Genomic DNA, 139705 nt, shown 5'->3' with positions numbered 1-139705 from the left:
TTAGGTAGAAGAAAGGTATGAATTAGAGGAGCATTCCTGGAGAACGGATCTAGAAAGTACAGTTCTTTTGTAAAAGGGAGAAACAAAATGATGAAATTCAGGTATCCCTAGGTGCACTGTGTATCAGAGAGTTAAGAACAGCCATGTCTTCATAATCACCTGATCCTTCCCTCCCTCCTTTGCTGAAGCCTCCTGCAGCAACCTGGCAGTAAGCTGTCAATGCCAAGATACTGTTGAACAGAGGAAGGTTTCCTCCCAGCTGCAGGGATTCTGGCACTCATTCTACAAATTTAAGAAAAATAATAACACAAGGAAGGTGGAAAAAAAAAAAAGCCACTGGATTGCTTTTCATGGGCAGAAGAAAAAAAAAAATAAATAAAAGGATTTGCTTTAGAAAAACAGCCAAACTGGTGGGTGTTGCCTTTTTCTCCGCAGTTCAGTTTCTGGCTTCGCTGCAGTGGCAAAACACTGCATATAAAAAAAAAAAACACAACCCATGGTTCAGTCTGCCACGTGCGCGCGCGCACTCAGAGCTGTATATACGGGTACACACCGCCGAGGCTGCAGCAGAACTGCAGAGAACAGGCACTCTGGAAAACAGATCATATGATCTTCCTTCCCCCTCCTTCTACTCCACCTCTTCCCCCTCCCTCTTAACTCCAACACAAGTTGTAAACAAGCTTGTAGCTAGAATCAGATTGTAACTCCTCCATTCCCTGACTCCAGCAGCATAATCCAGAATTTTTTATTAAAAAGAAAATAAAAAAGTGAACTATCAACTACGTGGGAAAGTAGCAAACTACTGACCTATCCTCATTCCCTTCCATAAAGCTTTCAATGGGAATGATGGGATAACTGGTACAGAGATTAGAAAAAGCAATGCAACGGGGGGGGAAGGGGGGGAATGAAGAGAAACACAACATGGGATGAGGAAACGGAATATATCGGAAGACAAAGATGCAAGCAGCGTGTGGTGCTGCATGCTAACACAAGCATGTATATGTTTAGCCACAAGGAACAGAGACTGCTAGCAAGATGAAAGTGACTTCAGTGCTCAAAGCATCTTGGTTTAAAGCAACTCAAACCACTGAATGAACAGATAAAATGGAGCTGGGGGGTAGAGAAGAGAAAAAAAAAAAGACAGTGCTCCTCAGAGTCTAGGGGAAGAGGGAAGGTCTTTGGACATATAACATTCAAAAGAAGGGAACCCTATCATCCTCTCGCTCCCTGGGCAGAAGGCTGTACTTTTAGCTCCCAAAAGCGAGTTTCTGGCACCCCCAGAGTTCTAAGGTGCAGTGCAGGGAAAGGCAGCAGTAAAAATAAGGGCTGCTCTATCAAAGGAAAAATTATGCCATGTCTCAGCCCACCTTCTTGGCAAGTGGCCTTAAAAGAGAAGGACTTAAATGTGTTTGTTGAAAGGAGAATGGGATAAACGTCAGAAGAGGATCGTGCCTGACAGGCTACAAATACATTTCCCAACCTCTACCAGTGATTAAATAAGGCTACTTAGAAGGCTGAAGCAGTCCAAGAACTGATGCACACTATATGGCAACTGGCAGTCCACGAGTGCACAAGGTTACACTTTGACAGCAGAACTTACAGTCAAGAACAAATTCATCCTTTCCCACCACCACCAGAGAGAGGAAGCTGCTTATATTCACACATGCGCTATAAACCCTAAGGATTAGGCACAAGGATTAGACACACAAACACATTTCAACTTCTTGGACACCAGGTACAATCAGCAAGGACTATCCTAGTGGGCCCCACTTCGCAGCTGTGAGGATGAATCCATAAAAGCAGTCCCCTCTGCAGTGCAACTGTGTATGTAATGTAGTGGTACCCACACACACTGTGTATGTACACACACACAGTTACAAATAGAAAAGCAAAGACGGGGCCCCATATGGGTTGGCCAGGAGGCTGTTCTACAAGACTGCTAGCTAACATAGTAATATTCTCCAGTCACCTAATCCTTTTAATCTCAAAGCATTTTACAGACTATTTAGGCACAGAGCAATCACTCTTCTTCAGAGGCAGCTGCATTTTAATAAGTATCTGTAAACAGTGCATAGCAATGCTTTAGAAAGGCTTTTTTTTGTTTCCTTTTTGCAACATAGCAACCAAAGCAAAAGCAGAAGAGGCACTCAAAATAACAGAAGGGTCTGGACAAGGTGGCATGGCAGTAATTTTCAAAGGACAAAGATCACCTGCATTTGGCTACAATCAGTAAATCTAAAACACTACCCCTTTCTGTTTGTGAATTGCAGAGGGGAAATGGTAAGACAAGACAAGACCATCAACTGGTTTTCAATTTTAAAAGACTACATATAGCTCTAAAAATAAAGTGGGGTCCTCTTGGTGCTGACTCAGAAAAGCAGAAGCCATTCCAAATTCAGAAGAACCAGGGTTTGCTGTCAAACTCATAATGAATTTGTATCTAGAAAGCATCTCTGTGGAACATTTCAGTGGTGACAAAACCCAGTCAGAATAGACAGGCACACAGTTTGTATCCGTCAGTTGCCCGTCCAGAAACAGATTTGGTTTTGGTTTGTGGCTCTTCGGTTTTGTTTATTGTCACTGGAATGAGGGACAAGACCAAGATGCTCAGTTGCAAAGGTATGGTGTAAGCTATTATTGAGTATTAAAGAAACAAGAGTGAAAGACAAGCAAAACAGGACTTACTTGGGGGGCCATCCTTTCCATTTCACCAGGTATTCTACCTTACCCTAAGGGCAGAAAAAGGAAGAAGAAAACAGGTGAACTCCACAACCAGATACAGGCTTCAGCAAGAGATGCAACCGATCAACAGGACTCAGCTCTGTGACTGAATAGCTCATTTCCCATTGCTCTGTTTTCAAAACAAAGCCACTTCCTCATTTACCCACACTTGCTATACCTTTCCCCCCAGAAAACGGGCACACAGGGGGATTTAAACATGCTTGAATTACCATCAGCTCAGGATCATACCTTTGCAGAAGCCTTGCAGACAGAACCCCAAGAGCCAACCACAGAGCAAGACTATAACCATTCCCACTTTTACAGGCAACCCTACAAGAAGTCAGCACGCAGAAACACGAGGGGGAGATGTGTGCCAGGAGCAAGTGTCAGAGGTATTTATTTTTTAAGCAGAGAGAAGAAATACAATCTTTCAGACCCTATGAAGCATCTCTTTGACATGTTCCCTTCCAGGTGCTACATGCTTTACACAAACACCGCTCCATCCATCACAGTCACTCAGCCTTTTGACCCAAGCAGACAGCAGCTCAAAGCTGAAGTTCAGTTACCCATTTATTTGTTCACTCTAAGTACAAGATTTAAAAAGGAAAAAAGTGTAGTGATTGGAGTTCAAGGCCTTCATGAGCAATGCATACACGTATTAAAACCTTTAACATTATCCTGAGGGGCTTGTCGGGCACTTCCCAAAGCACGGCAGAGGCCTCCATGCATGCAGGATGACCGGCTATTGCAGCTGCAGACATCTCTACACGACTGCATAGCAAGCAAAGCACCTGCCCCAGTACTTGAGCCAGAGAACTGATTTTGTTTCCCTCGTGGGGGAAACAGCAGCTTCACAGAGTCACAGACTGGTCTGGGTTGGAAGGGACCTTAAAGCTCATCCATTTCCAACCCTCTGCCACGGGCAGCAACACCTTCCACTAGACCAGGCTGCTCCAAGCCCTGTCCAGTGCTCAAAGCCCCTTCCCCACCTTTGGAGACGCTGCCTTGCAAGGAACTATCCACCCGAGGCCACAACACGCCGCGCACTTGCGGGTTAATGCCGCCCGCGGCCCTCCCGCCGCCCCGTCTCAGCCGTCCCGCATCCCGTCCGCTTCCCGTCGTGTTTACGAGTGTTTCGCGCAGGAACGGCCCTCGGCAGCGGGTGGGGTGACAGCGAGTGTTGGGGTGGCAGAGGCGGGCGGCACGGTGTAGCTCGCCCGCCCGCTTCAAGCGCCCCATCGCGAAGCGCTGAGGGGCTCTGTAGATCAGGCACGCACGTAGCGCTGTGGCACCTCGAAACGGGCAGGAGCTAAGGCCGCCTCGGCAAGGTGGCCGAGGCGTTCCTGGGTAAGGTACGAGAAAATCCGAATGTCGTGTCCGGTCTGCACTGAGCACCAACCTGCCGCACAGAAACGTGCTTGTGCTTCCCAACCGCTGCATTAAACAACTGATTATTATTATCTAAGTCCCCTAAGACATTTTTTTCATCAGAGCAGGGACTTACTCCTTGTATATGTAGCTACCTGTTCTCCCAATAGCGTGATCCACTAGTTCCTCCACTGTCACAGGATTCTGTTTGTATGCAGAGTATGTTACGGGATGAATATTACTGTACAAATGGCAAACATTAAACAAAGGGAAGCCTACAGTAAGACCGAGTTAATGTTAGTTTGAAAGTGTTCACTTGCACACAACATACATACCCAGTCTGTACCTGTGGATGCAGTAGCTGGCAGGGTGCTTATTCGTGCTGCAGCCGTTGAAGATCTCAAAGTTCACTGCTGGGGAATTGTGGCTGCTGGGCTAACCATTAAGCAGAGCTACCAGTTTATAACATAGGTTTGGTTCTGTAGCAGCATAGCATTGTCTGTTCCAAGGTGTTTTTTTTTTTTTTTGTGCTGTGTTGCAAAATAATAAAATGAAAACAAATCTTTGATCTTTTAAACCCTTTTTTATATTATGCCTCTATGTTGTAGAGGGAATAGAGAAAACTAAGATTTACTTTGTTTCTCAAAATCAAGACCTTCAGAATAAAAAAGCAGAGACAAAAGAAGATTAGAACATTTCTCTGAATTGCAACAACCTGTTTGTAATCTCTTTCCTTGCACTTCAATCCAATTACTATGGTGCCGAACCAGAAAATGGAAGAAACTGTGCACCAATGACCACCTTAGGATAAAATAAAAGAAACAAAACCAGGAGTCACAGCAAACTTGCAGATGAATTTGTTACTGATAAATTGTTGCACTTCTTAGCATTGGATATTTGCAACGTGTTATTTAATATATGTCTTTTTAAGGTCAAGAATTTATATATTTCAAAATTAAAGAAACTTTGTTAATGAATACTGAAGGAGTTCTCAAAATGAATCAACCTGCATTTTGATCACAAGTGCAGTACCCTTTTTATAAACAGGAATACAGCAAGAACCCACATGCTCAGTACCATCAGTACAGTTTCTGCACGATTAGTCCCTTCTTTCTTCCTTCTTTTCCGTTTTATCATGCCAGCAACTGACCCAGGTGAAGTCTAAGCAATATTTGCATCAGTTAGGTAGCAGCTTTCCAAGAAGCACTCCCTTTTGCCTGGCAGGATGAGTGATGAAATCTGCCCACAAGATGATACCAGCACACAGCGAAGTTCCATGCAAATCCCACAAGATAACAAAAATACATATTCCTTCTTTGCAGGAGGGGTGTTTCTGTGCAAGTCCACTTTAATCACAGGGGCTTTATTCTCAGGTGCGGTTGTTCCAGCCATAGTGGCCCATGTGAGTCAGGACTGCTCCTACCACAACTCCACTGCTTCCCCCAGTGCCCTCAGCACCACAACAGGCTGCTTGTGTCTTGTTTTACTTTTCAGAAAATGCTGCTGTCTCACCACAGTCTGGTCAGGGTCGTTTTCAGAGGGTTTGTTTGGCTGGGTTACTTTTTGTTTGTTTGGGTTTTTTTCAACATTTTGGACAGTGTTACTTTTTAAAGCTGTTACACCACTGTTGCTGTTCATTCTACTAATGGTTCTAACGTAATCTGAGTAGGCTGGTGGTTTTTTGCATTGACAGTCAAAACCTGAACCCTGAGGTTGAACAGTGAGAACATCTCCCTTCCTCCTACTCATCCCAAATTCTGAATTATCGTTAAGTGAATGTTACTGAGCCATTCGCAGGGACTAGAAATAATTAAGACAATTTAAGCAATCAAGCTTTTTTTCAGATCTTACAGCCTGTTTTAGCAGTACTTTAAAAGCCATTCTGTGATAAAAGACCTTTTCTAAAGTATATCAAGAACTAGATTACAGAAATCTTTATTGGAGTTGTTACAAGTAATTGTACAGTCACACTAATATATAACACTGAACTCAATGTGCAGAAAACCAAAGCAAATATTGAACCTTCCTTAGTACAAATTCAGAGACCCAGATCCAGGAGCCTTTAATCAAAATTCCAATTAACTTCAAAGAGTTTTACTTGAGTAAAAATTGCAAGTAGAATCTGTACAGAAAAAAATTACCATTTTAATTGCTACTAGCCTGATAAAATGATTCAGCTTCCACTTGATGCAAACAGTTACATTAACACTAAAAATTTATTAACATTCATTTATATTCTACAAAGCCCAATCCTGCCACAGGATTTTTCCTTTATATATTTTTTTCTCTCTCCAGAAGACTGCAGCGAAGATCAGCACGGCTTCTGAACAACCCCGCACATCCATGAAGAAATGCTGCTTGATGAAGCTCCAAGAAATGACCTTGCAGCAGGGGTAAGCCTCTGCAGCCTGCGAGAACGGTGCTGCCATGACTCTAATGTTCCAAGGGCTGGCAGCCACAAAGAGCAGTTGAGATGCTGTTTGCGATGTACCACTGACTTGGTGGCTGAACTGTCCTCTCTGCAGTGCTGTATGTTTAATCCTCAGTAGATGGCACTCATCGTGCTGCTTTGCAAGTGCAGGTCCATTTTATACACAGATCATGGTTTTGGCAGGCGTCCTCATAATATGTCACAGAAATAAAAGGCAGCAAACAGGCATGGTCAGTGCTGCCCAGGCCCAGAGAGGAGCCCACTCAGCCCCATGAACTGGCTGGAAGCACAGAAGCACAGGCAGGATATAGGGGTTATCAGCTCAGTTAAGCCCAAAGGCACCAGAAAAAATACCCTGCTGGTATGCCCACATCAATTAGTGCTTTTAATGTTAGTTTCTTAAAATCCATGGAAAGAATGCAGCATCCCCCTGCTGCCAGTTGGCAACTCCTCTTGAGGTTTTGAAACAGCAGCTCTTGAAACAGCAGCCAGTGAAAGATCAGTTTAAAGCTGCGCTTCTGCTGTGTGCCTCTCACCTGCCATTGATCTGCTTCTGGCACAGGGATTTCATGACAGTGCATGGCCAGTGAGCCACAGCCCCAGTGCAAAGTAGTGCTTTGGTAAGTGTGTTGTGTAGGGTTACACAACACACACAAGGAGAACAAATATGGAAGCTCCATTGCCTTAGCCAAAGGAGCTAGTCCTGGAGATTAGAGGAAAGATCATCTGGACCAAGCTTACGTCCCCTGAGAGCTCTGGTTAGGATCTGTCATGAAGAAGAATACCTTCTGTGGGTTCAATATCATTTTGCTTGATCCTTCTTTTTGCCCAGTGTGGGGTTTCCCTGCCTGTTACAAGGCATACCTGACAGTTGTCTACTTCAGCCTTTCATCCTCTTTAGATCAGAGCACCCAGCATTTCTCTTTCATTGTGGATATGTCTTGGGCACAGATCTGAGGTACCTGAAGCACCATCTAAGTGACATGCTAAGCGCTGAATCCCAGGCTGTGATCCTCTGAACACGGCACAGCTAGCACTCGTCCTTTAATATCACCTCCATTTGGTGGGTAGCACCTCTGCGCCTTGGCTCACACCCAGCTGCAACTGGGAACCATGAGGTAGATGTTTCTTCCCAGTCTTTCTTGAAGAGCTTAGTTACTTCCAAGAGCAGGATCAGTGCAGAAAGTAGCAGCTTCTGTTTTCCTTTGAAAATGCCACTGGAAGAGGATGTGTTTTCTTACCTGTTAAGCAATAGTTAAACAGTTATAGCACACACCTAGCAGCACTGGTTATCAAGGTATGGTCCCTCCTTTGTCTTCAGGGCTATGAAATCCTATCTTACGGGAAACTGCCCCAAACACCAGTTTAGTACCTACCTCAAGAGCAAGTGGATTACACATTCACCCACTGAATTTGTCTCACTTAGTGCAAGATGAATTCAGGGTTCACTGGGCTAGGGAATGGGTGTGACATGTCTCACCTTCATGGTCATTTTCCTGAACAGGAGGAGATGTCTGTCTTGATCCCAGTCCCTGACTGTGTTTATATATTATCCAGTGCCCGATTCATGTGAAATATCTAGATGGGTGCTACTGAAGTTGCTGAAACACTCATCTCTGCTTTCCAAGATAAACACTTAGCTGAAGAACAGTCTTCCTTTCCTCTGGGCCACTTTAACTGCTGAGTACTTCTGTGTCACAGCAAGAGTGAAGTGTGCTGGTTTGGTACACAAAGCACACAATTGACATATATTCCTCTACAGGGAGCTGTAGTAGGATTTTCAGTGCTCTGAAGCCTAGGCTTGAAGTGTGGGTGGGCAAGGGAAAATAAGTGCTTTTGTGGTTTGTTTTTTAAAAAAAAACATTTTTGTGGTTTCAATAAGATTGAGTTCTGTTGTTTCAGTTAATTTGGGTTTTGTTGTTTTAGTGAAAGTCTGCCCACCTGTGGACATATGATACGTCTTTGAAAAGCCTTGGCTTCCACATTCCCTAGAGAAACTTCTTCAGCTGTTCACTGCTTAAAATTTCCAAAGACTCCCACTCTCATGTATGATCCTCTTGTGGCACCCCCTGTCTGTAGAGCATCCATCCAGTTTCTTTAAAGGACTATTTGCATGTGAGACAGTGCAAGTGCCCTGTTCCTTCCACTAAGAAGGGGCCAGAGTTGCAGTGCTCACTTTCTTCACACCCAAAACTCTGAAAATTTTGAAAGACTTAAAAATCGGGTATGGGGCCTGAGTCTGTTTCATACTTAAGCTGAGGGTTCAGCATCTGCACAGTCCATGACGTGATTGTCTTTTCAGTTCAGGTATCCTACTTTGGTGCCATAAGCAGGCACCCAGTTTTCACAGCAGGACACGTCTGGGTTATGCTCTTGGGATGCAGAAGCTTGGAGGTGGTCTTCATCCATGTCACAGACATGCCATGTTAAACCGTGTCCTGCCACACCACGCCATGTGGGGTAGAGCAGACAAGGCTGGTGGGAAGAATGCATTTACAGTCCCTCCTGGCTGAGGAGAGCACTTAGCTCAGACCTCCCACTTTCTGGAACAGGGCTCTGCCCATATTGCTGCCATTTACACATATGCCACGCTCTGTGACAGCACCTTATATGATTCTATGCCTCCTTAGATCAGCAGAGGCCAGAAACTCAAATGCAGTCCTGGGAAACATCTCAGTGTCTTGCTCTTTGGGACTGAGAAGGCAGTTGTGACCAGCATGAAGCTTGCACTTTGTGCAGAGCATTCGTTCTCCTTCTCTTTGATGATTTCCTATGGAAAACCCAAGCACCAGGTGGTTTCTTCCTAAGGGAATGTCCTTTAGGCCCTTTAGAGCCATTCCTCATCCTCATGCCTGACCACTGTCATCACCAACCAAATGGAGCCCAGCTTCTGCCTCCTGAAACAAATGGGAGTTTGTGGCTTGTCACACAGGAGGGTCCTGAGGCTACGCAGCGAAAAAGCTGGTGAGTCCCAGGAGGAAGGTGCAGGTTGCACCCTGTCACCTCTCTGCCCTGTGCCTTAGAAGTGACACAGAGAAAGCAGTTACTGTTACTCAACTACTGTTGACTTGTCTTGTGTATTTTAGCTTGGCAGAAAGCTGCTCTGTGACTTCTCCGCAGGGCAGGATTAGTATTATCTGCTGCCTAATGGCTGGGTTGCAAGGATCAACTAAGTAATTTTTGAAGCACTGCGAGAGGGGCAAAATACATTGGAGAGGAAGCCTTTGCAACCACCTTTGCCTGATTTCCCCACGCATAACAGCAGGCGTGTGGACTTCGAACTTGTTCATTAGGTGTTCAGCTTGTTCATTAGGTGGCACTACAGGCCCAGGATTTCACGGGCGAGAGCCGTCTCCAGAGGGCCCCTTTGGGTCTGGTTTGTAGGCTCAGCGCTTCTTTGCCCTATTTGCATATATTTTTCCTGGTGAAACACGCTGTCCTGACAAACCCTGGAAGAACACAGAATCGGTATTGCAAAAGCAAGGCAGCCGCAATCAAGACTTCCGATACAGGCGCCCGGGCCTGAGGTTTCCAGGAACTGCACAGGGCAGCCTGGAGCTGCTTGGATGGGGTAAAACCAGTTCAAAGGACCTGCAGGCTGCACCAAGGCCATGCAAAGGGCAGCGTTGTGGGGTTGCTGCTTTGCCTTCAACAGGGAGACAGCAGAGCCAGTCCTCTCAAAAACCTCATCCCTTCTCCAACTGTGTTCTGTTCCCTGGCAGAGTTCAAGGCCAGGTGGGACAGAGCCTTGGGTGACATGCTTTTGTGTGAAGAGTCCCTGCCTGTGGCAGGGGGGGTGGAACCAGATGATCTTAAGGTCCCTCCAACCCAGACTGTTCTATGATTCTATGATTCTAACTGCCAGCGGAGAGGCCTCAAAGGCTGCTGGCGATCCAGAGGCATGTAGTCTTTGAGAAGAGGGCACCATGACACAGAGCCTGTGCCTCCTACCTCTACTGCCAGGCCAGCAGCAATGTCTGGCTACTGCCCTAGTGTGTGGAGCCTCCTGTGCTTTTGAGTAGAACACACCTGAGGCGTCTTGGGTTGTGCCTCTTCTACTAAAATGTCCTGAACTGAACTGGGGCAGGGAAGGTGCTTGTGTTCTGTTACAGCCCTACCAGCCACCTTCTTCCTCACCTTGATTTCCTTGGCATTTCCTTGGATAAATGTTTATACAAGTTTTCAAAGCCAGGGAGTGTGCGGGGAAGATCCAGGAGTGCTTCCCTTGAACAATTTGGTTTGAGGTGTTTTAAATCCTTCCCCATGCTGCCAGTTATTCCTGGCCTAGCGCAGTCCTGGCAAAAGCCTGGCTCTACCAAGGCGCACCTGACTTGGCTGGCAATTGCCAAGGCTATTCCTGTTCCAGTGCTCTGCCAGAGCTGGGTCTGGGCTCCTCCATCCCAGCTGGCAGCACCAGGTCAGTAACCTTCAGCCTACTCAGTGCCCCTCTGTCTGAAGCTGAAAGATAAATGCCCTTGAAATCTGAAGTAACCACGATAATTTTATTTTGAACAGGAAAATGGACTGTTTTTTCCCCTTATCTAATTGATTAGGAATGCCAAATATTCTTTTCTGTACACTGCACATGCCTCTTATTTATGTAGGAAGCAGCTGGTCTAGGGATTGAGCCAAACACTTCTTTTTAACTAGACAAAATTAAGCTTTCTTTTGGGGCTGGGGGGCGTGGGGTGGTGTCACTGTATTTCATTGTGAGTTGACAGGTAGAATCCATCTCTCTGTTTCTCCCTCTGCGTCCTGACATGTCTCTGGGAAACACTCACCGTGTCCCTGCTTCAAAGAAAACCACAGGTGTCTGAGAGAACAGGGGCAACGAGGGACCACTGGGACACAGTCAGGCCAAGGGGATGGTCACAGCTCAGGAGTTGTGTCTGGGCACCCGAATGACATCAGGAAAAAAGTCTTGGCTTTTGTCTGGGTGGATTTCTGTCCGCTTCTATTTCTGCACATTGCTGAGCAGTACTAGATGCAGCAGTTATTATCTAGAGGATGACATTAGCTCTGCATCGCATGACTCTCTAAGTAATTCCTTTCTGTAATGGGCTTAAAATGGAGCATATGTTCCCGTTTTTCTCGGTAGGCAGTTACGCTTCCCATCTGAAAATATGCAAGCTCATACTGCATTTCAGAAAGTTTTCTTAGGAAGAGACTGAAATTGCAGTGTAGTTAGATTTGTTGCTGAGGAAATCTCTTCATTCAGCCTTATTGATGGATACAGCATTGTCTACTTGCAAAACCCGGCAGAGAGATGGTCCTTGGTACAGTTTGGGTAATTGAACCCCCCTAAAAGATGTAGGACTCTGCAGAGTCACTAGTCGTCGTAACACCTAGCAGTTCATGCAAAGAAAGTGGCCAATCAATATAACTGTTCTGTAGGCTACACATGTAAATTTAAACATGAGGAAAAATAGACAATCAACGTCATAGGTGTCACTGTAAAGTTGTCACTGTGCATGTGCTTTGTCCCAAAGCATCCTGCTGCAGCTCTGCATGACCACAGCCAGTGGTTCTGGGAGTGGGTAGTTTGTTAAAGGAAGATATACAAAAGAAATGGTAATGGAAACACTAAGCAAGGCAACATATTGCATGAGGAATGTAAAAATGTACCTCTAGCAGCACCTCTTTTCACAGGTGAGAGCAGTAATGTCTCATACATTGGTAGATTGTTGAACTAGCAATCTTGCATTCAGTGTAGGGTTGACATCATCTGCAGGAGGTTTATACCTCAGTGGAGAGAGCTGCGATATACCAAATAAACAGGGCAGTGTCTTATATCTCCTTTGAAAAATGTTCATATGACTTTTTACCACTCAGCCATACCTGATGTCACCACCATTGCTTCCCAATTTCTGTGTTACAGATCAGCTTGGGGGGTTTCCTTCACACATCCCAGATGTGTACCTGCCTCCATAACCACAATGGGATCTTGCTGGACTTTGCCATTATAGTTAGCAGAGCAGCCACAAATGGGGTGCAAGAGCGGGGGTTAATAGAGCTAGAGGTGGACTTTCCCAGTCAAAACAGCACTTACGCCTTGTGCCAGGTTGCTATGGGAAGTGGTTGTTCTGATAGTCACCTTAAAAATACCTCAGTCTGGTGAGTTGGCACTGATATGGCTTTCAACGTGCTCACACACGAGGTGTCCCACAATAAGCCAAGCCCACCACTTATCTACACAAGACTCCAAGCTTGAGTCCTGAAGACCATTGAAAATGCTAGCTGTGCAGCATTTCCAAGAGCTGTTTCAAAGCTGAAGTTGTGGATGTCATTAGGGCCAGAAGGACACTCAAAGCTGCCTCAAAGCTGAATATTCAGCAGTAACTGAGCTGCTGAGTGCTGCTGAATGATCTTGTAGGGATGAGGCAGCTGAGAGGCTTGACTTCAGCTGATCTGGCAGGAAACCCTGGGATTTGTTTTATCAGCTAGCCAAACAACGTCCAGTACTTTCTCCCTTAGCAGAGGAGGCCCAGCAACAAACATTGTGCTGGGTAAAAGTTTCCACCAAGTCCTCACCTGCAGAAGGGAGATCTGCCAGCAGTGCTGCTCTCCATCACCAAGACCTGTTCACAGGGGCTCACCTAGGCATAGAGTTAAATATGGTCAACCTGGCTGCTCCCAGAAGGCATGGGGACATATGTACACAGTAATTCAGGCTCAGTGTTTGGTTTTGCCTATTCCAGGTTTTGACTTGTGTTATCAGGAGCTGGTGAATTGCCAAAGGTTTGGCGGCTGATAAAAACAATTGCTATGCCAGATCCAGGGGAAACCCCATGCTCAGGAGCAAGTTGCTAGCCCCAGCAACTCTTTCCTAAATGCTTTAAGGTGCCCAAGGGACATATTCTTTGACAACGCTGTTGGAGGATGACACATGCTCTGCGTGTTGAGCAAGTTGGATTTTGCTGAGGCAGTGGTTCCCATGATCATATTTTAGCACAACTGTAGCCGTTAAATAAATCAAGACAGGAGCTGTGTTTCTGGACTTGCTGCTGCTTGTCATACACTGGCACATTGTTCTCCTGAGGTGGGATTCACTGTGCTTGGTGTTTGCCAGCTAAAAATTAAACACGTTAAATTGAGCTGACTGAAAATGAAGCAGTCAAACACTATCAGCCCTTTTCTCCTTCTCTAGACAAAAGCAGAGTGTTGAGCACTGCCACAGTAGGAATCATCCCAACCTTAAATTAAGCCAGGGAATTGAGTTGCTCTCTGGATATGCCCGTCTCACCCTGTTGACTATCGAAGGAGCTGAAACAGCTGGCTGAGACTGCAGAGACAATGCTGAGATATCTGTTGCAAGGTGAATCCCACTGTTGGCCAGGAAGGTGAACCTCCTGCCTCAGTGAGTGATCAGTTACCACAATACACAGATGGGTTTGGGTATGCAAGGAGAGCACAGCAAGCACAGGGGAAGGACAAACACGTAGCCTTCTGTGGGGCTGTGTGCTGCATCCCAGCTCTGCTCCAGTTTCCTTCCTAATGACCTCCCACTGATCCATCTCCAAAACCTCGTTGACATGGCTAATGTTTGCTCAGAAACCGGCTTTCACTAACCAAGAGGTTCCCCTGGCTGCTGATCTGACTGACCACATACACCCTGTGCAGGGGACAGGTTTATCTTCTGGGCAGGAGAAGGACAGACCAAAACAGTGCCAAGAAGATGTCACCTTCACAAGGCATTTATTATTGCCCAGAATACAAATGCATCACCCAGAGGCAGGACCTGACGTCTGAGCCCAGACAATGCAGGTAGGTGGGACTTTGGATCTGGCTTTTCTGGATTTCCTCAGGAATGTCAGCACGCAAATTCAATCCTTGAAACAAATGAGGATTCGAACAATTGAAGATTTGAACAAATAAGTTTGTTCAACTTAGGGCGTCCATGGACATGTATGTCAAATGCCTACTTAGACCTGCCATCTGCAGGTCATTTCTTCTTTTCTTGTGGCAGGATAAGACTGGCCACTTGTGCATGCTGTGAACCAAGCACTGAGCCTTGTCAGTAACAGAGATGGTGGCAACAGAGATGTGCCACGTCTGTGAGCACCCAGTAACTGGGTCTATCCTGTCCAGAAGCCTGTATCCTCATGTAAGAAAATAGCAATCTGGGGAGACCCATTATACAGCTGAAGTAATGCCATTTTGTGTACTAATACCCACATTTTGATTTAAAAAAGGACAGCTCCTTTCTTTCTTGCGCCTGCTATTTAATCAGAAATCCCAATAATCCTCAGATAGAGCGATACAGATCTGATCAGCCCCCTGAAGACTATTGATTGACACCACCAAAAAATGAGAGGCGTGGTGTCTCAGATGCTAAATTTCTCAGGAAAGAAGTTGGAGTAACCAAAAACAGTTTTACTTGTATTCCCCCACAACACAGGCATTTAAATACAGCCGGTTGAGTGCCAGTGTCACTGGGAAGAGAAATCCTGAAGAAAAGAAAGCTGAGCACAAGCCAAATGGGAACTGAGAAGCCAAGGTATAAGTAGCAGGGGTTCCCCTCATCCCAGCCTGGAAGCCTGGCCAGGAATAACATGAAACCATGCATCCCACGCATGAGGTATATTGTTTTGTTTTTCTGCTTTATTTAACCTGGCAATGTTGCACCATATATGAAATGACCACTGTGATTAGCTTGCATGGATGTCTTCATAGCTTGGGTATGGCTACATGGGGGTGGCTCAGAATGCCTACCTACTTACTTTGAAAAGATCCTATCCTGCAAAGTGGCTAAACCTGGATCATAATGGTGAGTGGCAGAGGCTTGAAGAAGCTCCCTGCAGGAAAGAAGCCAGTGAGTGATGGGTAGCCCAACTGCAGGGCCCTTGCTCCTTGGTGGTGCTGGGAATGCAGGAGATCCACGGCAGCAGGGCTGAGCAGCAGCCCCCAAGTGCTGATGCTACCGTGACGGGAGCCATCCGTGCTGACCGACCCCCACACCACGGGGGAGAAAAACATAAACCAGCCCAGGAGGGCCTTGTTGCGAGAAGGAAGTATTATTTAACGTGCATTGTGTTGGGAAAGGAAAACAAGGGTCCTGGCTTGGGGCCAGATCCATTGGCCTCTTTTTTTTTTCTCTTTACTTTTCTTCTGGGCAATTGTTCTAGCGAGGCCAAGTTTTTTGGTTGTTTTTTTGCTTTGTTTTCTTTGGTGGTTTTGGAGTTGACAATACACGGGGTAATTTCTCAGCGCTCTTCCTGTGTTTTGGCACAGGGGCTGCCCGAGCACTCAGCCGCGCTTCCTGTGGCAGAGACACCACCACCATCACCACTACCACCGCCGGCACCAGCACCAGTGGGTGCATGGGCTGCATTCTTGGGCGAGTGGGGTCTTCTCGCGTGGCCCGTGGTTGAGGGGCAGGAGGGGGAGGCGGGAGCAGGGGGAGTGGGTGAGTCAGTGTGGAAAGGCAGCGCGCATTGCTGCGGGGTGACTCACCAGCCCTTAGGAAGAAAAAAAATGTCATAAAAAAAATTACAGCTGAATTCTTTCGGGGAGGTAAACAAGGTCATGCAGAGCAGTGAGATCCTGTTTACCTGAGACAGGACGTCTTTGCAGAGCCCGTCCTGGAAGCGGGGATTCAGTGTTGACATGACTCAGGGCAGTCAGCACGGGGAGATGGGGCTGGGGGCACCGCTCAGCCTGAGGGTCCTGGCTCCATCATAGCATGGAGGAATCCAACTCTCACCATGGAGCTGGGTGCTCCCCTGTGTAGTGGCTCTCCCTGCAGCTCTGCACAGAGGGAGGGCAGGGGGTGAGGGACCACTGAGCAATGGCTGGCGCTAGAAGCTCACCTCCAGCCCTCACCATGCCGGTGGCCCTGGCAGCTCTGACCCACTGATGCCCACTTGCCTATACCCCATCACAAGCGGGTGCTTTCCCTGCAGCTCCGCAAGGAAGCCCCGGGGGCCACACAGTTAATCAGAGCCCATTCCAGACGCTGACTGAGTGTTTTTTCCTGATAACAAGACGTGTGTGAGTGTACATCGCTCGGGTGAATATCCTGTTGTTGCGACCGGCTGGAGAAGCAGGGGGCAGCCGGGGGGGGGGAAACGATGACGGGACAGCGCACCAGGATTTTACATTCCTGGCATTCCTGCCTTGTCCAGTGACTGCAAAACAGACCAGCAGGGAGGACAATGCACCCACGGGTGGCCACCCTCACCACCAGTGCACCCATGCTTCGCCTCTTTCACTGCCTCCCCAGCGAATCTGGCCACTGCTTCAGGGGTTCAGGACACCGGCTGCAGGATAAAGGTTCTGGGACCTTACTGAGTCCCCATAGAATCATAGAATGGTTTGGGTTGGAAAGGACCCTAAGATCATCCAGTTCCAACCCCTCTGCCATGGGCAGGGACACCTTGCACTAAATCATGTCACCCAAAGCTCTGTCCAACCTGGCCTTGAACACCGCCAGGTATGTCCTGCCCTTGGCCACCCTAGCCACCAGCAAAGACATACTGCAAGTGCTTCACATTCAGGTCTCACAGTCTGGGGTTTCACTGAATGAAAAAGCCCCACTCTCTTCCCCGCTGGTGTGTTGTGCATGGCTAGGACATGGATATACAGTAGAAGTTGCCCTGGTCTGCACAGTTGAGTTTAGCTCTCAATAAGCACGTTTCTCCTCCTCCTCCTTCTGTCGTATTCCCTGACCCATCAGCCAGACTGGGTTGCCCACCGGGTCCAGACAAGTGAAGGATGCTTGGCACTTCCTCTGCTCCCAAGCTGCCGTCAGGAACCAGCACAATGATGGAGGAGCCCATGGGACACCCTACTTCTGATGGCACTGCTTCAGCTCTAGGTGGTGCAAGAAAGCACCCACAGCCCTGCTTCACTCCCAAAGCACAGAGCTCAAGAGTGACCCTGGACTTGCTCCCAGTCCCTCCACCCTTGCAGAGGTGAGCCAGGATCTGCAATCCAGCTATTTCAAGAACTGCAGCAAGAAGAGCTCTTTTCTTTCTTTATTTTCCCTTGACATCACAAACCAAACAGAGACAACCAAATGAGCCCAGCCAGAGCTGCGTCACGATGGTTTTCTCTCACGGTCAAATCAATGTCTTGCACAACCAGGTACTTGGAAAGAAGAAATATTTCTTTCTTTCTTTCTTTCTTTCAAACACACACTGTTCCACCTTCTGAGCTTCCCGCTTCCCCCTTTCACAACCTGGCGGGATTGGGTAACTTTCTCAATGAAACAGGCACACATCATAACCCCACCAACCACTGAAAAGGAGAAGGAGACTCCCTGGCTCCCATCACCAGCTGTGCACATGTGTGTTGGTGGAAGGGGAAGGGACCAGCAGGAAAGAGGACAGTGCCTCTGGTCACATGCAGAACCCTGGTTTTGGGGAATTGAAAGCATGTTATATCTGCAAGATCTCAAAAAACCCAAGGGTGCTTCTGCATTTTAGGAAGCAGCCAGTCAGCCATAGCCCCGAGGTACGCCTGTGGCCTGGCTGGCTTGTGCAGGCTTTCAAGGGAGTCCCAGTAAGAGCCCTACCTGCAGACACCAGGGAGAATACTGGGACATGCTGGGTGTAGGTTCCATGCGTGACTAAGTGTGTAACAGAGACCTCGGCCTCATCCCAGCGCCTGGTAGCAGTAGGCTGAGGAGCTGGAGAGGTTTGGGGTTTGCTTGGTGCTTGTCTGTTGGTGGGGGACGACACAACTTACCACCAACCCACTGTGATTTTGGTAGATTTGTGTATTTCTGTGCTGTACTTCTGGTGAGGGCATCCCTGCAACAGAGGGTATGTGTGGGATTGCAGTGGACACCACGTAAGCTGCCTTTGCTCAGTGTAGAGGGAGGCAGGTCCTCGCTGTCTCAGGGCCTGTCTCTGCAGGGAGGAGCTGCTGTACAGGAGCGCCAATTCTCTTCACAGTGTGGAGGGCCCTTTTACACCCCACTGGAAAGGGACTAAGCCACACTGCAGAAGAGTGCTCAGTACAGGACAAGGCAAAAGGGGCTTCTGCACTTTGAACTCAGCCCCCAGTGCTATGCAGGAGCTCCCTCTGGAGCTCCATTTATTCCTGAACTCCTTAAATTCAACTTCTTTTCAAACAGCCTTTTACACCTGCAACTGAGGAGAGCCTTAGAATTGGGGAAAGATGAGGAGACTTTGGACAACATGTTGATGAGTGCCTTATAAACACATCTGGGTCTGTAGCAGAAGCAGCGTGCAGGTCTGACTTGTGCTGGCAAAGTCCAGCCCAGCCTGAGAGCACTTGGGAAGGGATATGTATGAGTCCCGTGCTGTCCAAAGATCAGGAGCTTAATCCGAGACACAGAGCTCCAGTAGCTCATGGACTTCAGCCCTGCCCAAGGGCTCCCAAACAATCCAGCTCCTTGGGAATGGGAAAACCCCAGCAGGGATCTGCTGGACTCCCGGAGGATTACAGCCTAGATGACTAAACCTGTTAGGTCACTCAAATGATCTGCTTCCTTTTATGGTCAACATCAAGCGTCAGAATCACAGGTTTCCTCTTTCCTTAGAACTGGGCTTTCTCGATACCACGAATCCTTCTTGCAATGCTAAAATTAAATGTCTGAAAGCACATGCAGAGTGTTGCAATCTCGCTGCCCTGATTACTGGCCTGTGTAATGCATGAGCTGAGTTACAAACAATAGAGGTTGGAAATAGCTGGGACTGAGATTTCCTCTTTCAATTGCAGAATTGTTTCCTTGACTGGTGCGTGCATAAGCCAGGTGGCAGATTCTTGCCCCGACCAAGCTTCCTGGCATGCTGGAGGGGGCTTTGGGTGTGGGGTGGAAAAGAGTGAAAGAAAAAGATCCCCAAAAGTGAGTCCTTCCTTTATTGGGCTTAGATTCACCCTCCTACTAGTTCATTCTGTGTCTCAGGAGCTTCTCCTCACAAACTTCTCTTGTCCTATTTCAGATCTGTGTCTGGGAACGATTGGCACCCCATACTAGAGATGGAGACCTGAGATGCAGATGCCTATACCCGTAGCACCTCTGATACTGCCAAATGCTGCCATTGTGACCTCTCCCATCCAGTGACACATACCAGAGGGAGCCTGGGGAGCAGCAGAGCTTGCTGCTCTCCCAGATTCAGGCACTGCAGGCCAGGCTGGATAGAGCCTTCAGCAACCTGCCCTAGTGGAAGGTGTCCCTGCCCATGGCAGGGGGTTGGAACTGGATGAGCTTTAACGTCCCTTCCAACCCAAACCATTCCGTGATTCAATGACTCTATGAAAATGGCTGTTTCTGCCACACTCAACTGTTGTGACCCAAGAAAGGGACCCAGTGTAAGGTGGCTGCCTGTCAAGCTTGTGACACTTTGGCTTTATGGCCATGGGACGCTGCCAGGAGCAATGACATCCTTTCCCATCTGCACCACAGTAGTCACAGCAGCACCCTGCCTCCTCCCACCGTTTGCTGCCTGAGGGCCCTCACTTCTCAGATGCGTGTTCACATGTGCCCAGATTCCCTAGAGGATTTTTTTAATCCAGGTTCATAAATATTCCTGTTTTCCAGCTAGAATAAATATCCTCTGTTGCTGGCTGGCCTTTCTCAGGGACTGGTGGTTTATCAGCCCTTGCTTTTCATCCCCATGCACTGGGGAGCCTCCAAGATCCCAGGGCTTTTCTACAGGGCTTTTATCCACCCAATGTATCCCTCTCTCCAGAAGGAGAGGCTCCTTAACCCAAACCACTCCAACCAGCTAACCTCCTGCTTGGAATAAAACACATAGGGTGAATTTGCTGTCACATATCCCATTTTCCGATGCCTGGGTTAGAGCAGGAGGGAAGGGAATGGGGTTCAGCGCTCTGTTTGGGGGTTGCACCTGGCTCCACATCTGTGTGCCTATTGGGAAACCGGGGCAGGTTTTCTGTCCTGCTCAGTGGCAGCATCTGGTTGCTCCTTCCTGGCCGTGAGCTTTGAAACCATCTACAAAACCTGAGTAAATAAATAAGTACAATAGGTCACAGTGTACCCGGTGGGACGACGCATGGAAAAGGGAAAAGATGTATAACAGGGAAAAACTGCAAACCCTGCTCCTTTCTGTTTCATTTAATGCACTTGAAGGCAGCTGCGCTGGGAAAATGCTTTATTTGATTACTGGGCTGTTCAGCAGAGCCAGGAGAGCCTCATCCCAGCCAAATCTGCACGCAAAGGTCACCCATTTCAGTCCTTTTACAACCAGCTCTGATGAGCAGAACATCCCCATCCCTCCCAGGGGACAAACCTGTGCCACTGCCCATCCACCTTGCCACAGCAGGCGTCAGTCCTGCCATTCGCAGACTGAGAGCCTCACCTGGAGCTGTGCATCCTTCTGGGAGGGAGATGCTGGGGTGCTCCAAAGTGGGGTCTTCTGCAAGCAGGAGCTGTGCTCCCCTTTGCTCTGCCAGCCAGCGCTGCCTCAGACTTTCCAGGGCAAGGCTGTGCTGCAATTGTGGTGTTTTGTCCACAGCCACCAGGTTTATGGGACACCAGGGAGACCCCCCCCTTCCTCCCATTCCCCCCCCCCCCCCCCCCCCCCAGCACACGCATGTTGTTTTTCTTCTTGATTAGCGGAAAAAATTCCTGAACCTGTTGGAGGGAAAGAAGGTTTTTCCCTCTCTCTCCCTTTCTCTCTCCTCACTCAATTAGAGAAATACAAACAATTTCCATTGTCACAGTGAAACACTTTTTCCACCTAAATAACACCTCTTCAGGCTTTAAAGGCACAGGGCCCTTTGCGCAGCACCCCCCCACCCGCCACCCCCGGCATGACAAATGCCCTCCGGGGGCCGCACCAGAGCAGGAGGCAGGTGTCTGTTCCCCATCCTGCTTTACCCAGGCACATGCAGCCATCACAAGGCTTGGGGCATTGCAGGCACCTTGCAGGGCTTTTCCTTGCAGGCATCATTCCAGCATGGGCAGGCTCATAGCAAACCTCCCTGCCCTCCCCTCCGGGAGCATTAACACTGTGGCATGCCCAAATGTCAGCTCTATGAGTGTCCTACCAACCTGCTGACACCCACAGAGCCTGCTGGCAGCTGTGCAATGCCCTCCACGGAGGTGGCCATCCCCAGGACCTCCTGCACACCCGCAAGGCATTTGCACTGCGGAGTGCCTCTTAACAGCCACATTTGTGCAGCCAGAGCACTCATGCAGGTGCATGGTGTGGCTTGTGCGTGACCTCATGTGTGTACACTGGGCAGACAACGTGCTGGACCCTCATGTGGCAACATCCAAAATCACCTAGATCATCTAGAGGGCATCCAGAGCCCTCATTCTATGATTCTATGATTCCATGCATGCCTGAATAGGGTATTTTTTCTGGGAGCTCACCCTGCTCCGTTAATCACAGAATCATTGAATCAAACAGGTTGGAAAAGACCTTTAAAAGTCCAACTGCTACTCCAGGACTCCCAAGTCCACCACTAAACCATGTCTCATCTACAGGGTTCTTGAACACTTCCAGGGATGGTGATTCTACCAGTTCCCCGGGCAGCCTGTTCCAACATCTGAGCACCCTCTTGGGGAAAAATTATCCCTAATATCTAATCTAAACCTTCCCTGGTGCAACTTGAGGCCATTTCCTCTTGTCCTATCACTTGGTACCTGGGAGAAGAGACCAACCCCACCTCTCTCCATCCTCCTTTCAGGTAATTGTAGAGAGCGATAAGGTCCCCCCTGAGCCCTCTCCAGACACCCCCCCCCCCCCAGTTCCCCCAGCCATTCCTCATCACACTTGTGCTCCGGACCCTTCTCCAGCTCCATTGCCCTTCTCTGGACCCACTCCAGCACCTCAATCGCTCTTTTCTTGCGCTGACCTCATCTACTTCTGTGTCTGATGTCCTTGCCCACAGTCAGCTCTGTGCTGCAGGGACCAGCAGTAGCTAACACCATCTCCTCTGCTCTTCCCTCAGTCTGTGCTGAGATTTATGCTGAGCAACAGTTGCTCTTCGTGCAGAAAACACCATGGCAGAGCAGAGCTTGCCTTGCTGACTGCATCAACCAGTGGTGGCCAGGACAGAAGGTCAGGGCATTTGAGGCTTGGGAGTTTCCAGAGCTGCTGGGGGAAGACCTGCAGCAGCTGCTGTTTGCCCAGCATCTCTGCACCATCTCTCCTTTGCTTTTGCAGCGCCTGCAAAAGGAAAACCAAGCCAACAAATATTTCAAAATGAGCACTGGCTGTGAAGCCACTAAGCTCCCCACTGCCGGTCCCCGCCGTGTTTGGGTTGCTGCTTAATTACTTGCAAACAGCTCCTTTTATTGAGTTAGTCATTATAAGGGGGTTGTTTCCCTACGGTCTGCTCTCCTCCCAGCTGTGGAACTAACGCAGTCCATCTTGCCAGAGTCCCCTTTGGTATCTGCCTGGCTTAGGGAGGGATAACGGTAGGTGAGCCCTGCCAGAATGCTGTAGTTTGGTCTCTTCTCCCTCCTGGTTCCTCTGCCAAAAGCCCCACAGGCTCACTGCTGTGACTGGGGCTCTCACATTGCCTGTACTACCTGCAGGGAGGCCCCGGCATCTGGGGCTCGCTCCAGTTCTCACCCTCTCTCTGCTCTTTCGGGGGGGGGGGCTCTGTTGTTCCTTTAACCCTGCAATGAAAGCCAAAACCAACCAAGGCTGCCTGGCTTCCTCACAACGTCTTTTAAGTTGGGAAATTCCCAAGCCTGCAACAAGTTCATTTGGTCACGGATGGATCAAGGCCCGTGGGGGGGCCACACCATTTGGTCACAGGCTGTGTGAAGGCGAGGGGAGAACAGCTGCATGCTCAGGCAAGGGGCGTTTGTTGGGTTTCTTCCTAAGTAGCTTTTAATTCTTCCTATTTTCCTCCCTCTTTGTACCCGGATTTTCCCTTGGCACAGCTGGCTTCTCCACCCCCAGGCACTGGTGCATGGACAGTGAGATGGGGCCACCAGGACTGGGATCCAGCAGGATGGTGATGCTTCCACTGAGCCCTCTCCAGCCGTGTCTGAAGCAGAGGCAGGTTGGTCAGCAGGGCAGGGCATGGCTTACGGCAGGGAGGCACAAGCTGAGCACAGGGAGGAGAATGCCTTTGTGGCCTTCATGCCACATGGCTAGGCTGAAGAAGGCTCTTCCTTCCACACAGCCAAGTGTGAGGTGAGCTTAAGCTCTTTGTATTCCCAAGTGCCAATAAAATAAGCAAACAGTCAAGGGTTTTCTCTGGCCCGCAAGGAAGCTCTTACAAAATGATTTTTCACTTCATTTAGCAATGCAAGAGCTTTAGCATTGTAAACTGACAACGTTTAACAGCCCAAGGCCTGGCTTGAACACATAAGGATTTTCTTTTTGCACCTGGATAGCCCATGAGCTCACTCTCCCATCTGCCTGCTGCTTTCGGGAGCAGTAGGACCCCTCTCTGAATCCTCTCTCTGCTGCCTGGGAGGCTGGGTGCGTTTCCTCCATCGGAAGATGAACCTGCTGTTGAATGACACATCCCAAGGCTGGGCCTGCAGGTAAAGCTGCAGCTGAGCAATTAAACCAGGGACAGCTGCCAAGGCTCCCTGGTGCCTCTAAGATCACCTGTAGCCCTGGTTGAGCCAATCTGAAACCCCTGCATGGAGGAGATGCTGCAGCCCTCCCGGGGCTTATGTGGGGGTTTATTTCCTGTGCTTGGCTTTGTGGGGTCGTTGTCAAACCTCCTGCTCCCGCCTCCCCGCGCCCCACACTGACCTGTGCTGAACGCGCGCCAGTGCGCTGCAAGCAAGCGGCGTTCAAGCACGCTCCAGGCGGACGCCAGGCGCTGTGGAGGTGTGAGCTCCCTTTCAGCACCTCTTCATTTCAAGCTGTTGAAAGCCTGTGGATGGGGTTGCATGCTTCCCTTGGGACTGTCGTGGCTGGGCGGTGTGCTGGTCCCCTGGGATGCCAAGCCCTTCCGCCAGCCCCTCGGTCCAAGATGATGCTTCCTGTGGCTTGTATCCCTCTTTGCACACGTTGCTTCACAGATTCCCTGCTGACAGGCCATCAAGCCAAAGAAGTCTCAAGTCAAACAAATCTTGCTTTTCACTAGATTATCCTAAGAAAATCGGAGCAGGGATGTCATTATTACCCTCGCTGTGATTTTGCCTGTGTGTTCCGTCCTTGGGGGTGGATAGAGCTCACCCCTGCACCAGCTTCCTTTGGAAGATCAAGGAAAACATGCGCTCACCCTAAAATGGGTCACCTGGAGCAAAGCACACACCTGGGAGTGCCAGGCTTGTCCTGCGAGGACAGCCTGGAGCACACCCAGACTCCGAGCTCCCCGGGTTCACCATTCCAGCACAAGTCTCCACTTAGGTCTACGCTCCTCAGAGCTGAGCCATGTATTGGGGATACTGTGTGTGTGCCAGGGGAACCCCAGAATTGAGGCACGGGAAAGCAGCTGCCTTCACTCCCCACAGCCAATGCCAGATATGCGGCACCCTCCGTGCTGGGAGGAAAGGGAAACGAGCCTTTCCGAGCAAGGGAAGAAGCACTGTTGTCTAGACGATGTGACTAAGGAGGGAAGGGGCCGACTGTTTGTACAGCTTTGGGGAGTGTAAACACTGCTGGCTGTCCCAAGCCCTTCAAAGCAGAGGAATCCGGAGATAGGATGAAAGCGCAGGGAGATTCTGTCTGGGTGTCCGAACAGAGCAGTGAAGGAGAAGGGGTCCAATTCAAGACAAAACCCCCAGCGCCTGAGTTGTTTCAAACCAGCCCAAGAGCTGGGTGATGGGCAGGAAGTAGGAGCACAGCACCGCTGGCTTTGGGCTCCCAGGGCTTTCCCAGCTTTGGCTGCTTCTCTCTGCCATCTCTGCAATAAGCATCCTGAAAATGAAACTGGAGGCCCTGGGAATTCCACTCTGTGCCCTGGGGAGCTGGTTTAGCCTCTGCATTTCATTCAGCATGCAAAAGAAAGAAAGAATGTCGTCTGAGAGGTGGTTTCCTTTTTTGTTTCCTTTTTTTTTCTTTTTTTTACAACTTTAAATACAGCACTGAGTATAAATTAATCTTACATTAAAAAAAGGGGGGGGGGAATCAAAATAAAATAAAACCTTACCATCTTTACAAACCAAAGGAAACAGATTTTGGAACAGGAAAACAAAGTGTCTTAAGACTTCAGGGCTTGGGAGTGGAGGAAGGGAGCAACGTGCCGCATCAGCGAGATGCGCTGAGAAGTGCTCTGGGCTTGCAGGAGGCGAGGGCTGGGTGACCTGTAACAGCTCCCAGGTTGTGGCTTCTCCTCCTTGCCCGGGGCTTTGCCTGGGTGTGCGGGAGAAGTGGCTGGAGCAGGAGGGACAAGGGCTGCCACCGGAGCTGTGGGCAGGCAATTCTTCATGTCTAACTGCAGCGCCCAGCACAGCACAATCCAAGACTGGGTTTCTGCGGTAGTGCTGGAAATTCCCATCCCACGTAACATGTCTGCTAACAGTGACTACCAGGTGTGCAGAAATAGCCCTTGTCCCCAGTGTCCTCCTCCCTCCTCTGGAGCAGGCAGTGGCGCAGGAGGGACTCTACAACTGACCCTCCTGCTGTTTTCTGAGTCCTCCTCACTTAGAAGAGCTCGTTTCTCTCTCAGATGGCTGCTGCCAACTGCAAAGACCATCCTCATTTGTTTCTCAATACCTACATAGAGCTGCCCACATCTCGGACAAACTTCCAAGCTAGGTGGGAACATCAAACAGGCAAAAATCCAGAAGGAATTTGAGAAGGAAGATGGGAGATACAGGGACACTGGCAGGGAGAGAGCAGGGGAGGCACGGTGTGCAGGACACCCATGAAGGGGTTAAAAACCTCGGGGGAATGACATGATGCTGCTCTCAGGACCACAGAACAGGCAAGGACAGCTCACTGAGATTAAGTCATGCTTCTAAGTTTGGCTGTTGTTGGTCTCGTTGTGATGCCACTTCGCCTCCTGCAAGGAACTTGTGTTGAGGAGAAGGGGGGGTTGGTGCAGAGGGAGAGAAAAGGGCAATGAGAGATCAGATGATGCCTCTGCCTGTCCCGTCCCAGCCCTCGCAGGCACGTTGCAGTAACAGCACGCTTTCCTGCCAGCCCAGCCAAGCCGCTGCGCGTGCCTCTGAGCTTCCTGCCGCTGGGGAGTAAAATCCGCTGAAGAACATATATATATATTTATATATGGATGTATAAATACACATACACACATACACACGCACGCACACGTATATATATATATATATACACACACACACATGTACACACGCACACATACAGAGTGAATTGAAAAAATACTTTTAAAGTCCGAGCCTGGAAAGTTGAATTCTCAAACAGCATGTGCAAAGATGGGTCCCCTTTTGTCAGGGGCCTGCTGCTGTCCACTCCTTCCCCATGATCCAAACACCTTCCAGTCAGCACCAGGAGCCGGAGGGGAAAGGGAAGGGGGGAATGCTTTTGGCTTCTTTTGTTTTGCTTTGTGGTTCTTTTTGTGTTCTGTTCCCCGAGATGTTGTATATCTTAGTGGTTTTGGTTTTCCTTTTCTTAAAATAAAATATACACACGCACATTAAAAATATATAGATCTGTCCAGGTAGGGTGATAAAGTCCTTAGTGCATTTTCCATCATCGCAATCTGAGATATGCCTGTTTGCAAAATGAAGGTCCAGTGCAAGCGCTGATCTCAGCCAGGCCCCCCAGCCTTACCAGAAACACGAGGGAAAAGGAGAACATTCCCCTTCTGCCCTCTGTCCATGTGTTTTTCTCCTTCCCTTGGAAGAAATTGGACCCACTTTCCTTTTCGCATTTTCTATCCTGTCCTCTGGAGCGGGGAAGGCATTGTCCTGTCCTCATCGCATGTTGTGGCTGTCGGGGTTCATGGGTTTATCTGTACTTTGTTCTTTTCTCATATATATATATATATAGATAGATCTTGTTTGTCCTTGTTTGTGTGTGTAAAACTTTAAAATTATGCTAATAAATGAAAGAAGGGAGAGGCTTTGGTGGGAGAAGGTCCACTGCTGGAACGGGAAGCACCAATTGCCGTCTGAATCAGACGTCGAGGCAGACGGACAAAGAGGAAAAGTGATCACTCCAAGGACCCCATGGGGGCAATACAGCAAATATATTAAATAAACCTGGAAATGAAACAAAAACACGCGTTAAAACATGGAACCCTCTCCCCTCCAACTCCCCTTCTCTCCTGCTTTCTCCTCTGCATATTATTCTGTTGAAGCACCAGATTAGAAGCTCAGGAGGGCTTTTGACCATCTCTATTTTATCTCCTGGACAGCTTGAGCCACAGCTGAGATTTGCCTGGATTTGCAACATGGGAACTTCGGGCTGTCCAGGAGGATTCTGGGATAATCAGAGCCTTGTAGTGTTAAGTGTGAGAATACCAATCCTAAGGCACTGCCTGGCACCCCTAGTCTCCTGAAATACCACATGTGGAAGCCCCTCTGTCCCCCCTCTTGAGGAGGCAAGGGGAAGTGAATGCGAAACAAGTGGCCCAAGCTCATACAAGGATCTGTGGTAGAGCTGGAACTGCTGAGTCATGGGCTAGGGCTTTCCCTGTTAGGCTGTGCTGCCTCTCTGTAAATTCAGCCTCCTCCCTACGGCTGTGCCCTGGCTACTCTATCCCTCTTTTCTGCTCCTTTCGCTCTCTCATAGGGAACCAGGGATTATTCTCCTTTCCCATGTACCAGTGACATTCTTCTATTGACGAAGGAATTACTCCTGTTTACACAAGTCAGGGAGAGAAGAATCAGACCCTGGACTGACGAAGTCCAGATCTCTTGCCAGAGATTCCAGTTCTCCTTTCCCCTGGTATGACCTTTCTTATGCACACAGCCTTCCCGCTAGGAGAGAGAGGAACTAGAAGTGTTGCTGCTTTCCAGTCTTTCTGCCAACACAACTAATGAAATAAAAGGAAAAGGGATCCCCAGAGCAACATTAATTGTCTGCTTTCAACAGAGAATCAATAAAGAAAGGAGAACAGGAGTTGCTCCACAGAAGAGATGAATTACACGGACCCCAAGGGGATTTAGGTGTAGAGAGAAGTCAGCCTTGCAGGCTGCCTGTAAGGGAGGCAGGGGAAGGAGAGGGCAGGGCCTGAGAGCAAGTGTGGCTGCAGCATGATGCTTCCACCTCTCTTCTTTGCAAAGATCCATAAAGCCATAAATAGGATGCACACGTTGGATCCTAGCCTAATCCTCCTCCCTCCTTCAAGCTGGGCTTTATTGTGCCCAGGCCCTGCAGCAGCCCCACGCTGAAAGCAGATAGTGCTGTAGGAGGGCTCTGAGATGCCTGGGCAGAGCTGTGTCCCAGGAGAACATCTCCCCTGACTGGAAAAGCAGCTTGCTGTTACCTGCCTTGTGCTTTCTCTCCCCTGCCAGCACTTCTATGCTATGAGGATTTCTTTCAGCACTTTCTTAGCGTTGACATGCTTGTACTTCTTATGTTTCCTCTTCTGTGCTGGCGGCCGGCGTACTCGCTGCCTCTGTGAGACAGCGGCTGTGGTGAACGACGGTGACAAGCCTGCCAAGACAAGGGGAGAATGTCTGTACAGAGAGGGGCAGGGCTCATGTTGAAATATCTTTCTCCACGAGATATCAATAAAGAGCTCTGCAACAGGAGGGCCACAAGGCCTCCTTCTGTTCTTCTGTCCCTTGTCCTCTGTTCTCTGCAGTCTGCTTCTCACTTTTCCCACAATGCCCTTCCCATCACCCCTCACCTTCCGCTCCTTCCTTTCCTTCAGTTTCAGCCCCTTGCTGGCAGGCACACATCCTGGGAAAGGTCCCTCAGCTGGTATAAACCAGCCCATGGGACTCACTGGAGCTTAGCAGACTGAAACCAGCGGAGGGCTCTTTCCTCTCCCCCCCAGCCTCTTCTCACGCCTCCCTCCACTCTACCCATGCCAGGATCCTTACGTCTCTGTTCACGTGGCACTGGCCGGCTGTTCCTGGGGGGTGGACGGGACACAGCTTCACACCGACACTGCACATGGTCCTCCAAAGGCACAACGACTTTCCTGAAATTTGGCTTCCTCTGGACAAATTCGATCTTGTTCACCTATGTGGGAGAGAGAAGCAAGCAAGACATTTATAAAACTTCAGCTCCCACTCTGGTAAAATAATCAGTGTTGGTGCACTTCACTACTGGCTTTCTTCCGAGAGGGTCAGAAGGCAGTTTATAGAGCACGGTTCAAACTCAGGGGTGGTGTGTATGGGAGCTAATTCTGCACACACCAGCGTAGAGCAGACCTAGACGAGACAAGTTTGGATGTGACTGGTTGTTCTCCCCTGTTCCTAACTATCGCCACTGTTTAAGCTGGATGACTGGTGGATCACCAGACAGACACATGGGACATGCAGAGCACACCAGCTTGTTTCTGACAGATGTGATGGTGGGGACATGGGGGCAACCAGAATTAACTCCCACAGGATCCTACAGGAAGGGCAAAAGGAGAAAAACTCAGGCCCGATGCAAGCAAGCGCAGCTTCACCAGTTCTGCTGAGGCCTGTCTGAATTTGTCTCACGCTCCTTAATAACTTGCAGGGCTGAAGGCCTCGGCTCCGTGTTTCACAGGAAAGGCAGTTCTCTGGAAATTCCCTCGGACTCTCCACCAGTGCTGACTCAGAGGACAGACTTCACTGCTCCACATCCCACCACAGGGCACAAGCTTTCTAGGGGGTTCCTCCCACTGCAGGAGCAGGCGGGGCTGACCCCACTCAGCTTATCTGGTGAGACTGTGGTCCCTGAAGTGCTCCACGAGCTATAAATACTTGCTCTGAGATGGAATTCCTCAAACCCACTGCCCCCAGCAGTATCCCTCAGCCAGCGCAGAAGCAGCCAGGCCTGTTTATCTTTCCTTGAAAGCCCACTCCACACGCTTCAGACCACACGCTGCTCGCTAGACAAACACTTCCAGCCAAACAATAGAGAGACCTCTGTCCTCAAAGAAACCATTTCCAGGTCACTCTTTCAGGCTGCCTTTTGACCTCTCACTTGTTTTTTCCACAAAAACAACTCCTGCTCCCCCCCACATTTTTCCCTCAATCGGCCTGGCTTTTCTGAGAAAGGAATTTCCTGATGAAAAGGGCTGTGTGAATACAACCTCTCTCAGCCAACCTCTGCTGCCTGCCTGCCTGCCTGGGGGAGTCTCTTATGGCTCAGGCAGAGGATTAGTACGGGATGAATATTATTTTTAAACCAGCTGTCTGGGAGGAAACTGTGAGGAGATCACTGGTAGCTGTGAGGAGGGAAGGATCAGAGCAAGAGGTTAACTATCAGGTGTCTGCTTAGTGCTGGAGCGGGTCAGGAGGCAACCGTGGGGCTGAGAAAGAGGAGGAGCTGCTCCAGTGCATGTCTTGGGAAGAAGCTGCAGCAGCAGCAGGGGGATGGAGACTGAACTGCAAAGCCCTCCTCTTTCTGCATCAAAACCAGTTCCCACGAAGAAAGCATCCTGTTTCTTCTGCTCTAACACAGCAGACAAGGCTGCCTCGAGCCCCAGAAATAGCCACTGTGGAGCTGCATCTTGGGACGGTGCCCTGTAGCTCTGCTGTGGTGACAGTCCCCAGCTGCTGGACAGCACCAGCCGTCCCAGTGGCTGGCATGAGGGGATGTCACCCCGCACCAGAGGCTGCAGCGCTGCGTGGCTAATGCAGGAGATGTAACCACAGAAGCGGTGCAAGGGAACAGATATGTGAGCCTGAGACCCACACTGGTTTGGGTTTTGGAGGATAAGGATGGAGGTGAGCTGCGAGAGGAGGGAGCAGCAAGAAGTGTCTCCCTTACCTGGACATGCCGCACACGAATCTGCATGGGGCGACACTGCACATTGCGGTTGTTGCAACACCCGGAGCAGCGCTGCACCTCCACGCAGGGTGGCCACACCACGAAGTTGGCGTTGGTGCTGTCCACCATGTTGCGGGAGATCTCGAAGACCACGGTCCGTGTCTTGCACTCCGCAAGGACAGCCGGCTCTGCTGCTGCCAGAGCATCTGCGGGAGGCCAGAAGAAGTGGGGATGAAACAGGCTTTGTTGCTGTTACCAGCCTGCTGCATCCACCTCTACTAGAAGGAAAAGACCACACATGGCTCTTACACATACACGTTCTCTCTCCCACTCCTCCAGTTCCCTCCCTGGACAGAGCTACACCTTGTGGAGGAGGCCCCAGTAGCTCAGCAGGAGATGACTCTTCCGTAGATAAAATCAGCACCAGCAGGATTTAAAGCAGAGCAGCTTGCAGAGCTCCAGACTCCCTCTCCTGCCCTCCTGGGGTGTAACACCCAGCTCCTACATGAGGCCCAGACCCTCCTTCTTGTCTGCCTACACATCCAGTCGCACTGTAACACCAAACACCACATGTGTATCTCAAGACATGCATCTGCATCCACCTACAGCTGCTCAGGTGAGTGCCCCAACAACCACAAGGTGCACCCCAACTCACCTAGGCTTCGTCGCTCTCGAGACAGGACCATTGGATTTTGACCAGGCCGAGTTGTACTCAGGTTCAGGCTCGAGCTATCTTGCTCTGCAAAGGGAAAGACACGACTTAATAGAACTGGGTAGAGGCAGGGGAAGACAGCAGGCACTTGTGCTCTACTCATCAGACAACATGTAGAGAAGTTAGGTAAGCCACAGCCCCAAGACGTCACACTAGGTGTAAATCCACCAGCAAGGTCACAGCTGTGCTGGGCATGGACACTCTCGGTTTGCACTTAGCTCAGACTGTCCAGCTCAAAGCAAGAAGCCTATCATGAAAGAGGGATCCCAGTCAGGTCTGGGAGAGGAAAACTCCAGCCCAAGTATGCCATGCTCTATGGCAGGGCTTATCTGGTGTCAGAGAGGAGTAGCAGAGGGATTCGGATCAGCTGGCTGAGACGAGGATACAGCAAGGAGGATCAAAGTTTAGATGGGACCAGCTGAAAGGTTGGTGTGTGACACTGGGGTACCTTGCTGGCATGGCTTGGGACTGGGAGAGTTGGGGGGTAAAAGGGGAAGTGAAGGGGATGACGGATGAGAGGTGGGGCGCTTGCTTTTTCTCTCCCAACCCACCACAGCCGCTCTAGGTCAGGGTCACTTTTATGAGAGAAGAACTGAAAAATAAAGTTAAAATTACTTCCCCCCCCCACCACCACTCTAAGGTAAGCTGCAGGATCTGGAGGTAGTTTAGTCAGTGATGGGACAGGAAGACCGATAGCATTCAGGCCAGTCCTGAGCAGTTCCCTCCCACCCCACTGCTTTTTCCCATAGGAAGCGGTGAATAGAGAAATGCCCATAATCCCCATGGAGCACTCCAACACACAGCCCCTCCTGAGCTCCAGACAATGGCTGCACTCAGAGATAGCTCCCACCCAGCCGCAGTTCTTTCCTTCTCTGACCTGCTTTAGCAGCTGAAGGAAGCTGAATGGACGTCAGCATCAAGGGAGCAATTTTCTTAAAGGGAATATGGGGCCAGTGGAAGATCTCTGTTTATCAGATGTGTGCTGGAGCAGACTTCCCATACCTATCATGTCCCATTCCTCTTCCTCAGCCCTTCCCTAGTGCAGCTTCTTATAAGGGGGAGCAGAGACTTTGCTGTCCACTCAGCTCTGAAGCAATTGCTGAAGGATTTGGGATGAGTGCACAGGGGTTGTATTCACAAGGCAGAAATCATGTGCATGAGCACATCTACACATGAGGTGGACAGACAGACACCCTTTAAAGCAGCTGGAGAGGTATGATCAGATCTAGGACACCATTCATCTTGCCCTGAGGCAGACACCCAAAATGAGATCTGATGGATCATACACTAGAAGGGCAGTAGTTCTCTAGGGGCTACGGAGGCTGTCTGGATGACTGGCTTAGATGGGCTTGCATGCTTCTAGGGCAGCCACATTTAAGGGTGATGAACCCCACTCTATACCCATGGGTCTACAGTAGTGTCTAAGGACAGAAGAGCTCATCTGCCTTCTGGAGCTACCTAATCCTGGCTCCCTGTGCAGGCAGTGGAGGACAGCAGCTATGACACACACAGGGTGCCTTGACAGCACAGCGAGAAAGTCCAGCCACTTTGGGATTGTTTTGCTAAGACACTAACTGCACAGAGGGCAAGCAAGTGGTGATGCCCCTTGGTCACTACCTGGGAGCAGATGAAAGCCAAAGGGTGCAACAAAGAGGCAGCTTCACAGCATCATTTATTTTCTGTTTCCCTGACCAGCCTTTCCCATCTGGGACCTGAAGTGAAACCAGTGGCTCAAAGCTCTGCAGCCTTCTCCCAGTCCAAGAAGAGAAGCCCATTTTATTTCTTCCTTCTGATGGTGGTTGGTATCCACAATAGAGACGTATCTGTTCCTTAGACACCGGGACATGACAGACTGCACGCATCTTCTCAGCCGCTCCTTCCCTACTCTGCCTGGCATTTCATCAAACGAGGGTGGGGGCTGCCTTTTGTGCACAAGTTGAGTTGATGAGAGGAGGGAGAGGGGGGAAAACAGCAACAACTGTTGACTTGAAACAAATCTCCTATGGAAAACCAGGTCCCTCCCTCCCTCTTCCAGGTTGTCCTTCTACTACACCCCAGGTCAGCACTGAAGACAGTTGGGGTGGAGGGGACCAGCCTAGGACAATCCAGCACAGCTAATTTTGGAAATTGCCCCATTGTGTGGCTCATGGACGAGGAGGAGGGAACTGGTGAGGGCAGGGAGCGGCCGTGGCTGTGGTGGGGAGCCTCGTTGCCTCTTTCTAAGGCAAACAATAGCTGAATGCAGCTGGTGCCCTCCCCCTTGCTTTCCCCCCCCTGCCCCTCCAGGGCCGTTTTGAAAGGCAGCGGGAATGCTTTTGAGACTGCGCCAGTGGTTGGACTGGCATAGGAAACAAAAGCAGGAAATTCTGTTCCCCCGTAGATAGTGTCTCGGCAAGGATTACAAAGCTCCAAACAGACAAAACACGAGAGAGAAGGAGAGCTGGGGGGGGCCGGGGGCTGACGGGCGGGAGTAGGGTTAGAATAGAAAGGAATTTGCTCTGAAGAGACCGTTTATAAATAAATTCCTGGGCCAGCCCAGCCGCTGCAGCGTGTGCTCCAATTCCCACACGTGCCGACCCCTCTGCGCTGCACTGCTCCTGCCACTCGCTGCACTCAGCCCTGCCCAAGTGACCCAGAGGCACGGCAGACCCCACAACTCTTATCTGTGGGCAGAAGGGGAGCGACGCTACCCTGAATTAGCCCCTTGTGCCATATCTCGCCCATGGACACGTGCTCTGACATGCTTGTCCTAAGAGCTTCTGGGAGCCTATGGCCTTTTGTGGATGCTAACCCTGGACACCCACTCAGCTCTTTGCTCCTCTATCACCCTATTTCTACCTCCCATTTCTCTAACTCCTAAACTGATGCTTGGCTAATTCAAGCTCAGATGCTAGCGCATCTCCCAGGGTGAAAAGTGCTGACCTCGGTTCCTGGCACTCACCATGCCCATCTCCTACTGCTTTTGGAAGCCAGTGTCCCTCGATGGGCCAAGCAGTTAGGAGATCTAGAAGAGCTCCTAGTTGCCTAATTCCCACAGGTTTTTGGGGGTTTTGGGTGTGTAGATAGCCAGGCTCCTGAATGGTTCCTATATTTATAGTGATGTCTGATGAAAACAGACTACCCCCTCCCTCCCCACCAAAGAGTTAAGAAAAAATAGAGGAGTGTTTGGTGAAGAGGAGATTTACCTACGGAGTCTATCTGCAGGGCGCGCTGGAGGTCGCTGATGGAGCGCAATGAGCTGTCACCCAAAATCTCATAAATGTCTTCAGGTATGGGGTCCCCCTGCCAGATGACAAAGAGGAAAGAAGGTGAGAAACAAGCATTAAAGAGGCAACCTGTGAATACTGACTGTGTCATGGAGCAGGAGCTGGGGGAGTCGAAGGAGCATGGGGGAGGCGTGACGGAACCAAAGACATGCCCACATAAAGGCACAAGCCTGAAACCTGAGCAAGAGCAAAAGCCCCTGTCACTGACTCCCACAAAGCGTTTGGGTGACTGACAAAGCCCAGAAATGCCCAGGCTGTGCAGCAGAGCCCCAAACGCTGTGCAAGCAGCCAGCAAGGCTTCCTTCTCCGGTGCTGTATGGCTTCTCCAGGTGGCCTCTCATTCCTGCTGCTTGCAGTAAAGGCGTTTTAACAGACTTCCCTTACATTATCTGATAAAAGCTTCCCAATATTTCCCTCCGTTATGAAACTCCCTAATGGGCTTTGTCAGATATGGGGTGTATGTGCGTGTGCTTGAGCGTGTGTTTTCAAACCACAGTGGCCCAATAATATACACCATTTGCATACTCTTCAGAAAGGAAAAAAACAGATTGGGGTTGGAGGAGAAGACAGACATTTGCAGCTGAGGCTGCTCCGGCATGAGCCTGTTTGAAACCACCAAGGCTGCAGGGAGGACATGAAAGGCTCTTTGAGGTGGTGGGCTGAGGAGCTCATTTGGATGAAGAAACACATGGGAGTCAGGATGTCATTGCGTACCAGTGCCAAAAAAAACCTGAAGTAAGCAGGTTTGCAGACATCGGACGATGGGACAAATTCAGGGTTTGTGCAGGCAGGTGCAACACCATCAATCTCTTGGGAATTTGACTCCGGCACTAGGCTTGTATGGGCCCTAGTGACAGCACTTCTCAAGACTACAAAGGAGCGGTGTGGGAAAGCAAGCACTGATTAAAATGTACTTCCGAAAGGCTAGAAAAAGAGACGAGGAAAGTACTGGCCAAAGTGTTTGCTTAGCTCCTCGCTCTCTTCATTCAGGGCTACTCATGCAGAAAAGCTGCTCTTTCAGCCGGGTGCTGGATGCCATCTGAGCCGCAGCCCTACACATGCCCCTGTAACTGAGAGGAGAATTTGGCCCGTGTGCTTGTGAAACGCAGGGATTTTCATGTGGGGTTTTTATGGGCAGTAAGTGGCATGTGTGTGGTCCTTCTAGTGTACCACTGTTCTCTCCCTGCCTGTGTTCACTGCAGAACATTTCCCTTCCACTTGGAGCCGAGGAAAACCCGCAGGCAGGTGGTTAAACACTGGCTTTTAAACCCTGAGGGCTTTAGCCTAAACCTGCAGCCACTTTTGCATGGTTGCTTGAGCCTGGCAACCTCCCACACGTGCCTGTCTCTTGGCCACCCGCCCTTTGCCTCTACTAATGGGGCAATAGGAGTGTCCTGCTAGCCCACCCGCTGATACTGTGACTTAAACTAGGACATGGTGCCTTGAAGGCTGCTGCAGCCTGAGTCACGGGGCAGACACCTGCTGGGATAGCCACAGAGCAGACAGCACTAGCATCTTAAACCTCCGCAGCGAGATCCACCAGAGAGCTCGAGTCAGAGCAAGCCTCTCTGCCCCGCTCCGTCCCTGTCACTGTCACATCTTGCCACAGATCTGGCTGTCCGCCTGCAGCAAAAAGCAGATTTCACATCCCCAGGCATCACTTCCTCAGTCTCTGAGGGAGAAGGGAGAGGCATCAGTGATGAATGCACAGCGAGAGAGACTTGTATAATTCAGGGATCACTGAATAGCTGCGAAATGAAGATGCCTTCTGACAACTCCTGCTGCGTGAGGAAGAGTGGGACCAACAGCCCAGTGCCAGAGAGGCTCTGCAGCACTTCCCTGCCTTGTGCCACACACGTTTACTGGAAAAGGGATCATTTGCAATTCCCAGGACTTGCAGCCAGAGCTCAGGGTTTTTAATGCCTGCACCTGTCAGCCAAATGCATTTGTGTGCGAATGCTGCTGTGCATGGATGCCCCTGGTCCTTCCTGACACTCAATCCGTGTAGGAAATGGAACTTTATTTTAAACTCCGGCACTCACTGGGGGAGATTACGGCAGGTGCTACGAGACTCGGTGACTCTGGAGGCGAGCTGGGAGGTGTCACCTTGCTCACAGAGCAGGCGGAACAGATAAGAATCGGGGATTGCAAATGCAGGCCCTCAAGAGCCGGATTGCTGAAGGCTGTCTGTAGGAATAAGCTCCACTCCCTGCTCACAGTAGCAGTTTTAGGTGCCAATTTTTTCTTGTTGCAGATACTACCAGCATGGCTGTGGTGTATCACCAGCCCACACAGCTCATCATCCCCAGGCTTTGCGAGGCAGCTCTGCCAGTGACAACCGCAAGTCTGTGAGGCTCCTTCCTTTCCTCTTGTGCTGCAGAACCGTGCCCAAGGCTGGCCTAAGAGGAGCTGCACAGACCTGAGCTGCACGGCTTGTCCTTGTTCCCTTTGGGGTCTCTGATGGGAACAGCCGTGCCGCTGCCCCCCCCCGCCCAGCACTATGACCAGGAGGCTCTGAGATTGTGGGTACCACACACACCCAGGCTTGGGGCATATGGTGGGGATGGCATACAGGGACACAGAGGTCCCTCAGCCACCCATGGGGTGAGAAGGCGGAGGAGCATTGCAGGAGGTGGGATCCCCAACAGACCAGCCCAAGCAGCTGGTGCCTTTCCTGCTTAGCAGCTCCTCTGGAGTTATTTGTCTAACACAGGTTAACAATCTCTCCTTTTTTACTGCACGGCACATCAAAGAAGACTTTTGTCTCAATGGACTCCTGGCTGGCTTTCAAGTGCCCCAAGGCCTGGCCTCATAGTCCCACAAGGCCCTGAATTCCTATAAGAAAGTAAGTTTGTTCTTCCCTCTCTCCCTCCCTCCCTCCCTCCCTCCCTCCCTCCCTCCCTCCCTCCCTCCCTCTGCCTCAATGCAGTGTGGTTTGCTGGCTCTGCACCAAACCACAGGGTCACCCCGCATTCTGCCAGACCCTGGCAGGGATGTCCCCATCCCTTCTCCCAGCTGCTGGTGCTTGGGGAGTGAGACCCACAGCACACAAGGCTGCAGGGGCCCTGCCTATGCTGCACTGTAGCTGGGACACCAGGGCCCCTCGGTGCATTGGCTTTGCCTCCCTCCTCCCAGACATCAGCAGTAAACCAATGCATGTGAAGCAATGCCCTTCAAACAGGAGGCACACACAGACACGTTCTCCCAAAATCAGCCTCCTCCTTTACCCCACCACCCCTGTGCCTCTGGAGCTTTCTGCCAACACATGCTGTTGAGGACCAGGGATGCTGCAGCAGCGATGAGCTGCTGCCAAGGTGGCGCAGGGAGTAAGCAGGGCTGTGCTTGGGTCCTCCCTCCAGCTACTCACAGGCTTGCACAAGCAGACTCAGAGGAGGAGGGAGCAAAGATTGTGCAACTGGCAGGGAAGGTAAGACCTTCAGGGCTCAAAGAAACCAGCCAGGCATACTCCTGAGGTGAGGACTTCTCCAGTCCGCTTTTTCGAAGTGATGTGTCTAACACACCCACCTCTGACTGCACCCAGAAGGACAGAAGGGTAGCAGCAGCACCAGTCTCCTCTGCCCAGTGGAGAAGGACTTTCCCAAGCACCTCCACACTGACCGTGGTAAGGGATCTCGGCAGCAGGGTGATCAGCCAGGCAAAAAACCCCAACCCAAAGAAACAGCATTTTTTAATTCCCTCTGAAGCTGATGTGAGGACCCTGAGGGGAGACTCCACTGCATTCCATGGCAGGACTGGCAGTACCTGCCATCAGCCTGCTGAAGCCCAGAGGCTCTTGCTCCCCTGGCACAGGGCTTACATCCTTCCATCACCACTCTCAGCTACAGGGGCACTCTGACATCGACCGGATAGAGGCATAACCCTCCTCACATAAGCCCCTTCCACATGGGACGGTGCCTTACGTCTTCCTCCCTTAGAAGAATCAAACTTAATGTTTGATCTTGCCCACGATGCTCGAACACAGCCAGGCCTACCCACCCTTTTCCCATTTCAAAGGGGGCTCCGCTGCTCCACCCTGCTCCTCCACACACCCCCAGCACCTCCCCTGCGAGGGCTGGAGGCATTTCCACCTCCAGGGCCCGTTGTCTACCAGCAGCACTGGAGACAGCACAGAAACCACTGCCATTCCCTCCTGCTGCTGTGCATCAGCTGACAGTGAGAGGGAGGCAGGGAGGACTCTCCCGGCTCCTTCCAGGAGCTCACCCCACACATGTCATCCAGCCGGGCTTACACTGCTTTTTCCTTGTCACAGCCTTATGCTAGGAAGAATCGGGAAGTGCCACAGAGCGTTGCACCGGGAAGACGTGATGGGGAGCTGGGCTGAGGTTATAACCAAGCACCCAGCCGCACCCCATTCCTCGGGAATTCCAGAAAGCCCTGCCAGTGGGGCTTCACCCCAGCACAACACACTGGGCTCAGCCCAGCTCTGTAAATGTTGCAAGGCAACTATTAGAGCCCGTGGGGCAAATGCAAATTGGTTTAGCATCCTCACTTCCCAACTGGCAAATACCTTCCCGCTGAGGCTTGTACTCCCTCCGGCTGGAAGAGCTCCAGGGCCCTGCAGCTCCAAAAGGGTGTGATCGAAGAGGGAGAGGGACTCAGGAGGCTCCATCTCTTGGCTCAGGCCGCTGCTGCTTAGGGGGAGCTACTGTTCCCCATGCACCTTCTCCAGCATGGCACTAGAGGAGGTGCAAGCCCTATGCAGAGGATGCCTATGGGTCAGCCTCCCAGTAGAAGTCATGTATGCATCTGGTACAGAGGGTGCAATGCGTTACCTTCAGAGTAGATGTAGGGACTGATTGCAGGCAGAAGCATCTACCCAAGCAGAAACCTTCTCGGTTCTCTGGTTATAAAATGCTGAATATCATGATCCCTCACAAGGAACCTACAGCCAGAATTCCCAAACTATAACCCTACTAGGCTCTCATAGAGCTGTGTAGTCCTTCAATGTAATCATAGCACAGAAAAACAGCCCCCTGGGATCAGGCACTTCCATGTTCACCCTTCCTCAGCACCAACCATAGCTGATGTTTCATGCTGCATGGGAGAAAGAGATCTGAGCCACCCACAGAGGAAATACCATCCACTGCCCAAAACAAACATAACCACTGGGCAGCCCACAGCTCTAACTGCTTCCCTTTGTGGCTTGGGCAAGGGCAAAATGGGCCCATAAGGAGGTGATACGATGCTTCACACCCAATCCCTTCCCTGCCACCCCACAGAGGGCTGCACCCACCCACCCTGCCCGAAAATGAGGAAGGAAGAGAAAGAAATGATGCAAAGGGAGGAAAGTTTTAGTGAAAGGTATTTTCCTGCCCTTGACAACCCCCAAGCTGCAGATCTAACCCATAGTTTCACCACCTTGGGTAGAGCTGTATGATCGGGGCTTTCTGATCCCTCCAAACTGCAAGCAATCGGGCAATGAAATGTGACAGCACAGGACTGGGGGTCTTGGGGCTCCTTTTCATCAACCATGGCTCAGGGTGAGGCTTTGACTTCCACACTGGGAGACCAAAGAGGGTTGGGGTGCACATCCATCAGCCAAATCCACCACCTGGTCCCCACCCTGTGCCCAGCTCCCTCCTGAACAGAGCATGCAGGAGGGCTGCAGGACAAGATGCTGGCGTGACTGTGCAAGCACAGGCAGCAGAGACACCCATCTCCTGCCTCTTTCCATGGCCACAGCTTGACACACGCCTTACGGCGTAACCATGCCACCCGCGAGTCAGTTGTCTGTAGCCACCCCGTCCCCCACCTCGCCCCTTTCTCCATCAGCCCCTCGGCAATGGGTTTCACATGGTGACAACTGGGACTCGGTCCCTGCCTCACAAAACAACCCGAGGAGGTGAGAGGCGCGATGGCAGCGGAGCCACCGGCGGGCACCGTGCCCTGGAGTGACAGCCCCGGGGGAAGCCGCTTGAGGGGCAGGAGGCTCCCCGGCAGCACCCAGGGACCCGGCCTCCCCTTCCCCTCCAGTGTGGGGGGACATGCACGGGGTGGGCGTATTTCCACGTCCTGAGGGGACACCGCTCCTCCTGAGGGGGCAGCGCCGCCGCGGGGCTGGAAACCGGCCCAACGGTCGCTCCCCTCAGGGCCGGCTCTGCCCGCCATTAGCGCGCCCGCGCCCCTCAGCAGCCCTTCCCTCAGCGCGGGGCACGCAGCCGCCGCCCGCCCGGCCTCCGAGTCCCCGCCGCGCAGCTCCGCTCCCCGCCGGGGCTTCACCCCGCCGCACCTGCGGGTCGGGAGGCGCCGCCGCCGCCGGTCTCCCCCCACCCAGCCCCGGCGCTGGCGGCTCGGCAGCACCGCCCGCTGCCCGCGATAGAAACTCACCTCCAGGCGGGCCAGGGGCAGGGAGAGGATGAACGCGAAGACCACGCCGAGATGCATGCCGACTTCAGGCCCCGCCGGCTGCGGGCACATGGACGGGGAGCCCCGGGAGGGAAGCGCTTCCCGCAGAGCCGCCCGGCCTCAGGCATCGAGGGCGCCGCGCGTTCCCATCTCCCCTCCGAGCCGGGCTGCTGCTGGTGGGAGAGTTGCGGGCGCCCTTGGAAGAGGAGGTGGTGGTGCTGGAGGGGGGAGGCAGAAGTGATTCTCGGTGACTCGCCTGCCTCGGTGCTATCTCATAAGCCCGGTGGAAGAGAAATGCAGTCCCTCGAAATGATCCGCATCCAGAGTCCGCGTCCCCCTTGCCGCGAGGGATGCTTCAGTATTGCCTTCTGCTAGGTGGTCCACATGCTGGTTTTCCTCTTGGTTGTCTTGCTTTTTAAAATGTATGTATGTATGTAAAAGATTTTACATGCAGGCAACAATGGCTCAATGTTCTTAGAGAAAAAATACACAAAATACTAATTTAAGAAAAAGAAAAGAAACTTTCCAAAGTTTAGTGCGAAATCCAAAAAAAATTAAATCTTCCTTAAGGTGTCCTTCTCTTAAAATGCTCCTTTTCTTCCTCGCGCACACTTGCTTTTTAGTGAGAAGTTGCTGGCATACATTGAATTTCTTCTCCTTACATTAAAATACTGGCTTGGATGCCTTCTCGTTCAAAGTGTTGGCCGTTCGCTTGGACGTGAGGTTTGCTTTGGGTTTGGAGACAGGTGAGAGCAAATGTTTTCTCCCTGGGTTGCGTGTGTGTGTATGTGCAGGCACTGAGCCTTGACAAGCCTCAGAGCGGAGCTGCTGCTGCCTCCCGTGCTCTGTTGCAACAAGACAAGACAATAAAAAAGGAAAAGAAGCAGAAAAGGTAAAATTGACGGGGAGGCGAGTGAGCCGATGGGTCTTTATTTTAGTGTGCGAGCTGCAAGAGAGACTAAGCTGGCACTCGGGGCTGCTCCTTTTATAAGGAGAGAAGATGGGTGGAGCATAACTTGCCATCCTCCTCTTGGCTGGCTATCAAGGCGAAAATCTAGTGAGGGAGTAGCAGCCCATTGCTGACAAAATAAAAAGTGTGTTAATTTAAATGATAAATTAATTAAAAATGACTAATGTGGCAATAACCCGTGTAATGTGGCTTTAACATCGCGTGAGGAATGGGGACAGAAATTCCTTCCTCCTTAGGAAGAGATAAGAAGAGAGGAGTTCCCGGCATGGTAGTTTGTTATTCTTTTGGCCTCGGATTCTCACTGTTTCAAGGCGAGTGGAGCATTTCTCTCAGCTCCACTTGCCTTCTTCCCTGCCCTGCTGCACCACTACCTCCAGGGAGAGAAATGGCTTTAATACTTTAACATCTCTTTGTGTGCAGGGGGAAAGAAAAGAAAGGGCAGAGAAATTTAAACGTTGCTACAAGACAAGCTGGTGGTGCTCATGGCACTGGGAGGTATTTTGCAGCGTGATTATCTCCACAATATAATAAACGTCTGAAGGGAAATTAAGCAAGCAGATATCTGCTGGAGAGTGGGGGGAGAGAGGTGTGGAGAGGAAGGCTGCTAACAGGTGAGTTCAAGAAACAGTCATATCCTATGGAAAAAAACACCAGTGCGCACGCCCTGTCATGTACGTACAGGTGACCTCTTGGCATGGAGTTGCACACTTGCAAAGCACACTCCCGGCACAACCAGGAGGGGTTTCTGCACCATCTTTGTGCAGGCTCATATCCACCAATACATTCCTGCACCGTCATGCACCACAGGCACTCAGCAGGCGTTTGCTCTGAATCCCAAGCATCTTCCCTGCTTTTTCTATGCTACGCACATGCTTCTAGTCAAGCCGCTCGCATACACAGCTACGTGCAAATTTTGTCTCATTCACACATCCCTGGGCATCCATGTGTTCTCCTTCACTCTCCCCCTCTCTCTTCCTTTCTCACATATATACACCCACTGGCATACCAGTGGCCTCATCTCACAGCATCACACATGCTCCCTTTAGACTACCTAAGTGCCTGTGAGCCTCATGCAGCCAACCCTCTCTAAAGCACACAGTCTCGCACCAGTGCTCTTGTGTGCACTGTCCAAAGTGTATGAGGACCATATGTCCAGGTATGAGGACCAGCTACCATAACCGAGCAGCAGGCAGTGCACCAAATGCTCTTCTGTAGTATGCATCTGACAACACCTCCCAGTTTGGCTAGCTACACCCCTGAGCCTGACTTCAGGGTCACGGATGTGGCTGTTGGTCAGGAGGCACAGGGACACAAGGAGGTCTGGGTGTCCTCCGTAGCTTTCTTAGAATAGCATTGCTCCTCTGCTCCTCCTATCACGGACACAGGCAACTCAAGCACTAAACGAAGGGTAGGGCAGCATGTCAAGGTGCTCTTGGGTTGCAGGGGATCACTGCAATTCACCCTGGCCAAGAAGAAGAGAGCCCAGATTTCCCCGCAGGTGTGGAGTTTGTCAGAGTCATGCTAGCTCCAAAGCCTGGGCCGTATGAGGTGCATGAGTGCAGAGATAAGGAGTGTCCTGGGAGTCCCTCACACTGACCCTGAAGTCAGGCTCTGTCCCAGTTTTAGAGCTCAAGTGGGAAGAAGTGGGAATGCAACACATACCTTTGCTTTTTTCCACCTCCAGAGACCTTAACAGGACTTTATCTTAGATGCTCCAGCCATGCTAGCCCTGTCCCACCCCAAATTCCTCAGGGTGCTTAGAATTCCCCTCATTCTCCATCCTGGCCCGCCAGCAGTGTACCAGCCATTTCACATGATGACAATTTGGCTCCAAACCCTGACTACCCTAATGTCTACCTGGGTGCTGAAACTCCTTCTGAATCAGTAGAAGGTTCCAAAAAAAAAGTTATAAAAGGGCCTGGGTTCATCCCAGCTTGCTCCAGATGGCACCAGCCAAAGGAATGATGTAGCCCTGGGCTCCCTGGCAATCAGTGGGGGGAAAGCTGAGGATTTGGGATGGCCAAACCAGCTTCTGGAAGTCCTTCTGTTTGTGTAGATGGAGTTGAGGGCGGCAAGGTCCTGAATGTCCATGACACCATTACATGTTCAAAGTTCGTAACAGGTAAACGGAGGCTCATGTGCCCTTTGAGGATCTCTGCCCTTGAATAACCTGGCATGGATCTACCACTTTCATGCCACCTTGTTCAAGCTGTGTAGGGTGTCCCCCACACCACAGTGGCTCCCTGGCCAGGACAGAGCAGCCCGTGTGTGGGGAGGTTGATCAAACTCTTCAGCAGGGAGAGATATCACCAGCAGAGAGGAGAAGGAGTCCGCAGTAAGCTAGCAGGGACTGCTGCAGATTTCTTGCTCAAAAGCAGCATGAGCTGCTGCAGGGCCTGGTTTTGGGGATGTTACGTGTGGGTTTATATTTTTTAAATATCCGGCTACGTTACATGCAAAATGAGATAGAAATAGAGTTATTTATTTTCATGTGGATGATGCTGGGCAGTTTTTAGAAGCTTGACATCAGAAACAAAAAGCTAATCCCTGTTGAACCTCCAGACAGCAAGGAAGAGGATGTTTGGAATTTGACTAATCAGCTACCTATGACCCTGCCTGGAAATACAGCAAAATGATATTCAAGCCACTCAGGTTTCAGTTGCTTTTCCTTACTCTCTCTGCTTTTAAGACAGGGACAGACTTTTTCTCTAGTGAGGTCTTTAGACTGACTAAAGGCTGGGCCAGTCTCATTGGCATTGAGTTCAACAGGGGCACGAGCACTTTAAACTGCTGTGCCTTGAGCTGGCTGGGCGCTCCTTGGATTACCTTGCTGTCGTGAAATGACCTTGTCATTTATCCTACGAACCCCTAAATCCAATGGGACAACTCTTACCTTCCCCTTACTGGCCTGTGGGGTGGCTGTGGAGGCCAATGAGGCTATCAGTGTCCCAGATATCACAGGAAAAGAGTTTGAAACTGCCACTGCATATGGTGGGAAGGTATTTCAAGGCTACATGAAGCTGCTGGACCATAACTATATCCTGTTACAGCACAGACTTGACGAGGTCCAGTCACAACTGTGCTAGCTGGCAGTGGCCCCACAGACAAACCACAACAAAAGCAGAGATTTCATAAGAGCCTGCAGGAGGGTTTCTTATTAAAACACTTTAATCACCACTACTGCTTTCTAACCTGCAAACAGCTGAACTCATCTCCTCGGTTATTTTCTTATCACTAGGGAGGAGGGCAACACGTGTCTGAGGACAATAGGCAGTTCCTTGCTGCAAGTCTGCTCTCCCCTCACCTCGTGTCAGTGGAAAAAATGATCTATGGGCCACCATCCACAGCGGTATGATGTGAAGGGTGATATCTTTTTTTACCTATTTTAGTAAGGGGAGGGAATTGTGAAACAGCAGGAAGAAAACAGGACTGGCAATGGAAAGCAAGACTCAGTCTAACCAGCTGAGATGTCTCAGCCTCTCCATGATGAGCCCTAGTTTGAAAAACAATCAATGAAAGAAATTAGGAGGTGTTGACAGCCAGCGTGTAGTCAGACCGCCCACTCGAGGTACCTAACTTAGGTGTTGCTCCCGCTCTGGTCTCTACATTCAGGAGAACAATGAGCAATCCCTAACGCCTACTCTGGGGGGCTGCCGCAGCCGTCAATGGAAGAGAGCAGCCGAGACACCGGAATGAAGAACCTAGAGTAAGTTGTATGCCTAGTTTACGCCAGGAGGCCCGTTCTGTGGGCGCATCGTTTTTATGCCACATCTCCTGTTTGTATGAGGTTTATCCTGACTCGAGCGATCAGAACAGAGTCATCATATACAGCTTACGCGGCACTTTGCACCATTTCCCGCAGAGGCGGCTGCCATGGGAGCTGCCCTAACAACTGAGTTAGGTCTAACAGAGGAAGAAAGGAGAAAGGAGAAGAGAGGCCAAAGGAAGGAGACAGAGACAGTCAAGGAACCTGGTGTTTATATTTGGTGCTGAAGAAAGGCAGAGCCTCGGGGTACCCAGGGCTTGCATAATTCACCTTCTTGCCCCTGGCGATGGCAGGGAAAATGCTTTCCAAGGATGAGTAAAGCCCTCACAGAGCAACTGGCTCCAGGGGAAAGGGAAGGTGTCACCCTGCGAGCAGGTGCTCAGTGGCACCTTGCCAGGCTTCCTCCAGGAACCCCCTCCTCTGCCTGTCTTTCTCTGGTGGAGGGATTCCCCCAGCCCCTCACCACCTCCTTCATCTCACCCGTTCCTGGCAGAAACCTGGCAGAAAGGAGAGGATGGGGAAGGGGAACGAGATGCATGCAGAGGGCAGAGCACAGCACCTGACAACAGCAAAGAGGGAGAGGGCTCGTGCCCACCGCAGCTTGCTGCCCCGTGCTTTGGGGTGAAGGAGAAGGCAAAAGCATTTCACATCTCTGTGGATGTGCAGCTCAAGCAGGATTCAGAGAGAACACAAAGCTGAGGGGACCGATTTCCCAGTGCTTTCCCGTGTCCATGCATGTTCCTATGCCAGGTGGGGAGGAGGGGATGCAGCCTTCCCTGCTCACACCACCATATAGCTCTCCCCCCACAATTCCCAAGTTTAGGGTGAAAGGGAACAATTTCCTTACTCTGGCAACCATCCATTATGTCTATGGATCTGCTCCCCACCCCATTCCCCCTCTCTTTCCTGTTTTGATGAAAGGAAAAAATGTTCTGCTTTCCTTCTTTATTTTTCCAGACTGGTGAATAGCACTCGAAAGGAATTTCTCTCCCTCCCCCCTTCCCCTCTCCCAGTATAACAAATATATACGTGTGTGCGTGTGTGTGTGTGTGTGTGTGTGAACACACCACACACCGCAGGTCATCTGTTGTTTTTCAAGAGGCATAGACTATTTTTGTTTCCAAATTGATCAGGTGGGCAGCGGTCCCCCTTTCCACTGACACCACCCCAAACACCGCTTCCCCTGCCCTCGGCCTCTGCCACTCACCGTCTCCCCATCCTTTGCCCCTGGGTCTGCAGTGAGTGGCGGTGGTGGCAGCAGCAGTGAGAAGGAAGCTTGCTGAGCTGGAGTAAAAATAGCCCCAGCAGTTACTCAGCTCAGAACGTACCATGACTCATGATGTGAAATGAAGATGAGGGTCGAAAACCAAAAGCAAGCAGCTCTCCTCCCCACACACCTGCTATTGCCGCCCACATCGCAGAGCAAAACCCACTCTAAATACTGATCAGCGGGGGTCAGGGCATCGGCCGAGGTGGAAAGCCCCGTGTGCGCTTCCCACAAGAGCTGGTCCTCCCGCCTGCACCCATTCGGTCACACTGACACCAGCAGCAGGTGGATTTGGTGACACTGCGCCCAACCCTCTGCTTACTTACCTCCCGTAAGCCATGAGCCCTGAGCAAAACTGGCCTCCCACTGATACAGCAGGACGCAACACCCTGTGCCACCCATATGCCGGTGCAGACAGCAGCTGGGTTGCAGCAGCATTAATACAGCCGGGCACCCCCTTTTGCCTGCACTCTCCATGGCTTGAGCCTGTGGTGGGGGAGATGGGTGGGTTCATGCCCATAGCCCACCCTGTGTCCTGTCCCCATCCCCAGGAGGGTGGTGTGGAGGACATCCTGCTCCCCAGGGGGAGCATGGAGGGAGGCAGGCCGTTGCTATCTGCTGGGCTGTGTAATAAAGGAGGGAGTTTAAAAATAGACTTTGAGCTGTGCTGCCGGAAAGGCAGTGAGACGTATAGAGCGGGTGTGTATTTATCCTACACGCCCTGTATCTGACACCCCACTGGCATGGGGACCTGCCCCACACAGCAAAGGCACCACTCACTGGTCACGGGTGCTCACCATGGGGCCCTCGTGCCAGTCCTTACCACTGCCTTGGCTGTGGATGGTGGAGGGCAGCAGGTACCAGGGCTGGTCAGAGACCCACCACCACACCCCAAGGCTATCTGGAGCAGTGGGACATACACCTCTCACCCACGCCAGACCAACCCAATCTGCGACTCCTTCACCCCCCATATACCCAGACAAAGTGGCATCTCTCAGGACAAAGCCATTCAATAGATCCCCTGCCCTCTGCCCTCTCCTGAACAATGAGAAATCAAGGAATATTGTCCGAGCTGAATAAAAAGATCTAAATTTAGAGTGTCTGATGTGTTCTTGGTTTCCTGCCATGACTCCCCTCCTCCTCCACGGCCTCTCTTTTCATTGCTCGCTAGCCTTGTGCACAGAAAGGTTTCTGATGGGGTGAGATCACCACTGAGACCCTGTCTCCTCAGCGATGAGACAGAGGGGAATTCCAAGTTTGACTCTGGTCTCTGTTTTTGCAGGGCAGGGAGGAGGAGAACACACCGCTTTTTGCCTCACACACATAGATGTGCAGTGCCGAGAGGCAAACCGAAGGTCAAGAGGGAGGGGACTTTTCTCCCTCTCTCAGTCTCCTCGTGTCCTGGCCCTGACGTGTCCCAAACATTCTGTCCATCTGTTTCCACCTGCTAGTGGCATCCTCACCTCCAGCTCTGCCACAGCAAGTCCTTGGAGCAGCGTTGCCCCTGTGCTGTTCCAGCCCAGAAGCCTTGGCTTGTAGGACCCTCACCATCCTCCCACTTTCCCGGAGTGCTTCTGGCAAGAAGCAAGCAGCTCAGAAAGAGCAAACAGAGGCAGAAACAAGCCTGTCCCAGCTGAAAAAAAGGCCAAGAGGGGAGGGAGAGGAGGGCTGTTATCCAGCAATGTACTCCTGATGGTTAAACAAGGGACTCCCTTGGGTTCGTGTCTGTTAAGGCTGGGTGTCAGGGGAATCTATTCGCTTTCCTTTTTAAACAAAAAAGCCTTCCCATAACCACAGTGAGGAGGGAGCCAGCACCTCTTGACAAACAGGCTTGTCTTAAGTGCATACGTGGGAAACCTTTCTTGCTCCTGGAGAGGAAAAAGAGCCATGACTGTGAATATTGACCACACTGCTCAGTGTCAGTGGAAAGGGGAGTATGGACCAGTAGTATTTTCTGCTCAAAGATAGACACCAGGAGCTGACTCAAGCTTGCCAGCATGTCTGTGGGGTGTCTGGAGACGCAGAGGTCCTTTCCAATAGCGGAATCCAGGCAGATGGGCTGGAGGACTGCCTCAAAAGCAAGGAAAACTCCTCCTGCCCTCCTTCAGCCTTGAACAGTGTCTCCTAAGAGCCTCCTCCGACTTTCCCCATGTTGGTGGCCGAGCTGGTGAGCAGGTGGAGCTTGCCAGCCAGCCAGACTCTCCCGTGCTGCACTCTGTTTCCCTGGCTGCATAATCTGGCAGGGAGGGGGATTATGAGTATTTTTTTTATTATTTTTATTATTACTATTAATCTCCGTTTTGCCAAGAGTTTGGGGGCAGGGTCTTTGTAACTGCTCTCATGTGTGCCAAGGACAGCACACCAAGTGTGCCAGAGCCATGGGTGGGACAGGAGAGGGAAGGAACAGCACCAGGTGCTCACAGTGAGGAGGAAAGCTGCCACAGTCGTGTGAGCAGGCAAAGAAACTGAGCAGTGCTGGGCCCATTGGGGCAGAGGGGAATGCCCCCAATCCTTCCTTCCCTCTTAGCCAGCGTGCATGTCACATGGAGCTCAAGAAACGAAAGGGAGAGCCAGGAGCCATTTGTTGGTGGAGAGTGAGTTTAATGCCCGTTCCCAGCTAGGAGGGATTGGCAGTGCCTAAGACTGGGGAATGGAAAAGTTCAGGTCTCCTGTTCCATGTGCAGTTGCTGCCAGAAAGCATCAGGCTAAGGCATGCAGCAGGGCGGGAAGGGAAAAACCAGCATTAAGGCCACTGGAGATGAGGCCGTATACCATGATCTGGATTGTCACCAGTGTGAGGGAACAGCAAGAACAGAGCTTACTCCACAAGAGGACACCTTGATAGATGGAGTGGGAAGCCAGCACTGAGGAGACACAGAGACAGAAAAAGGGATGCAGAAGTTCCCTAGGGTCACTGGGGAAGCAGTGGCCCATGGCCTTCACCCAAGGATGAGGTGTGAAGCCAGGTCCTGCACAGCCCAAGGACCGGGCTCCTTCATGCGCAGCTCTGGATCTCAGTTCACAGCCAGCAAGCAGCAGCAGCGGTGCTACCCCACACAGGGCACCAGCCCAGCGCCAAGCACGCCTCCAACACAGGTGATCAGCATCGCCAAGGTGACAATGGGGACATATTCCAGTCGCAGCCCTAGACAAGGCACTGTCTGGTTAGGTGCAACACGAGACAGGGCTGGAGACAAAGCTGCAGTGTAGGTCCAAGTTGCATCCTGGAGACAAGGATACCACCAGCTAAGGTCTGGAGTCCATCTAGGACAACCAGTCAGGAGACTGGGACAGCTGGGCACAAGGGCAGGCACAGGTACACCTACAACATAGCTCAGGCCAGAAGCAGGTATCTGGACGTGAGCTTGAATAGAGCCAACGGGCAGAAGGGTTGTGTTCCCAGGTGAGCCTGGCTGAGGATGTTAAGCCGCACTGATGCACTCAGGGCACTGCCAAGCCTCAGCCAACCCCATGGCAAGGCATTCCCAGCTTTTCAGGGAGCGGGGCCTGTAAATCCGTCCCTGGTGAGGCTCACCATCCAGGCAGGATGTTGATTACCTAAACCAGCCAGAGGGAAGAGAGGCTCAAAAGCCAAGACACACCTGAGCAACACGTAGTCAAGCTGAACTATCCTTGCCTGGCCTCATCCTCCTTCTGCTCACTCTCCCTTTCCCTCTGGAATGACAGTGCAAGATACTGCCTCCATCTCTGAAATCCATGCCAAGAAACTTTTATTTTTAAATTCTCAAACAATGACCTAGCAGCTGCTCCAAGGGTTTTTTTCTTTTCCTTGCTAACAGGGTGGAAATTAAATATATATTTAATTAGCTCATTGCTAAATTTCCCTTCCCACCATTCTTCATTAAAGGCAGATGTAAAATGACCCCCGACTCCAATCTCTATTGAAGGGGGTGTGACCCCTCTCCATCGAGCAGAAGTTTCCAGAAAGCCAGTTTCTCCCATCCTGCCTCTTTGCTTTGTCCAATTGTTGGTAGAGGGAGCCAAGAGTTTAAATCCCATTTTGGCTGCCTCTCCATTATCTTGGGCAGAGGGAGGGTTGAGATACCTCAGAGGACGGAAAAGTCCTGATAAAGCAGGGGAGCATGGTACAGATATGCCCTCATGTCTCACAGGCCCTTAGACCCAAATAAGATCCAAGGATGCTTTCTTGCTGTTACAAAACCCCAACCCTATTTTTCTCTTAAATACCAGCTGCCTCAGGTTCTTGAAGTCAAGCACCTTCAGGTCTTTACCTCCTGCACCCAAACACTGGCCCTTCCCCATGCATTGGCCATGTGGCACCTCAGGGACCTTTCGAAGGGTCTGGTAGCTCCTCACAGCCTTGCACTGCCCGGACAGGGCTGCCTGCACCTCTCAAACACACTGCACTGCAGATAGTGCTGCCAGTGCTGGCAGAGGACCATCACCCCTGCGTTAGGATTGTCTAACACAGTGCGTGCATTCATCAGCCTGAGGCATGACAAGGGGATAGAATCTCCTGTTGACACCTCTGATTGAAAACATGCAAACCACCTTGTTTTCTTCATAGTGCCCCTGAAGGGATTCCCCAAAGGCATTATGTTGCTCCTGTCCCCTTTTCTGAGGAAGGGTGCTGGGCTGACTGTCTTGGTCCCTAGGGTCCAGAAGTGAGGAAGGACAACACATCTCCTTTTTTATCGCCACCTTGCCAACCTGCCAAGCTATTTGTGTGGACAGAAGGAGACAGGGTTCATCGCATGCACTCCCTCTACAACCACTGCTCCCTGGTTTGAGAAAGAGCATGTGCTCCGAGGTGCAACAAGACCTTGTCCTTTCCACTGAAGCAGCCAACCAGGGATATTTGAAACATGGATTTTGGTACCTTTGCCACATCTCAATCTTTCTGTCATCCTTCTTCTCATTCTCCCCCCACTCTTCCCAATTATTTATAGCCTGACTCTCTACTTGTCTTAACTAAGCAGAAAAGAATAGCATGGTGGATGCTTCTGGCATGCTCGTGTGCCACAGCAACTTGGACATGCCTCCAAGCCATCAATCTAGGTGGCTGGCTCATTCTTTGAGAGATGTCCTGCAGGATTTTGGAACGAACAGTCACTGGATGCATATGCTGTGAGTTAGACCCCTCTAGACCAACTCAATCTGCTTGGTACAGGTCCAAGACAGGATATGCCAGACGGGCTGTTTTGGACCTGGCAGTTGTTGGCAAGTCTGCGCTTCTGTGCATTGCCAGGGCCCCATGCCGGGTATGCCTCAAAGTTTGGGAGTTGTTTGATTATTGCCTTAATCTTCTGCAGTGTCTGAGCCACAATAGAAGGTCAAATCAGACGTAAAGGCCAGCCCCTGCCACTGCTCCAGAGTGACTGCGAATAGGTCAGACTTATCTCAAGAAAACACAGCTCTGGGAATGGCGTGGCCCCTCTTGTCAACCTGTTTGGACTCTCTTTCTCCTTCCACCCCCCTCCATTGCCACTTGCTCCCAGTGGGACCCTCTGCAGAGCTGCCGTGGCCGCGGGAATCTCAGCAATGCCAGTCACACAAAGCCCTCTCCGGTGACAATAGCTCCTTCCTTCCTTCCTCCATTCCTCTTTCCACCTCTGCAGCTCTCACACGTTCCCATATCTGCTCCCAGGGCTTTCCAGAAGGTCCTGAGCAGAACCCCCCTCCTACTCTCCTCCTCCAGCCTGGCTGGCCCCTGCTGTGCAGGGCAGCCAAGCGGGTGCTTTTGGGGAGGAGGGGTATCCCTGGGATGCGGCTCTGCTTGGGAACAGACGTATTTACATCTCTGTCTGTGACTGAGGGTGTGGTTTCAAAATTGGCGCGATCCGTTTGGAAAAAAGCTTCTGGAGAAAGTGTCTCCCGTGCCTTCTCCCCTCTCCCTCCAGCTGTGTATTCCCTCTTTTCTTTTTTCCCTGGTTTGTGTGTTTTGCTGGGATCATTTTCTGCCGGATCAGGTCCAGCTTGCCACCCTGCCACCTGTTCGCTCATGGAAGATGGAAAAGGCATGGCCATGATGGAGGCACCAGCCCTTTTTGCTGGCATCTGAAGCTTAGACCAGTGAAAACCAGTCCTGAAACACGCATTCCCAATCCCCCTCTCTTTATGCTGGGGAGTATTCCTACAGCTATGCAGGATGTATGTATCTGTGGCTCTGCCTCTATGCAAGGGATGCTCCACACATCTCCAGCAGACCACAGAAGCGTGCGCAGGGAGATTTTTGCCATGTAATTTCTTATATGGAAATGACCCAGATGTTCTCTATAGGCTCATGTGCGTGTCCCTATCTGTGCCTGTGAGATCATCTATGTTTCTTATGCGAGGCAGCCATGCACTATGGCACAGCTTTGCCTTTTTTAACTTGCTCACATGGAGTGTGATGAGCCTGGAGCTGGGAGCCAAACCCACATGAGCTGCTCTGTTCTTTGGGCCTCCGCTAGGAGAAGTGAGGCTGGAAGAAGCAGCAGGGTTGCTGTAACCCACTGTCTTCAGCCCCTCCTTCTCAGGCTGTTTCCCGACACAATTCCTATATAGGACAAGTTTCTGTTGCAATCAACTGTTAGGTTAATGAAACCCTGAATTAACCACCCTTTTCTCCCCCCTCTCCAGGGAAACAGTCCCAGTGGGCAAAGCAAATCCTGGCTATCTGTTCTTTGCTCTGAGGGAGGCACATTCCCAAGGACATGTGTGGGAACTCCAGCTGGAGTGACCTGTGGGTTGAGGGCTGGCTGATACAGACCTTTAAACCCCCCTGCATGTGTTTGTGCAGGGACACTTCCCACCCTCACTGAGGATGGTAGGAAGAGTGGGAGGGAGAGTTGGGATTGTGCAATTGGAAATTGTCTCACCCTACAGACAGCAACCCCGCAGGGCACCAGCAGATAAGAGGGCAGTGACTGCTAAAGGTGTGAGAGCTCTCAGGCACTGAGGCATTGGCAAGGTGTTTGCTGATCCCAGACTGGTTCTCTGGTTTTCTGGAGCGTGACCTGGCTCTGTGGCTTAGGAGAAATTATTGGATTTGGAGGGAGGCTGCTCCCTTCCTTTGGGTGCCTTTCTACCTAGGAACAGAGCCACTCAGACTACTGGCTTAGCCATGGGTGGTGAGCATCTTGTAAGACTTGATGATGATGGACTAATCAGTGTATTTTTCTAATGCAGTGCCTTTCCTCATTCAGGGTTTGCCCTGAGGTTCCTGCTTGACTCCGCATGTTTCCAAAAATTACCAATCTAAAGACTTAAGTTTATTAATACTGTGTATTTATTTGTTTTCTTGCCTCTTCTTCTGAATTGAGGGGTTGCAGTTTAGCTCGTGGTGAGACTAGAAGAATCTTTCCCTCTGCCTTTTATGTTCAAGCTGGCACATTAAAGGAGTAGGCTTCCCCCTCATTTGCACCTTTACTGCATCCCAGGTATGGAGTGATGCTGACCTCCTTCTGCTGATGGACTGGGCTCATCAGGAGCCAGTGGCAGCAAGGTGTTCTCTGGTCGTGTTCTATCTCCAGGCAGGGATGCAGCAATGGGTTCTGAATCATAAAGACCTGTGATTTTTGCTGGGAGGTGGTGCTGGGAAGAAATGACAAACCCAGACTGATGTTTCAGTGGGCAAGCTGGAAGGGGCTGGGGGAGGGAGTGTGAGTTATACAGAACAGATCCTTTAGTCCTGCCTGGCAGTAGCAATAGCAGCAACAATAGTAATATTCATCATCACCACAGTATTCAGATATCAATTTCCATCTTGCAATTTTTGTGTGTGCAGTGACTCATTTATTTTCCCTGGTGAGACAGGGAGGAATTGTTAGCCCATGGCAGATGTGGGGAACCAGGAATCTCAAGCCCTGCAGAGAGGAGCAGTAGTGGGGTTTAGTCAATAAATTGGTCCCTGACTTCTATTTCCATGCCCACAAGACTCTGCATGGTGTCTACTAAAAGATGACTACCCTGTCATGGTACCCCAGCCACAGAGGACTCATGAATCAAAGTAACCATCTCTCTGAAACTATTTGAGATTATATTTTCCCCAGCAAAGCTGTTATGGTGTGTAGGCACATGGGAAGGTATTTACCACCACTGTAAGATCCTGAAAGTCCTGTTACGGGCTTTAATGTTCAGTGCTGAGGCTCTGGCACCTCGCAGTGGGACTAAATCGGCTAAGAAGCGTATCTAACCATGGAGCCACCCGTGTGACGCATGAGCCACCGAGTGCAATGAAAGGCAGGCTCATGGATGAAGCCTTTTTCCCAGGCCAGCCTCCCCCGCTCCCAGCTGTGCTGAGCCGGACCCTCTTTGCAGTGATGGGACGTTGCGTCTGCAGCTCCATGTCATCGCTGGCTATGCCTGCCCGGATTCAATAGCAGTCATTGTCCTGGGGAAAGGTCACTCAAGCCAGGCACGCAGACACCAGCGAGCGTGGAGGCTGCTGCTGGAACATCTGAGCACAAGGAAGGGAAGTGGGGGCAGAGGGGACCAAGGGGATGGAAGGGGCAAGGCTGTTGGAGGAGGTTTGAGTTGCCTTCTCCTTGGAGAAGGTTTGGGGTCTGTACGGAGTGAGGAATAGGCTGATTTCCACAGGCCTTAACAGCTTGCATTTGTGTGGGCAGCACCTGGACCCTTGTTGGGAAACATCTGACACCAGAAAGCTCAAGGCTTTCCCAGGCAATCTGCTTTTCCCATAACTGGCTGCACTTTTCTTCCCGCCTTGAAAGCAGCGCTTGCAGGGCTTTAATGGCTTTAGCACCACACCTACAGCCAACATCACCTAATCTCCTTTTACACGTCTTGGTCCCCAGACAAGTGCTGTGATTTAGTATGTCTGGCCTTGCGCTGGGCGACATAATGAAGGAATGTCCGTTGCACAGGATCCCATTGCCTTCATTGTCCTGACAAGGTGCTATGTTTGCATTGCTGAGGAGTTTTGTGCCTGTTCAGTGAGAGCTTTGCTCCCCAGCCTGTTAGCATTGGGTCATTTTTGTGCTTCTTACTGAAGCACCGCAAAGAAGTGGGGCTGGAGCCATTCTGGCAGTCATTTCCTTTCCCCTCATCTCTTCCCTCTGGAAAACACAGTGGAATTTTAGTAACAAATATTCTTCCAATTTCACGATCAGATGTCTGGGTCATGAGTCCCACCCCGGTTTCTCTAGCACAGCTTCTACCATCCCAGGGTGGGCGTCTGCCTCCACCAATCCTGCCTGCAAAGATATCCATGAAACCACTCAGAAAGTCAAAGCAATTGCCAACATTTTTTCCTCATCTATTCATAGTTCTGCAGGTCTTTAGTCAATGCTCTGGAAGCATATGCCATTGGGTGATCATCTTGCATTTGAACAGCTGCTAATCTCTGCAGATTTGCATTCACTGGGGTTTTTAGCCTCCTCGTTAGTCTCAAGGCATTTGGTTTTGGGGTTTCTATAACAAGTATTCTTTTATTTTCCAAATCAGTTCTCATTATCAGAGGGATCACCCTGGGACAATCATTCTCTGGGGAGAACGGAATGGAGATAAATTAGAGATGCATTTAACTTTAATTCATTTAACATGCCCAGGATGAGCTGGAGGGTGGGCAGGGCAACAGGGGAGAAAGAAAAGTGAGAGCAGTTTGCCCCCAGGTACCTGTTGAGAGAGGCCTGGCTCATTACTTCATGAGACATCCTCATTTAGGAAAGATCACAGACCTGGGTTTTGCCCCAGACCCTGTGGAACCTCGCTGTGCCCCTGGATATGTCTGAAGATCTCCAGGAGGATTCTCCATTTTGGGATCATTCTTCCTAAACTTTCACCTCCCAACGTTCTCCCTGTCCTTCCTATGCAAGTCAGGGGACCAAGAGGGGGGAAGGCAAAGCTACTGTTCCAAACCCTGCCTGCAAAAGGAGGTCCACCAAAGCACGCGGCCAGCAGGAGACCCCAGCAGAGGAGGGTGTGCAGCGCTGCTTGCACAGAGCTGGTAAAGCCTCTGGAGCCCAACTTCCTGAGCCTGCTTGAACCTGCCTTTGCGCTCTGCCAGGCTTCTGTGCATTGGCACCGGCTCCTCTTCAACGAAAAAATAAGGGGACTTTCCCAAGCATCCTCCTTTAGCGGTACCGAAATGAAACGGCTCCAAGAATGGGCTATTCTCAGCTCCAAATACCCCTCTGCCTTCACCAGGCTTGTCTCTGCAAGGAGCTGTGGTGGCTGTTACTAGGGTCGGAGTTCCTCTCTTTGTCCAATTGCTTCTTCAGACTCCAGTCATGATTCCTGGTCAGTTTAATTCCAGATCAGCACAGCAGCTGCAGGCATTTCTAAATTCTCCATCCCTCTGTTACTCTGAGAAGGGTCCTTGCAACCTCCAATGTGAGAAATATTTGTGCTTTCTTTGACTTTGGCTCCACAAAGCTTTTGTTTCCCATCCCTGTGCTGAACAGACACTTTTATTTTGGCTGCTTAATGGCCGGTCCCTCAGAGTTTTGTCTGTGTAGCTCAAATCCCCAAGGTGCTATCAGAAAAGGACAAAAATTAAGCACCATGAAGTATTTTCTTCAATATGTCCAGAATCCTGGTACCCTCTTGCCAAAATGGAGTTGTTCAGAGCCATAGCCATCTGAGATGTCTTAGGGCATCTGAGGCACATGAAGGGGGATGGCAGATCTGCCACGGCACTTACTGGAGACCAAGACCTGTCTGGAGCAACAGCTGGAGGCCGGGCAGGATACACTAGTGCATCTAAAATGAAACTGGATACCAGCATTTGGGCGACTGCATCAAACCGCAGCTGAGTTGCACGTGGGTCCCCAGCCTGAGTGGGACAACCTCAGGATGAACAAAAATCCAAGAGCTGAGTAAACATGGCACTACCAAGCCTTGCAAGCACCCTGTCTTCTCTGTCAAATCCAATCCGGTTCCTGCACTAGCGCTGAATTGAGCTGCTTGTCATTTCTGCAACAAAATAATTTCATCCCCGCTCAGGCTGGCCATCTGTTCACTCTTTGGATTCATGTGATTTTATGCCGTAGCTCTGTAACCTGACGATCAATAGCTTCACCATTGCTGGCAGCTGGTGTACTGCACAGAATCTTTCCCAAGTCTTCTTCTTACATGGATAGGTGAAAGGAGCCTTCAGATTTCACAAGCATTTTGACCACAAGTTTCTTCCTGCTGCCACAAGAATGGAGCACAGGTCTCCGCCATCTCTGCCTCTCTCATATGCAATGTCATAGACTATTTCAGCTTTTCTTGCCTCCCTCAAGGACCTCCCTGCTATAGGGGCATCTAACAGCCCGTGGCTACCTCCTACTATCCTCAGCCAACGAGCTTGACCTGTTCTGCTTCTGCCGGAGCTGTAATTGGCTCTGGTCACCGTGTAAGTGTGCTGCGACTCACTGCAGGGCTGATAAGAGCCTGAGCTTTATTTCTTGGCCTCAGTTACGTGACTGATCAAGGTTGTGGTGAGTTCTATCACTGTCACGTGGCTGGGGCCACCATGCACTGCCTGTGCTGACTACCCAGCTGAGTGTGGGCTGGGACTAGCACAAGATCGTGGTGCCCCAGTACAAGGCAAATGGCTCTCTAGTCCCTGGAAGACCTCTGGCGTGTTTGGTGAGGGCTGCAAAACCCAGAGGCGCTGTGATGGGTGCTCAGGTGAGGGCAGAGGGGCAGATGAGGGGGGAATATGTGCTTAGAGATGCCTGTTGAGCTGTGGGGCAGGGAGCGCTGTGGCCAGGAGGCCCCATGGCACCCGCATGCTGCTGGGGGTAGGGGAGGAGAGGCCCCCTGAGGAACAACAGAACATTGAGCTGTCGTATCTCTCCAGGCGAAGGAAGCGGAAAGGTGATAAGAGCCCTCTCGGATGAGGAATTCCTTCTCACTTTCCCCTTTCTGTTTGCCTTTCATCAGAGATAACGCGAGTCTCAGGCACCTTACCGGGATGCCGAACTGCCAGCACAAGAAGGGACAGCCACAGCCACCTTTGTGTCTGTGCCCATGGACATGCACTTCCATCTGGTGGGCCACTGGAGGAGCCTGGTCACGGCCCCGTCTGCTTTCCCCCCATCTGACCGTGTCCTCGGGTACCCTTGCATGCCATCCCATCGGTTACCACCAGGAGCTGTAACCTGAGGAGCAATTCGGAAAAGGGGTGTGAGATTATGGGCAGTAAAGCCAAGGTTGATAAAGGTGGCAGAGTGTTTGGTTAACATTTCATTGCAGTGCTACCTACCTGGGAGGGAGGGGGGAGCATCTGAACAGCACACTGCCTCCAGCCTTGGCTGCACACATTGTCGGGAGGGTCGGTCCCTCTTGGCTCTCAAAGTCTTTGAGCCTTTCAGCATATTTGTAATTACTGCTGCCCTCCCTCTCCTGGCCCATCCAGCTCTCACAGCCTGCTGCTGGGTCACTGCAAGGCTTTAATGGCTTCCTTTAATGGTGATGGGCCTTTTTCACACTCACTGACCACGGACATGCACCAAAGGAAGGTTGCAGAGTACCTGGAGCAACTCAGAGTACCCAAACCTGTCAGTGTGCCCAGGCTAAAGAGAGCAGGCAAGGACGGATACCTCTGACAGTGACCAGCTGAAGAACCCCAGCCCAGCATTCTGCAGGCTCTGCCTAGCAAGGCCACGTTCTTAATTCTCAGAGGCCTCTGAATGATCAGTCCAATCTCCTTTTCCCCTGCCCTGCATGACACAGTCCAGAAAACCTTGCTTGCCAAGCCTTTTCCCATGTCATTGTGGCTGCGATGCCTCCAGTGACCTACCCCGGCCATGTGGCACAGCGAGGAAGAAGCGCCTTATGGGTTCTCTTGGGAATGGGAAGAAGACAGAAGAGCTGCAAGTGGTCTGACCCAGTGCGGCTCACTCAGCCTGTTGCCATTTTTCTCAAGAGAGGCTCAGCTGCACAGCACTCGGGAATCCCAGAGCATGACTGGGCTTGCTGGTTGCCTCCTCAGCAGATGCGACTGACGAACGGCTTGGCTGGAGATTTGGGCTGCGGTGGTGCCCCAGCTCCACACCTTCCTGCCTGTATCCCCTTGCCAACAGCAGGGAGATGGGCCATTTGCTTTGGCAGTTCAAGAGGAATAACCTGCTGACTTTTCAAGGTGGGCACAGACACCCAAGCCAGGGGCTACCCATTAGTGTGAAGAGGAAAATGAAAGAAAAAAACAAGGAGAAAAGACTGGACAACGGAGCAAGAAGGCCAAAGCACGAAGCTGGTGTTTTATCCTTGGCCTGGACACAAACCCTTTGAGCAGGAGAGAGATCCTTGCTCTATCAGAGGAGGCTCCAGGAATGTCCCATTGGTGCAGGAAAAGACTCCAGCTGGTATTCAGTCCTTTTAGGAAGGGACTCTTGAGCACGCTTTCCAGCGAGATGATGTGGAGATTTCTCTGTCCCCTGCGATCACCAGTCCTCATCAGTCAGTGATGGGAAATGCCCAGTCCCCTGTGGTGCTGCAGCTGACACATGCATGCCAGGATGCTTGGGGGTGGGCTGCTGGTCCTTCAGCCACCCCTGCCTCTGATTCATTCCTGCTGTTTGCTGCCAGTCCTTGCCAAAGGGAAGGCCGAGGAGAGCACAGGAAAAGGGGGTGACTCATCCTCAAAGCCCAGGTGGCTGTCCTAGCGAGGGACACCTGAGGGCTTCCATCACAGCAGGAAAGCAGTAGGAAGGGCAAACATTTCCATAGAAGTTGTGTGGAATAACTCCACAAGGGTTTCCCTCCTGCATTGTGTACCTCCTCATCTGGGAATCTCATCAAGCCTCCGCGGGAGAGTGAGCTCATGGCCAGGGTGGGAAGGCAAATCCACAGGCTTTATCTGCCCTGAAATCCCCTCCAGCCCTTGTTTTGGCTACTTGTGCTGCTGATGGTAGCTGAGTTGCTGTGTGGCATCGGCCCGACCCACTTGTGGTGGGATGAGGAGGTAGGATGGTCTTCAGCAAGCTTGCCTTCAATGGCATCACCTCCCTGCCACAGCACACCTCGGTGCCAACACCTCCAGAGACCAAAAGCTTGGAGGAAAGTGTGAAGACAGACCTCTTGGGAGAGCAGCAAGAAGGGAGGAGGGGGAAGAAGGTACGGATGAAAGCAGTGGGGATGTTGGTGCAGACGAGGGAAGCTGGAGCCAGACAGGGAAAGCTTGGGCTGGGTTTTGGAGTAGGTGAGATGGAGCTGAAACTGCTGCTAAGGATTACTGTCTGTGACCTGCCAATTGAGATAGATCATACAGCAAGATTAGAGGTCATGGAAAGTGTATTACAAGCCCTGCATGGGTTTTATTCACTGGAGACTGTTGGAAAAACAAGCAGGAAGGCAGCACAATGGGTCCCCAGCTACGGACATCTCAGCACACATTTGAAAGACAATGGAGAAAACGATTAACTCCAAGAGTCCTCTATCCTGTCTCCAGTAAGATGCATGTGTTATTTTGCCTGGTTAGGACCTGGGGATCAAACAGACAATGCCAATGACAAAAAAAAAATCTCTTAGAAATTTCTTCAGGGGAAAAAGGGGGTGGGGAGAGGGGAAGACTGACGCAGCACCAGGATTCAGTGCAGCCTAAGCAAGCTGGGCCTTCAGCAGATGTTGGCTTGCAAAGAAAAGCAGGTTTGCGCATGAGCCCGGCCTGTTGCTGTGGGATCCCCCAGTCCTAGATACGGGGTGCTTTGTTTCAAGGATGTGGTCTGGCTCCTGGTTCCCTCAGTCCCTGAGTGCTGATGACCACCCTGCAGAGGTGTTCCGCCTGGCCACAAAGGGCTGCAAACCACGTCTTGGTCTGCAAATACCATGGCTTCATCCTGGCAGAGGGAAAGGCTAGGAATCCAAGTGAGGTGGAGGAGAGGGCACTTAGAGGGAGCAAGGGCCTTGGGCACTCAGAATTGCCCAGCTCCTGCAGAGCCACAGCCATGCTGGCGACTATGTCTCATCTGGCCCCCGTAGATGGGGTGATGGCCAGTGGAGTCAAGCACTGGGAAGCAGCAAGGAGGGTCCTGGGAACCTGCAGCTCCTCTTCTTGCCCTGGCACTTGGCCTTGGCTGAAAGAACAAGGTATGGAGTATCCTTGCTTGAGAGCTTTCCAAAGGTCTCTCCAGGAGGGAAATTTGCAGCCTGTCACCTGTCTTAATTAGATATATTATCTAATTAAATTGCTCTTCCATTGGTATTCCTCTTTCTGTTAACAGATGGTGGCTTCCTTTTGCAGGAACCAGCAAAGCTGTGCATCTCTCCTCATGTTCTGCCACGTCCTCACTCATGACCACATCCCCCAGTCTTTGCATAGCTATCAGCAGTGCACAGGACTGTACTGAGGATTTTAAAGGCCAGACAGCCACATTTGTCTGTCGGAGAACCTGAGGGACCCTGTGGGGCTGTACCACCTTCTCTGCATGATGTCACCTGAGTCCTTCAGCCGTGACTTGTCTGCTAGACAAAGGCAGGGCCAAGAAGCATGGGCATGGCCTTCAGGAATTCCAGTCTCCATGTTGGAAGGGCTTCCCTGCACCTCCCTGGGAAAGCACTGCTGGGGTTCACAGCTGACTTGAGCAGTGTCAAACACACGCTCAGGTGGGTAGTAGAATTGGATGGGGTAATGTGTTTCTAAGGTCCCTCAAAGAAGAGAAAGATGTTCAGGCTGGTCTCTTTCTTCTCCTGCTTCCACGACACCAGCCTGTTTGCTCTTCCAAACCTCCCAAAACCCGTCACTTCATACCCATGGCGTCTGCTGGGTCAAAAGTCTCACCCCTCTGCCACTACACCGCTCCTGCTCAGGCTTGACCCATGTGTATCCTGTTTGCCTGGGCTTGGAAGGTTTCAGTCGATGGTTATCGTGTCAGAACAAAACACAGGGGCAGGGAAAATCAAGCACTGTAGTCAGAGGAAGGTTAGGAGGAACAGTGGAGGTGGGAAAAGGTGTGGGACAACTCGTCCTGGGAACACCAGCTGCAAGCGACCCCCTCACCACTGCTCTCCGTGGAGCCCTGGGAAGGCACTGTCACATCTTGGCTCTGGAGGAGAGGGGATATCCTTAACATTACTTCTTAAGGTATTTTGGCCGAGCATCCGGTCCCCCCTTCCTTTCCCTGAGTTCCTGTCCCCTGCAATGAGTGGTGACCTCAGCTCACTCAATGGGTTGTTGAATTTAGCGATATGAGTCCTCCCCATGGCCCTTCTGGGCCAGTGGGCTACTTGGTTCATTTCCTAAGTCTAGGAATAACCTGTTGTTTCGGAAGATCCTTCCCAATCTTGAAATTAGCCTTGTCAAGAGTGCTATGTTTACTGTTTTACTCATATACCCCCTTCCTCCTCCCACCCCAGCCTGGAAGGATCTCAGCCCCTAATTTAACCACGGGTTGATGGGATGCTGTGAGGTTGAAAAGAACTTAGAGGGTCTCCACTTGAATAGGGCCTCCCTGGAGGAAAACAAAGCTTTACACAGGGTGTGGAGGGTTTGTCACTCCCTACCTTTTCAGCCCTCCCTGGCATACCTCAGCAATCCATCTCTATTGCCTTCTATCCCTGGAGGCACTCTGAGCACCTACTCCCTTCCCAGCATCGTTCCTGAAAAAGCCTCCCCTGATCCAAAACCATCACTGCTCTAACCTCCATTCAGCCCATGCCATTCACGGTCTCCCCCTTTTCTGCCTGCCCTTCCACATTTCGTTTCTCAGCCCTGCTCCTGGCCACATGTGACAGCCCAGCCCTGTTCTGCAGCAAAATGTGCCTCCATCCCTGGCTCCAGCCCGTGTCTGTGTCCTACTCCCTGGGAGCACCTTAGCTTTGTGATTCCCAGACCTGCCCTCAGCAGCCTCATCCCCCTCCTCCACTTGCCCCAGGAAACACTGTTCAATATGAAGAGCAGCAGCGGTGGATCCTGCTTCCAGATCCTCATTTATCTCATGCCGGGCTTCATCCCTCAGTATCCAACACACATCCTTAAACCTTTTGTATTCTGCATAAACATCTTTACACAGATCTTCTAAAGGGCCAGGCGAGAGAGGAAGCAATAGTCTACAAAGAGCATGAAACCTTTGCGTCATGGTCTTACCCACTCGTCCTTCACAGATGCTGAGAAGTCCAGCTGTGCAACACTGCATGAGGCAGGGGGCTGCAGAGGGGGAGCAAACTGAGATATGTGGGGTCTGAAAGTGATGCAAAATGCCAGTGTGTGTCAGTGATAGATGCTGAGCCCAAATTTCTTTCTTTCTGATCCCCAGTTTCCCAGCTGGGTACCACAGAGCTCCCCACAAGCCTGCAGTGTCCTCCCCGTAACTGAAAGCCCACATCTCATCCCATCTGCCACAGCTTTCCCTGCCTTCCTGGGTTGGCAGAGACCTATGGCCATGCCCTGTCTGCCAGGCAGAGCCAGACTCCTGCATTCACGTACAGGGGGTGAATGTGGTCCATTCAGGAGGAAGAGCAGGTGTGGGTGGATTTGGAGCATAAGGAGGCTGAAGAGGACTCACAACCTGGCGGAAACCAGCTGCTAGTGCTGGGGTAGCTCAGAGGAGAGGCAGCAGCACAGTGAAGAGCAAGATGCAGGAGCTGGGGAGGGGCTCCAACAAAGAAGGGGGGTGAAACTGATGAAAAGCATCTGGAGATGTAAGTGAGGTCAGGTAATTCCTCATATAGCAGTTCCTGCGCTGCTCTGGGAACAGACAAACAAGGCTTTCCTTCCTCCCCGCTTCCTCCTCCTCAGCAGCTCTCCTTTTCAGGAGAGGCAGCCAGCCAGACCACTCCTCTGCATCCCTCAGGGTCACTCACCTGGCCCTCACTGTGCTCCACAGCTTCACACCTCCCTGCCCTGCTGTGGACACACAGGTCCTGCAGGGCTATAGTTGGTGGTGCCCTGGGGTGGCACAGAGGGGCCAGGCTGCAGCGTGGGCACAGCCTTGGGCAAAGGTTGCCCAGCACCTGCTGGTCTCGCAGTGCAGAGAGGTTGCGGCTGCTATTTTAGGCTGGGAAAGCACTGAAGAATAGACCTGCAATCTCCCTGCAAATCCGCGATGGGCACTTGACCAGGTGTCAGCTCCAGCTCCAGTGAGCCCGAGTGGCGGTGCTATTTTAGGGATGTATTCTTTCCCTCTGCTGAGGCTATTTTTGGAGGCTGAGTGGGTACCAAAAGGACCCAGATATGTTGCAGATAAGGGACTGATGACATTTTGGTGCAAATGTTCCAGCCACAAAAACTGCTCACGAAGGCAGCCCCGGGGAATAGCAGCACTCCTGGCAGCAGTAGCATCCTGGCTGTGCCGCCCTTGCTGCAGGCAGCAAGGCAGGAGTGCTGTGAGCTTCCCCACAGGAGTGCCACCCTGTATGGCTCCATGGTCCTTACTGCTCTCCCAGGCATCAGCAGTGCCCCGCAGCATCACTGACCCTCACAGGGTGTTCCTGATGGGAGATCCTTACCCTGGCGCTGGAGCCAGCAATGACCGTGGCATGGGGATGGGGTTATTGACCAGGGAGCCCTACATCTGTTGGGGCTGGTACAAGATTTTGCTCCTCAGTCACAGAAGGGCCTGAGGTGTAAGTGCTGCCATGTGTATCACCAAAAAGGAAGGTCTTCATTGCAAGCAGCTGTGGCACACGTCCTTTTCTTGGAATTAGGGACTGGGTGGGGGGAATTTCCTTGGCACAAGTGTGTCAAGGAGAAGGCTACATCCGCTGTCACTGCTTTCCAGTGCTGTGCATGAGGCCAGGGCTTAGCAAGCTCCCTGGACAAGTCTGACTGGGACACCTGCATCCTACAGGGCCAGGAGCTGGGAGACCCGAGGGATTTGCCCCATGCTCAAAGAGTGATTTTCCTGCCCCAGAGCCATGCAGAAGAGCCCTTGGCACTTGGGATGTGGCACTGCTGATCTGCACCCTCAGGAGAGGAAGCACACAGGGGCTTCCTTGGGACCCAGGGTGTGGCACGGACAGGGATGTGGACAGGGGCAGTTCGCACCTCGGCAAGACAGAGGCTTGCAGGCTCCTCCCTGCCTTGGGTAAGGCTGGCAGCCAGGGCCTCTGGCCTTTTCACTCACAGTTTCCATCTGTGCCTGTGGGACAGAGGGCCCGTTGTGTGTGTGGGGCGTGGGGACAGCTCCCGTGGCATCTCGGGGTGGTGGTGGGGACAGCTCTGAGGCAGCGGCGAGGCTGGTGCCTATGCCACCACCATGCACTACTCTGTTCCCACGGCCACCCTCGCTCCGCCATGCCAAAGTTCTCACAGCAGCTGGGGCCAAGACTGAGGACATCCCCCCGGGTCACCCTCTGCAGGGCTTCTCCATGCCAAAACCATCAGTGTTGGCTCACAGATGCCTCTGTGTCCCCCCACACAAAGGTCTCCCTGCAGCCCAGAGCTCAGTGCAGGGGGATTGGGTTGGGAGAGACGTGCCGGGCGGGAGGTAGGTTTGCTGTAAGCTGGGGTTGAGACGATTTGTCTGGGCAGCCTCCAGCACAAACTCGTGTATAAACCCTTCTGAATCTCTGTCTTTGTTCCCCTCAGTGGCGTCAGCGGCTCTTCACTCCCTCCAGGAGATGATTCTGCTTCCGTCGCTGCCGTTTCCTGTGTTTCTCTCTCCCCCTCTGTCCTGTAGAGCCAGGCAACACCAGCACAAAAACAGGATTCGAGCTGCTGGAGAATTACCCTGATAACAATGACCAAGGAGACAGTCCGCTGGATGGGACCCTCCCAGGAGCCAGACCGAGCAGGGCCCCGTCCGGCACACGCCAACCTTTGGCATCCCCTCTTCCCTGTCCTCTGGGGCTGCTGGTACACAGAGGGCACTGCAGGCAGGGGAATGAGCAGCCAGAAAAGGGAGATCTTGGGTGACCTGCCATCTGTCAGCAGGTCCTTCCATCCCCACACTTTGGCCATGGTGCCCTGGCAAAGCAGCTCTCACATCATTCCCATGACAGCTCCTGTGCCCACCACTGGTTGGCAGAGTAGCAGGGACCATGTCATACTCTCCCTTGCCAACCCAGCTCCCTTTACCAGGGAACAGAGTGTTTTCGGGGGCAGCCAAGGCCAGTTTTGATCCAGCTTCATCTGTGAGCACAGCTGAAGGCAGCTCTGGCTTGCAGGCAGGACTGAGGGACATAATGCCTGCAGACATGCTCCTGTGCAGCAGTAGCCCTGGACCTTTGTGTCCATCCCTCCACCCCTCCACACCTCATGCCTGAGCTGGGATTGCTTAGCATCAAAACTGGGGATCTGAAATTTGGACAACCCTCACCCATGGCCCAAAACCATGCCTGGATCTCCTGAAGGAGGTCCCATCCCACTGCCACTGCCACTGCTCCCTGCACATTGGTAGAGACATGGGGGAAAGCATCACCCGCTTTCCTTTGTGCACAGCTGAGACAAGAGGAGAAGGGTCCTGAGCGAGCCTGGCTGCGGGTGCCTGGAGCGAGCAGGGAAGCACATGCACAGACCGATCCGCCGCAGGTCTGGAGGCAGCAGCGTGTGCTGGGAAGGAGCTGCAGAGCCAGAGCACAGCTGGAGCCCGATGAAGACGCATCTGTAGCCTTGCTCCAGCTTGTTGAACAAGCCGGGTCTGTGCACGCAGTGGTGTCTGCGCCGCCTCCCCCTCGCAGGTGCTCACCCACCCCAACCGAGTGCTGCCTGCAAAGGGACCTGCAGCTTGGGAGCAGGAAAAGCTGACTCTGGGCAATAAAACCCACCTGAGTGACATCCCCCCCGCTTACGGCCTGGAAACCGCACTGATGCTCCCCACTGTAACAGGGCATCTGCTTCCCACTGGCGCTGTGGGTGTCTTGAAGGTGGAGTAACACAAGAGATACCCTAGAAGTGGAAGAGCTCAAGGAAGTCCTGCCTGCTGCAACACCCAGCAAGTTTCCAGCCTTACTGATCCCTCCAGACTTAGCCCTTGCTGCTCCAAGGGGTGATGGCCATTGCCCTACCCTGTAGATGCCCAGCAGATGCCCAGGACCTTGAAGCAACTGGTGGGAGTGAGGCCAACCATAGGCATGAGCGTGTCCTGCCAGGGCCAGGGGGTTGTAATCCCCCAGTTACCAGTGGGGCTGCTGATCCATAAATTCCTGGCGAGGGAGGAAAAGCTGACTTTTGGCCAACACAGGAGGTCCGCGACCAACAGAGGCAGGAAATAGCTACGGTGAGCGAATAAATAAGTGGTGCAACTGTGGCTCTGCCTTACATGGTCTTCGTGGGGAGTTTTCCTTTGTTTTTCAGGTTGGCTATTTATACCGTGCAGTGTGAAAATGATGTCAGCAAAGCCTCTGCTCTTCACTGCAAAGAAAACCAGCCCCAAGGACTTTTGCAGGGCCAAGAGCCCTCCTCGAGCAGCAGGACTCAGGCTGCGCACAAGGCTGGTGGACCTGGCAGGAAACCCCAGCTGCCATTCCCAAAGAGTCCCCTCCACTTCCATGCACCCTGCTCTGGGAACCACTGGTCCCAGACTCACCTGGGGTATGGCTCTGCCCTGTAAAAGTCCGTCTTGCCTAAGGTGGACTCATAACCCTCTCACAGAACATCTGCAAACCCTTCCCAGCCTCCCTGTTCTGTCTTTTTTGCCCCCTGTTTCTCTCTCCCATTCTCCATCGCAGCCTTTAAGGGCTTCAGCTTCACCCTGCCCAGCCCTGTGATGTTGTCTCAGGTCTGCCCTGGGGTATAGGGGAAGACTGGGATCCTTCTCCTTGTGGGGCCCTGCTAGGAAAGCCAGGAGGTGTTTTGGAGATCCAAGTTCCCAGCCAGGCTGTCCCACTGCTCGCACGAGGTAGGAAAGCACAGGTTGAGGCCCCAAGAAGAAGGTCCGCTAAACTGAAGCTGAGCCTGATCGGCAGCGGATGGAGGGCAGCAACAGCCGTGATTTGGAGAGGGAGAGGAGGAATACATCCTTCCTTCCCACCGTGTTTGTGCCCTGCTCTTCAGAGCAGCCGTGACAAGCCCACACAACCACTCAGCCAGCGAAGCTTCAGTGCCTGCGGGCAGAGGCGGCCGGTGGCGGGGCGGGAAGGGAAAAGCCAATGCAAGTTCAAGGGCTGCCGGTGTACTTGAGACGAGAAAAGCTCTTGCTGGTGACACATGCATCAGGTGTTTCCAGACGATAACAAAACCTGCCTGAGGTCATCGATATTTAATTAGCAATGGGCTTGGTTAACCATTATCCTGGGAGGGGGGCAGGAGGGAGGGGAGAAGTGCTGAACTGCAGAGAGATTTAACTCTTTGCAGAGAGAGGGGAGGAAGAGGGAATGTTGCCTACAAGGTCCCCACCGGATGGGGGGACCCATCGGACCCCACTGAACTCTTGACATTAGGCTGGCCACGGGTGGAAAAGCTCTGGAGTACGAGCCCCTTGGGTCTCTAAGAGAAAGAGGTGCCTTGCCCCATGGAAGCCAGAATCAGAAGCTCACTGCTCCCGTACCCCAGCAGCCCCAGGGCAGTCTGGTTTCCCTGCCAGAGCCCTCCCCTCCACAGCGGCTTTCTCCTGGATGGCTGAGTCATGGCCCTGCTACCGGCCCAGGTTCACACCTGGATTCCTGCCTGGCCTCCGTCTCCCCCATTTCCTCTGGTGGCTGAGCTCCTGGCACCTGTCCCATGCCCCCACCCCAGTGAGACCCAGCTCTGTGCGCTGGGACAAGGAGGAGGAAGGAGGCATGGGGGGGCCCTCACTTAGGGCTTCCCGCTGGGAGGAAGGCTCAGGTTGAAGAAGGGATGCTGAGGGCTCAGGTGGGGGGATGTATGCATTTGGGTCCTCCAAGCGCACCCTGACACCCCAGTGGACTCCCAAGAGGAGAAGCCCTAAAGGTCCAGCTCTGGGATGCAAGAAGCAGAGCAGCATGCAATGGATGGGGGAAAGATGTGATGCCAAGGAAAAGGAACTGCCTTGGGGGCTGCTGATCTTGTATCCACACTCTCACTCCCCAGCCTTGGCTGGTGCTGGGCAGGAGCTGCATGTGTGCAGAAAAGAATGGGGCCAGGCTGCACATAAGGAGCCGCAATTCATGGAGCTGAAGTGTCCTGGTCTTCATAGATGCTGCATATGGAAGCTGCAGACCCTGAAATAGGGAGGCAGCACTCAACTGCATGGGCTGAAGCACTGCTGTGGCACCCTGACATGGAGCAGGACGGGAGCCAGGTGAAACAGTGCTGAAATCCCAGTAGCACCTCCCTCACTGTGTCCTGTCCTGGTTCCTCATCATCCTGATGCTGCTTCCTGCTACCTCCCCCCTCCCAAATTCCCTCTTGGCTGCCCCAAACCTGACACCCGTAATTACCCCTGAGATCACAGGGACCTGCTGAAAGAGCGAGCACGAGGGCTGGGGAGGATGGAAAATGAAAAGCAGCCGCAGCCCCTGTCCGTGGCCAGGCTCCCCCCACTGCACCAGCAGCCCCTCGGCACCAGGGACACCTGGGGAAGGCATCTGCTGGGAGAGAGGAGCAGGAACCCGCTCAGGAGACAGGCGGGACAGCACAGCACAGCTTCGGATATGGTCATCTGCAGCTCCCGATGAAGGCTCAGCATCCACAGGGTGTCTTCCTGCCTCACAGGGAAGCCCCTCTCAGAGGGGCTGGTATTCACCCACTGTCTCCTTTGCTGGCTGGTGGCTGGGTACCACACTCTGGCACCTCACCCTTATCCCTGCAAGGGCCGGGCGCTGAGGAAGAGGATGGAGGTGTGGGACAGGGAAATAAGCTCCTGCTGGGCACCTTCTCCTCACCAGGAGCTTGCATGCTCCTGCTGTCAGCCCTGGCCACAGTGACATCCATGGGCACAGCCTGCATGCCCTGCATGGGAGCCATCAGGCGTGGTGTGGGTCCTCACCAAGGTCCCGTAGAAGTGGGAGAGGGGATGAAGCCAAGGCAGGAAAGGTGCCACTGTCCCTGTCCTCCTGCATCCCTTGCCCATAAGCCCTGAAAATGGACGTGGGGGTGGCAAAAAAGAGCAAATCCCCCACTTGGGAGCAGAAGAAAGAGCAGTGATGACCCTCCAGGTCTTTGGGCGAAGGAAGAGGCTGCAGCCTCGGGCAGGGCGAAGCAGGGCGGCAGATGCAGGGATTTCATCTGTGAGGAGTGAGGAAATGTCCCGGAGCTGTTTGATCTTATTGTATGGAGGGAAGCGGGAGTGGGCGTCCAGCCTCCCTGGAACCAAACAAACATGAATACCTCCCACAATCAGCAGCTCCTTGCGACCCACTCGCTGGCTGAGGCCCAAGGGGAAAAACGAGCTTTGGTTTCCATCCAGCCCTCAGGCACCATGGCAGACAGGAGCAGAGCACACGGCAGACAGCTCCAGCCACAAAGCTGGGGGAGTTTGTCCATGCAGCGTGATGTGTGCGTGTGGGGACTCTCCCATCGGCAGCGTGCACGGCTTTGTGCATGGCCCGTGTTGGTTTCATGCGGTCTCTGCCACTGGTGGTGCCAATAAAGAAATTAAAATGTATGTATTTGAAACACCCTGTGATGAGGCTGCTGGGTGTGAAGGGACACCTGAGCCCAGTGGACAACCTTGGAGAGGTGTCCCCATGTCCCTTAGGGCACCAGGCCAGATCCGGGCATACACCTTTTCCCACTTCAGTCCTTGGGTTTGAATTTGGTGCCTGGCATCAGGGTGCTTTGGGACTTTGCTGCATCCCGAGTGCCCCTGGCACAGCGTCTGTCCCCACCAGGAAGGGAGGGCAGCCCCAGGCTGTGTTTTGGGGAAGCTGGGAAGCAGCAAGTGATAAATATAATGCTCCCCGCTGTGCCCAACCACAGATGCACATGACTCCCCAGCACCATGCTCCCCAAAACTCACGTGGGCTCCCATAAGCCCTGTGTTCAGCCAGGGAACAGCGCTGCACTGGGATCACTGACACCCAACAGCAGGGAGGCTGCGGTGGCCATGGGGATGGGGAAAATTCTGCTTTGGCTTTGCCTTAGCACAGGGGGCCTGCGCAACTGCAGTGCCGGAGCACAGGGAGGGCCTGACCTCTGCAGGGACCCATCTCCCCACCACATCCATTGCCCCCCGGGTCCTGCAAAGGACTTCTAAGGGTTGGTGGGAAGCCAGAGAGCTGTCAGGTACGAAAGCAGCCCTCAGGCCTGGGGGGGGGGGGGGGGGGGCTGCAAATCAAACGTTTGCCGCGCTCAGCAGAGTGCAGCAGAGCTGCTGCGGCAGAGCAGCCGAAAAGCCGCTGCGCAGCGTGTGAACCCGGCCGCGGGTCCCCCGGGGCACCTTCGTCAGCCCCTCTTCCCCATCAAGCATACTTGAGGCTCCCCGCCTGTCACCGGGATCAAAGGCAGGCGCTGGGGGGAGGCAGGGGTGTCAGCTGGGCCACTTGTGAAGCCGACTGTGGGAGCCAAGACCTCCGACTTGAACCCGCTTTTTTTTAAACACACCCCCCCCCCCCCCGGGCATCCTTACACGCTTCTAACATCTCTGCTCCAGCCTCACAGCTGCGTCTCGTTTCATCTCCAGCAAGGGAAGAGGCAGCGCCGGAGCCAGATGCGCCCCGGGAAGGCTGGAAAAGCTGCTCCCCACCCCAGGAACGCCAGGTCCCAGCCCCTGTGCTGCTGGCAGCTGGGGAGCAGCGGGTGCTGGGGGTGAAACCCGGCCCCGTTTCCATGCCGCAGCCTCCCGGCGCCAGCTGGGATGAGACACATTCCCACGGTGCCCAGTGCTGCTTCAGCAGGGTCAGGGCTGTGCATGTCCTCCCGCGGCCCTCGGGTTGGTCTGAGCATCAGAGGGGAGCGGGATCTTTCCCGGATGGACAGGGATAACATTGGCCATTTTGGAGCAGGGAAGATGTGCTCAAGCAGCACCAACCACAGCACTCAGGGGGCTGCATGGGGTGAGATGACCGCGTCAGGGAGAAAAAGCTCGATATTAAGGGAAGTTGGTTTAAAAATCAGCACAAGCCACCCTAAAAGCAGTTTCTGGGCTCTTGAGAGCTGTTGTACTCATGTGTGACCTGCACCAATTGCTGATTGCTGACTATTGCACTGGGGACTGTCCCCAAGGTAGAGGATGGATGCTCTGCAGGAGCAGCAAGACTGGGGGGGATGATGTGTTGGGAGTGGGAGGCTTTGCCAAAGCCAGCTTGGCATCCGCTGACTTTGTCCCCCACCCACAGAGCTTGATGGGGACCTCCTGAGCCTGGATCCAGGAGCTCCCTAGCAAAGTGCTCACTGGCATTGCAGGACGTCAGAGAGCCCTTGGAGGGTTTGAGAGGGACCACATAGCCCTGGTGGCCTCAACTCAGCAGGGCTTTTCTCCAGGCCAGCCCCACCAGCAAGCTCTTAGGGACAAATGTCCCACAAGCCATCTACAGAGGGAGGAGCGCCACCTCCCGACGTTGGGTGTCTTCTTGTCCCCAGGATTCCAGGATGGAAAAGGGGTAAAAACCACTTTTGTGGGGTTTTCCCGCCCTCCATTGTTTTTATCAGTCAGCAACCATCGCTTCAAGAGTGAACAAACCCAAGTCTGGCAATGGGTTCCAAGCTGAAGCAGTTCCTCCTGCTAGATACATGCTAAGCATCTTAAACAACGACAGCAGCAGTTCAGGATTGCTTCCTTCTGCTTGGGGGCTACTCTGACTGAAAATTCCCTCCACTACCATCACCACCTCAAAACGCACTCACCAGCTCCCAGCCTCCAACAGAGCTCCCACCACAAGGCACAATTTGGTAAATGAGGCACTTGCACAGATTTTCATGAAGGCTGTGCATAGTTTAGCATAGGTGCTCATCCCCAACATATCCCAGTTTATCCTCATAAACCCAGTTCCCTTGGATGATTCCAGCTGGTTTGACTGAGGTGGCAGGAGCGGACAGGGCTGGCTTAGAGCTATGTACTTGCTAGCCAACTAGCACATACATGCTTTAAAACAGCTAAGGCTTACCAGCAGGCAGGAAAACCTCTCTCTTCAGAGCTGCTCATGGAACTGCAGCCTCAAGACGGACACAGGTTTGGGTGGCATGGTTTAGTGTGAGGTGTCCCTGCCCATGGTAGGGGGGTTGGAACTGGATGATCTTAAGGTCCTTTCCAACCCAAACCATCCTGTGAAATTCCACTTTCCTGCTTCAGGGGAATACTAATTTTAAGGCTGCTACCTTTGAAACTCGAAGGGGAATAAAAAGGAAGAAAATCAGCGGGTGAGACCTCTCTTGTTACACTTGGCTGAAACCAGCCAGCAGGTTCATGTGTTAAAGGAGGCTGAGGGGGAGCCAGCCAGCTTGTGCAGTCATCGAGTCTGGTTTCTAGGGAAACAAGGTAAATGTTTTTCCTCCTTCTCACCACCTTTTAACTCTTGAAAGGGCTCTTTTACACATCCCCACAGGAAATAACCCTCTACCATCCACCTTTCCCTATTTCAGTTTGAGCAAATGGCATGAAAACAGGGGTCTGTCTCAGAGCAGCACCGCACTTTCAGTGTGTAGATCCATGGAGTTGTTGCCGTGTCTCCAATTATGGTCAGTGAAGGGCACGCCAAACGCCATTATCTAAATTTACACGAGCCCTCCGTCGGGCCATGCCCAAAGTGCCGGTGATCTCACTGCTGCGGCTGGAGGCAGACAAGCACTGGGGGCAGCCACTGCCTTTCTTGGTATAAGGCCTCAGCCCCAACATCACAACGCTTACTGTCCGGACTGATGCTGTGCATGGAGCTGGTCCCTGCACACAGGCACTGTCTCATCTGCCCTTCACCATCACACTGGGCTGGAACACCAGCCAAAGTGTCTCCCCAGTATTTTGAGCCATGCAGGAATACACCACCAGTAGCACTGGCAGCTCTCCCTCCTCCTTAGAGGGTGGGATGTAGAGTCATCACCCTCCTCCCCTGTCAGGCCAGCCTGTTTCCTCTCACCAGGCAGACTTCCAGGATGGGAAATTAATTTGGGAATACCCAGCTGCTGCAAGGCTGGATGTGTCAGGGAAAGGGATTCTGCAATACCCACCTTACATGAGGCATGCTGCATTTGCAAACAGTGTGCAGGTTACATACCCTCCATCACAGAGAAAGAGGAGGGTTTCCACAGCAACAGCCAGCGCCAGCCACCCACCTAAGATTTAGTGGTTTCAGTTGTGTGAAGGAGTTTCCTTTGTTTCAAAACCTGTTCGATACAAAGGAGCTCTTTAGTCACCCAGCAGAGGATTAACATGAGGAATAAGGCCTCTGAAATGGCAAACACATATAGGGCTCCTGCTGCTTCACTATTTCAACCAAGCAATGAAGTCTTGCTCTGTGCCCCACAATCTCTGCTCTCCAAAACCAGTAATGGCAGCTTCTTCCTTGTTAGAGGAACCCTGCTGATTTGGGTGTTCAGGAATTTGAGCTTTATTTGCTCCTTTGCACCGGGTGCCGGCAGTGAGAGTATCGGACCTGATGCAGCTATGCATAAACCAAGAGACAAAGTTAACTTCTTTAAAATGTTTATTTTCTCGTCCTGAGAGCACACAGGCCACAAGACCCTTGCAGACATTAAGCTGTTTCCTCTTTAGCAATGCGATCTTTCTTGAGTGGTCCCTAAAAAAAAAAAAGAGAATAAACTATGTAAACAGCAGCTTACACCAAAGAGCACATCACACCCCAATCACAACCCTGCCATTTCTTCTCCCCTTGCTGCAAAGCAAATTAAGGCAAAAAAAAAAACCTTCAATGTTGCAGCCCCTTGGAAATCCAAGCCCCATCCCCACAGTTACAGGTTTCAGGTTAAAACTGAACACAGCACAGCCACAGGGCACCATATCCACGACTCTACATGGAGCAGAGACTCTACACATGGCTGGTGCCACCTTGTGGGGAAGTGCGTGTGCAGCCCCCCAGGCACCTGAACCATGCTCTGACCCAGCAAGGGCCTCACACCCAGGACTCCAGACCGGCCTTCTCCAGCAAGCGACAGAGACCACAACCCAGAGCCCACTGTGAGCACCATCCAGAGCTGCTCTCAGAAGAAATGCAGCGCAGACGGACTTCCCACTTGTGTCAGACAGTGTTCAGCGCTTATTCCACACCTCATCACTGGATGATTTGTACTCAAACATGGCAATATCCCTCAGGAACCAAGTACTGCCTTAGGGGAAGCGAGACCCCAATCCAGCCTGTGGTCATAACCAAGTTGGAGGCTGAACCTTCTTCACTGAAGCTACACACTTCATTTCACAGGAATCCCAGACCTGTGGCAGCCCAAGGGTCAGGCTACCAACTGCTATTACCTGACAAGGCAATACACAGTACAAAGCTGCCCAGCTTCAGGAAATGTCCTTACCATGAAAGCCTTCTTCTCCTCAGCTGTCTGGAAGCGGCCATGGCCAAATTTGGAGGTTGTGTCAATGAACTTCAAGTCAATCTTCTCCAGGGCCCGGCGCTTGGTCTGCACAAGCAGGGACTGCGAGAGACACCAGGTGAGTGAATACACAGCAGCACCCTTTCAGCCTGCCAGTATGCTGACTGCTTCTGATCACCTCCATGGCTAACACCCTCCCCATAGTCACCCTGACCTCATGCTTTTGCTGCTATGATGTGCAAGGAGCACTTGCCAGTAAGCTAGCTGACATCTTTGGCTTTCAAGAGTGAAGAATGGTGAGGTCACACCAGCAGGGGAGCCCAAGTCCGCCCATCAGTGTCCTTATGGTCCACAAGAATTCTCAACCCTAAAGCATGCCTTTACCTGCAAACAGCCCTGGACTGAATGAACTCCGGAAAGGATCTCACACTACTGTGGAGGTCACTAATACAAGGTGTGTCTGAATGCATGAGGCTTTTCTTTTTAGCTGGCTATAGAGTCCCCTTGGCAGCAACAACTACCTGTACCGAAGGCAGCACAGCTACCTTAAGCTGCACCAGCCCATCTGACAGCAAGTCACACTACTCACCTTGCGCAGGGTTAGGACTCTCTTCTTGGTCCCAACAACACAGCCTTTCAGCATGATGAAGTCATTGGTCACCTCCCCATAGTGGACAAAGCCTCCCTGAGCAAGGGGAGAGCAAGTTAGTGTTTTGTATGAAGCAGGAGCAATGATCACATCTGCCTACAGCTTGATGCTCTCACTTCACCTTCTGGGTCTCAACCACTCCCACATTCACTAAAATCCCATTTCCAGTATTACCTTTTGCTGGTTAAATTCTTTGATACAGGAATTTAGCTGTATCAAGGTTAAAAAGGCAAATGCCTTACAGCAGCAACAAGAGGCAGCTAACAAAACAAAAGCACAGGCTGCTCTCCCTGCTAAGTTAATCCTTATTTACAAGTACCACCTACAGTAGAGGTTTGTAACATCTCTCTCTACTACTGCCACATATCAAACAAAATTAGCAAGTTACACAAGTCCATACTGAGAATGACTAAGCAACACTGCCTCCCACAACTGCCAAGCTGTATCTCAAAAGCTCTTCATTCAATCATTTTGCAGCTTACACCAGGCCCATTTGCCTTATAAGATGGCAGCTCATAAGCAAACTCTCCAGAGTTCAGCAACTCACCAGAGGGTTAATGCTCTTGTCAGACAGGTCATAATCAGTTGAAGCATTGTTTTTGATCAGCTTTCCATCCTTGATTTGGTAACCCTGGCCAATCTTGTAGATCTAAAAATGACAACAATTTCTACTTACTAAAAGATAGGAGAAAGGACCTGTCATCAGCCAAAGCACAAATTGTTCTACATAGGGTTGGAGAAAAATGTCTACTGCACTTTGAAAACACGTGGCTGTGAGAGAATTTGATGGTTATTCAACATTACTGCCCTGAGATTACATTCAAACAGAGCTAAACATCCAAAGCAAAACTCTATTCACTGTCATGCAGCATGTGAGCCCAGCCAGCTCACGTTCCTTCCCAGCAGGTCAGAGAAACAAACCTTCTTATTGATTTCAGTCCGATGGTGATAGCCCTTCTGACCAGCCCGGGCCACCGAGAAAGCCACACGAGCAGGGTGCCATGCGCCAATGCAGGCCACTTTGCGCAGACCCCTGTGAGTCTTGCGGGGCAACTTTTTGGTGTGCCAGCGGCTGGTAACACCTGGAAGAAACCAAAGCAGCACTGTCACTAACTACTGTCAAACAGAGATTCATCAAATTGTTCAACTGGAGTTTAAGCCATCTTTCAAGCTGCTGCCCTAGGCCACAAAGCGAAGCCCAGACCCAACATCCCAGGAATTCACTCAGCTTCCCTGTGAAGCACCCTGCCCCTCAACTGCCCACAGCCCGTCCCCCCAGCTGTCCCTTGGTTGTGTTCTCAGAAGGAAGGCAGCATGGAATGACTCCTCACGTATGTCAGGCGCCGTGCCCAGCGCTCATTCCATGGTCTCATCATTGAACCATGACAGCACGATGGATTCACCCCCTCAGCTTAGTCTACACACTTCTGAAAACTTGAAACTGTATCCAATCACAAACAGGAGAACTTCTATGTGTTTACCTTTATATCCCTTGCCCTTGGTGACTCCAATGACATCAATCATCTCATCCTGGCCAAAGACAGTTGACACAGGCACCTGCTGTTCCAGCTTCTCCCGGGCCCAATCCACTTTCTCAGCAACTGTGCCACCATTCACCTGGATCTCCATCAAGTGAGACTTCTTCTGTCTCAGGGGAAGCAAACGCATCTAGGGAACAGGAAGAACGGAATTTAGCTCCTGTTCCTCCAAGAAAGACCTTCAACAGCTCAGTATCCTCCTAGCCCTGGCTGAATCTGTTCAACTAAATATATCCTTTCCCAAGATGAACTTCAACATATTGAAGTAAAAGGCCCTTCACCAGGTAGAAAGGCTCTAGGCTCTACTGTAGCTGAAATGGCAAGACACATTATCTGGAAATTATATGCCACCCACAGCCACCAGTCAAACTCCATCCAGGAAGAACAGGAGACAACGAGGGGAACGGTTTTAGACTTAAAAAGGAGAGATTTAGATTAGGCACAAATAAGGAACTGTTTATGACTGATGGTGGTGAGACACTGGAACAGGCTGCTCGGAAAAGCTGTGGACAGACCCATCCCTGGCAGTGTTGAAAGCCAGGCTGGATAAGGCTTTGAGCAAGCTCATCTAGTGGAAGGTGTCCCAGCTCACTGCAGGGGGGTGGCACTACATGATCTTTAAACGTTCCTTCCAACCTAAACCATTCTACAATTCTTTGTACATTCTGCCACACTGAAGGACACTTTGGGTAGGGTCACATTTAGTTCTATATTTAGCAGATGGGGACTGATACAACTATTAACAGCAGCTGCAATACTACCTTTGCTATTTGGCATGCAGGACAGGTAAGAAGCTCCTACCAGGGTTCAGACTCTTTTGGACACTCTTCAAGCACCCTGCGAGCACACACTTTGTACAGGGTGAAGAGTACTAGTATCTGAATTGTGCACAATAGTTAGCACCAGGCTGCAGGGGAGGGCAGCAATATCCCTGCAGAGATGGAGTAAGTTTTATGCTTGCTCCCTTGGCTGTTTCCAGTGTACATCTGAGTCCCACAGACACTTACCTGAGTGTGAGCCATGACTCTAATAACTTGGCAGTATTTCTTCATGCTATTGAAATCTTTCTCCAACTGCTTTTTGCCTTCCTCATCTTGCCATTTCTTGCAGTATTTGGTGAAGGCCTTCTTCTTGGACTTGTGCCTTCAGGAGCAGAGCAGAGACAAGGTTGGCTAAGCCCTTCATCGATCCCCAGGGAAGTGGGGATGAGCGGAAGGAGCTGCCACCTCGGCTGGTTTTGGCTCATTGCCAGCTTCTAAGGACTCTTTTCCACTGGCAAGCGGAGCCTGGAGCTCATCAGACAGTGGCAAAGTTGCCAGAGCTGAGCGGAGCTGCCATAAATTCCAAAGCACATAACATTCACAGTACAGAAGACAAAAGACTGTAGAGAGATGTCAAACAGTAACAGAAAAAAAAACAGATCTTTAAAGCAATTGTCAAATTGATGCTATCTGCTGCAGAATACCATAATCTCCCCCCCCCCCCCCCCCAAGCCCAAGCTATGCCCAACAGTAAAGTCATTACTGTAACACCCCTGAGATCATTATTGCTCTACTCTGACGTCTTTTCAGCCTGCAAAGTTCATAAACAGGCTGTAAGCTCTAGACACGCTGGAGCCACACTTGGGCAAATGTGCATACTTTGAATCACAACAACAGTGCCTGGAACAGTAATCAGAAGTAACACTTGTCTTCCCCTTTCCTGAGAAAACAGGGCTACAGTCAGGACTCGACACTCAACAACAAGCACCAGAGGCGATTTCCTTATGTCCGCCCGTCGAAGTATCATCATGTGTAGCCTGTGAAAGGAGATCTCGGGCAAGAACCAACACCGTCACCCCCATGCCAAGAAAGGTGCTAACACTGTGCTGCCACCCTCACAAAGCCATTTCTACAGCCTATCCCATTATTAGGCCAGTTCACCAAGGCCAAACACTAACTGCTGAAGAGCCTCTTCAAAACACTGTACTAACATTATCTTCAGCCCAGTAAAAGAAATAAACCATGTCATGAGATTAAGGTCATAAGCAAAAGCCCTGCTTCCTTACCAGTTCTTGTAGAAGCGACGCTTACACTCATCGCTGATGTGCTCAGCAAAGATGGTCTTGAAGCTACGGAGACCACGAGGAGTCTGCACATATCCCACAATGCCCACAATGACCATGGGAGGAGTCTCTACTATAGTGACTGCCTCAACCACCTCTTTCTTGTTCACCTCTGGATGAAGGCAGAAATTCGGCACAATTAACACCAGCATCAGCTATTGAAGCCCACCAAAGGCAAAATGGATGGCAGTAATAAAACCACTTTCAGGACTGCACAATCAGGAAAAGAATTCCAAAAGCAATTTACTTATGTCTGCTCATCAAGAAGAAGTCATCCTAAGTAGCCTCTTACAGTACACTAAACTAAACCATCAGGTCACTGTGCAGCTTAGAAACAGGACCATTAACAAGACAGACACTGCTAGACATGAGGTGCGGCTGCTGCGACACCACTCATATTGAGGGGGAAGGGTTTGGGTGCTTTATACCTCACCCACTCAAGGAATTTAAAGAGAGTGAAGTCAAGCTAGGACTAAAATTCAGAGCTACCAACAGAGAGATCACCTTTCACCATTCAGAAAGAAAAGAGAAACACCTCCTCTATTAAAGAGGAACGCCAATACATACTGGATCCAGGTCTGTCAACTTCACGGACAATGTGGGTCATGCCAGCTTTGTACCCCAAGAAGGCAGTGAGATGGACAGGCTTGCTGGGGTCATCTTTGGGAAAGCTCTTCACCTTGCCCCTGTGCCTGCTACTGCGCTTGCGGGGCAGGAAGCCCAGAGAGCCATGCCTCGGCGCTGAGAACTTGCGGTGAGACTGGAGAGAAAACAAACATTTAGTGCTTGCTCTTCACTTACACCCAGTCAAGGGCCCAAGGCCAATTCTCTTCCTGCCTTGAAACATTAATATTGCATATATACATAAAGCATTTTGCATTCTAGGAATTTTTCTCAGTATCAGCTGTTTGGCTTCTGAATGACATTATAAGAATGCAGTCCTTATGCCTCAACTGTGTCCTTCCTGGATTTCCTCAGCAACCCCTCCCTTTCAAGCTTATTTTAAGACACCATCAAGTCCCACTCTAGTCAGTGAGCCACACAAGCTGCCATCTGACCGCAGCATGCCACCAGAATTTCAGTGCTCCTAAAAGCCTAGACAATGAGGAAGCACAGATAACTTCATAGTATGTTTCACTGAATCAAATATGAAAAAAGGCATTTCAGTCTGAAGCGGCAATACAACACTAATTCAACTTCCACCTATGAATTAAGTCACTTGGAATAAATGCAGTAAAAATACAACGCTGTATTCCTAGCGGCCTCCCTTTGCAACCAGAGAGCCACGGCTGGGTTCCAGAGAACTCAGCCCAACAAAGAACCACCCATCCAATCTCATATCCAGATTGAAGACAAATGTACACGCAGCGAACAACCAATAGCTAACAAATGTGTCACACTAAAGAACACCGGACACAAACTGCTTTAAGCAGATGGAGTTCACCAAGCCCCCAAAGGGATTTTTAGGATTATGAATCTTGTGGCAGGGCGGATCAGAACTGAATTTTGACACCACACGAAATGCCTTCGCATTGTGTGGCACAATCAAACACGAAACGTGACCCTACAGAGGACAGGCGGTGAACTGCATTATCAGACAGACTTGACTCCTCCACGTGCTCTCACCACCCCCGGCCACGGCCTCACTGCAGGCCCTTACGAAGCAGCCGCGCTCCCGGCCCCCAGACGCGCAGTGACCGGAGCGCCGGGCCGGGCACACGTTACGGCCGGGAGCTCCCTAAAGATGAGCAGCCCCCTTCTTGAAAACCACAGGGACAGCAAACCCCGCCACAAGGCTCCTGGCACACCGCCACCCGCGCCACCCACACCCCAGCGCCTCCGAGCAGGCCCGGCCTGCGCCCCTAACGCGAAACGTCCCCCGCACCCGGCGCCTGCCGCGACCGAGCCCCGAAATGAGCCCCGCAGCGTAACCCGAAAGGTCCGGGAGAGGCGGAGGCACGGCCGGGTACCCGCCAGTGGCGGGATGGCGGCGATGCCCCAGGGATGGCGCGGCCGGGCCCGGTCAGCCCCGCCGCCAGCAGCACCCACCATGTCGTCCCCGCGCCGGGCCGGAAGGGACAGAAGCTTCCGCCCAAGAGGCTTTAATAGTCGCTCCGCCCCCGGGTGACGCAGGTGAGTGCCGCGCAGGGCCTCGCGAGAACGGCTACGGGGCGGTGCTACGGGTAGGGAGCGGGGTCAAAAAGGGTGCGGGCAGCGAATGCGCGGGAAAATCGTACGCGCTACGCGAACCCGTGACATCCCTCATGGTTCAGATGTATAGAATGTCAGTGTGTCCCACGGCAGTGCTTCTCATCAAATAGGATTGATGTGTTCTTTCCATGGAAATAAGGGGCTTGTTCCAAGCAGGGAGTATCTGTCACAATGGAGCATCCCGATGTGGTGTTGACATGGTTTTATTGAAAAGCTCCGGAGCCACAGGAAGGTGTAATGACCCCTGAGGCCTGACAAATATTCATTGCAGTTTGCAAGAGATGTTATGGAATGTGAAGAAATGCAGTATCAAGAAAGAAAGAATAAGATAAAATAGGTTTCACTGCTGGCACTGGCAGCCATTACTGTCGCATGTATTTCAACACAGAGAAATAACTTCTGTGACACAGGGACGTGCTCTCAGGCCGATTGTGTGTTGTTCAGGGGCTGTGCCCTGCTGCATATCCCCCCAGTGCTTGGTACAGCACAGTGCCAAACTCAATCAGGGCCTCTGTGTGCTACTGCTGAGTTAATAATGAACAATAAAAACAATGGCGATGCTCAGGTTATGCTGCCAGAGAGAGGCTGCAAACCAGACTTTCTGTGGAAGCTGTCTGGGGCTGTTGTTATTATCCACACTGTCATTTCTCTTGCCCTGCTTCCCATTGTTCTGACACTTGGATGAGCATCACCAGTGCCCGCTGTGGCTTGGGATACATTGGCTGGCTGGAGCTCACCAGCACGGGAGCTGGCACCGGAGCGGCTATTCGGAGAAGGGGTGGAGCAGAGCTGAGGTGAAACCTGAGGAGGGAGGGCGAAGGGGGACAGCAGATAAATTATTCACTTCCCCTCCATTGACACCGGGAAATTGGATAGGACTCAGCTGAAGAAGCTTCCCTGGATTAAGAACTGTATGAGCAGGATAACTGATCATAGAATCAGCTAGGTTGGGAAAGACCTGTAAGATCATCAAGCACAACTGTTACCCCAGCACTTCCAACTCCATGTCACTAAGGTATCTGTATCTACAGGGTTTTTGAACACTTCCAGGGATGGTGATTCCACCGCTGCCCAGGGCAGCCTGTTCCAATGCCTGAGCACCCTCTCTGTGAAGAAATTGTTACTAATATCCAGTCTAAACCTGCCCTTGAGCAGCTTGAGGCCGTTTCCTCTTGTCCTGTCACTCGTGACTTGGGAGAAGAGACCGACCCCACCTCTCTCCATCCTCCTTTCAGGCAGTTGTAGAGAACGATCAGGTCCCCCTGAGCCTTCTCTTCTCCAGACTAAACACCCCCAGTTCCTCCAGCCATTCCCCATCACACTTGTGCTCCAGACCCTTCACCAGCTTTGCTGCCCTTCTCTGGCCCCGCTCCAGCACCTCAATGTCTCTCTTGTAGTGAGGGGCCCAGAACTGAACACAGTGTTTGAGGTGTGGCCTCACCAGTGCCCAGCACAGGGGGATGATTACTGGCCTGGCCCTGCTGCTGCTGATACAGGCCAGGATGCTGTGGGCCTTGTTGGCTGCCTGGGCACAAGCTGGCTCATGTTCAGCCAGATATGATGCATAGCTCTGGCTGAAACGCCCCTTGAAGCGGCTTTTGGTGCTCAGCCAGGAATTCCACAGCTCGTAGCTGAGGAGGGGGAAGGAGGACTGCCATGAGAGAACTGGAGCAGAGCCACCTCTGAAGTGTGTGTGTTTTTATCCATCCTGCGCTCCTGCAGCCAAAGGCTAGTCCCTTTGGATTAATGGTTCCTGGCTGCTCACTCAAAATGCTGGGGTGTCACACTGACCCCAGGTCAGTCTGAGAGCCTCAGCTGAGGTACTATGGGCTGAACCCAGGCTTCCAGTAACTGGCACAGCATCAGGCATCATATGGCTGGTAAGAGCCCAGCCAGCGCAGCTGCTGGACACGTCCTGCTGCCTGCAGCCTCTGGCTGTGGTAAGGATGCAGGACATGAGCAAAGTGAGGAAGCCGATGAAGCCAAGGAGTGGCTGAGGTGGTGACAGATATAACCACGAAGTTACCTGTGCGAAATAGCCAAACTGCTGAATAGTAATATCCACCACATCCAGAGGCTAAGTAGATATTTCTGTGTTTTTATAAGGAACATGGGCCTTAATCCACCTCTGCCTGTGGTATGAGAGGGGATGCAAACCCAAGGCCATAAAGATGGTGGTACCCAGAGCTGAGTGGCTGGACCTTACAGAGTTTGCCCTCAGGATCTCCTGGGGCTGACAGAAAAGATGTGTTTGACAAACACAACACTGTGGGGAGGTTGGTGCCGCCAAGGATGTCTCCTGCCCTGCCTCCTCCCTCCCTGCCCAGGGACCACTGCACCATGCAGAAGCCATCCCAATTCCCATGGCAGGGATGCTGACCTGTAACATGTGATGTAAGTGCTGTACATTATGGTTGTATTGAGTTACTGCAAACATTAATTAAACAGTTTGAGCAAACACCTACCTATTGAGCCAAATCCCGCCACCAGCTGTGGCAGTGTAACAGCTAAGGCATTCAGTGCAGGGAGGATGGTTACACAGCTAGCATGAAGTAATTAAGAAGAGCATATGCAAGTGTTAAATATGCTTAATCAACTCCGAGAGACCTTCCACCTCCCATGCCCTGCTCTGGTCCTTGCAGGTTAAGTTCAACCCAGGGCTGGAGGCTTTGCTGGAGGGACTCTCTGTCCAAACCTGCATGAAAAATCCCATACAAGATCGAGAGGTGTTTTTTTAGGAGGACATTTAATTGCCTGCCCTAACCTGGATGACAGTGGGAAGGGAACAGATAAGAACTGGAGGGCTGAGGGTCCAGCTGTGCTGGCATTCCAGCTCATCTTCCCAAAAGAGGTGCCCCATCCCTGCAATCAGTGAAGGTCAGATTGGTCGGGCTCTGAGCAATCTGATCTGTTTGAAGATGCCCCTGTTCATTGCAAGGGGAGCTGTACAGGGGGGTGGACTAGGTGACCTTTAAATGTCCCCTCCAGCCCAAACTATTCTCTGATTCTGGATGGATGTGATGGAGGGGTGTCCATCCCCTGCCTCCAACCTGCCCCTCAGAAGCTGCCTCGAAAAGGATGAAGAATGGCTGCTCACTTTTTAGGGTGCTACTCCTAATGCGTGACGAAGGGTGAAATTTAAATGCTCTTTATCTCCCCATGCATTTGCCTCTAGCTCCTGCGCTATGTTCTTGAGTTGTGGAGACCATTCATAGGCTCTGCCAAGAAAATGGATTGAGACTCAGGGAGAATGCAATGGTGGTAGAGGGGATCGAACATGTTCCCCATCCCACTGCTCTTCCCTTTGCTGCCTTGCTGCTGACTCTCTGCATAGGTGTGACCTGGAGGCAAGCAGCACATGAGCCATCCAGCCAGTCATTCTGCTTCCTCAGCCTCCTACGTGCTGATGGTTGGGTGCAGCACCATGACTCTGCCTGGGTCCAGAGGAGAAGCAGCCAGTTTTGCTGCATACATGGCTTGTTTGGCCAGGTCCAAACCCTGTTTCTCCAGAACCCCAGAGCATTTCAGACACGTATCTCACAAAACCAACCCTCTCCACTCTTCATTTATCTCTTCTCGTTCATTCATTTCCCCCACCATTCATGGGGATTTAGCTTTCAACGTGGGGACTTTTGTATGTGAGCCCTTCAAAGAAGTCCTGGTGCTGTAAGCCCTTACAGTGCTCACAGTGTTCCTGCCTAGGCCTTGGGCTGGCTGCCTCCAGCAAGTTGCTGCCTGGTTTGAATCGAGTATCTCCATAATGAAGAGCTGAAGATGTCTCGTGGTATGCCTGCTGGAAATGCAGTGCAGAGCACCTCTGCTCAGCTGAAGCATGCGAGCAGTTGGCCTTCAGTTGTCTTCAGGCTGAAGCGGACAAGCAGACTCCAAACGGTTTTGGCTTCCGCTGCTGACCTTAAGGAACCATGTTACAACACAAGGGCTTGCTTTTCATTTCAGTCCTACTAATACAGATTACTGGGGACTCTGCAGAAGGCAGTGAGCAAAAAGCACAGAGCTTCAGTAGCCCCTAAGGCTGGAGGCTTCTCCCAGGCTCTGCTGGTGGCCGTGGTGGTTCTGTGGACACTGGGGAAACCCTGGTGCCTGCCAGGGCTGCAGCCTCAGGGATGCAAGGTGCACATCTTGTAGTCTCTTCCTCCAGGAACCAGGGGGTGTCCCCCAAAATCTGGATTCCCCACGTTCTCAAAAGCAAAGGGCCTTTTTCCTGCTGTGTCCTCCCAGGGACATGGTGCCTGTAGGGCGAGAGATGTCTGTAAAATGCGAGATGTTGGAGATGGGTGCCCGAGGCTTTGCTGCAGGGCGATTCTGGGGCTCCCCAGGCCCCTCTGCCTGGGAGCAGGCGCCCGGTGGGGGTGCAGGCAGCTCCCGACTGGGAGCACGGCTGCCTGCTCCTCTTGGCTAGCCGGGTCTCACCTGGGGGTCGAGCCTTACCCCTACGGGGGGTGCAAGCGGTGAAACACTTGGTCTGGGCTGTGTGGCGGAGGGGTGACGGGGCTGCGAGCTGGCGGGTCTCCATCACCCCTCCAGCACACACCAGGCCGCACCACACCGCCGCCGGCGGGAACGGGGTGGGTGCGCGCTCCCGGCGCGGCGCGGCCCCGTGGGCGGGAGCGCGCGGCTCGTCGCCGCCGCCGGGCTGCCAGGCACGGCTCGGCTGGGCTCGGCGCGCCTCGGCTCGACTCGGCTCCGCTCGGCACGGCCCGGCAGCGCCTGCCGAGCCCCCCGCCCGCTTCCCGCCATGGACGGGGGCGCCTTCGGAGCGGGGAAAGCCGGCGGCGCCTTCGACCCGCAAGCCTTCATCCGGCAGCCGCAGACCCTCCTGCGGCTCCTCTCCTGGGTAAGGCCCTGCCTGCACCGGGGGCTGCACCGGCACCGGGGGACGGGGGGGACGGTGAATGTCCCGCCAGGCTGCGGGGGTCACGGGGCTCCCTCCGGGGCGGGCAGCTGCTACTCGCCCCAACCCTGACCTTTCTGCATACCTGCGTATGTCTGTATACATGAGATTATGTTACATGCTATATAGTATTATATACCCTTACATATACATTCTGTTTATATCTTATACATTCTGTGTTATGTATTATACATTCTATATTATATATTACTATATTATATCTATATATATATATCTATATATATCTATATTATATAGTATAATATAGATATATATATATCTATATTATATAGTACTATAACTATGCTATTATGTGTTACATATTTATTATTTTACGTTTTACGTATGCCTATATATCCATCTATATAGATAAGCATATATCCGTTACATATCCACACATCTAGATCCACACACACGGAGAAAAATATGGATATTGCTCCATCTGTATCTGCATACATATATGCATGTATGTTTGGATATATGGATCTATTTCTGGGTTTATATATCTCCATATGTATATATGCCCATATGCATAGCCACATATATGTGTGCACACAGCTCTATGTATATAAATATATCTGTGTGTATGGGTATAGGGCCATATAGTTATAGGGCTATATGGGGTGAGAGCATTCTGGTTTGGGGTTTCTTCCCTGGGGAGGGAATGGGTGAGCTGGGTTGGACTGTGACCCCATCTCCATCTCTGCTCTTTTGGGGGTGGTGATTGGGTCTTCTCATCCCTTCATCCCCATGCCAGTGAGTTTATGGTGGGCACGGGGAGGCAGCAGGACATGGGGTGAATGGGGGAGCTGGCGGTGATGCTGCAGTCCTGGTGTGAGTCCTCAGTGGGTCAAGGCTTGGGAAGTTCTGGCTGTGCTGGGGCAAGCTGGGGGGTCGATGAGGGCTGGATGTTACTCTGTGTTTTATCCTTATCCTGTCACCCTGCCAACCTCCTTTCCGTGTAATGCTTTCCCCCCTGTAATTTGTGGGGAAGGGGGCAGACGGAAAGGGGGGTCTAAGGAGGGTGGTGGGGAGGGCGCGGGGTGCCAGGGGGAAGGTCTTTCCCGCTTCCCGTGACTATGGTCCCATGGCTGCCTGTGGGGCTGGCGCATATGTGGAAGAAGGTCATTGGGATTAAGGGAGCGAGAGCTGCAGTACAGAGCTGGTGGGGGAGAGATTGAGGTCTCAGCCGGGAGCGGAGAAGGGAGGGCAGGGAGAGAAACACATGCGCACCGGAGCTGGGAGGAGAGACATCAGACTGGCTTTGGGAAGATGAAACAGAAGCAGTGCCAGGCGGGGGGAATGAGGAGGGAAGGGGGAGGCAGCCTTTGTGCTCCCGGCTGGGGGTGTGGGTAATGTCCCCTCTGTGTGCTGTGACCCGGGGGGCAGCTGGAGAGCCCCAGGACAGCTGAGGACGTGATTAACGCAGGCGATCTGTCTGTCCGAGCTTGTTTACAGAGCAGCACATCACGCCGGGAGCAGGCTGGCTGCCGGGCACCGCGCGAGGGGGTACACAAGGGTGGAGTGGAGCCAGCCTGCATGCCCGGGGATGACGGACGTGATGTGACCTACAAAGGCTCTCCCGTTGCTAATCTGTGTGGCAGAATTTCCTCTTTCTCCCTTTCGGTCTGGTGGCTTGTGGGTTTTTTCCCGTTCATCCGAGCACTGCAGGATTTTGGCTTCCCAGAGGCACCAGGTGAGGGAGGGAGAACTTGAAGTATGTTTATTTTTCTAATTAGGGACCTACTTTGCTTCAGACTATTTCAGACACCGTCGAGTTGCTCACTGAGCTCAGCTCCATGCCCCACAAGGCCTTCCCAGGCAAGGAGTGCTTCCCAGGCACTGGCTTCTCCTTGGGACCTCTCAATGTTTCCCCCTGCCCATTGATCAGATGCAGGGGACAGGATGGGATTTACCCTGATTTATACCTGCACGTTTCACTTAGCTGTGGAAATCAAAGGCTTTTTGAAGGAGCTGGAGATATACCAGGTCAGTGGTCCAGCAAGGGACGCTGGCCTGGCTGTCATGGCACAAGGCTATACATGCACCTCTTCTCTCCCAAAATACAAATTCCTTCTCCTGCTTTTCCATTAGCTTGGTCTTGTGCGTCATCCTGAGCATCTCTCCCTCTGCAAAGCCAGGGAGCCACAAGTTCACCCTAGAAATTTAGTTGTGGTTTTGGTCTTTATTTTAACTCAAGACCAAGAGGAGTCCTTATGGTCACTGAAGTCCTTTTTCAGGCTGTCACAAGCATCAGAACCTTTATGGCTCCCTCCATAAACTGGTTGAACTTTGCTGAAAAACAGACTAGTTCATGGTGTTTTGCCCTTCTCACTCCCTCTGGGAGAGGGTTCAGCACCTCCAATGGTCAGGGCCCTCCACTGTAAATCTATTCATGGCTAGGTTTTTATACATTTGCTTTTATGCTTCTGTGCCCTTCAGTTTAAATGATGCTTTTCCCTCCCTGGTGTTTTCCCAGGGGTGTATTTATAGACTGCGATCACATCCGCACTCAGCCTTTCTATTGCCAGGCTCTGTGAGCCAAACTCTTCTGGTGGCAAAGGGCTCTCCCTCCCCATGGTGTCTGTGAGAGTCCTTCCTTTCACCTGCTCTTGCCCACACTGGAAGCACTTTGCCTGCCATCTCCCGAGCTCTCGTTTGCCTTTATCCTGCCCCGTGGTATGGATGGTCCATTTACTTCCCAGGGCAAACTGGAGATTCCTTTCGTCCTGTTTCATGTGATGAGCTGTCACTGAGAGCAGAAATTCTCATGATCGCTTTCGCAGGCAGTGACCTTGTGCTCAGATCATGGCTGCTTTATAGCAGACTTTGTAATGGCACGGGGGTGTCTATGGCTTTTTACCAACAGGCAGCAAAACTGGCTCCTCCCCAGGGAGTTTGCAGCCCAGTTGAGATAGCGGCAGATCTCCAGGGAGAGTTGCAGATTCAGGAGCAGATGGGGTGACCCAAGGTTATTTATGTTGCTCCTTGCTGAGGAGAAGATGGTATAGGTTTGACAAGGAGGATGCTAAGCTATGGAAAGAGGTTAGCAATTCTGAAGCATCTGTCCACGACAACTGCTTTGTGGAGCAGCTCAGGTTTCTTAGGTGTTTTGGAGGTCAGGCACAGTGAGTAAGTATGCATCTCCCTGCAGAAAGGTTGCCTGGCACAGGTGCTGGCAAGTGATGCTGGTCCTGCAGAGTGCCTGTGTTAGGTTTGGACAGGATTCACACTCAGCGCAGGCCATTTCTCTGCTGCTGTCTCCCCCAGATGCTGCCTGCCCCAGATGCCCTGGATGAAGCAGCACCTTGTAGCTCAGGGAGGTAGCCTTAATGGAGCAGTCCCTTCTGAGCATCTCTGCTGAGGATGCCTCCAAGGGCATCTGGATCTTGCACTGAGGGGACTTCTTCGATACAGCCGGGCTGATTAAAGCAATATTCTGCTGGAAGATCCCAAAAGCTTTCCCATGTCGCTGGGGAGAAGGGCAGAACAACTTCCTCCTTATTCTCAGTGGCAGTGAAGTGAGGCAACTCATTGTATTGTAATGGATGGCTGGGTTTACTCCCAGTCCTGGTCTTTCAAGGCATTGCTCCATGCTGTGTCACTTTGCTTGCCACTGGCTGCAACACAGAAGGGTGTTCTGAGCTGAGCTGCATCACACAGCTGGTACCTCACAGTAGATGAAACATAGGTGCATGGATGGGGTTTTACCACCTTGACACACAGACCTGCCTTCAGCCTGCTTAGGTGACGCAATAGCAGAGCTGGGTGACCCACACTGATCTGGAGCTGTGCAGCTCCAGCATGGTTCTGGAAATAAAGCAGACAAGTGTGGGCACATCCCTGCCTAATCCCATTCCACCCTGACCCACAGTGCTCTCCACAGCCGGCGCGGGGGAGCTGGGAGGCTCCTTTGCAACCCGCAGGCGTTGGATGTGGTGCTAGCTCCATAAATAAGTAAAATGCTAATCGAAACAGTTTGTTCCAGGTGCTCCTGCCTGCTTGGAAACCTGCTTGCTGGAGAAACTGAAGTGCTGCTCAATGTAAAAGCCTAACAAGGCAAAAGCAACTTGCTTTTTGGAAGTAGACCTTGCTAGGTGGCTTGAGTGAGAGTATTTGCAACTGCAGCCGCACAGGCAAAGCAGACCATTAAAACTTGCCACACACACCAAGATGCTAAGTCCCCCTTTGACACCAAGGGTACTGCCCCTCTAGAAGGAGGTCTGATGAGGAGAGGCACTGCCTGCCCTCCATCTGCTCTTCCGTCACCTTCTGCCATTGCCGCTGTGTCCCCTGGCTGGTGGGAACTTGTAGACCTTTTGAGCCAGGACATGAAGCACTGTCCCCTGTCCCTGCAGGCACAGCAAGGCCCAGGCAGCTCTGCCTGAGCAGACAAGGCAGGTGAAGGATGAGGGCCACTCACCATGATGGGCTGGCACCGGTGATCTGGAAGATGGGGACAAGCCCTGGCATGGCAGGTAGCCCTGTCTCCTGCCTTGCTAGCAGATCCCTGGCTTGCTGCACTGATGCTTGGCTTAAGATACCTTATGCCATCCTTCACCGTATGGAAAGGACACCCAGCGTGGGCTTGCGGGAGCATCTAAGTCGAGCATTAGAGCCCGGGGGCCTTGTTATTCTGAAACGAGCTGCAGCCTCCACCTTCTTTCTGTCCCAGTGTTCCTTGATGATTCGTGCCTCTACTCTTCCATGTGATTTTTACCCACAGCCACAATGACTGCTGGCTGTGTTCTTGTGAGGTATGTTGATACGCAATGAAAGAAACATGGCAGTTCAAAGCATGTGCTTTCAGTCAAGCCCAAGGTACAGTTTTTCATGGGATCCCCTTCCCTGGGATGGCTTCAGAAGGGTTTTTGAGGGATTGCTGTCACTGGGATTGGGTGAGAAGCCGTGTCAGAAGATGAACAATAGATGTGAGCAGCTGTGCGGTGATTAGGGGTTGGATATAGCAGGTCGTGTTGTTTCCAGCATAGCATGTCCAGAAAAGGTCTTGGAGCAGGAACAAATCTCTCATTAATGGCATTTTCAGATAAAAATATGAGAAGTAGCACATAGGGACCAAAGACTGTCAGAAATATGAGCAAAAATTACAATAATCATATGTAATCTGTTTCAAAACATGAGAGATGCACAAGTGGGCAGCAGAGAAACTGCACCATGGTGAGACATAGGTAAGGCATCTTCCTCATGGAAAAAGATGTGAGTTTTGGGCAGTCACTTTGCTAAGCAGTGACCTAGCAATGTAGGGATCATCTGTAAAGCATGGAAGGACCTGGATACCACCATGGAAGTGTGGCCATGGGGAGTTGTCACTAGTGTTGGGACAGAAGGTGCTATTTGATCACAGGAAGACTTGAGTGGGACCTCAAATGAATCATAGAACAGTTACGGTTAGAAGAGACCTTAAAGATCATCTGGTTCCAACCTGCCTGGTTCACTAGACAAGACCTGCAGGACTGGACAGAGCTTCCTGAAGTTGCTTTTTGGGACACAACCTCCAGTTACATGAATGGGCCTCTTCCCATGGCAAAGCTCTTCCTTCCTCTGTGGGGTGGCAGGCATGGCAATGTTATTGTCATTAGAGGCTTCCTGGCTGCTAGCTCAGTCATCACCCGGGGCTTGGGCTGCTCTAAGGTGGGGAATACTGACCCCAGGCATTGGTCTGATGGGAAGCAGAAGGGTTAATGGCCAGCCTGTCAGCTGCCAAGCCATGTGGGAACAAAAGCTGGCTAGCCAGGAAAGCCTGTCCCAGATCCCGTGGCAGGAATTAGGGATGTGGAGCCTTTCTCCCCTCCATCACCTGCTCTGGATCAGTCCTGGCTGGGGACCCGGTGCCATGTGCTGGTATACCCCATGCTCTTCCCTTGTCCCATGCTCCAGGGAATTGGGTATAAATGGGGACAGGGAGGCTGGTCCCCTCTAGCGCCAGCACAGGGCTCAGACATGCTGTCGAGACCGTGGGCAGGAGTCGTTTGCCACCTGCATGGTGCCGGCTGGAGGGAATAAATAGAGGCCGCCTGTTTCCAAGCTGCCAGTCCCATGCATATCAAAAGCTTCATATGTTTTCTTCAAAATGAGCTATATACAAGTAGATTTAATGATGATTATGATGATAATAATAATAATCTATGTCTGTGCAGGGCTCTCCAAAGCTTTCCAGAGACTCCATTTGCAAGTGGCTGAATGGAAACGAAAGCCAGATCATCTCTGCCAGTTTATCGTTTGCACTATTCCCCTGCTCTTGCATTCTTTTTAAACAGATTTATTCCTGGTCATTACCAGATCAGACACAGGAGCAGTTATTGCTTCATTCTGCCCGAGGTGGATTTGATTTGAATTCCCACCAGGAATATTATGTCACCAAACTATTTCCTCTCTCTAATAGAATAAAAAGGGGGGTGTGGAAGAGGGAGATGCAACACGCAGTGCGACATAGGCTGTAACTGGAGGGCACTGCAGCGAGCTCATGCAGACAGCTTGGCAGAAATCCTCTTCAGCCTCATCCCCACCACAGCCATCATGGGGATCTCAGGGATAAATTCAGCAGGCAGCATGACAAACTCCTGGGATGAGGTGCAGGAAAATCCCAGTGCACTGCCGGAGGCTGGGGCGTGCTGTGCTTCATCACATGATGCTCAGGAGCATCTGATGCATGGCTGGGGATGGGCAGCGTGGTGCAAAGCCTCACATGATGCTCAGGAGGTTTCTCCTGGCTTTCTGGAGGGCTGAGCCTGAAGTGGGAAGCTGAGTCTGCAGTGGGAAGGTGGGGAGGGACCGAAGAGCCTCTCCTCTGAGGACTCATCTTTCACTCTTGCCTCTGGCAAAATCAGATCACCCAGTTTAGGGAGAGGAAAATAAAAGGTCTTTTATGGTGGGATGCAGAATTTTGCTACTTCTCTCTCTGTAGAGAGCCCTTAAATGCCTGTAACAGCCAGCATGAGCCTCCTGAGAAACCAGGAGAGGAAAACTCTCAGCCTTTCCCTATCTCCTCCCTGCAATGCTTAGCATTAAGTTCATTCTGCTGTGTCTTCCAGAAAGTAGTTCTGTCTCTGTCATCTTTGCAAAGCATCTGGCTCTGACCTTCGCTTGGTGTCTCAGAGCTCTTTGATGAAAACAGGAGTTTAGGAAGATCATTGCAACAACCTGCATGGACGTAATGCTTAAGGAGCAGTAAGTTGAGAAAAGCCAAGTCCCAGCAGCAATGCTGAGTTGGTCAGGTCTTCTCCAAGTGCTGTTTTCTGTCCCTTTTTTGAGCATAGCCAAATATATTACTTATTAAATGAGGACCTCCAGACAGGCTGAACACCTGCCCTGTCAATGTTGCTCTTGGAGGCTTAAAGAAACCCTCTCAACCTAAAAATCTAGTTACTTCAAGTCCTGTTAGCTCAAAACCCACCTGAACACGTTCCTGTGTAACCTGCTCTAGGTGGCCCTTTCATGGCAGGGGGGGTGGACAAGATGATCTCCAGAGGCCCCTTCCAACCCTAATGATTCTGTGACTTAAGCAGCCTTGCTGAAGAAATGAGGCCACGCAGGTGCACAGAGCTGAGGATGGATGGATGGATGGTTTTGGTTGCTGTGTGTAGGAGAGAGGCTAACACACTCTCCCGGTGGAGCAGGATGGCCTGTATTGGGGAGCATTGGGATCATTCGGATGCAGTGCTTTGCCCACCTCCTGTCAGCCTTCAGACAAGTCACCTCCTTGCATCTTGGTGCTTAGTCAGAAGAGGGCTCCCACCATCTTCTCCTCACCTCCTCTTTGCAGCTGGACACACATTTTGGACCATTTTATTAGTGTCTGTAGGCAAGACTTTGTGCAGCAAGAATTCACTATGCCAGATTGGGGTAGAAGGAACAAGCAGCAGTAATGCAGAGGGCAAGAGGCTTGTGCCACTGCTGCTGGTAGCTGGCATTTCTTCACAAGTGCTGCAGATGTGATGGGAGCAGGAACGTAAATGCTTCATCCTTGCAAACTTGGTGCTTTGTAATCCAGGCAGACATTCATGCTGCACCTGCTGCCTGCATCATCCTTGCATGGGCATGGATTGTGAAATCAAGGAAACAAAAAAGACCTGCTCTTTCTAAGATGAATTGCCACATCAATGAGCTTCCCACGCCCTTACCAACAAGAAGTAGCTGCCATGGATTAACTTTGCAACAGTTTCTCCTGGGGGCTGCGAGATCTGGGCTCTCATCATTTTTCTAGAAAATTGTTTGTGCATCTGTTGCAACGCTTTCTGCGTACAGACACTATGAGGATAAAACGGGCAACGTTGCCTGTCAGCAATTGCCTCTTCTCCTGCTGTCCAGCTCTGCCTCCCGGTCTGAAACCTCTGATTTGAACCTGCCTGTTCTTGCCCAGTCAGGGTTGTCCAGCGCAGGTCAAGGCTGCTGTGTGCAGTGGATCCTCACAGCGTGTTGCTGTGCCATGAGGATGGTGACAGAGGGACCAAGCCTGATCCACTGCCACTGACTTTGCAGAGCCAGCAATCAGAGCATGGATCAGAGCCGATACAAGTGGTAAGGAAAACACAGAGAGAATGGGACATCCCTTAAGCTACTGTGCTCTGGTCCATAGAAAGCTTTCGTAAGGACAAAGAGTGCTTTGGGGTGGCTGTCTCATGACATAGAAGATAAGCATCAGCAGTGACTTGTTCTTTTCATGAGTGAGAATACCCTAGTGGAATCTCCCCAGAAAACTCCTCAGATCATCTTAAATCAGATGCTTGCCAGCCAATCATACCTGGGGCACTTCCAGGCTGTGAAAGAGGTTTCTCTTCATAGGAGAGAAGTTGTGCCATCGTGGCTGAGCAAAGACGGAAAATGGGAGTTAGGAATGCCACCTCTGCTTGAAAATTAGTGTAAAGAAATAAAGGAGATTAGTCCCTTAGTATACCTTGCTTATCATTAGTAGCTAGATGTGCTGAAGCCTCAGGCTGCAAATTGTGAACTTTCACATAGGTACACTGAGGTTTTTACCTACTGAAATAGAGCGACCTTATCACTATATTCCAGTATTTAAAGGGTGGCTACAGAGAAGATGGAGACTCCCTTGTCTCAAGGAGTCACATGGAGAAGATGAGAGATAATGGGTATGTGTTACTCCTAGTAGGATTCCAGCTGTACACAAGAGGAAAATTTTTCACGATGAGAACAATCAGCCATTGGAATAATCTGTCCAGGGAAGTGGTGGATTCCCCAACACTGGAAATTGTAGGATTCAGCTGGACAGGGTCATCTTGTCTAAACTGTGCTTTTGCCAAGAATCGTTGGAGCAGGTGTTCCTTGAGGTCCCTTCCAACTTGGTATTCTATGATTCTGTGATTCTATGATTAAGTAAAGGAGGCCCCAGAGCCAGTTCATTCCAGAAGATAAGGAAGCAAGGACAGCCACTACCCCTGTCAGCAGAAGCTGCAGCCTTATAGATAAGAGAAGAAATGGTCCACTCAGAGACTTTGAGATACCCAATGGAGAACAAGAAGGCTCCAGACCCTAATGTTATTGTTGGACTGAACAGTTGCATGAGGCATAGGAAACTTAGATTGTAAAGGGACTTCTTGGTTTGGGGTCCCTCTCTGGAGGCACCCAGCTCAAGATATTTCTAGCACTGTACTACTCAAATAAATTGCATTCTTGGATTTAAAGCCTGGGACTCTGCTACAGGATACCTAAGGTGGAGAAGCATCGTTAACAATTATGGAGAGGGAGATGCCCCTCTGGTCTTCTGACTCTGATCTGCATCTTTGTGATGTGCCAGCATAAAAAGGTATGAAAGAGCAAATGCAAAAGGGAATTATTCTGCTTCCTTCCCTCACAGATGAGAGCTCTCCCAGGTCAACAGCAAGCCCAAAGATAAGAGCAAGGGAAAGATGCGTAGCAGAATATGAGCAGGGTAAACAGAGGTGTCTCTGGGAAGAGGCTGTTACAGAAGTTCATTCATTTCAAAAGAGTAAGCAGAGAGTTGCTATACAGCTAACTTCAGGGGTTGACCTGACTCAGGGAATCAGCATTTTACTGGTTTTGAGCCCTAAACCAAAACTGAACACCAGACTATGCTATGTTTGAGACTGGTTTTACTCTTCCAAAGAGAAGATATACTTTCTGTATAATGCTGTGGAAATTGGGGCACTTGCTCTGTAATTCCAGTATATGGAGGTTGCTACTTCAAGTGGCAGTATTGGTGCTGGTCACAGCCTTACATCAGGATGTCACTTCAGGAGTCTGTCAGCTCCCCCTCAGGTTAGAGTATCCCAGTTGTTATTGTCAATGGTCCTGGACAGACCTGTCAGCCCAGCCTGTTGTGAAGGTGTGCAGTGCTTCCCAGTGAAACAGCCTGGCTGTAATTGTGTGCAATTTAACTGCTTTCCAAACCATTCATGCTGAAATTTTGAAGACCAGGCCTTTGCTTCAGGCAGAAGAGAGTTTTATTTAATTTTCATGGGCAATTTCTGCAAAGTATGATCAATCTCAATTTTCAAGAACAAGGAGGACAAATCAATTGTTTTACTTCTAAGCTTAAAAAGCTCTTGTGAACTTTCAGAGAACTCATACAGTCCCCATGTTTAGAAGCACTGGCTTGCAGTGTTTTTAGTTTAGTTTAGGTCAAACAGCAGAGGTCTGTGCTGTGGACCTCAGACATCTGACCCCACCAATAATAGGTGGTGTATTGAGTTGGCATTAATCAAAGCTTAATTTTCCCTGCACTCACAAAGCTGCTTCTCCACTTTCTGGGTTGCCTGTCGTGTCCTCTTCTGGTGCTTGGCTGGGTTAAGTGGTACTGGGGGCCTTCTCACCTAGCAAACCACCAGACCTACCTCCACTCCCTGCAGGAGACTTGGGCACCTCATCTTCTTGTGCATTGCTTCTCCTTGGGGATTGGGCGGTGGTTCCAAGGGTGCCAGGCTTCTGTTGTTCATACAACTCCCAGGCTAGCAGAGTGCCCTGATGGTGTCCCAGTGCACATTATTCATATGTTCACCCCATGCTTGAGGTTCTGTTTCCCATCTGCTTGGGTCCCTTGCAGTCAGCCTGCAGACAGGGTGTCCTTACTGAGGGTCTCAAGATACCTTGCAAAGAAACATGCTGCCTTAATCTTCCCCTCTTTCTCCTGTGGCTGTGAGGGGAAGCTGTTTATTTGAGATGCAGGACTGGGGCTGCTGTAAATAGCTCTCTGCTTTGGTGAACTTGCTGTGTCAAAGAGGGACAGCTTTGTGGCAGGCGATGAAGGCTAAGCCCGTGAGTGAAGATTAGACCAGCGAGTGCGGATTATGGCATTTCTACCTGGACTCATCCTTAATTCTACCTGATTTAAAATAACATGCAGTGGCAGTAGTGGTGATGGGTAGGGAGGACTCATGGTGGGCCTGCCAAGTGGACCTGGAGTTTGGCACATGAAATCCATGCCAAAGGTTTGAGGGTGTTGGTGTAAGGGTCAGTAGGCAGAAGGATACGTGGTGTCATGGGCAGGGCTGATGGAAAACTGTGGGAGATGGGGAGAGCAGGAGCCCAGCAGAATGGAGCTGCAGAGCAAGCAGGGTTGTGGACTGTGGGAGCGTGAATGGGGAAAAGAGCATAGTAGCTGAATAGATAAAATTAGTGAACAAATGCGTGGTAGAAACAATGAATTCCTAGAAGGGAAAGGAGTGGGTGGGAGAATTAAGTGCAGACTAAGAGGATTTCCACTACTTGGAGCCCTTCATCCGTACCAAAACCATATCCCAATTTACACTCCATGTTGCCTCCCTGTGTGTCTGTGGGAAGCCACCCTTACTGCAGACTGTGACTGCTTTACGTTGCTTTAGATCAGATGAATAAAAATTCTCAATCTAAAAGTGTCCTATTTTAGGTTAATCCTCAGAAATAAAATGAGACCATCTCCCCAGTAAATTCCTCATGGCTACAGCCCAGGCAGCAGGATATGAACTCAGTGGAGCCTGTGAAGGGTTTCTGTTCCCTGCAGAGCTCTGCTCCTTTGTGCTGGTCCAGACAGATGGGGCTTGCCCTGACCTATCTCCTGCCTCTCTCCCTCCCCACCAGGTGTTCTCCATCGTGGTGTTTGGCTCCATTGTCAATGAAGGGTACGTGAACCGCGCGGACGAGACACAAGAGCACTGCATTTTCAACCGCAATCGCAATGCCTGCAACTATGGCATTACAGTGGGTGTCCTCGCCTTCCTCAGCTGCCTTCTTTACCTGGCTCTGGATGCCTACTTCCCGCAGATCAGCAGCGTCAAGGACCGCAAGAAGGCAGTGCTCTCGGACATCGGAGTCTCGGGTGAGCTTCCTGGCCAGTTGGCCATAGTGCCCCTCTCCTCCACTGGCAAGGGAGAGGAGGGAGTTTCTGCTACCCTGCAGGTCAGGTCCCTGCTAGCAGGGAGGTCTTTAAGTTCCTTCCTCTTTCAAGAGGCTTTCTTTCTGTTTTCTTCCCCTTTCTCTTCTCAGCCAATCTGGCTGATGCCTTGCTGCTGTGAGGCTTAGGTCAGGGAACCCTTTAGGATCAGCAGGTCTTGCCTCCCTGCGTGCTTGTGCTTGCTAAGGCCAAGTGTTAATACCTCTGGAGATGGTACTTCCTTCTTTTTCAGCTCCAGGTGATTGAACCCTATATATTTTAACATAAAAAAATGTTGAGGGTTTCATGCAGACTGACTAAACCAGTCTTCCTAGGTTATGTGGCATTCCCCATGTAAATAGCTGTGCGGGACCACATCCAGCCCTGAGGCTTACTAGCAGTCAGTACTTACAGTGAGATCTCTCCATCCCCAATACTGTGTTGAAGTGACAGACAGAGCCATGGTGCGTGTGTACGTGCATGTGTAACACCAGTCAGCAGCATCATGAGGAGGTGCTTTGTTCTCATGCTGTGATCCCGAGTTACTCTCCTGGCTTACTGCAGCCATATAGGCAAATTTCTCCACATTAGGCTGTCCCCCATCCTAGTTTTTCAAAGGGGCCAGGAGTGGAGTGAGGACAGGATTAGGTGCAGCACCTAGACTTGTTTAGGATTTCTGGCTTGCAAGTTTGTTCATGGTTAACCCCTTGCTGAGGAGTCCTGTGTACAGCTAACAGGAGGAGGGGAAGGACTGAGTCCTGTTTTGCTGCCACTTAGGATTGCCCGTTTCCCTCACTGCCAGGTACCTGTCTGCACCTGGCAAAGAGGATGTCCCACTCCTCCCATCTTCACTGCTTTCCCAGGGGTACAGCATGTTAATGATCCTTTAGCACCTTTCCTCAGTGTGAATTGATATGGAGAAAACTCCCCCCCTGTGCTGTCCTGAGCAAAAGCTGGTCTCTGTGCAACTGCAGGCTGGCTCCTTCCCACTCTTCTGCAGCTCCCTTGGAAGGAATTGCTCTTTGCTCGTCCTTGCAGCACAGAGCTGCAAAGCAGTGGCTGTTTCAGAGAGCCCAGGTGATTGCTTCTGTAGTGGAAGTCCTTCAGGCTCCCTCCCAAGGCCGCATGCAAGTCCTGTGATCAATCCAAACACAAGCAAATGAACTCTCCTGAGGTACTCTCTGCAGACACCTATCATCACCTTGACAATTTAGCTGTCAGCTCACATGCCAGCTCACTTGAGCTTAGACAGGCTGCACAGTCAGAGCTTAGCCCAGTCTGCAGCACACTGGTGGGTCTCATAGAGTTGAAGTTTTCAGAGACCCCTGTTGTGTTTATGTTCTGTTCACACATACCTTCTTGATGTCTCTCCCTCTCCCCTTTTGCATGCTGGTGGTCATCCAACCCAGCTTTTTGGGCATTCCTCTGGTTCGTTGGCTTCTGCTTTCTGACCAACCAGTGGCAAGCATCAAAGAAAGAAGACAACCCAATGAATGAGGGAGGGGATGCAGCCCGAGCAGCCATCACATTCTCGTTCTTCTCCATCTTCACCTGGGTGAGTACAGCAACCTTGATGTTGTATCAAGTGTCCTGTGCACTGTATTAGCTTATTGGGAATGGAAGATGACTATCTAAGAGTGATTGCCTCTGAGATCTCAGTTCACATGGCTTCTAAGAAGGAAGAGAAGGGGGAGACGCTAAGCAGAGAAGGGAGTTCCAGGTCTGTGGATGCACCCATCTCCCTTCCTGCTTTGCTCCCATCACACGAAAAGTCATCAGTGGCCACAAGAGGCTGCAGTGGGAGTCCCTCTAGGCTCTCCATCTACACCCACGCTGCAGCACTGCCTTAGGATCCACGCTGGATCACCTCTTAGGAAGGTCACGGTGCTGTTTGCCCTTTCCCCAGCAGTTCTGTATTGCTAGTTCCCTGGAAAAATGGTGTGTGATATAAACATCCCCCACAGTTTCCTCCCATCTCTGAAAGCATGAAGCCCACATGATTTTTGTCCAAAGTCACAGGATAGTGCCAAGCAGAAAAATATTTTAGGCCAGTCTCTATGCATAAGTCCTTGTGCCTTTATCTTCTCCTCTCCCTACAGGCCCTAACATTGTTCAGAGGCCAGGTAGGGAAGATGCTGTAAGACTATGAAGCTGTCAGAGGAAGGGGGGCTGCAAAGGGTTTTGTGGTCAGCAGCCTTACCAACGTGACACCAAGCAGAGGGAAGGACAGCAGCATGCGTGTAGGTCCCCTGAGCTGTGCCCCGCACTCAGGTGCTGCTGAAAGCCTCTTGCAAGCTCCAGCAGAAAGTGTGACAAGGAGCAAGGCTTTTGCAAGAGGTCTCTCAGGACCCTTTTGGAGATGCCACCATCTCCAGTGGTCTTCCCTGATGCATGAGCTTGCAAGTGGATAAATAGGCGTCCTTTTCCCCCAGATCCTTGGGGGTTTTATTTCAGTCAGACATTCTGGTTTGCTCTTCCTGATTATCCTTCCCACACCCCTCTCTCTCCTCACAGGCCTCCCTCACATTTCTGGCTTTCCGGAGACTCAGAGACATTACTTTTCAGGAAGAGTACAACACCCTGTTCCCTAACTCCCCATCCTTGCTGCCTTAGCGCCCCTCACTGATGGGGGAATTTAGGGGAAGGGATGGAGGGAAGCAGTTGGAGGAGGTTACTGAGCAGACACAGTTCCAATGCCCTGACCATCGGAGTGTAGTCACTGTAGGGCACAGGGTGGGAAGACATGGGCCATTGAACTGGAGTGGGGTTGTCCATTGAAAGGGGATCTCCCTCCAGGGAGTTGGAACTGGCAATTTTTTCTTCTCCTCCTCCTCTGCTCCCTTCTCTCCCTTACCTGTACCCTAACTAATGCTGCGTAACACTGCTTGCTGTGCCCTTCTTATGGTGACTGCTCAGACCTAATACTTCAGGAGATGCCCTCTGCCCCAACCACTTTATCTCCTCCATTTCCTCCCAGCCTTTATTCCCCAAAAACCTCTCCCTCCATCACCTGCTAGACTGCTCACCTCTATCAGGGATGCCATGGAACAAGAAGCCATGCCTGCTGGGGTGCACAATTCAGAACCCATCCCTGGACTCCCTCATTCCACCAAACGGTTCCTGAAGTGCCTGGGGTAGGAGGCAGCAGTATGCTTGCTAACCGTCCCCTCATCTGGGAAGCTGCCACCTTGCCTCCTGCTGCTCCTTCCCAAGATCTGTGCTGCACCCTGTGGATGTTGGCCAGTGAGGGGGTTATAGGGGATGACCACTACCTCGCTACTCCAGGTCAAATCCTGCTCTCCTTCCTGGCCTCTGGCTGTGTACTTCCAGCCTGGCGGGTGAACCGTCTGCTGTGTTGCTGAAACACATTGACTTCTCAGGGGCAGGAGGGGCTGAATGGGATAACCACATGCCAACTGAGCCTCTGCGACCTGTGCCATGTAAGTGAAAGCCCACTGCCAGGCAGGAGGTGCCTAGCACACCCCAGAGACAGCAGGGAGCCTGGGCAGGCAGCATCCCTGTCTTCCCTCCTCTCTCCCAGCAGCTCGTGCTTTCTATAGGATATCTGAACCACCGTGCTCTCAGGGGTGTTTCACCAGTGGTCTGCCCTGCAGGCCTTGCTCACTAACCCGTAACCACTACTAACCCCACTTTTGTTTGTTTCTCTTTCTTGGTATGTTCCCCTTCTCTTTCTCCCCTCCCCTCTCTGCTTCCTGTCTTTTCCCTCCACCTCCTTCCTTAAAGGTGGGCCAGGCATTCCTAGCGTATCAGCGTTTCCGGCTGGGTGCCGATTCGGCCCTCTTCTCCCAGGACTACATGGACCCAAGCCAGGACTCCGGCATGCCTTATGCTCCCTACACGAACGAGGAGGATGCTACAGATGCGGTGGGGACATACCAGCAGCCCCCTCCAGCAGATGCTTTCGACACCGAGACACAGGGGTACCAGACGCAGAACTACTGAGCCACCGATGCCCCTTTCCCTTCCTCTTTCCCTTCTGCCCCCTTTCCCGCTGCTGGCAGAAAGCCGAGGCACAAACCAGACACGTGCATAGTGGCACAAGAGGTGGCTCTCAGCTATGCTCCAGCCTTCTGGGTCATCTGTTTTTATTTATTGTTTTTAAAAAAGGAAGAAAAAAAAAAGAAAAAAGGTTTCCCCATCACCTCTTCCTTTTCCTCCCGGCCAAAACTACCTGCCAGAACCAAATTCTTCCAAAATCTGCCACCACATTGTTATAGGAAGGTCCCCCCCCTTCCCTCCTCTCCCACCTGCCTCGTTGTGGAGGGAAGGGTCTGGCTGTGGGCAGGAGAGGGGCTACAGCAGCAGCAGAACAAGGGAGGGGACGTTGGAAGCAGAAGAGTAGTGAGAGGGACCTTCCTAGAAGAGATGATGTTGCTAAAGGCTGGAGTAGATGCGGGAGCATCCAAATTGGGCTGCAGGGCTTGGTGGCTCGGGAGAGAGATGGTGTTGGAATCAGAGTGCAGGAATGTGAGGGTGAGGGGGAATGGAAATGGCACCCCCCAATGCAAAGATAGAGGGGCATTTCTCTGACACATGCTAGTGAAGGAGGGGTGCTTTGTTTTGAGAAGTTTTGGGGAGAAGTGGTATGGGGGGGTATACAAAGAGATAAAATGGGAAGGAAGGAAAAAGATTTGCAGGTACAATCAGAAACCACATGCATGTCTGTAGGTTACAGCAAGAGACTCGGCAGAGCAGAGGGGCAGTGCCATGAGAGTCACTCCTTTCCCAGCTCCCTTGAACTGAGGTGGAGGTGATTCCCCTCACCTCTATGTCCTGCTCACAGCTCTTCTCAGACCAGTGTTTGGGGAGGCAGGAGGGGAGTCATGACCAGTCCCTGGCCACCAGACACAGTGCCTGTGGGAGGAAGGATAGAGGAGTTTGGCTTCTAAGGGGCGCTGAGAGTCCTTGTCCCGAACTGGGCTGGTTTGAGGAGGAGAGGAGAGCTTTGACATTTCACTCTGGGCAGGACAAGTAGAAGAAAGCCAGTTTCTCTCTTCACATCCTGCTGTACCCTCCTCCATTCCTCTGCTACCACAGTGCAAAGCCTCTTGCTGACACCATCTTTATAGCACACAGGAATGGAGCAGGATTCCCGCTGGGAAGCAGTACTGCTGCTGGCATGTCTGGCTCTTGCACAAGGGGTGCAACCAGGCAGGGAAGAGTTCTGCCCCACACGGCTGTGCTCTGCCTCCCACTCAGGTGAGGAGGAGATCTTGGTCTGCAGAGGTTTGGCTGGGGACAGAGTCAGCTCTCTGAAAACTGGTCGTCTTAAACTTGCCGTAGTCTTAATGCGTCTTCTGCAGCATCTCAGCTCCTGGCTGTCTTTAAAGCCTCGCCTAGGTGGCAGTAGTGACTCTCAGATAGAGCACATCAGTACACACTCCTCATGATTTTGCTTCAGGTAAGAAGACACAGTTGTGGAAGCACACTCTTTATTCCAAAACAGAAGTAAGCTCTATGTGTGAAGCTGGTCCCTAAAAGGAAGTAATTCAGCAATAGTCACCTGGACAATTCACCCCAGCCCAGACATCTCTCAGAGCACAAGCAGCAAGGTATGCCTTGAAGCAGTGAGGATCATCATCCTCCACGTAGCTACCCTGCACCATGCAACACTGGCCCCAGTAGCAGAGGTTAGGAGCAGATCTAAAACCCATACGTTCTCCCTGTGAGCATCCAGCCTATTCCCTGTAGCACCCTTAGGGGCTGGGAGGATGGGACACAGGTCTGGCCTGTGGCTGTGTGAACATCTCACATCTTACCAGGCTTTCTCTTTTTCCCAGCGTGATTCCTCTCCAGCTGCCCCACAGTCATAGGGAAGGGGTAGAAACTGTAGAGCTGCAGGCCCCAAGAGGGAAAGGGTTCTCTGCTGTATATAGGCACTGTTTCTAGCTGCTTCTAACTGCAGACTCGTGCTGCTGGTGGCTGTCCCTATGGCTTGTCCTCCCTATGGCTTGCACCCCTTTGCTGGTGGTTAACCAGTGGTGAGGATAGGAGAGGGGGACCAGCTAACCCTATGGATGCACCAGGAGGGACTGGGAACGCATCCCTTGCTCTGTGGCTGTCAGCGAAAGCAATACTGTAAATAGGATGGTTATTTTTTTGGAGGGAAGCCCCTTGGGCTTCTTATTTTGTGGGCTCAGCCTAATATTTAGGCTTGGGAGGGGGTTACTTTATGGAGAGAAGTTTGTTAGGACTGGGGGGGCTCCCTCCAGTCCATCTCTCCCACCGGGGGAGAGTAAAGAACGAATGACAAAGGTGGAGGAGGAGAAAAACTAGTTAGACTCACCCAAACTCATCTGTGTCATCCTTCATGTTTTCATTTGGGGGGAGGGAGGGGGGGGAACCAAGAGGAGGAGGCAGCTATAAATACCCAGGCCTCAGCACAAATATATGCTGTACTTTTGGGGAGGAACTGCTCATTGCCTGTCCCCAGTCCTTGGTGAGGGCGTGAGGGACCTGGTGCATGAGGAGACATACAGACCATACATGGGGAATCTAGCTGGGGCTCTGTTTTGGGATGTAGCACAGGATCATTTTACATGTCCTTTCTCCCATCAGAGTTATATAGATGGCTAAACACCATTTGGGTTTGATGACTAATGAGCAAGCTTTTCTTTATCCTCTTTAGCTTGCTTCCCTCATGTAACCAGCTGATGGGCTCCAGTGGGCTTGAGGTAGGAATGAGCCTCCCCCTCAGAGCTGGCACTTCAGTGAGACATGAACCAGGTGGCTTCATCCTGGGTAATTAGCCACTTCTCTGTCCTTTCTTCCTTGCTTTGTGTCGTAGGGAAGGCATTGGTGTGACAGGGGGCACTACAATAATAGATACTTGGGCAACTTCTTGCTCTGGCTCATGGAAGAAGACATACTCTCCTTGGGTTGACATGCTTTCAGCCTTCGCATGGTGGTGACAGACCTGGGGGTGGGACTCTTCTTGTTTGCATGCAGCAATTTAAAATGAAATTTCCTGTGGCATTTGGCTGGTTCTGCAGCTGATGGAGAGATACAGACCTACCCAAAGGGTTGGTTATCTTATCTTAGGCGCTTCTGATAAGGTGCTGCCTATTTCTAATGATCATAGGCAAGACCTAAGGAGCTGGCTGGAACGTGTCCCTTTTAGATCTTAAACGTGGGTGAGCTCAGCCCCACTCTAGGGATTAGCAGATCAGAGGGAAGGCTGTATAAGCAAAACAATATTGCGGCTTTCTTTCCCCTCTGCCATTTGTCCAGATTGCGGATGATTACACATCCCCTGTTGGGAGCAGTGGCCCCCTGATGTCTTCTTATCTTATGAACCCCCCCCCAGTAAGGGACTCTTCTGTGAAGGAGAGGCTGTGAAGGGCAAAGGGATGATGAAACCCTGCCCCAGTTCTACCTATGGCTTCAGTCTCCTGACTTATCCCATCCCCGACTCACCCACGTCCCCACCACACTGTTCACCTCATCACGCACCCTTCCCCTCCACATTATTCCTGGCAGTTCCCTCAGGGGAGGAGGCATCTTTGTCCCTGCACCCTCACAAGCACTTGGGAGGACCTGGGAAGGCAGCCTTGTGGGGTGGTTCCCACAGGAGCCTCAGCTCCAGTCCCCAGAGCAGGTACAAGTCAAGGAACCCAGCAAAGCCACCTCATGAAGCAAGTCCAAACCATCCATTCCAGACAAATCCTTGCTGCCTGCATGGCATCCGTAACACCACCTGGGCTGCCCTGGCCCTTCCCCTGCCACATTACTGCCTGTGTATAGTATATATATTATATATATATATATTTAAAAAGATGTATAATATAAAGCTATACATATATACGTATATACGATGACTCATGGATGGCCTGCCGCATACAGGATCCCCTGAGTGGTCTTGTCTAAGCCCAAGTGTCCCTTCACCCCTCCTCCCCTCCGTCCCTGGACCCTGTCCGTTCCGAAAACCAACTACAGTGAACCCCGCCACCTTGGCACCTGTGTTTACAATGTCCTATATATTTGTGGTTAACAAAGTGAAGGTGGTAACTACTGGTGTCTCAATAAAGTTATAACGTTCAAAATAACCAAACTATATGGAAAAAAACATGGTCTGGATTTTCTTTTGGGGGGAGGGATGGCTCTTTTAGCTCTGTTTGCTGTGACAGCATGGCTCCTGTGCTCCTGCATGGCCAGCTGGGAAGTTTAGTGACAATCAGTGGCTTAAATGGAGGAAAAAGACCTAAAGAACTGCCCTTACTGAGACAGATATTTCAGGGGGAGCTAAGGGTTGGTTGTTTTGCTTGGCCTAAGTTTCAAAGCACACACACCGTCAAGTGTCTCTTACCTAACCAGTAGGAAGACATGAGAAGGAGCTTGACATGCCGTATTAGAAGTGGCCTCTCACTGTGAAAGGGATATGGCTACAGGAGGTGTGGGTGGGGGACATATAGGAATATAGAGTACAAACCTATATGAAAACAAACATCTGTATTTCCACACCTGGGCAAGCAGACCTGTTTATTCTTTTGATGTGTCTTTACCTCTATTCCTTTACATATGACCATCACTTGGGTGTCCAGCCTAGCACACACTTGCAAAACATAACCATGTGCTGGGAAACAAGAGCTCTCAGTGCACTGCCAGCAGTTGGTAACTGAAAACCCACCATTGAAAAGGATCTCCTTTCAGCGGGCTCTGCAATCAAAGTAAAACTCAAAATCCCACCCTCTGTCAATGCTTAAGCAAAGCTTCCTTCTCATCCCCTTTCAACTGTCACTCTAGTGCCTCGAGTGTCACATTTCCCAGCCTGTGTGCAGTCTGAAGCCGGGAAGCAGAGGTGCATGCCAGAGAACAGGCTCTATCCAGTCCTCCAAAGTGTCACCCCTCTTGGGGCCACGACTGAGCACGAACACGCTGCAGCTTCACATCAGATTATATGCAAAAGCGTTGATAGACCCATCTGTTTCTTGACTAATCTTTTGTTTGGACAAAGACCCTTCCTACAGCCCCAGTTTTTGGGGTGGGAGCATCGTGGAGATACTGTGCCCACAGAAAGGCACGTATCTGTGTCAGCAACAGGTGGAGTTAAAAACTGGTGAGGCAAGATGTTGAAAAAGGATTTGAGATGAGTAATACTCCAACATTACTAGTTTGTGTCTCCTAATCATCTGAAATCTCTTTAATTTTGCTTGCTGGTATTTCAAGCTTTTATGAGTCATGTTTTGAAGCTTCTCCCAGCAGCTGTGACATCTAGAAACACAATTCTATTATGAACATGTTGGGGGTTTTTGTTTGTTTGTTCTAAAGTTCACAAAATCTCAGGACTCGAGGAGATGAGACTTTGTTTAGTTTATCAAGGAATTCAAGAAAATCGTATGTTTTGGCACAACTAAATCAACCCTATTTCCCTGCCTCGAAAATCCAGCTGGCCTAAAGTTCTGTGCAAACTGCTTTGCAGTGATATTTGGCTCATTCTTGGGGGATCAGCACTTCACCGTTCCCCCTTCCCCTGACAGTAGCTCTCCACATTGGCCCTCTAGCTTTCTGGAGGGTGTTGGGGGACTGGGGGAAGGAAGCTGCTGTTTCCAGCTCTCCTTCCAGAATGCCTGTTCTCTATTTCTCTGTCATTCCAGCCTACCTGGAAATAGTGGCCTGCAGAGAGGAGCGAGGAGTATCTGTGCCTGCGGGAAGCACCAGGCTGAAGTTGGTAGAGGCAGCTGGGGAGACCTGGGAGTGAAGCTATGTGAGGGCTTCCAATGCCACCCCCTCCACCATCCCTTTCTGCTATAAGGAGCAGAGCAAGTGCAGCAAATTGGCTCTACTAGAGAGACCCTTCTTTTTTTTCCATATCACCTCCTGCAAGCCTTGCCAAAAATCATGACTTTCCTCTCCAGCCCCAACCTCCACTATGATCAAAAGGCAGGAAAAAATAAAAATCTCCCTACACATATCTCACATGTGGTCAGTAGAGAGAAAATAAATGAGTGTCAATGCTGGCAATCCTGTATTTGCTTCCCATCATGTATGGTTTCTGAGCACCTAAATGAGCACTGTTCTGGGACTGCCCCATGCTCCGGGCTCCCCACATGTTTTTCATGTCATGTTGTTCATGTTTGATCCCACATCCCAGCAGTGACTGTACTGCTTCCTTTTCTACAGAGAAAATATTAATAAACCCAGGAAGGCAGCAGTACAGCTTGGCACCAGCAATTCTGTGTGTAGAATCCCTAGCACTGGGGACAAAGAAACAGTGAGAAATGATAATTATAAAAAGATAGGGAGGGAGAGAGGGCGAGAATAAGAAATGTGGGAGTTTAACATGAGAGAGGGAGCTGTGGATCTGGTAGTCATTGAATCATATAATTCATTTATTGGTGCATGGATGATGAGGATCAGTGACCAATATCCTGCATTCTTGGGGAGATTTTGGCTGCATAAGAATACAACACGGTTTATTTCTGAGAGGATTTACAGAAGGTAAGAAGCATAAATAGACCAAAGGATAAAATAAGCTTGATCAATATAACCAATAAAGACTCTGCCAGTGCAGTATTTCATCTTGCAAGTGCTGCGTAAAGCTATGAGCAGATATTCATGAAGCAGCACACCAGCTTCAGTAGCACTTTTCTTCAGAGGGCTGTGAAATGCTGGACAAATACGCATTTAGCACTGCAAGCAGCTGCATTTGGTAAATCTTACTACTCACTTCTTGCAGGCCAAGTAGTTAACTGCCTCGCTCAAGGTTAGGGCAGAAGCCCAGTGACACAACCACAGGAATAACCAGACAGAATCTGGGACAAGTATTTTTACCAAGGAAAGAAACGTTTTGCACCAGGTCTGCGTTCCAGCTCAAAGGGGCAGGAAAAAAATACACCAGAATGACAAAGATTAGTGACTATGAGCTGAAGCCAGGCATTTAAATTAGGAACAGGGCACATTTTTAACTGCAAGAGGTGAGTAGTCATTGTACAAACAAGGAAAGTGGCAGCTTTCTTATCTTGTATCTTCAGGAACATTGTTTTGCTCTTACACTGAGATCACATTCTGCCCTATCGCACCCACATGCAGATTCTGCACCTGGTAGTCTGAAAAGGACTCACTTATGGATTTAAGAAGACAGAAATGATTCCTGAATTCCCAGTCCTGCAATGTGATACATGCTGGCAGTCTGTAAGCATACTTGCTGACTTCAGTGGCGCTCTGAGCAAGGACAGGGTCTGCCTCTGCTCATCAAGGTGCATGACTGCAACCTTGAATGTCATTAAAAAGGCATAAGCTTCTGCTGCAATGCTGGAAAACTGTCATCGTGTTTTAAAGCCGACAAACTTGCTTGTTGCTTCTTAATGACATGGACAATGCTGTTCTGCACATATTTCTGCAGCACCAGGAACTCTCCTTGATATTGGTAAGAAAACATGACTTATCAGTAACCTGTCCATACAACTTTTGATTTTATGCAGGCTTGAGTCCCATTCCTGTAATTATTTGTACCCACTCATAGCTTTGCCCACAGGAATCCTCCAAATGACATCGGTGAGACCAAGCTTACACAGAAAGCTGAACACGTGAGAACTTATTTGTAGACTGAGGTTTTACATTTAGCATTTTCTTCTATCTTTGGCCAACATAACCTTTAAAAACATAATTCTGTCTGTGTGCCTAAGTCCACTTGAATGGCTGAATATCTGTAAACCTTGCATGAAGCAGAAGGATCTGTAATCTCTGTATTTTTGGAAGAAAGAGATGTAACAAAGCAATAGAAAAAGGATTTACAGGAAAAGGAGCTGGAATACTCCAGCCAGCAGGATCCCTGGCAGCAGAAACCATTGTTCCATAGAATGAGGTTAATTAACTGGGTAATTTCTGAAGTGCATTTGAATCTAATATATTTACCACAACGATGTCATTAAAAGAGTATCAAGCCACTGCTGGAAGCCCAGACTACTTACAACTCCCACTCTCACCACAACTGCACTGCTACACATGGCTAAAACTGCACGTCTTCTCACACTGCAGCCCTTTCAGCCTTGATCCACACAGGTAAACATGCTCTTCCCCAAGCGCCCCACTGCCAACCATCACTCACTTCAAGATCTGTCACTCACACACTGGTGGGCTCTTCCGCTGACTTATAATGTTAAGAAAGTGGTGGGAATGATTCTTGTGTCTTCCCTCCTGCTCCAGCTGAGCTCATTCAGTTGGAAACTGTTCCTCCTGAAACAGGCTACCATAGCCTAGAGAGGATCTTACAGAAGAGCAAAACCGGTGATCGTTGGCTTTGTCTATATTGTTAAGACAAGCAAAGAAGTGATTGTTGGGCCTGACTCAGGACTACCAAGGACTGCTCCAAACTGTGGTGGGTATTGAGAACCACCTGTCAGCTGTTCTACACACCTTCCCATAGATGGCCTGAGGGTATGGTTCCACTACATCCTTGTTATGACCTGCAAAAGAGAGTGGGAAGGGTCTGTGGATTGCTTCAGCAGGAGAGAGACTCCAAGCAGAGACAAATGGGTGCCTGTTGTCATGTCTATGGAGCGGCAGTGGGACCGAGAGCTGGTATCTTGATCTTCCCTAGAGGCTGCACAGAACAGCATAGAATCATAGAATAGTTTGGGTTGGAAGGGACCTTCAAAGGTTATCTAGTCCAACCCCCAACATGACATGGTGCTAAGAAAAACACTTCATCAGCAGGCTCCCTCAGGGCGCCCTGGTTCCCAAAGTGACCCCATTTTATAGGACTCTTACAACCCTGCCCTTCTTTCCTTCCCCTCCACACACACTTGCCGTGGCGGCCAAAAGGTGCTTCCTTCTCACGTGACTAAAGGCTTTAAGGTTAAGAAATGGAGATTTCTGATAATATATTATATAAATGTATATGTAACTACATACACAGCTAATTGTATAATTAGCTAAATACATAGGTGTAAATAGCTTCCCTGCGAGCTGAGAGAGTTGGGGCTGTTCAGAATGGAGAAGGCTCTGGGGAGACCTTAGAGCAGCTCCCAGTGCCTAAAGGGAACAAGAAGAAATCTGGAGGGGCTTTTTACAAGGACATGTAGGGATAGGACCAGGAGGAATGGCTTTAGACTGAAATAAGTAGATTTAGAATAGATATAAGGAAGAAATTCTTCCCCATGAGGGTGCTGAGGCCCTGGCACAGGTTGCCCAGAGAAGCTGCGGCTGCCCCATCCTTGGCAGTGTTCAAGGCCAGGTTGGACGGGGCTTGGAGCAATCTGGTCTAGTGGAAGCTGTCCCTGCCCACGGCAGGGGTTGGAACTGGATGAGCTTCTCCGCGGTACCTCGGTCGGGAGCCGCACAGCACCGCTCAAACCACACCACCAAGCCCCCCACCCAGCACCACCGCCACAGAGACCCCTCACGCACAGCCGCAGGACGGAAACACCGACCCGAGGCAGCGCGCCCCGCCGCTCCCGCCCATTGGCCCCCGCGCAGGTGGGCGGAGCCGGGGCGGTGAGGAGTGGCCGTTCTACCCGGCAGACTTGTCTGCTCTGGGGGAGACAGGGCGGGCGGGCGGCGGGAGGAGGAGGTGGCTTCTGCTCCAAGATGGCGGCGCAGAGGAGGAGTCTGCTGCAGAGTGTGAGTGGCACCTTTCCCCCCTCCGTGCACACGCACCCCCCAGGTGGGTGCGAGGGGGTACTCGGGTCTCCCTCTCGTCTGCCCCCTGCGGTGCCGTGTGGGGAAAGGGGAGGTCTGGCGAGGGTGGGGAGCGTCCCCTCTCAGAGGGGAGGTGGGCTGCTGCCCTCCTGCCCCCTGTGCCGCCTGAGGGCAGGGGGTCCCAGCTTGCGGGGGACCCTGCGTGGTCGTAATCAGCAGGGCCGCCGCTCTGCAGCGCTGTGGGGCCGCAGGTGGCTGTGGGGCCGTGCCTGTGCTGCGGGGTTGGAGGTGCTCCACTGTGGGAGCGGGCAGCTGGGAGTTGCAGGCCGCGTATGTATGACCTGGCAGTGTGCGCCAAGGAGGTGGTGGCTCCAGGGATGGCTGCGAGCAGCAGGGCCCCAGTCCCTTGTCCTGGGAGAGTGGACTCCAGCGGGGAACCAGAGCCTTCCCTGCCATGAATGTGTGAAGGTCTGGTGCACCAGGCGTATAGCTGAGTATAGTGCTGTGCTGTATGGAGTGTGAAACTCAGGTGCAAATCTCACTTCTGGTTTCTTGCTTGCAAGAGCTCAGCTTCACAGGGAAGGGAAGTGGTAAGTGATGCAGTTCTGCAGCAGGGAATACAAAGTTACTGGCTGGGGTGGTGTGCTGTCCAGTTGGCAAAGGGAGAAAGAAGGGTTGAGAAGAGGGTGGGGATGGACTTGTAACTTGTACTGGACCAGGATCCTCCTTCAGGCTGCTTGGGGTTTTTATGTTCTCTTTGCTCTGTCTCCCAGGAACAGCAGCCCAGTTGGACAGATGATTTACCATCCTGCCATCTCTCTGGGGTTGGCTCAGCTCCAAACCGTTCCTACAGTGCTGATGGCAAGGGGACAGAGGGTCACCCGTTGGAAGACAACTGGTTAAAATTCAGGTACGTGGATTGCACCTGGGGCACAGGCTCCTGCCAACACAAGGGCAGGTAAAAGCAGTATTTAGTTTGTCACACAGGTCTTGGAAGACAAGGGTGGGGCCTGAGTGTGCAGGAGGTGTCTGGAGGAACTTGTTACTGTGTTTTGCAGACATCTGTGACCTCTTTGCTTCTGTCTTCTTTGACAGGAGCGAGAACAACTGCTACCTCTATGGTGTCTTCAATGGCTATGACGGCAACCGAGTCACCAACTTTGTGGGTCAGAGGCTTTCTGCAGAACTGCTGCTGGGTCAGCTACACGCAGATCACAGTGATGCTGACGTGCGTCGAGTTCTGCTGCAGGTAAAGAAGCTTTGGCTTTGAACGGCTCCTGCTTCTCACACTACCCACCTCCTCTTTCTGCCGCCAGGGGAGCAGCATCTGATTTCTGGGGGAGTTGGAAACATCTGCCAATGGTTGCAGTTGCACTCATCCTGAGCAGCTGTGGGGCTTTGTTTCACTCCCGCCTCATATCCATCTGTCCCTCTGACTCTCTCAGCACACTGCTGAGAGCTCTCCAGAAAGCTGCAGCTAATCTGCACTGGACATGTAGGAACAAGTCAGCCTGCCAAGGAGATGACAGTGGGTGAAAGGGAAAAGTTAATGTATGGGGAGATGGATTTGTGCGTGTGCTTTCCTGAGTGACAGGCAAGTTCTTACAATCAGCACACAAGATCAGATAGGTCTCTGACATTGCTGTGAACGTGATTTCAATGTTTTTGTCGCCTATTTTGAGCTGTTGCAGATTGTTTTTACAAGCTGTTAACTAGTTGCGCTGAAATAATTGTGTTTCAGTGTTGATGTAGTGATCCTAGAATGTACAGTGATCATCTACCCTCATGAGCTTGTCCTATGGAGGTGGTGATGGGCAGCCTTAAAGGTCTGTAGGCATTGGATAAAAGCTTACTTTGTCTTTATGGCCTTTTTTAGGCTTTTGATGTGGTGGAAAGAAGTTTCCTGGAGTCTATTGATGATGCGTTGGCAGAGAAGGCCAGCCTGCAGTCCCAGCTACCAGAGGTAATGTAGCCTTAAGAGCAGACACTGCTGGAGGTCCCACCATCCAGGCTGCTGGATGAGATATGGGCATATTTGTTAGTCTGGTGCAAGGGAGGCTGTAACTGAAAATTATTTCTCCGTGGCTCTCTTTTGGGAGCTTGCATGAAGTGAAGCAAACTCCATTTTCCAGAGTTGCCACTGTTCATGCTGGTATTACTTTGACACATTATTGGTTATGTTAGTAAGGAGTGGATATATCATGGAGAGGAGTTCAGCCTGTACGTATGGCTCTTCCAGGACAAAGCCATATGACACAGATGAGAGGCAAGGCCTCAAACTTGTATGGCATCTGGGCAGATGTGGATCATGTTCTTCAAGCGAACAGGACCCTTGTTTCCTGAACCTGTTGGAGCTGTGTCATTTGTTAGGATTGAGCAAATAATTTTATGTCTTGCACAGGCTTGGCATGAGGCTAAGATATGCCAAGACAAGTCCCTTCCCTACAGAATTTTGATTCCAGATGTGATTTCTGTACTGTGGACTGTGCGTTTCAGTTTTTCCCTCATTTTGGCTTCCAGGGTGTCCCTCATCACCAGCTGCCTCCTCAGTACCAGAAGATTGTGGAGAGATTGAAGGTTGTAGAGCAGGAGATCTCTGGAGGAGCCATGGCTATTGTGGCTGTTGTTCTCAACAACAAGCTCTATATTGCCAACGTGGGTGAGTTGTTTTTTATCAGCAGCTCAGTCTAGGTGTTTCTGAGGATGGCTGTGATTCTGGGAAGTGAAAGAAATTTGAATGTGGGGGACAGTTTCTTTGCTCTGTGGCCAAGAAATGATATGCTTGTTACTTACAGGAGCATTTGAAATCAGCCTGGCTCTTTATCTCTACACGTGTTGGCTGATGCAATGTGTTATGACCAAAGAACGGAGAGGAAAAAGGGCTGAGAGGCAGTAGTGCAGGTTCACTGAGAATTTGAGGGCTTTCTTGTGAGGTACTGGCTCAGGCCCGATTGAAGAGCTGCCTAACAGGCTTACTATGCTGCTAGCAAGGCTACTTTTTGGAGATAATCATGAAACAGCACATGTGGCTTTCTTTTCTTTTTTGTCTTTATTCCCTTCTGCCATTCCTTTTCCATTTGGATATGTTCCCCCTCTTAACAGCAAAGCTACCTGGTACCTCATCTCACTGCTCCCACTGCAGGTACCAATCGGGCACTGCTATGCAAGTCCACGGTGGATGGGCTGCAGGTGACTCAGCTCAACGTGGACCATACGACAGAGAATGAGGATGAACTTTTTCGCTTCTCCCAGCTGGGTGAGTGTTGGGTTTCTTGTTCTGATCTGAGAATCTCTCCATTTATCTGGGGCACCAGGAATGACTCAAGTCACTGGAAACAATAAATGAACACAAAAAGAAGCTTACTGTGTTTTCAGTTGACAAGTTCAGTTCCTCCTTTTTCTGCATATCTAGCTATTGTGAGGCTGCAGAGTTAGTAAGTTCAGCTCAATGAACCAGCAGAAAACTACCCTTTTTTTTCCAAGTGTTTTGTGTCCAACTGCCAAACTGCCATTGATTTGCCCTCCAGCTGTGTGATTGCTGGAGCCAGTAGGAAAGCAGGAGTGGAAGCACATAGCCAGAGGGCAGAAGCGGGATGGACAATATCTGACTGCTTCTTTGGAAGCAAACCACAGTTATGCTGGGTTAAGTTCTGTGTGCTGCTGCACCCTCAGGATGATGTGTTTCAATATGCCTTTGTACAGGCTGCTACAAAAAAGGCAGCTACGCTTCAGACAGAGCCAGGCCAAACACTGGCATTTACTGCTTTCCCATCAGTAACTATTGAACTCTTAATGCTGACATTTTGCTTTAGGCAATTTCCCTTTTCCCTTACAGCATTTGACATGCTTTCTTTCTTGGTCTAGAACTAGCCCAGACCACTTGTGTGATTGCTAATACCAAATTCTTCTTGAGATAGTTCTGTACCTTTAAGTAGATCATAAAGGTACAGACAAGTTCTTAAAGAAGAACTTCGCTTTCTTCATTAGGTTCATCTGGTAGATACATTCTTATGTGGTGAGGCTGTTGATGTGGTAGTTTTCTGCTGCTAGGTCTTGGTTTGTTCTATTTCTCTTTCATTTCCTTTTTTACTTATATTCTTGCAGTAGGGGTGTGTGATGTGAAAGAGAAGACTGAATACAAGAATCTAGGAAAAGAGACCCTTTGACTGTCTTTCTACTGCCAAAAATGCAGAATTTGGCTGCAGTCTGTAGCAGAACAGGGGTCTGGTAGAATCACTGACTTTAACCTGGCACAGCAGTGGCTCTCCTGCTGGCAGTCCCAGCAGAAGGGAGAGCCTGTGGAGCAAGACAGTGAGCACAGGCTGTTTTGAGGGCCCAAAGGAGGTTGCTGTAGGGTTAGGTTGAAACACAGTGATAAGAGGTAGTGGAGATGGCGTTTGTCATGATGGTGCCTATGTTGGACCTCTCCTAGGGGAAGGGAGGGGAAGGTCTTATGCCTTTGTGGCTCTTCATCCAGCACATTGCAGCTTGTTTAGTGCTCCAGCAGTGCTGCTGTGATTTAGACACAACCTCTCTGGCATTCTGAAAGCCTCCCTGTGTTTGTGTCTGTCGACAGCATGTATGCCCCTGCCAGGAGCTGGCAAATGAACCAGGCCATGTTGGTGAGTCAGCTTTGGTCTGCAGCAGATGGCAGAGTTGTGTCTTACTGCTGGGGTAGGTGTGGAGCCATCTGTGCAGTGAGGCTTGGTTTGACTCAAGAGGGAGAGTTTCAGTTGGACCCCTGCCTTCACCTTGTCCTGAGGACAGTCATCCCTAGATAAAACCTCAAAATAACGTTTTCTGCCTGTTAGCTCTAGGTATAACCAGGGAAGGGGAATTGCCAGAACAGCCCAGGTAAGTGGCTCATCTGCTCTGAGTCCTGCCTCAAATAGTAGCTGCATGCAGATGGTTCCTGTTAGAACCTTCTTTGAGATGGGATTCCTCCTTAGCCCCTGCCAGAAGTATATCCCCTTAAATTTATTTAAATAAGTACTTGTGTGGTTGTTGTCCTTATTTTAGGAGTAGCCCTCATCAGTTTCAGCACCTGAGAAAATTCAGTGCCTCTTGTAGGTGGTTCTCCTTTTCTCCCTCTGCAGTCTAGTGTACTGGTGAAACTGTCATGCGGAGTTTAGGAGCAGGAATCAGTAAGAGGCAGAAATAAAAGCAGAATCCTTCACATACATTTTTATTTTCCCTTCCTGCCTTCCTCCATCACACAGTCCAGAACAGACAGGAGCAGATGTTCCCCTGCCTTTTCAGTGAATGCCTGTGCACCCAGGCCAGCTCCCACTGGTGGCTTTGAACCAGGATGTGGGCTTTGTCTCAGGGCCAGCCCTTCCATTCAGAGTGTGTGTGCTGGGCTGTGTGCATCTCTCTCTTTCCTTCCTAGATAACAACTGATGAAAAGGTGACCCTTGGAACACAGCAAACTCCTCTTCCTTTTCTCCCTGTTGGGCTCCTGATGATTCTCTGGCGTCTCGTTTTGTCTTACAAGTCTCTCTATCTGTGGATATTTCTTTTCTCATTCCTGACAGTGTAAGCAAAGGAAGTCCTGCAAGTTTCCCAAAATCGGTTAAATCTTTTTTGTTTTCAATCTGGCAGGCTTGGATGCAGGAAAAATAAAACAAGTGGGAACTATTCGTGGACAGGAAAGCACTCGGCGAATTGGAGATTACAAAGTCAAATATGGCTATACCGATATTGAACTGCTCAGGTCAGAAAAACTCAACTTTGTGGTTTCAAGCCCTGCTTTTCTTTGTGACCCCTCCATTCTTACCTACTATGTTACCATTAAATACTAAATAACACTGTTTCTTTCCAGTGCTGCTAAATCAAAGCCCATCATAGCAGAGCCTGAAATCCATGGAGGGCACTCACTGGATGGGGTGACTGGCTTCTTGGTGCTCATGTCTGAAGGGCTCTACAAGGCACTGGAGGCAGCTCATGGGCCTGGGCAGGCCAACCAGGTGAGCCTGGAAAACATTCCCTTGGCTATGAACTTGCTCCAGTGGTGTCATCTGCTCTTGTATGCACCTTGGTCCTCATCTGCCCTGTGAGTGCTGGCCAGGTTGAACACCTGTATGCCATCCCATACCATAATATGGAGCTGCTTTGCCAAGCCAGTTTTTCTGGGCAGCTGCCTGTCTCTTAGGAATGACCCTTAAAGGGAATGTGATGATTCAAGGCACAAGGGCACATTATGAGCAAGAGAGATTGGGAAGTATCTCAGTCGTATGAGTTGCCATAAAAACTCTCAGATCAGATGGCAGGAAAAGGTTTCCTGCAAAATCTCCCAAACATCCTTCCTCTTGGGTTTCTATTTTTTTTTTATCTTCTGTGCCCAGGAGATTGCAGCCATGATAGCCACAGAGTTTGCCAAGCAGACATCACTGGATGCTGTGGCACAAGCAGTAGTAGACCGTGTTAAGAGGATCCACTGTGACACTTTTGCCAGTGGTGGGGAACGGTCTAAGTTCTGTCCCCGGCATGAAGACATGACGCTGCTTGTGAGGAATTTTGGGTACCCCCTGGGTGAGATGAGCCAGCCTACGCTGACGCCAACACAAGGTATGTTGGGGAGAGAATGGAACAAAATGAAGAGTGGAAGATAAGGTCTCTTGATGCATCCAGCACTATCCTAACATCAGGAGAGGAGATAATTGGTGTATAAGGAATTTTCTTATTAAAGGGATTATTGGCTTCTGAGACCGAGTCTGTGACGACTTGACAGAATACAGTACGGCATCTAAGAAAGACGGCTTAATATAAATTCTTGGGTTCTTTGGCCTTTCTTTGCCATTTGCACCCCCAGTCATTCGTGTCTCAGCCACATTTTATAACTCGTTTGTTTTCTCTCTTAGGAGGCCGTGTCTACCCAGTCTCTGTGCCATATTCCAGCTCCCAAAGCACAAGCAAGACAAGTGTCACCCTCTCTCTTGTCATGCCTTCCCAGGGCCAGATGGTCAATGGTGCTCACAGCAGCTCAACGCTGGATGAAGCCACCCCCACCCTCACTAAGTAAAAGTCCTTCTCTCTTGCTACCTGCAGTTCTTCCTTGTGCCTCACACCTTGTAGTGATTGAAAAGCAGAGAGAGACCTGTCAGTTACCTGTCAATCATTCCCTTATCTGGAGGGTGGCCCTCATGACTGCAGTATTGACAGCCAGCATAATGTGTTAGCTGGAAAGCAGTTGTGTGAGGAGTGGGAATGAGTAAAGAGAGCAGCTCTGAAGCGAGCCCTGGCAGCATGCCCTGGGGAGCATCATCTGCTGCTATTCGTGGAGGGCACTCTGGCAGCGAGCAGCCGTTCTCCATGGATCTTATGTGCCATGTTGGGTGCTCTGTGTGGAGGGAATGTGGGTGCCCTCCATTTTAATAAGGAAGAGGGGCTATGCAGGTCACCTGTAAGGCTGCTGGAGAAGCTGCGCTGCACAAGTTGGCTTGCTCACAGGCAGAGGCTGGGGTAAATAAAAAGGATAAAGGTTAGAACTGGATCCTGTTTGGGTCCACTTTGCAGAATCATGCTAGTTAGCAGTTCTGGTTTAGGTTCGGCCTTTGGCTCAGGGTGGTATGTGTACATGCTGCAAAGTGAAGAAAGCCTCTGGTTATTGTGTTCTGGTAGCTCCAGAAACAATGAGGCTGACGCACTAGAGCTGTTTTGGCTGCAACACAGGTCACGCAAGAATAGCTTTCCTTGCTGCCAGACTCTTCCCGTAAACCTCACTGTATGGGTATGGAGAGGCCAGCAGAGTGCATGCCTCTTCCCCCCAGTTATTTTTCCTGCTGTCTGTCCTTTGTTCCTTGGACGCCTGGTTGTACTTAAGGCCTTCCAGATAAAGACGAATTAAACGTCTTTTGGTGTTTATCAATTCCAAGCAGTTCTCAACATTTCTAGTGCTCTGATAGTGCAAGAGACAGCTAAAAAGTTGCAGTTTGCTAAGGATAGCTTGATCTGTGAAGAAGTTGGCACTTGTTCTCATTCTTTTCTTGTCCAAAACATTAGATGGAGAAAATAAAGATGCTTGTGTTCTCTCTCTCTCTTTCTCTCCATAGCCAAAGCCCAACTGTGACTCTCCAGTCAACTAATACTCACACGCAGAGTAGCAGCTCAAGTTCAGATGGGGGTCTCTTCCGCTCCCGGCCCACCCACTCCCTCCAGCCAGACGAAGATGGGCGTGTGGAGCCCTATGTGGATTTTGCAGAGTTTTACCGGCTTTGGAACATGGACCATGGTGAGCAGGGAGCACTGACTGTGTCCTAAGGTGGAAATCTGCCTCCTTCAGCCACTCTGTGCTCAGCTGCGTAAGCAAAGACTGAGGCAAGACTGGGAGCGCTCCACTGCGGGCTGTGTTCTGCTGAGAGTTAACTCCTATCCAGGATGTGCTGAACACTGGGCTGGGGAGCGTGTACAGTGCTCTCCACACACGTGTTGCCTGTGCCAGGCACCCAGTCCTGACCAACCTCGTTCCCTCAGGAGCCCTGTGAATAGGGGAAGGGGTCTTGAATGCAAATAAAGATGCAGAGAGGGCTTCCTCTGAATAATGCAAGAGTAGGGGCCCGTACAGAGGCTGTGTGCGTGCGTGTGTAGGTGTGCATGTGTGTGCCTGCGTGTATGTGAGCTGTCATAATGTTTCCACAACTCGATTTCATAATGCTGTGATTCCAGTGTTCAACTCCATAGAAGATACCTCTATTTTGCAGAATAAATAACTTATAGCTACACTCGTTGACACCTCTGTGGCTTGCTCTCTTCCTTACAGAGTCATGTGTGGGTGTGACAGCTCTTCCCGATGAAACCCTCTGTTCCCCCAGAACAGGGGATTGTACCTCGCACCAGGCAAGCTTCTGTTGTAGAAGTGGCCTGAGCCCCTGCAGGTGACTTAGAGGGTAAAGCTTTTGTCCCATATTTACTTATTTGCTGAGCTTTGGCACTGGATTATGGCTTGGAGTTAAACTATAAATTCACATTATTGTTTTTTTGTAGGTAAAATGCACATTTAGGCCATCGGGAAAGTTGCAGAGGGCAGGTGGCGTTTGTAACAGGGTTTTCCTGTACTGGCTTCTGGCAGTGCACAGCAGGAAGTTATGGGTGGATAGAATGAAAACTATGTAAGGATGCGGCTGCCTTGAAGATGCAGATGTGCACCCTGAGCTGGGCAGCGAGGAGAGGAGGGGTCCTGTTGGTCTGCTGCTTTCGCATCGCGTCCGGGGAAGCCTTGGCTAGCTGACGGAAGGGAGCTTCCTCTTCAGTTCAGGCTTCTGACGGCAGGCGGCAAACGAGCCTCTTCCCGCTGCAGCCGTTCCCCTCCGCCTGCCTCGCTGCCTCCCAGGGGAAGGAGCCTTTCCCCAGCAAACACGGGGATGCCGCAGGGCCCTGTGCCTCCGCGGGGAGTTACGATAAGGCACTAGGCAAACCAAGAGAGGGATAGAGGGATGACTGCAGAAAAGGCAAGTGAGGGACCCGGCCTGCGTTCCTGCCTGGGTATTTTTTGCTTCCAGGCAGGTCACTTTGGGAAGGAGAAAAGGAGGGGAAGGGATGAAGATGAAGTAGCAGAGGATGCTTCGAGGCCAGTGTGTAGCAAAGCAATGGTGCGTGCAGGTTCAAGGTGCTTGTGGTGTGCCAGCTTAGAAAGGAGAAGACGGAGATTTATCCCTTTGGATAAATCAAACAGCACCGAGTGCCCTGAGGCAGGATCTGAGTTCACTGAGAAATAATGTGGGCAGGATCAGAGCAGTGAGAAACGCTTGCTTCCTCAGAAGACACAACAGAGATCCCTTGCACGTAAAGGGGTGGCTCTGCCACTGCCCCTTCCACGTCCTGCTGGTGCAGCTCTGCCCTGCAGGGTTTCCTGTGAATTGCGTGGGGCTTTTGGGCTGCCTGCAGAGGCTCGTATTTCCCTGCCCTCTTGTAGACCCGGGGAGGCTGGGTATGCTGAACGTGCCAGCAGAGGCACCTACCGTTGAGACCCTTCCAACTCTGCAAGGGAAGTGGCGTTCTGTTGGGTGGAGGGCAGCAGAGTTCTGTGAGGTTTGGTGCCTTGTCCCTGAGGCTGACCAAGGCAGGGGCTGGCAGACCCTTACCTGTGTCCTCTGCCTTGTGAGGAGCAGCAAATTAAGGTATCTGAGCTCAGCCTGGCCTTGTTGTCCAGGACTGCTCTGAAATGTTGCTTGACCTGGGGATCCTATCTTCTTCTCCAGGTTGTTGTATGGCTATTTAATAGGATGGTTGGAGCCTGGTATGGACTGAAATGGAATTGAAGCTGTTTAATCCTAATCTGTGTTCCCTAACCTGGCACTGATTTCAATAGCTGTATAAACAAGTCTTTCTTGCTTATTCCTTTATCCCATTTATCTATGGTATTTGCTAACTTATACCGAGAACAGTTCCAATGGGAAATATTCCAGCCTGTGGATGCTCCAGATAAAAGTTTAAGAATTGCCAAACGCACTTATATAAAGCAGAACATGCAAAACAAACTTCTCCTTTGGCATACTTACCAGTTTATGAAGTACAAGAAAATAAAGTGGGTAGGAGCGGGTGGATCATGCTAAGCTGTGTCTTTACGGCCACTGGGAAAAAAGACAAGGAAAATAGGTTTTTCATACATGCAATGTAAGCTGTGGCTTAGGAGTCCAGGTCAAAGAAACAAACAGAACATTGTGTATGGGGGAAGGAGGCTCGTAAGTGAACGCTGGTATTTAATATTGTCCTTAGGGAGCAATGGGAAGATGCAGGCTATAACAACAGTGGAAAAACCTCTTCTCCCCTGCCTCTTTAAAATGAAGGAGTGGATGGGAGAGGACAGAACCAGAATGATCTGGAGAAACAAGAGCAGGGGCCTTTTTGCAGTGTGGTGAAATTCAAAACCACTTGAAACATAAAGTCCTAGTCAGAAAGAAAGAAAAACAGTGCAGCTCTGCACCATGAGACTGCTGGAGAGGAGCTGGCAAATTAAGATCTGGATATGCAGAGTAAGTCTGCCGTAGAGGCAGCTAATCTTATTTTTCAAGAACTATCCCCTGTGAGACAAGGTTAGAAATGAGAAGCCCTGTCCCTGGAATAGGAACAGCAGGGATGCTCCACATGCCCCATCTTCAGGTGCTGGCTGGAGGTGCTCAGGTTGTGGCTGGTGAGACAGGCAGGGAGAAGGTACCAGTCCCCATGCTCACGCACAGGCAGCGAGGTGAGTGGGCAGCCAAGCTGAAGCAGTGTGCTGAGGATTTGGCAGGGATGAAGATGATGCAAAGGCTCAGGATGTCCTCCTGGGGAGGACCGAAGCCATGTGCACCTCCCTGCATGCCAGGGGTGTGGAGAAAACCCAGCAAAGACTGGAACAGGCTTTGTAGACTTCCTGCTGCCTTTGAGGCTCTCCAGAAAGAGCTGACCAAAAGAGGAGGCTATGTCGGGGCTGGTTTCAGTGCGGAACTGAAGACATATCTCTGTCCTAAGCCATCCTCAAATGCCCTCCCTTAGCTTGTGCTCTTACTCCTGTTATCACTCCTTCGGGTGGAGGTGCCTGGGTGAGAGACAGGAGGTGTCCCATCACCCCTCCCATCCCTAATGTTCTGTCTTTCCCTGCTTCTCCCCTGAGAGACCTTTCCAGCAGTCCAGTGGGGAGCACACCCGTGCTAGTGAAGGGGGCTCAGTGGGTGTTGGTGAGATGCCCTTTTGCCATCCATATATCTCGTGGTCCCAGGAAAAGCGGTGTGGCCTCTGCAGCACTGGAAAAGCATGGTTTCCAAAAAAATGCTTGGCAGGGTCACGTCCACCCCAACCTGGGCTGGAAGCAAGACATGGGAGAGAGACCTGGAAAACCCTGGACTGCCTTGGGGTATGGGGTTCTGCAGTCCTGGGGTGCTCTTCAATGCCACCTAAACCTGAGGTCATCTCTGCTGCTGAAGGATCACCGGGCACTCTTTTATTTTAAGCTCTCCATTAGCCGAGCAGCACACCCATTTATAACAATCTTTAAATAGCGTAAGGAGAGCCAGGCAGGGTCACGGCTGTTAGCATTAGCTGAGAAGTTAGTGCTCAGCTCTGGTACATGGTCTGTGGGCAAGTCACGCAGGGTTTGGGTTTTCTTCAGCAGCTGAGGCATCAGCTGAAACTAACACAGATTCACAGACTGGCTTGGGTTGGAAGGGACCTTAAAGCTCGCCCAGTTCCAACCCCCAGCCATGGGCAGGGACACCTTCCACTAGAGCAGGCTGCTCCAAGCCCCGTCCAACCTGGCCTTGAGCACTGCCAGGGATGGGGCAGCCACAGTTTCTCGGGACAACCTGTGCCAGCGCCTCACTGCCATCACAGGGAAGATCTCCTTTCCAACATCTAATCTAAGTCTGCCCTCTGCCAGTTTAAAGCCATTAGCCCCTGTCCTATAAATACATGCCCTTGTATGTCAGATAATCAATTTCTCAAAGCTATTTTCATTGTCCAGATGATATATACATAAATGGCTAAAAAGAAAGCTGATGAAAAATTACAGGAACATGCTCAAGCTAAATCTCTACTTAGAGTGGCAGCAGTACCACCACAATACGGAAAGCTAAGATGGGCTGGTTTGTTCCCATTTACTTCTTACTTAACACTCTGTTGCTTTCGGCTCACCTGGACTTTCCGACAGGGAAGAGGCACATGGTGAGTGAGTGCCACTCTGTGCCACCAGTGCTCCCTGGACCATGCAGGGGAAATACAGCATCCTCAAGCAGAGTCTCTGCTCCCTCAGCTGCCGTGCTCTGAAGAAAGAGGAATGTGTCCTCTCCTCTCTCCTTTTCTTTTTTTCCCCATGACATTAAGGTTTGGAGAGTGCTAGGAGATATCAGCAGAGTTTGTGGCACCATTGAAAAAGATGCCACAGTTGCCTTCCTGTTGTTGCGGGGTGGAAATAGCCACAGTTGAAGGGTGATGCTACCTAAAATAGGTATTTTTTTAAATGTGATGGCTAATAGGTTTTTATATATAATAGTCTGATTTTTTTCTTTCCTAGAAATTCTGAGGAAGGGCTTTAGAGTAATCCTATATAGTTCATTACTCAAGTGAATTGCCTTTCTCTGGTTAAGAGCATTGCTGACATCCTAAAATGTCAGTGCTGTTAACGTGAGTTGCAAATAAACCACCAGAGATGGGTTAGGTATTTTAAATCCTATTTCTCTTCCTGTAAGCATAGGAATGCTATTTCGAGTATTCTGGCTAAAATTCAGCACAAGTACTTTTATTCTGCCAACTCCAATCCCCTCCTGGAGTTTCAAATGGATACGATATTTATCTTCACTTCCCGTCTTAACTATTGTGTGTTGTCGCTGTAGGTTGCTAAACAACTGCTGTCTCATCGGTGGCTGTGTTTTGCTGGCGAATAAAGTGAACCCCATGTGCATATGAACCATAAAGCTATTTGGAGTCCTTGCATAAGAACCCCAAGATATATGTAAGCTGTTAATATTTATTATGTGGAGCTGAGAACATCACTGAAGATGGAGGGATTAGAGTAACTGAGTTCAGGCTGTTGAACAGCCAGACAGAATGGAAGAGAAAACAGATACCCTGGAGGAATAACAGCAAAAAGCATGAGGAATTTTCTGCATACAGTATTAGACTCCAGTGGAGCATGGAAAGAAAAAGCCTGGGAATGCTCCAGAGAGCCAGGGCAGATAGGGCGGATGCAGTGGTACAGCTTCTTGCTTGGAGGTGAATCTTCCCCTCTCTCCACTTCCCTGAAACATGTAACAGCTTAACTTCAGGCTTGCTGGGCTGAAAACAGCAAGAGCCCTGTGTGAAGGGACCTGGACACAGCAAGAGGCAGGTCAGAGAAGGTGTCTCCAAGGTGTGTGGGAGAGGACTCGATCTTCCAGGCTGTGCAATGCTTGGGCATTGGCCCTCTCTGCTAGGTGTTTATAGAGTCTCCTAACCTGTTTTCTCTCTTTGCCTCCTCTGCTAAGAACGGCGTGACCTAGAAACTGCATTTCTTCTGCTGGCTTTGCCTGAGTTGGTCAAAGAGCTTTTCTTTGCCTTACAAAAACCAAGTGACAGTAGGGAGCAACACCAGTCCCTTTCAGTGCAGCGAAGTCCTCAACAACCCAGATGCCTTGATGTCCAAAGTACTCATAGCAAGGAAAGGCAAGGCTTGGAGAGCCAGAGGATGTGAAAGGGTGGCCAACCTTACACCTCCCCGTGTAGAACCTGCAGAAACACTTCTGCACAAAGCTCTTGGGGCCAGCTAAGCTGGCTAACAGCCACCAAAACTTCTCAGGAAGCCACTGAGGTTTGTTTCCAAAGGCAGCCGCAAGCCCACTCATCCAAAACTGAGCTTCCTAGAGGTAGTTGGGCATTTCCGAACATGCAGCGCAGGGCTCACAACGAAGTGAAATCAGGCAAACACGGTTGCCTCTGACCTCTGATGAGTGCGGTTGCTTTGGAAAATTCAGGACTCCTTTCAAAGCTCAGGATCAAAGCCGAGCTGTTAGTGGTTTTGTGCATCAGCGATTTGGAAAGTCCCTTGCTCCAGCCAACAGCAGCTGGCAGTCAAAGCAGAGCAGGTAGCCTCTGGCTTGCCTATGCACTGTGGTCTCCTCTGCCCTAGTCGGTGCCTGAGCTGCTCGACCCCTGTCCTGGCTGCAAACCTGCTCCGCGAAACAGCCAAAACCCTGGTGCATCCATCACCTCCAAGGCAGCTGGGCAGGGTCCCCCTCCCATGACCCAGGAGAGGGTTCTTTCACATCACCATCATGCTGACAGGGACCATGTGAGGAGGGGAAGAGCTCGGGTGCCTTGTCCCAACCAGATTTCTGCCGCAGACCCACTGTGCAATCCCTGTGAGAGGGGCATCGACCTCCTGCGTCAGCAAAGGGGTGCCTCTGAGCCTAGTTATAGGAAAAGCAAAGCGAACTAGCCAGGTCACCCATTTTAGCCTCAAAGTTTGCTGTGTGGGTGCCTGCTGCATGCACGTGTGAGGGTAGAAATGAAAACTCATCTCTGAATGGGCTTGCCCAGCACTACTGATCCTTTTAGCCTGAGGGGTGGCTCCAGCCGGCCCCCCCATGACCCACAGCGTTTTCCAAATGCAGCCACACGCTGTATGGAGAGGGAAGAGGCTCTTCCCTCTGTTTGGAGCAAGAAATATGCAGAGAAGCATATTTCTTCTATGTTTTCTGTGAGCTTCGGAGCTCATCCCCAAAACAATTTGAGCTCTTAAATGTAAATGTGAGTCAGGCGCTAAGACAAAATAGCTTTTGGATATGAATTCTTCATCCAGGTAGTTCAATAATTTACTGAGCTCCCCCCTCTAATCCGAATATATTCTGGAGCCAGTTCTGCTTTTCCTTATTGCTCCTGCCATTGCCTCTTCCAGGAGTTCTCAGCTGCTGCCGTGAGAAATATCCAAAATAGCTCCACAAGGGACTTCTCTGAGATCTGAAGCCTTGAAACAACAACAGCACACACACAAGAAAAAGGCTAGGTGGGAAATGGAAAAGGTGAGGAGACAAAACCAACATGCAGTCAATAAAAGCTTTCAGAGAAGAGATAAGAGCAACAAAACACAGACTGGCTTACTGCTCACTAAAGGTGTGATGGGAATGAAAAGAGCTATTGCAAATGTCTGGAGGGGGAAAGAAATTAGAGAAGTGTATCTATTAGTAAATGAGTGTGTGAGCGGATTATTCACGGCTGCAAATATCCGAGCTGCAGAAGTGCTACATTTTTATTTCTAGCTCCTTTTTGTGGCAAATTAAAGAATTTTGAATAGCAAGGAAGTAATTAAGACCTAATAAAGCAACTTGTGCCTGCCGCTGCAGCAATGAACGTAGCAGCATCCCTCACAAACTCCACAAGGCTGTTCACCTGGATAAAGTTACTCCATGTTTGCAGAACTGCAGCTTAAGGCAGCATGAAACACATGCAGCATCTTGACAGAAACAAGGTGCCATGTTCAGGGATTGAGCGGGGATGTGTATCCGCTGGCGCCCTTCACCGTGGGACTTCGGTTTTGGTAAGTCATCAAGGTCCTGCAGCCCCAAGGAACCATCACTGTCATCTCCTTGACCGCCAGCAGTGCCCCTTGGAGGGGTGCAGGAGGACTATGGAAGCAAGGTGGGCAGTTGAAAGTGCCTGTGATTTTGCTGCCATTGCCAACGCCACCACAAAGCGGCTGTTAATTGTTATGCTTGGCACCTCCAGGCAACCTGGCTACATCTGGTCGGCCGCCTGCCAAGCGTTCGAGCAAACGTGTAGTTCTGGGGAGACACGTTGTCGTGCTAATGGTCTTATGTGGAGTTTTAAGTAGAGTGGGGACCTGCTGCTCTCCAAGCAGGAGAAGCATTTCACTCTCCTCTAATTAGGCTGATTTCTTGAACCAGGGCACTGGAGTGGGGCTGTGATTCATGGAGGAAGGGACGGCTCTGCAGGCTGTTTGCCAAACCCGCTGCGGGTGAAGGAAGGAGGTGACTTAGGAGGAGCCCCCATGCAGGGGAGCTGGAGGCACGCTGCCACACCAAGCCTTCTGCTACAGCCTCTCCTACAGCCACCACTGATTTTGTGGCTCTTAGGCGGCCAGTACATGGCACAAGCCAAGACATGGAACAGGGGAGAGATGTGAGATCCAAATATTAGCCAGGCTCTGTAACCACTGGGAAAGCCTCTAGCAAAGGAATGAGGGTAGTTTCCTGAAGAAGAGTGGAGATCAAGAGAGGAGAGAAAAACACGTCATGACAAACTTCGTTTGAGAGGTGGCTGACGTTTACTGAACCACTGGAGTGTGGCTGCTTCGATAGGAAATTTCAGCAGAGAATATAAGTATTTCTGTATTTCTGAACAACGAAAAATTAAAACTGGCATGGCTATAAATACAGCCATGTGAAAGTGTGCTGCCTGGAGGGCCCTGCAATGATAAATGACTGCTGAGTGCTATTTAGGGCACGAGGGCCTAAGGAAGTGCCAGAGAACTAAATATCTAGTCAAGTCTTGGCACCTTCACTAATGAGTTCCAAGGAGGATAGCAAAGGGAGCAGCTCCAGGCTCCCTACTGATCCATGGCTGGTGAAGTCCCCATCCTGGAAAACAGCTCTGAGAAGCACACGCTGCAGCAGCGTCACTGCAGAAACTCCCCCAGGCAGCAACAACAGGGTGATGACGGCCTCATTAGGAGGCACATTCACTAAAATACATTAAGCAGATCATTTAGGGTAGGGACGTGTCCAGACAGTAGCACAAAAGTGGGCTATGGCATGTAGAGTTGGTTGTGACAACCCACCGGAACATTAGGAAAATATAATGGGCATTGAAACCAAAAGGATTTGATGGGATGCACCATGTCTGACAGCCTCTGGTGAGAAAGCCTTACGGAGCTGGGCTGTCCAAGCACCCTGATGTGCCAATCACTCCGTGCCCAGTTTCAGTCCCTCTACTAAGTCATGGAAGGGTTTTCAAATCAGAGTGATTCCCTGGCCAAACACCAATGAAATTCCGACTTGTTATTCCCATCTGGTATGTAAACACATTTTGAAGGGCTGCAGTGGCGAAGGAGAAGGAATCTACTTTCCAAGCCAGCTCCCGAGCAGAGAGCAGCAGCTGTGCTCCCTGGGCACCAGCCCTGCTGCGGGAAGTTGCTGCTCCTGGTCTATGGGGAAGAGGGGAAGGAAGCAGCTCTGGAGTTTGGTGTTTGAACTCACCTCAAGCCACTGATGCAGCTTTATTGCTTGGTGGGCTAAACTATGCAGCATCCCTGTCCTCCTGCCTGCCCCCAGGCTGCCCTTTGGCTCTTTTGGGGGAACCAGAAGAAATGAGGTTGAGGAGCTGAGCTGCGATAAAAAAAATAACCCAGGGGAGAAGAGAGATTAAGTGAAAAAAGGTGGTTTTCAGGCAGATCGGGTCCCCAGCTGGGCCTGGCAAATGCACTCACGTGCAGCTGAGCAGCTTGCAGGGCTTAGTGTTGGAGCCATTCCCACCGCAGGGGTTGTGCGGTGGACAGCAGGCTGCAGGGGTGCAAGGGGGCCTGGGAAACACGGGCAAGACACAGCACACTCTGCTCAGCCTTGCGGAGTGGGTGCCTCGCCAGGACTGCTTGCGGGAGGAGGGGGAGCGGGATACACATCTCTGAGGACAGGGTGACGGCAGGGCAGGGATGTGGGCAACATCGGATTTTGCTACCCTGAGGGCAGACAGGGGCTGAAGAGAGGAGGGTAGAGAGGGATAGTGCAGGCACAGAAAGCAGAGGAGGACCCGAGTAACTGGCTATGCTGCTTCCGCTGGTCCTGGCCACTCATGGCGATAGCAAGGGTGGACCAAAGCTTCCCGGCATCAAATGGCTCCAAGAGCTGTTACTTGCCCAGCAGCTGAGGAGGGCTGCACTGTGCTAGTATGGGCTTGGCAGGTCAAGGACTATGAAATGAATTCAGTCCCTTTCTAACAGCTGATACCCAAGGTGTGGTGTCCCTGTTTCTGCAGAGCCAAGGACAAGGCTCCCTGATCTCCTGAACTCAGCTTCCATGCACTGGCTATGTCTGTTCACAGAGATGCGTGGGCAATATCTTGCTCATTCCCAGCTCCCTCACTCTCCTCTCGAATCCCCAAATACCTCTAGTTTATCACTCCAGCAGCAGTGGTGTTCCCACGAGGGAGCGAATGCCATCGTTCACTAACCAAGGCATATCTGAGAGATTCTTTCTCTCTCCCTTGCTCCAGCTACACTGAGCATGCAGGCTGGCTGGAAAAGAGAAAGACCAGGGGAGACTGGCCCCGTGGGGAGTGCATCCTCCCTATGGTATTGACCTGCTGCTCCTGGGGAGGATCAACAATGGGGATAGAGTCAATACTGTGTTATCCGCAACATAGGGAAGGCAGCCAGGGCTCACAGGGAGCTGGCAGGAAGATGGAGGAGCTAAAGGGATGCAGCAGAGTTTGCAGTACCTTTATTAAGTGTGTCTAAAACATGAGGCCAAACCATTCATTTATGGTCTGGCTGATGTGCAAAATTTTGACCATGGTGACTGCTACCATAGGGAGACCAGACGCCTATAGAAAGACCGCCAGCACAAACTCTCTGCTTGCCGCTTTCCTCCTACACCCGTGCAAAGGCTGCTATGGCTTCACAAGAGTGTGGTGCTAAAGCACAAGGCTGCAAGTCCCAGCAAAGGGAAACTGCACTTGGAGAACTGCTCTCAGCTATTCTGCAGGAGACGGAGCCTGTGTGCATGTCCTGCCCCAAAACACTGCTGCTTATTCCCAGATGTCCCTGCCCATGGCAGGGGGGTGAAATTAAACGATCTTAAGGTAATTTCCAACCCAAACCATTCTGTGATTCTGTGAAATACCTGTGAAACACCATACCTGGCCACTGCATTAAAGCAGATACCTGAAGGCAAGAGAGGATGGTAAGGGGGTATGAGGGTGGAATGAGGTAGCCACAAACCCACCACCAGCACCATGATGATATTGGTAATTTAGCTAAACCCCTATATTTATTCACTGATCCATAAGGCCTTGATTAGAGATTGGCTAGGAAGACATTTGTCTTAGATTAAACACAGGGAAAATCTCGTGCTTCTGAGAAGGCTCTGCTGTGTATCACTCCCAGGTGTTCAAACACCATGAATCAGATCCCCTGATATTCTTGTGTTTGGCTGAAAAGAAAAGGAAAATAAGACCAGCTCCCTTCCACTTGTGTTCTGCTCTCCTGCCCCCTGAGGTTCCTTGGGTAGCTTCTCCAAGCAGTTCTTTGCAACCGCCATGGCTCAAACCTCCTAGAAAACAAAATGGGAAGAGCAGAGGGGGGATGCAGCTGGGGGACATCTCCTCCTCACCCTCCTCCCCAGCTTGTGATTTCTCCCATTCCATTGATGCTAAATGCAACTTCACCAGGCCTAAGCTTGTTCTGTACTTAAGGCATCTGTGGTATTTTGGACACATGCATCTTCCTCCCACCCTCCAGTTCCCATGAGCCATCTAACAGGCTACTGCTTGGCCCTGGGTGGCTGAGCACTTCCCCTCAGCACTAGCACATCTGCTTAGCCTTGGCTGTGAGCAGTGGGCTTTACATGAGTGATCCAGCAGCCCTGGGGCACCCAAACTTGAACTAAACTGTGGGAACATCCCTCTGCATCCCCATCAGCCTTAACCGGGGAAGCAGCAGCCAGGGAAGAGCTTTTAGATACAGTCCGCTGATCCCTCTTAAACCTGGAGGAAAGCTCCACCAACATCTAAACCCTGCCTCCTTTCACCTGAAAAGATTGTTCACTACAAGAAAAACAGGTTTAAATAAGCAAAAAGAAAAATAAAAGAGCACTTGAAAGGGAAATGGTTCTGCAAATTGAGACCCAAAGAATCCCGGAGGTATTTGATGCTTGAATGGCTGAATGAGATGCCATTCTGCAAGGAGAAGCATTTGGACTCATTTATTTATTTAAATTGGCATCGAGACGCTGCTCAAATTTGCTGCCTGCAGCTATCCATCAGCTGGGATCTAGTGCGATGGCAACGGCACTGCAGGCATGGGGGGAAGCAGAGCCCTCCTTGCTCAGCGCCTTCCTCGGGAGGGTTTTCTTCCACAGATCAGTGAGGATAGGTGAAGGAGGGTATGGCATACACCCCAGAACCCCCAAAATTCATCACCCTCTACTCCAGCCATGATTTCCTAAGCTCGATGAGATTGCATAGGCAGCGATAGGGCAACCCATGGGGCTTGGGACCATCCTTCACTTCCTCAGGCTGTGATATTCCTGATATCGCATCAACTAGTGTTAAAACAGCCCAGCAGCAAGGAGAGCAATAATTCACCCAGTGGTTTGGCCCTCAGCCAACAAGTGCATAACCAAAGAAGGGAAACCCAGCTCTGGGGCACCTGCGAGATGGGGCAGCCCGTGGCAAGTTGCCCCAGATGAATTTGGGAGGAGGAGTTAGCAAAAGGCAGGAGTAGCCTGTCAAACCAGTCCCTCCTGAGGGTCTTACAGTGCTGGTAACTACTCATACATGCCCAGACAAGTCATCAGCAGTCTCCGGGATGGGATGTAGACCCCGTGCAGTGTTGTGGAGCTTGGGCTGGCAGCCCAGACATGCTGCTGTCTCCCTACAGGGGGTGCGCACAAATTGGATAGCTGCTTTTTCCACCCTGTGGCAAGCAGGGATGGAACAGTTTTGGCCCTGGCATGGGACAACATCCAAGAGAAGGAATCAATAGTGCTCTGGAGCATCCTCATCTCCCAGGCGCGAGACTCTGTGCCGGGCAGGAGTGGAATGGAAAAGGTGCTGATGGAAAAGGTGCTGATTTGGAGGGGTGGGTCCTCCAAATACAGGACCCCCATCAGAGGATCCTGCCAGCCCCTCTCCTGCTTCGTGACCCAAACACGACCACTGCAGCTGGTGGGGACAAAGGGTTGTTGGGGCAGAAAGCAGAAGGAGATGGGAATTAATTGCATGAGGTCTGACAGGCTCACATAGGACCAGACCACCTCGGTTTTGGTCGCCAGCCTCTTCCTGGCCTCTCACAGCTCAGGATGTATGAAACAGCTTGTGGGTTACTGCAGCCTGTCAGGACTGACCCACAAAGAGAGAGGCAGCTAGGGAAGCAAGAATGGTGTTTCCCATCTCCAGCAGGCCCTAAGCTCAGCTGCATTCAAGGAGAGGTCTGTTGGTTCAAGGGGGAAATAAAAGTGAGCTAAACCCAATTCAGGCTTTGCTTAACCAAGCTACACTCCTTTCTCTAGGGCTCTGCTGACATTGTATGTTGTTTTCCAGACTAATGCCAGACATTTTCTGTGGGCCAGATGGCTTTCCTGATGAAGAGCTGTGATAAAAACCTTACCTGTTCCATCACGGAGCACTTCCTCTTTACCCTCACATAATCCAGGAATGGGCTTTATTTGGTATTATTTACAGCTGCAAAGAAACAGCACCTGGGTAGAACATCTCACCAAAAGGAAAACCCCACAATTAAAATGCAGCTAAAGAAAACATGTGAAACCCGAGATATGGAACAAATCCCAGCTTGAATCTTCTGGTTCCAAGACCTGCGTGGAGCCCATTGAGCTTGAGCTAATATCTATTCACAACATGCAAGAAGCAAAGACAAATAGGAATGGCCCGGAGCTAAAGTTACACGGTGCTGCATCCGGAGACGGTAACAGCCCCCTCTCCTGCTCCAGCACCCAGTTAGAACATCGGCCCCACTCCCTGTGTACGTGCCTCTGTGGTGTCCTCATCACGCTCTCCTTGAAACTCACATCCCTTCTTCAGGGAGGGCAGGAACACTACCAATGGGAGCATGCAGCCCTCTGCAAACCTGAGAGGTTTCTGGCAACAGGACTTGGGGCTTGGAAAGCATCTCGGTGTATTCCTGGCCCTGTGGCAGCACAGTGGTGCTGGTGCATGTTGCATCCTGAGGGCTGGTGGTTGCATGGAACCATTTCTGCTGTCCCAACACCCAGGTCATCACCAGCAGGGAGCCAGCTGAGGACCCAGCAGCTCCTGGCCGGTATGGGTGTCCCTCCCACGGCTGGAAGAATAACATGCAGCACCCTCTTAGGTATTGCTGCCATGGACATGCCCCCCAAGCATGCCATTTAATTCTGGAGCTGCATCCAGGGGAGGAAGATGCGCAAGCACTTTGTAGCGCTCAGATGCCATCAGACCTTTCAGTGTCCTTTCCTTCCCAGGTCTCACTCTGCTTTCAGGGTGTTTCCCTAATTTTGCATTTCTGAACTACCAGGAATCTGTCCTGACTTGGAAGATGAGTAAACCTCTGCTGAGAGCTCTGGGGAGCTGCAAGCTCCCAGGCAGGGACCATGGGTTTCTACAAGAGCATGCCAGGCTGGGCAGAGCAAGAAGCTCACTGTACCAGAACCGCATTAGCCCTGCAATGAGCTGTCACCCCGAGCTGGGTTTAATAGTTTAGTTAGGTTAATGAGCCAGGGAGAGCTGATTGGGTTCAAGCCCCAGCCATGTGGTTCAGTCACTGCAGTGAGCACCATGGTTAAGCCAATGCAGCCGAATTTTGCCATGGGGGTCCTGCTGCTGGTGATCCTGCTTGCCTTCCCTCCTGCACCCATCACCTCCCCCCCCGCCAAGGCAGTCCGAATGGTTCTCTCTGGGATGCTTTGATAAGCTTCCGTGTCTCACAGGTACTTCAGAAAACAGCAATAATTGAGGGGCTGACAGGACAAGCACATGAGGGGACAGCAAATGGTGCACGTGTTGTAGTTGCCTGTCGCCACATGTAGACAGCAGCCCCCACCTTGGGGTCCCCTTTGAAGAGACAGGCAGCTGTTGTCCTTCCAGGATGCCCCTCTTCTCCACATCCCCATCTCCCAGGGTGGAGGAGCCATGAGTTAGTTGATATGACCCAGCTGAAAGCCAAGCAGCACACAAGAATGGCGTGTGACACGCTGAGGTCTCCCTCCTTGTCCCAGCTACTGCCCCAGCCCAGACATGGGGCACGGGGCTGCCCTGGCTGCTCGCTACTTGTTAAGAGATGTTTTTTGGATGTAAGCACCTGCTCGCACCTGCCTCCAGCTCTCCTTCGCCAGCAGTGAGGGAACCGTACCTTTGAGACAGCCCTGTCCAACACTGATAGCTGCTCTCTGCAATGTTATCAAAGGCCTTATCAACGCATGAAGCTGGCACTGGTCGGAATGAAATTGGTTTCAAGCCTGTTTTCTTTACAATTCCCTGGCTGGGCATGCTTGTATCAGTCACAGGTGCCGGGGAAATTGATACAGCCCCAGTCAAAGCGCATTCACTCAGCAGCATTTTAACTCCTTCAGCTGTAAATCCTACCCTGCCTTTGCCTGTGTCAGAGGCTGGATGAGGGAAAGCTGGGTGGCAGCACCCACTGTGCTCACAAGGGGAGGTCAGCCGCAATGTGAAACAGCCTCTTCTTGCACGGGGCTGTGCTCACAGGGGACTATAGAGCTCCCAGCCGTCATCACCTCCCCAAATCCACTTGCCATGTCTCTGCGTGGCTGGGTGAGTTAAAGCCTGTGGCTTTTTGATAGATGTAATCCTGACGAGACAACAAAAGATGCCAAATCAAGGGAACCTCAGATCAGCATCAAATGCTAGGAGGGGAGGGCAACAAAAGCAGAAGGGGTAGGTGGGCTGACACCTGACCTGAGAATGCCAAGGCAAGGATGTGGTTTCAGCGAGGCCGTGATGGGAACCATGCCATGGGTAATATTGCAAAGCAAACTGCAGGGAACACCATCCCAGGAGCAATTCTGCAAGTGGATGAGGATGGCTGTAGTTTAACGTGGCTTTTCCACCTCTGACCTTAGTCACAATTCAGAGGCTTTGGGGCCATTGCCACACAAGAGGCAGCCAGAAAAAATCCACTGGTTGAGGTAGTCCACATGGTCCTGGCCAGGTCCTGCAGGAAACACCCAGGATCCCTTCCTGGGTGCCCCAAGGCAAATTCTTCCCACACCCTGTGCTGCTGGCACTGCATAAACACTTTAAGCCCCTACAGTGTGAGACAGTTATGATTTGCTGCTTTGCTGTAGCCACACTAAGCTTCCTGTGGTTGCACACACCACGTGCCATCCTTCCCTTCACCGCTTTTCTCACCCACTCGCTGCCCCAGCAGCTCTCCACATCCCTCTGACCGCAGGCTGAGACCACGCTGCTTGACAAATGGCTCTGTGGCTAAACAGCCGAGCTGCAGGTATGTGCGAGGGGTTTGCTGCAAGTTGGGCTTCATGGAATGGGGAGGATGTGGGCTCCAGGGTTTGGCCACGTGCAGTCTGGCAGCACCTTCCCACAGTTTTCCAGGTCTCCTTCTTCAGCCCCAGAAGCTCCTGACCATGTTGAACACTGGGATCAGCCCCCAGCCGCAGGTCAGACCCATACAGCACTGCAGTGCTGCAGCACTGAGGCTTTTCCTCCTCTCTGGGTACTGGAGATGGCCAGCATCAGCAGCACTGGGGTTCACCCCAGAGGTTGATGGAAGTTAAGGTTCATCTGGAGTGAATAGAAACAACAGAATAAAATGACTCCAAACTGCAGCCACCGCACAAAACACACCAGCGTGCCATGTTCCTTTCCTCCCATGCTGGTAGAGTGATGCTGAGCCACATCTAAAGTATGCCCAGGCACACAGCTGCTGCTCCACTGGATGGGTCTTTGGAAGAAGGTGTTTCTCAACATATCCTAGTTTTGGCTGTGGCTATTGCTTAGGACTGCTAGGAGGGACTGCTGGGAGGGAATGATGTGCCTGGAGGTACCACGTCTGGTGAGTAATATGACATGGAGATGCTTAGGGATGGAAGAGGCCCTGGGGTGATGATTGAGGCTGACAAGGCTGGGGAGAGCACACAATGGTTTTGTCTCCCTCCTCAGCATCCCTGTGGGACCAGGGCTTCCTTCTCTGATGTGTAGGAACAGCTCCATTTTAGGGGATTTGGAAACTATACCTAAGTGGCAAATGAGAAACCCCCCTTTCCTGCACCGTGCTGCCCTTGCTGTCCCCATATATTTCTCAGCCCTTCCTCAGGAGTTCCCAGCAGGTCAAGACTGCAGCAAGGTGAGATGTGAAGAGCACAAGAGATGGAGCTGCAGCAGGCTCAGAGAAGTGGAGAGGAGGGTGGCTTTGACCTGAGCCTTGATAAATGGGGAGAAATA

The 139705-nt window shown here is 51.1% G+C and overlaps 5 protein-coding genes and 2 non-coding genes across 9 annotated transcripts in view; 2 read left to right on the top strand and 5 right to left on the bottom strand.

Annotated features, from left to right (window-relative positions):
* The window catches only part of CBX7 (chromobox 7), a 9096-nt gene extending 5136 nt beyond the window's left edge, over nucleotides 1-3960 (bottom strand). The window contains exons 1-2 of the mRNA XM_057425372.1: nucleotides 3769-3960; nucleotides 2686-2729 (exon numbers count right to left, since the gene is read on the bottom strand). Of these exons, the coding sequence (XP_057281355.1) occupies nucleotides 2686-2729; nucleotides 3769-3960 (236 nt within the window). The remainder of the gene's footprint in view (nucleotides 1-2685; nucleotides 2730-3768) is intronic.
* Nucleotides 3961-26189: 22229 nt separating this feature from the next.
* PDGFB (platelet derived growth factor subunit B) lies at nucleotides 26190-48004 on the bottom strand. Of its 2 annotated transcripts, none has more exons than XM_057425332.1 (8): nucleotides 47892-48004; nucleotides 41545-42407; nucleotides 35116-35212; nucleotides 31874-31957; nucleotides 31219-31424; nucleotides 29352-29493; nucleotides 28790-28959; nucleotides 26190-27560 (listed from the first exon to the last, which is right to left on the bottom strand). In XM_057425332.1, the coding sequence occupies exons 2-7, from the start codon at nucleotides 41632-41634 to the stop codon at nucleotides 28823-28825; spliced, it is 756 nt and encodes a 251-aa protein (XP_057281315.1). In that variant the 5' UTR covers nucleotides 41635-42407; nucleotides 47892-48004; the 3' UTR covers nucleotides 26190-27560; nucleotides 28790-28822. The 2 variants fall into 2 exon arrangements, with proteins under 2 accessions (XP_057281315.1, XP_057281314.1); XM_057425331.1 differs by lacking the exon at nucleotides 47892-48004 and adding an exon at nucleotides 47506-47631.
* Nucleotides 48005-75879: 27875 nt separating this feature from the next.
* RPL3 (ribosomal protein L3) lies at nucleotides 75880-81833 on the bottom strand. The gene is made up of 9 exons (XM_057425335.1): nucleotides 81609-81833; nucleotides 80985-81153; nucleotides 79945-80080; nucleotides 78881-79067; nucleotides 78321-78481; nucleotides 77947-78048; nucleotides 77340-77435; nucleotides 76733-76852; nucleotides 75880-75990 (listed from the first exon to the last, which is right to left on the bottom strand). The coding sequence occupies exons 1-9, from the start codon at nucleotides 81646-81648 to the stop codon at nucleotides 75946-75948; spliced, it is 1056 nt and encodes a 351-aa protein (XP_057281318.1). The 5' UTR covers nucleotides 81649-81833; the 3' UTR covers nucleotides 75880-75945.
* Nucleotides 76405-76494, bottom strand: LOC130607878 (small nucleolar RNA U83B). Its single transcript, XR_008974387.1, has one exon. It is a non-coding gene; the product is annotated as a small nucleolar RNA U83B (small nucleolar RNA).
* LOC130607877 (small nucleolar RNA U83B) lies at nucleotides 78691-78782 on the bottom strand. Its single transcript, XR_008974386.1, has one exon. It is a non-coding gene; the product is annotated as a small nucleolar RNA U83B (small nucleolar RNA).
* A 6046-nt stretch (nucleotides 81834-87879) lies between the features above and the next one.
* Nucleotides 87880-104596, top strand: SYNGR1 (synaptogyrin 1). Of its 2 annotated transcripts, none has more exons than XM_057425334.1 (4): nucleotides 87880-88107; nucleotides 100219-100456; nucleotides 101920-102065; nucleotides 103025-104010. In XM_057425334.1, the coding sequence occupies exons 1-4, from the start codon at nucleotides 88009-88011 to the stop codon at nucleotides 103121-103123; spliced, it is 582 nt and encodes a 193-aa protein (XP_057281317.1). In that variant the 5' UTR covers nucleotides 87880-88008; the 3' UTR covers nucleotides 103124-104010. The 2 variants fall into 2 exon arrangements, with proteins under 2 accessions (XP_057281317.1, XP_057281316.1); XM_057425333.1 differs by lacking the exon at nucleotides 103025-104010 and adding an exon at nucleotides 104255-104596 and having other exon boundaries at nucleotides 87881-88107.
* A 9379-nt stretch (nucleotides 104597-113975) lies between these two features.
* TAB1 (TGF-beta activated kinase 1 (MAP3K7) binding protein 1) lies at nucleotides 113976-122829 on the top strand. Its single transcript, XM_057425326.1, has 11 exons — nucleotides 113976-114091; nucleotides 114883-115019; nucleotides 115205-115358; nucleotides 115986-116072; nucleotides 116630-116768; nucleotides 117252-117365; nucleotides 119711-119822; nucleotides 119931-120075; nucleotides 120454-120676; nucleotides 120970-121126; nucleotides 122161-122829. Exons 1-11 carry the CDS (start codon nucleotides 114059-114061, stop codon nucleotides 122366-122368), a joined length of 1509 nt encoding a protein of 502 aa, XP_057281309.1. The 5' UTR covers nucleotides 113976-114058; the 3' UTR covers nucleotides 122369-122829.
* Nucleotides 122830-139705: the final 16876 nt, after the last annotated feature.

Source organism: Pezoporus wallicus, unplaced genomic scaffold, assembly GCF_028554395.1.
Source record: "Pezoporus wallicus isolate ANWC-B61680 ecotype Strahan unplaced genomic scaffold, APGP_CSIRO_Pwel_v1 contig_8110, whole genome shotgun sequence".
Lineage (NCBI taxonomy): Eukaryota > Metazoa > Chordata > Aves > Psittaciformes > Psittacidae > Pezoporus > Pezoporus wallicus.
Note: the sequence above shows the minus strand (reverse complement) of the source record. Positions and strands in the feature narration are given on the sequence as shown.

What these genes read in the sequence shown, in the direction of transcription:
- PDGFB (XM_057425332.1), bottom strand. Translation starts at nt 41,634, where the DNA reads ATGTGCCCGCAGCCGGCGGGGCCTGAAGTCGGCATGCATCTCGGCGTG. An exon ending in CCTGCAGATAGACTCCGTAG is followed by an intron (nt 31,958 to 35,115) that starts GTAAATCTCCTC and finishes TTCCCTTTGCAG; the next exon opens with AGCAAGATAGCTCGAGCCTG. An exon ending in TCGAGAGCGACGAAGCCTAG is followed by an intron (nt 31,425 to 31,873) that starts GTGAGTTGGGGT and finishes GGCCTCCCGCAG; the next exon opens with ATGCTCTGGCAGCAGCAGAG.
- RPL3 (XM_057425335.1), bottom strand. Translation starts at nt 81,648, where the DNA reads ATGACCCACATTGTCCGTGAAGTTGACAGACCTGGATCCA. An exon ending in CGTCGCTTCTACAAGAACTG is followed by an intron (nt 80,081 to 80,984) that starts GTAAGGAAGCAG and finishes CTGCTCCTGAAG; the next exon opens with GCACAAGTCCAAGAAGAAGG. An exon ending in AGGAGAAGAAGGCTTTCATG is followed by an intron (nt 75,991 to 76,732) that starts GTAAGGACATTT and finishes TTTTTTTTTTAG; the next exon opens with GGACCACTCAAGAAAGATCG.
- SYNGR1 (XM_057425333.1), top strand. Translation starts at nt 88,009, where the DNA reads ATGGACGGGGGCGCCTTCGGAGCGGGGAAAGCCGGCGGCGCCTTCGAC. An exon ending in TCCTGCGGCTCCTCTCCTGG is followed by an intron (nt 88,108 to 100,218) that starts GTAAGGCCCTGC and finishes CCTCCCCACCAG; the next exon opens with GTGTTCTCCATCGTGGTGTT. An exon ending in TCTTCTCCATCTTCACCTGG is followed by an intron (nt 102,066 to 104,254) that starts GTGAGTACAGCA and finishes CCTTCCTTAAAG; the next exon opens with GTGGGCCAGGCATTCCTAGC.
- TAB1 (XM_057425326.1), top strand. Translation starts at nt 114,059, where the DNA reads ATGGCGGCGCAGAGGAGGAGTCTGCTGCAGAGT. An exon ending in GACAACTGGTTAAAATTCAG is followed by an intron (nt 115,020 to 115,204) that starts GTACGTGGATTG and finishes CTTCTTTGACAG; the next exon opens with GAGCGAGAACAACTGCTACC. An exon ending in GCCACCCCCACCCTCACTAA is followed by an intron (nt 121,127 to 122,160) that starts GTAAAAGTCCTT and finishes TTCTCTCCATAG; the next exon opens with CCAAAGCCCAACTGTGACTC.